The sequence below is a fragment of the Dama dama genome, chromosome 29 (genome assembly GCF_033118175.1).
Source record: "Dama dama isolate Ldn47 chromosome 29, ASM3311817v1, whole genome shotgun sequence".
Taxonomy (NCBI): Eukaryota; Metazoa; Chordata; class Mammalia; order Artiodactyla; family Cervidae; genus Dama; species Dama dama.
In genome coordinates this window covers 56550347-56694525 of record NC_083709.1, presented here as the reverse complement: position 1 = coordinate 56694525, position 144179 = coordinate 56550347, and the positions used below count along the sequence as shown (strand labels likewise).

Below are 144179 nucleotides of genomic sequence, written 5' to 3'. Positions count from 1 at the left end.
TACAGAACAATTCTGAAGAAGGTATTGATGCCACATGAGAGTCCAAAAGGATCCTCCCACACATGTTCTAGAAGAGAGAGAGAGGCACATTTCTCTTCCAGTAATAATTTTACCTCTTCAAGCATTACACTTTTCACAGCCAGCATAGAAGAACAAACAAAATCTAATCGAGCTTTATTACCTCTACTGAGTTATCTTCACTGTTGAGTAGAATGACACTTTACCGCACTCTACCAAAAGGTGCTTCTTAAGTACTGTCAGCTGATGCTAAAAAGAGGAGGGTTATGTGTGCATGGTCAGTAAAGGGCCTTTCAAGGCCTGAATCTTCTATGAGGGCTGAACAAAGTTAAGAAGCTGAGTGCCTTTTGCTTTGCCTCATTGTTCCTTCAACCTCCTAAATAAAGTATTCATTAATAGCATGAAAAAGATATGAGTATAAATGGGAACAAAGGGACCATATCAAAGACTCACTACATCTGTTGGGCCAGTGACATACCATGCAAGCTAGAATCTTACCAGTACCTGGTTTCCTTTATCAACCAAAGGAAGAGTTTAGCGCCCATTCTAAATACTCATGAAAATAGGAAGTTAATATGGTTGAGACTGTCCAACTCGATGACACATCAATTTGTAAATTCATAGAGACAATGAGATTGTTACAGTTTAATATACCTTCCATTTTGAACATTGACTGTGATATTCTTTTCTGGTCCTATTATTTCCAGGTGGTGCTAGTGGTAAAGAGCCCGCCTGCAAATGCAGGAGACAGGAAATTTGGGTTCAATCCCTGGGTCAGGAAGATACCCTGGAGAAGGAACTGGCAACCCACTCCAGTATTCTTACCTGGAGAATCCCATTGACAGAACAGCCTGGCGGGCTATGGTCTATGGGGTCACAAAGAGTTGGACACGATTAAAGCAACTTAGCACACATGCATTATACATAACAGTTTCCACAAAAGTAGTCTTTTTTTATGTGCAGTATTATGCACATGTATGCCAACTATTTTTTAAAAGAAGTTGTGCTTCTAGCCTGAACTTCTTCTATCCTATATATTTCCTCAAATCAGGACTGACAGATACTTGGTATGTATGCTGGTCAATTACTGTTTGCATTCCTATTGAGTCTCAGAATCCTTCTTAGCACAGCTCCTCTCCAGTACCACAGTCAATCAGAGTTACCTGGGAAATCAAAAACGTTTTTGCTATCCCTGGCATAGATAATTACAGAAATAATATTTTGGGATTCATCCTTTACATTCTTTTCTGCCTGGTACACTTATTGGCTTGTGGCTGTGTCAGTATGAAATCATTTTTCTTTAATTATGTTTTTTTCACTTTGACCTGATGTCTTTTGTTATCATTTTATATTTTATTTTGTTCTGACTTTAACCAGAGTATGAATCAAATGTACCTCAGTATTAATAACTACCCATTGATTTTCCCTCACTCATTTCAGGAAATGTCTTTACTTCTGCCATTATGATGCTGTGGGGTTCTCCACAGGCCTCCCCAAGATGGGTTAGTTTGACAATGGAGACCCTGTGAACTCAAGAAATTAGCTATTGCCTTTTCCTTAACTGTCTAGAAAAATTTAGATTGAGAATTTTTCCCAGAAAAAGAGTTATTTCGAGAGAGAAATTTTATCTAAGTGGCTCCATCTACATGACAGGGCAAACATCTAATATATCTGTTCTTCTTATTGTCCTGTGAATGACCTTCCTGTCCTTAGAAGCCCCAGGTCCCTATTCCAGTCCTTAGCTCACGATGACATGTAAACTTCATTGTACCTTTGTCTTTGGACCTCTCGTGTGTGGGGAGTCTCTGACAGACTCATATATGTGAGATTCCCATATACATGAAATTATATTTGATTTTCTCCTGTGAATCTTTCTCATGTCAATTTAATTCTTAGATCAGCCAGAGGACCCTAGAAAGGTAAAATAATTAGTCATTTCAGTTTTCATTGTGACTAAGAGTATGGGCCCTGGTGCCAATCTGTATTATGTGGCCTTACTCTGGTTTCCTTCCTTATCTGAAAACCTCCTACAACTGCTATGAGGATGAAATGAGTTAATACATGCAAAGCACTTAGAACAGTGTCCACCACATAGTGTGTGTCTAGTACATGTTAGTGCTAGCAGTGATTACAATATCAGCCACTCTTGTTGGCCCAGGCTAGGTGAATTTACTCCTTTTTATCTGTACATTCTCAATGTATAAGATCTGATCTCTTATTTAATCAACTTTTGCCCATGGAACCCAAGGTTCACAATTATATAAGTGGGGCACATTAATAACAACAATAACTGTAGCATAAATTTCACTGTCTCATTCGCCTGCTTCCGTGGAGCCATATCTCTTTGAAAGTGCTATTGAATGACACCTCAGTGTCCTCGTAATAATTTCTTCTCTTCTACATTCCCTTTTTCAAATCAGTTCACACACATAGACTTGCCAGAGAGCACACACTTCACTTTTGAACTTACGCATGTATTAATTCAGATATTGTACACATGCCATAAAACAATTTAGTATTTACTGTGCTCAAAACTGTTAGCATAAAGTAGAGAAACAGAAACTTCTCTATTTCTTCTCCCTTTTTCTTTAACCTCATCTCTGTGTCGACCAACCTCCAGGACTTTCTCCCAAACTGCAAGGAGTTGACCCACCACACATGTCTTTTGTCTTTACACTTCCAATCATCCTCAGTGTCTGAAATACTTGAAAAATACAAATGTATAAGCCTGGAACACCCTAGCTGCACAGTTCCTTGATGTTAACAAAACTTATTTACACTCCTCCTTTCTACATCTAGATGTGACTACATCCACCTCCTGCATGCTTTGGATTGAATCCACCTACAAGACCTCAAACCCAGAAACCCTTTCCTGAGCAGTTGTCATCCTTCCAGCCCTCTCATTTTGTTTTCTGACACACTAACTTGGGTAATAATTACTTGTACTTTTTAATTATCTCCTATAATATATTGCAGATTGAGAGGAAAAAAGGAACATTGGTTTTCTATTTATCAGCAATGCCTTGTGCATAGGAAGGGACATTTTAATGTATGTGGAATAAATCACTCTATTGGATAATTATATAAAGATGTATCCCTCTGCATTCCTTGAATGCTGTCCTGGGGCTCATTTGTATGATCTGTTCCTATCAAAACATCCTGCACCTAGTTCTCATAAAATAACTCTGTGTCATTTGATCACAGACTTACACTTTACCAGTGGCGTGTTTTGTAGGAAATTGTTTAATCTTTTAGAGCCTCACTTCTCCTTTATATAGAGGACAGAATTTCTGGTATTGTTATGAAGTGATAATAATGACAAACACCTAGTACACAGGAGCAACTGTTCTTCTAAATACTTATCTGTCTTTAGTATGTGATGGCCCTTCTAAAAAATTTGAATACACTGAATACATTTTAATACACAAGAGATTATTTATCCTCGCATAGTGGGGAAAAGTAAATATTTTTTGATAATGCCTAGTTTTTATGAGAATATAAGGAAACAGGTATATTCTTATAAATGCTTGTGTGAATATAAATTAGCATAAGCTTTGGGAACAGCCATTTGGCAATGAGAAAAAGGAAGACAAGATAAACAAGTCAAGAGAGAGGTGAAGGAAAATCATAGATGGAAAGGGAAGAGAGAGATCAAAGAGGCTGGGGAGTGAGAGGAAATAGGAAAGAGGTGTTGGACAGGTAAAGAGAATGAAAAGAGAAAAAAAGGGAAGAACAAAATAGGCTTGATGCCCTGGAGGAGCACAATGCTCCTGGGTAGAGACACTGATGAGCCCAGGAGTAATGAGCACAACACCAGGGCTCAGAGGTTGCTCCTCCCTTCCCCTTCCTCTTCTGTGCCTCTGCTCTGCGCTTTTACCTGAGGTCACCTCCTGGTATTGATCCCAGAAAGGATAAAACATGCAGTCGTTGTCTAATAAAGCCTTCTGTCCTAGGCTTTGTTCTCTCTGGTCACGTTTAATATTTTTCATATTCTTTTGACAGTTACATGTGAAATGTAGGATCAGTAGGAATTTGATCACAGACTACATGAACGGCAGAAAGCAGAACAGAAATTACATATGCTATTTTCTCTTCATTCCGCATAGCAATTCTGACATGATTTCTGATAAGAAATATATATATTTGGTTTCGTCCCCATTCCTGGCAGAACTCCTTGGAATTTCCTTCATGATGGGGAGAGGGTTTGTTATGTTAATGAGGTAACTTTTGGAACCACCTAAAGATAGGGGATGGCTGCCAGTCAAGCTAACCATGTGATTAGAGGACTAGAACTTTTGGTCTCACCCCGGACCTCCAGGGAGGGGAAAGGGGCTGCAGATTGAATGAATTGCCAGTGGCCAATGACTTAATCAATTATGTCTATGTAATGAAGAGCCTGTAAAAAGACTGGGTTCAGAGAGCTTCCAGGTGGGTGAACAGGGAGATTGAGGGAGAGTAGTATGAGGGAACTCTGTGCCTTTCCTCATACCTCAGCTTATCCTTCTCTTCCATCTGGATGTTACTAAATTATATCCTTTAATAATAAACCTATAATCTTTAAGTAAAATAGCTCTCTGAGTTCTGTGACACATTCTAGTGAATTAATTGAACCTAAAGAGGAGGTGATGGGAACCTCTGATGTATAACCAGTAAATCAGAGGCACAGCTAACAACTAGACTTCTGACTGGTGTGTGAAGAGTGTATGTGAAGGAGAGAGGAGAGCCTTGCAGGACTAATTCCTTAACCTGTGGAATCCCATGCTGTCTCTGGGTAGAGAGTGTCTGAATTTACTTAAATTCTTGGGGCTTTGTGCTGGGGTCCAGGAAGTGCTTTTTCGTGGTATAGGAAATCCTCTTCTCCCCTCACAATTGGAACCAGTACCAGAAACTACTTAATGGGTAAATATAGCATGGCCCATTTCTGTGACTACCTATATGTGTAGTTTTGGCTTATGTTGCCCCCATGAGTCTCAAGTTTCTTTCTTTCAGCTGAAGGAATCCGCAGTTTTAGTTTGAAGTCTGAGTTTCCCAGAACTTGGAGAGTTCTGTGACTCTTTAGTTGGAGACTAAAGTCAGTGATTCCTGTAGAAGATGAGGAAGCATCTGGTAAACAAGGCTCAACAAAGTGGCTCTGCTTTTTCTTGCTCCATGTACAATTTCTACTGGGGAAGAGTTTGCATTCTCTAAACCTCATATTCTGAGGGGTTACCAGACTGTGTATAACTGGTCAGAGGACACATTCATAATCGTTCCTGTCTCCTCTCAGCAGCCAATTACTTATGACCTGTCTTTAACTTTTGTCCAAAGTTTGCCCAGCTCTCCACAGTTTGTAGATCCTAATGGGTTCATATTGACTAAAAAAATTATAGGCCTTTTTGGCAGATGCACTTACCCCCATAAGGATAGACCTCCAGCCCGTCTAAGTTCACTTTCCCAAATTTCTTTTTGCATCCTCACTAATTATGCTGTGGAGTTTTTCTGCCCTGGCTGCTCCCCTCCTTCATACCAACTGTTTCTGAAGCCATTTGGAGTCAGCCATCAGCCCTACTTGTGAGAATGTGGGACTCCGTCAGAAGTTAACCTTTGAGGAGTTACCTCAATGGGATAGCATCCCATCCCCCACAACTCTGAGTGTGTGGAGTCACAGGTGTTTCATGCAGAAAAGAAGTTACTACTCTGACCCTTCCTGCAATGCATTTTGTCCTCTCTGACTAAAAATACACTCCTTATACTTTCAAGGTCTTCCCTTTCTGGGATTAGCTTATTCCTCTTATTTCTGCCTGAATCCTCTTCTCTCCAGAGAGGAAAAAAAAGGTGAAAGTCTTAGTCACTCAGTCGTGTCCCACTCTTTGCAACCCCATGGACTGTAGCCTGCCAGGTTTCTCTGTCCATGGGATTCTCCAGGCAAGAATGCTGGAGTGAGTAGTCATTCCTTTCTCCAACGGATCTCCCCGTGGACACAAATTAAGTGATGGTGATGGTATAGCACCATCTACTTACCTAGAACCACACTGATTTTCTTACCCACCCATGTCTTTCACTAAGAAAGCAGAGCAAAACTTTTCCTCCCACCTCGCCAGTCCCTTTATTACCTCCAGGGGACTTATCACATGAAAATAGTTATGATCCAGCAAAGGAATAGAGGTAGAGCACTAATATAAGAAAGCATAAGAAGCAAGAGCTTACTATAACAGAAAAGTAAACCTCAACCATGAGCCCTAAAGATTTATAAGAAAAACGATCAAGTTAGTCATGTCTCTAACTTCCCATTGGCTGTAAAAGGGCTTTAGATCCACTTTTGTTGCTTCCCTGAAACAAGTACACAGATGTACATCATACACGTTGTGCACCTTAAACCGTTTCCTGGGTTTATTTTCTCTCCTGGGATGATCTCATTTTTAATATTGCATGTGTTTTTAAAAACTAAGTTATTTTGTTAATTTTATCAAATTATTTGTTAAATAAAATTTGCTAAATTTTATTGTGAAATGTATAAAAAACACAAATATATACATATACAAACACAATCTATGTGTGTGTGCATGTGTACATAGATAAAAAATTTTTAAATATTTTAGAAGAATGCAGCAAATAGAGCAAGTTAACTTAGCAAAAGCTTATATAACAAAACCAAAATAGCTTTTGCTAAATGTTTATCAGTATTATCAACAATCTCTAATTGCTTAAAATTGTACTATGTAACACAACTAAAATGATTTCACATCATATGAAAAAAATTTTTTAAAAACATTTTTAGGAATTAAGTGTATATGAGAAGATGTGAGAATGAAGGAAAATGAAAGAAATAAGGCCCAGTCCTAGAAACAGTGATATTTATCAAATCCAGAAGTAAATGTATTATAATATTTTAAAATATGCAAGTACAAGGAGAACTCATGGAACTCCAACTCCAATCCAAATGTGTTGGTCAAGCACGTTAAGTTTATGGTGGGGTCTAGAAAGCAGTGAGAGGGCTTGCCCTATGGCCCACCAGGAAAAGAATCTGCCTGCAATGCAGGAGACACAGGAGATGCAGGTTCGATCCCTGGGTTGGGAAGATCCATTGGAGAAGGAAATGGCAACTCACTCCAGTATTCTTGCCTGAAAAATCCCATGGACAGAGGAGCCTGGTGGGTATAATCCAAAGGGTCACAAAGAGTCAGACATGACTGAGGATAAGCACACAAAACACGCAGACAGAGGGAGTTAGGTATGCATGTCTACATCAGTGCTTCGGAAAGTATGAGTTAAGGTGCTCACTGAACCATGAAATCAATAATGTATTAGAAACCTTTTGAAGGGAATAGACTAGAACCCTGCATATTCATTGAACGGACTGACGCTGAAGCTGAAGCTCCAATACTTTGGCCACCTGATGCAACGAGCCAACTCATTGGAAAAAACCCTGATACTGGAAAAGATTGAGGGCAAGAGGAGAAGGGGGCAGCAGAAGTTGAGATGGTTAGATTGCATCACTGACTCAATGGACATGAGTTTGAGCAAACTCCGGGAGACAGAGAAGGACAGGGACTCGTGGCATGCTGCAGTCCATGGGGTCGCAAAGAGTCAGATATGACTGAGAGACTGATCAACAACAAACAAAATAGAAAAGAATAGAAACATGAGATAGAAAAGATAACGTCTGTGTATTATCCAAGGCAAGGGTGCTATTTCAAGATACTTTATTTCAGGGAGACAGATATACGGTGCTTTTGGTTTAGGTATTGTTTTTATTGTGACTACCTATTGTATGTTTTGACAGCTCCTACCTTTTACAGAATTAGTGAAAAATAATTTGCATGATACCAATAAGGCAATGTTCTACTTTGAAAGTATTGTAAGTGGTGACCTTTCTGTTCAAATGACAAAGCGCTTCACAAATAAAACCCTACAGTTGAAATAATCAACATGAAATGATGAAGTGTGGAAAGAAAAGGAGTGGGGAGTGGAGCGGTGGGGAGTGGTTAACAGTGATAAAGAGCCACTTCAATCTATCAGAGAAAAAAAAATCAGCTATTAGATTAGCTACTGTCCACAACTAGTGGTTTCTTCTCCACATCTACATCCCGTACACTGTGTGTGTGTGTGTGTGTGTGTGTGTGTTTTCTCAAATGTGTGAGTTCTTGGACAATACAGATTTTGACATTTCCCATAATATAGAATGGCTCAAAAATCATTACAATCAACAATCATTACAATCAACTGGGTGAAATGGCTGGAAGATGCTTAAATGCCTTTAGTGCCAGCTTCTCACTCACTGAAGCAGACCTCAGACCATCTCTCACTGTTGATTAGGCCACGGCTTAATGCATTGTAGCTGGAACTCTGATTTGCTGGGAAAAGGGAAGAAAAGGAAAAAGAGGCGAAGAGTTGAATGTTTTAATATGAACTGAAAGGTCTCCCTCCTTTCTATATTCTGTAACTTCTTACCGCTCATATTTTCCTTCTGGTTATACTGAGAAGATATTTCGGGGATTCTGCATTAGGGCAAGGTTCTGTGTGCTTCCCGTGTGACTTCTCAATCATAAGAGAACTAAGTCTGAGAAGGTTTTCCCTATATGCATGTGATTTAAACATTTATTATGAAAATGAGCTCTGTGCTCATCTCAAAGATCCGGACAGACATCTCCACATGATGGAGAGAATCTTAGTCTGTAAGTCAGTTCACCCAGGATTCTCGCCCAGTCACTGGCAGATGTTCATGTAAAATGGACACATTCCTGCATCTCTCTGTATTTAGTCATCTGTAAAAGAGGTTAGAAACTTGGCTAAACGTTACTAGAATTTCCTTTTATTCTAAAACCCCTCTAATTTCTCCCTAACACCATGGGATAAATACAAAAATCCTCACCAAATAATCCATGTGTTTGTTTGTTTAAGCATCAAGCCATGATAATACCAACTAAATAAATTATACCTATAGACGGCCCATTACTTGCAACCTCTTGTTAGTTATTAGTTCTTAAAAACTAGAACAATTCTAAGGAAACTATGTGAATTAAAAGAGGGAAAAAGTAAAAAAATAAAACCCATGTGAGATACTATCAAGGAAAGGATCAGTACGGATGTATCTTTATGGAGAAATAATAATAGTAGAAAATTCTATTCTGCTGTCCTCTGACTGGAGATAACCAATAATGCAATAGTTGAACAGAACCTGCCCACCATAATTCTACTTGAAAGAATGATTGAAGAAGTTTGTAGAGAAAAAGTGATCCTAATAGAAGAAAAAGTTATTCAGGCTTGACCCATAACATCTCTGTATAAAAACCAACAGGAGTGAGGGTGGGTGGACTGACTCACAGCCTAGGACCTGAGTTCTGGAATAACTCTTATTTTAACTTGTTTTCTAACTGAGGTTGTGACGTAGGGTGAGGGACTAGGTAGGAGGAGGAAATTAGCAATTATTTTGTTGGTAGATTTAAGCCTCCACACTTCCTGGTGAGTACAAATGACATGAAGTGGTTCAGAGTTGAATACTGTTCTATTTTAATATAAATATATTTAACAACCCATAACTCATATATAAAAACCTGTGAATTTTAAAGATACTGCTGTTTAGGATGTCGAAGGGAAATAAGTAATTAATCTGAAGAAAATGGGCAATAAATAATAATCCTTGTGGTATACAGATATAGCAAACATCTTAAAGGTGACCCGTGAATGGGTAAAGTGTGGGGTAACACTTGACTTTCTAATTTCCTGTCTGTGCATATGTCTGGATTTCATGCAAGCTTTCATTTATACTTTTTTTTTTTTTGAGGGCATTTGAGAAGACATATTTTTAAATAATCAATTTAAAATGCTAACAGCAGCCTCCCATCTTCCTATTTGTTTAAAGGGGGATTTCCTCCCTCTCAGAACAAGGAAAGGTAGGGCTAAGCACAGTTCATCAAGACCAGGAGTCTTAGCAGAAACGGTCTGTTGTAGGCCCTGTTGAAACAGATTGGTTATAACACCATGTCTAATAATATCACGGAAAGCAAAACTATGATGGGTGTCCAACTTGGCAGTCCTTCCTCCAGAAAGACCATTTAGTTTTTGGCAACCAAAAAATAAAGCTTCATCAGATATACATGAGAGATGATTCACAGCATCTAGTCTCCAGACCTTACTTTCCTTCCTCTCATGGAGACAAAAAAGCCACAGCTCTTACCTCTAAAAACTGCATCACAGGAAGATGTTTTCAAAGCACTCTTTCTGGTCACTAACTGTTATAGACTAGAGAATTGTCCTATTTCTTTAATCGTAATGAATAACAATGATAATAGAGATGTTTTCCTATGTTGAGGAAAAAAATAATAAAGCCTTTAACCCTTAGGTGACTTTAGGTGGGAAAATGTAAATTCTTAAATACATCATTTTATAGTGACTAATCAGTTTGGTAGGGTTATGGGAATTATAACAGATACTAATTTTTTTTTTCATTGAAAAATGGTAAATCTTGAAAGGGACATTCTGTTGCTTCAGAACTATAGTATAGAGCACTAGTTTGGGGGTCACATTTAACTGCCAGTTAATTAACTGTTTGGCTCTAGGAATGATATTAAACTTCTGTAAGGCTTCTGTAAGGTTACCTATACAAAATAAAATGCTAAGAATATGAAATTTAAGAAGTATATGTAATATTAAGTGATATATTAAGTGCATAGGAAATTAACTGGCATATTTAAAATTAAAAGCATTATTTTTTCATTGATTTTATACATACAAGTTTCAAGGCCAACTTGATACTGTAGTTAAAATCTGGAAAAGTCAGATTTTTGTGCATAGCTACACTTTTATTAATGTTGTTCATTAAGTTTCTACATTTCCCTCCCTGCTTCGTTCTATTTCATTCTCTATTGTCTTCTTTTAAGAACTTGTAGTTGCTTGCATCGTTTCCCTGCACAGTGGAGGATATTGGCAACCCAGGTTTTTGTTGTATTTCATTTTTAGAGATGTGTTCTCAGCCCCTTAAATGTGGCGCTGCATCTCTTTTTTGTATTGTCAACTTTTTAAAAAGCTTGATTCATTTAGCTGTGCCCAGGCATGCTGTTAGAGCGAGACTCTCACAATCCACTTGGGAGAACAAATAAAATCTTCCAGCCTCTGCTGATGCATAATCAATAAGGACCTGCCTGTTTGAGATTTTACTTATCTTATAGCTACCTCTGGAGCATAAAGGGAGATTAGAACACTTAAGAATTCTGGGGGTATTCATAAACTTTGCTGAGAGATTTTGGTTTCTGACTTAATGGACCCACGGTGAATATTTTTTATTGTTTTTCATCTACTGAAAATAGATTATCCATCTCTTTCCCTTAAGACATCCGATGTTAGCACCCGATTTACTCTTCAATTAGCAGGTTCAAATCCTTATCTCACTGCTGTTTCTAGCAGTGCTTTTGGAAGACTATAGAAACATAGTGTTTCCTGATTTGACAGTTGGTGAAGGGGACTGCAAACTTTTTACTATATTATTTTGTCTTTTTCATTTAGCAAATAGGCAACTCAGATACTAACTGTATTAGTTTCCTAGAGCCACAACTAAGTACCACAAAGTAAGTGGTAAAAACAACAACAAAGTATTGTAATTCTGGAGACAGAAGTCCAAGATCCCCGGGTTCACAGAGCCATGCTCCCGCGGAAAGCTCTAGGCAGAATCTGCTCCAGGTCTCTCTGCTAAGTTCTGACAGTTCCCTGTCTTGTGGCAGTATGACTCCTGTCTTATCTGACTTTCTCTCCATTTGAGTGTTGTCTGTGTGTGTGTGTGTGTCTGTGTGTGTGTATGCTCAGTGGTATCCAACTCTTTGCAATCTCATGGACTGTGGGCCACCAGGCTCCTCTGTCCATGGGATTTCTCAGGCAAGAATTCTGGATTGGGTTGCCATGTCCTTCTCCATGGGATCTTCCCGACCCAGGGATCGAACCCACATCTCTTGCATCTCTTACATTGGCAGGTGGATTCTTTACCAACTGCATGACCTAGGAAGCCCTCCCTATGTCCAGATTTCCCCTTTAAATAAGGATAAGAGTCCTATTGCATTAAAGGCCTCCACCCCTACCCTGGTATCACCTCCTCTTAACTACATCCACAAGGCTCATATCCAAACAAAGTCACAAGTCAACCCATAACAAAAACTGAACACATAAAGTCATTTATGAATTAATTACTGCATTCTAAGACCTAGTCTATAATAAGAGCTTATTTTTCAGATTGACCTCTGGTAGATGAATTTACAGCATAGGGCTCCCAGGGCTCCCACTCAAGATGCCGAGTGACAGAGACACCTGGAAGAACACAGGGACGATACTTGTTGACTGTGAGCTGACTGTGTGAGGAGAAATAGCAGCTATCTTTTCAGGGCTGTGCCCCAGGTCCCTAGCAATCCCAGCACACACACAGCAAACATGGAGGATTCTCACATACGACACGGATTCACAACAGGACAGCACATCTGTACACTATAAAAAGTCTAGATAGACCACTTCATGAATGTAATTCACACCTACACTGAGGTGTAAAATTGTGAATATGTTAGCTCCAATTCAGATAAATTAAGCAATTGTTAAATCATCTGATTCTTATTTCATAAAAGAGTGAACCTGATATAGAGGTCCATCTTTACATCTAGCCACTCTAAATTCTTTGAGCTTACAGGGATGGGTCCTCACCATTCACATTGACCTAGGGAATTTAGTGAAAGCATGATGATAGATTTCAGGTGTACATTTACCCATAGAAACAGAGCTTTATTTGGGAGACAGTCACTTAAATAGTTCCTTGAAAAGACTATGGTTTACTGAAAATTATGTCTATGCCTAACAATGCTTAGCACACAGCTGGTGCTGAACAAAGTATTTGTTGAATGAATAAAAATGACTTACCAAGAAATCAGTACTTATCCTACTTTAAATTTTTTCCATAACCATTCATTCACCATGGACAATATTTGAACTGGAGACTAAGACAAATGGGAATAAAGGAGAGAAAAGGCTGAAGACGGAATGGTGAAGAAAAATGCAAAGAAAAGGAGAGAGAGAAAGGGCATCAGAGAGATTAAAAGATCATAATTCCTGTTCTGGGCGCTACACTACACGGCCCTTTCAGAGGTCATTCTTACTAAAGTACACTGGTACTTTCAAACAGAACTTGGAATTTGAAATGGCCTTTGAAAACATAACATTCATTTACTGTAAGATAAATTATTTGTTTCAGTGAAGTGAAAGTTGCTCAGTCGTGTCTGACTCTTTCCAACCTCTTGGACTATACAGTCCATGGAATTCTCCAGTTCAGAACACTGGATTGGATAGCCTTTCTCTTCTCCAGGGGATCGTCCCAATCCAGGGATTGAACTCAGGCCTCCCTCATTGCAGGCGGATTCTTTACCAACTGAGCTATCAAGGAAGCCCAATTATTTGTTAAAAGATTTTTTTTTTTTCTAATGTTCAAGAGGCTGAGTCATAGCAAGAAGTCTTAAATCCTATTGGCTTCTTTTGATTACATTTGCAAGTACCTCATGAAAATGTGCAAATCAGCCCATCTCAGCATTTCAAGCTTCCTGTTGATTGCGTGGCAGAGTTACCAGGCACATAACACATTTGTTTTACAGCACCACATGATGAACTCACAGTGTTTTACCTCCAGGACTGAAAGTCCTTAATTTGTTCTTTGAGGAACAGCCTGTTTTCATCAGCAGACACGCTTTCGTTGATCAAGCAATTCTAAAGAAAGTGAAATTCAAGAAAAAGGATCTGGAGATATGGGTTAATGAGGAAGTATCTGCCCAGTGCCTGTGAAAACATAGCAGTTCTTATTATCCGATTAAACACATTTATTACTTTTTAAATGAAGTTTCCAGAATAGGCCTACATCCAGCATAACAGAAATCTCCAGGGCAAAGAAAAAAAAATGAAACAAAAGCAAAGAAAACACTGATTAGTGACTCTGTACTGAGTGCTCTGTTTAAAAGAAGTCATATAAGTGTCAAAGAGTATATAGCACATTTAAAATATGACTTTGATAAAACGTTACTCTCTGCTTAAGAATCTGCTATCATTTTTTAAAATCCAGCTTAAATGTGTTGTAGAGTGAGGGAAAATACATGTACAATAGATACTGTTTTTCTGGTTGGTATTAGAATTCCTCTTAGGGAGTACAACAATGCATTCTTTGTATATATATATATATGTATTTATTATTTATCATCTCCATGTCAGCCACTCATCCCCCAACTACCCTCCTCAGACACTGAGGAGGTGGGTGTGAAATGACAGACACCTACTCCCCATGTGCAGTCTACACTCCAGTCTGCATGCATGGGTGCTCAGTCATATCTGACTCTTTGCGACCCCATGGACAGAGGAGCCTAGCAGCGCTACAGGACAGTCATGGGATTTCCCAAGCAAGAATTCTTGAGTGGGTTGCCACTTCCTTCTCCAGGGGATCTTCCCAACCTGGGGCTTGAACTCAAGTCTCCTGAATCTCCTGCATTGGCAGGCAGATTCTCTAGTCTGAACGCATCTGAGAAAAATCACTGGGGTTTAAGGTGAGGTTTGGGGAGCTGGGGTGAAGAAAAATAAGAAAGCCCTCTAATGTACTCAGGATAGGAAAGGAGCAGTAACTTAGGGACAGGGCAAGCACAAAATCAAGTAGAAGGTAAGGATTTAGAGAAAAGAGAGGGAAAAGAATAAGGCTAAAGCTTAAACCTGAGGTAGTGAAAATGCCTGAGAAACACTGAAAAATCAAATTGTCTAATATCCAGCTTTAAAATATCTGTTGAGCAAGTATTTTGTCATTACCTGTGAACAACCAGAAGAATCCTCTACACTCCTGGAACTATCACCATACAAAGAGAACTGGCATTCAGAAGAAGCTAGAAACTGGAGCCGAGATGTCTAGTAAACATTACACACAGGTTAAGTTAGGGGACTCGGATAGGTCTAAATGCGAGATGAAAATCTGAGCTCATCTTAAGGTGCTGTGAGGCCCCAAATGAAATCCATTAAAGAAATCTCTTCCACTCTGTGTTTGTGTGTGTATGTGTATGTGTGTGTACATACCTGTGTGTATTTATTTATTATATACAAATAATTTCAGGTTAAGAAGCAACAGTTAGAACTGGACATGGAACAGACGGGTCACAAATTGGGAAAGGAGTAGGTCAAGACTGTATATTGTCACCTGCTTATTTAACTTCTATGCAGAGTACATCATGAGAAATGCCAGGCTGGATGAAGCACAAGCTGGAATCAAGATTGCCAGGAGAAATATCAATAACCTCAGATATGGGGAAGACACCACCCTTCTGGCAGAAAGTGAAGAAGAACTAAAGAACCTCTTGATGAAAGTGAAAGAGGGGAGTGAAACAGTTGGCTTAAAACTCAACATTCAGAAAACCAAGATCATGGCATCTGGTCCCATCACTTCATGGCAAATAGATGGGGAAACAATGGAAACAGTGACAGACTTTATTTTGGGGGCTCCAAAATCACTGCAGAAGGTGACCGCAGCCATGAAATTAAAAGACGCTTGCTCCTTGAAAGAAAAACTATGACCAACCTAGACAGCATATTAAAAAGCAGAGACATTACTTTGCCAGCAAATGTCTGCCTAGTCAAAGCTATGGTTTTTCCAATTGTCATGTATGGATGTGAAAGTTGGACTATAAAGAAAGCTGAGCGCAAAAGAATTGATGCTTTTGAACTGTGGTGTTGGAGAAGACTCTTGAGAGTCCCTTAGACAGCAAGGAGATCCAACCAGTCCATCCTCAAGGAGATCAGTCCTGAATATTCATTGGAAGGACTGATGCTGAAGCTGAAACTCCAATACTTTGGCCATCTGATGCAAAGGACTGACTCATTTGAGAAGACCCTGATGCTAGGAAAGATCGAAAGCAGGAAGAGAAGAGGATGAGATGGTTGGATGGCATCAGCGACTCTATGGACATGAGTTTGAGTCAACTCCGGGAGTTGGTGACAGACAGGGAAGCCTGGCATGCTGCAGTCCACGGGGTCGCAAAGAGGCAGACACCACTGAGTGACTGAACTGAACTGAACAAATAATTAACCTTGAGAATTTAAACTTGAATCCCAAATTCAACAGCCAGCCATTTCTGTTTCTTCAGTTGTAAAATTGATCATGCCTGGTGCTACCTGCCTTCACCGAGCCTCAGTATTCACATCTGTGTGATAGGGGTTATTTCTTTCTGTTCCACAGAACAATTCTGAAAGCCAAATTCAACAATATGCATTGCATCAATGTGTAGTTTGCCACCTGCTAAACAACTAATAAAAACAATAATTTTTATTCGGACACCTCTGAACATTCTAAAGCTCTTTATTGTACATTATCTTCTTGTTTGTTTACAACTACTCTGCAAGATAAACCTTACTAATACTATTGAAATGCAATAAGAGAAAGCTCTGAGAGGCTAATTGAATATCTCGAAGTTACATAGCAAATGTGAGAGGTCACTTCCTATTTCAAGAATGGCATTTTTTTACAACATGCATTTTTTCTAACTGCTTGAAGAGATGTATCAGATAACCTGCAGTAGCATCAGTTTCACCTAACCCATCTCACCTCTGACAGTGAACCAACTCTGTACAAATGACCCACTGTCAGAGACTTTGAACTGTCTTTATATTCAGTAAAAAACGAATATCCAGAGGTATGGAGCCATTCCCTTCTCCAAAGAATCTTCCAACCCAGGGATCGAACCCAGGTCTCTTGCATCACAGGAAGAGCCACCTTTATCATCTGATCCACCAGGGAAGCCCAACACGTGGAAAGGGTAGACTAAAAGGGAAGAAAGTGAGGAAGATTTTGAAGCTGAAAACAGAGTTTTTATTGTGCTGGGTAATTGCTTTCCATAGGGTCTTTTTTTTTTTAAGCAGAAATTATAGATCCGTAATATGCTAATGAACATTCACACTCACAGCGGGTGCTGTAATGACTCCAAGTGGAGAAGCACGCAGCTTCCATTCGCTGTGAACAGGCTGCCAGATGAAATCCTACCTGGTTTCAAGCAATCACAGATTAAATAATATCAGTAGCTTACTTTAAAATACACACACACACACACACCACTGTCACCACCAACACTACCACCACAATAAAATAAGATTCTGAATTACAATAAAATAGAAATATGATCAGAGAGGAAAAGGAATCTTTAGAAGAAATTGTGAAATGACCCCCAAATTAAGCATTTTTAAAGGTTAAACAAAGCAGAATATATTAGGGAATCTGATGGAAACCTCCTTCTCATCCTAGTTTACTGTCAATTACGATTCTTAGAAATGCCAGAACCTGAGAGACACAGCATCAATAAAAAATGTTGTAGTGATAGTAAGCACAGGACAATCCTCTTAACACTTTTTCTAGACCAATACAACTTCTCACCTCTCCATACGGCTCAGCTGGAGTATGGGTGTATTTTACACGAATGTGAATAGAGTACTCAGTCGAGCCCCTGCCACCCATTCCTTCAGAATAACACAGTTGTCAGCGTTTCAGATCTGAGCACATTGAATTTAAATCATTTACTCATGTTCTCCCCACATCATTTTGCCAAATGATAGGGAAAAACCCAGTCAGTAAGTGCTGAAAAATTTTATTATTCCTGTCTGTGCTGTGTGACTGCAGTATGGTACAGACATGATTCTGTACGATGCTCTCACCTCTCTTCCTCCTGTTTTCTCTACTTGGACTAAAATCGATTTGGCTATTTGTCCTAATTGCTTCTTGAAGGTGGAGTTATTCTACTCTTGCCCTTCCTTCCAAAGAATTCCAGGCATGGCTAAGACAATACTTCCTCAGTCCCAGAAATATACGCCTTATCTAGTTCCCCAATTTAAGACAGTTCTATATTTCTGTGTGCATGGATATACAAGTGAATATGCAGACATGGTTTTAGGTTGGGTTCCTCCAGAGCCTTGAAATCAGGACTCAGTAAAAACAGTTGTTTGGAACTTTATCCCAGGAAATATTAGTGAAGGAGGGCAGTCATAGGTTGTGTTAATTCTTCTTCCACTTTGCAAGAGGGCAGACCTGACTCCAACTATTAAAAAAAAAAAGCCACTGGTCAAAGACAAACAGAGTGTGACATTTAGAAGTCAGCTGTTTTTCAAAGACAAACAGAGTGTGGCATTTAGAAGTCAGAACTGGATACATTACTGGTTAATGTCCTAAGGAATATCACCAGACACCAGCAGCATTTGCTTCAGGATAGATATAACCCAAACAGGATAATAATGGAGCACACATGTCAGGGTGCTGTTAGGATAAAGTGGATACATGTGTATAAGCCACTAGGGTCTGTGTGTGATAAGTATTCAATAGGCATGTTATGCCTATGATAATTATGATTATGATGATAGCTTATTTTATCAATTTATTGTTTCTTCATTTTTATTTCCTCAGTTATCATTCATCTCTTCCTTTTTTGTATTCCTTGCCTGTTACAGAAGTTATTTTATTGACTTATGATTATAGTAAATTATTAAAATGTAGAAAATAGATACAATTGGAAATATAGAAAGGAGCAATGAATGGGACTGAAAACACATATCACAGTGACCTACACATTTGTCATGACGAATATATTATACATCAACATATAGATATTTCTCTAAAGTTGTTTAAAAGACAAGATTAGCAAGATGGCAAGCCAGAACTAGCTTCTTGTTAAATCTGAGCAAAGAAGCCAAGAAAGGATTGAGAATCTCTTCTGAAGTCAAGAGGCCTGGGTGTTTCAAGATCCAAAGACAACAGAAGGAAAAAATCAGCCACATTTTCCCTAACAATTGTGTTCTATTACCGACAGAACACATCAGCATATGATATGTTTGCCCTTTATACAGAAATGTAGAGTGTGGATCGGTAGTATTTTTATGGCACTGAGACCAGAATTAATACTCCACAGTTCCACTTATTAAGTAGTTAGCTCCAATCAATTGAAAAAGTATTTATGGTTCTAACAATGTAGTAATCATTAAAAAAAAAACACGTATTTAAGTAAAAAATAATATTTCTGTTTATCTCTTAAGTAAATCTTATAATGCAATCTGCTTTCTACTGGACACTGCATGCTAACACTATCTGCAAATTCTAACTTTTGCTTTCCTTCAACTAAGAATAATCTTTGGCTTTGAAGCCCGTGTTTCTTACCTGTGATGGCAAGTGAGAAGTGCCGGGGAATCAAAGTCCCCCAAGAGCATTTCCTAACCAACTAGTGATAAGAGTTGATGTATAAATACTCCAGCGCCCTTAGCCATGAAAGGGTGGAACTGAGGTGTTTGTTCTAATCTGTCTCCCTGAGTTTCCTCATGGCATTAAGCTTCAGTTACCCACAGTAGAATTCTGCATGACAATGCACCACTTTATTGGCTGTTTTTCCTTCTGTTTAATTTTCTTACTCCCCTTCTAGCATTTCCTGCAATTACCATCCAATCAATAACCTTTGTACTCGAACCCTTGTCTGAGGATCTTGTTCTGAAGGTAATCAAATTAAGAGGAATTAATGATTCATCAGCCTTGTGCCACATGCTAACAATTCTTTCCTTGTAAAGTTTCTCACTTCTTTCTTTTTCCTTTTATCTTAGATGCTAATGCAAAGTGTTATGTATATGACAGGCACAGTTAATCATTATATTCTCACAGTGCCTAACCACACTACTGTTCACTCAACTGCAATACATCAAGCACCCATATTTTATACACTGTGCTCAGTGCTGGAAATACCAATATAAATAAATATAAATAGATCATACAATTTCTGCCTTCAAAATTTTATAGTTCCCAGAGAAGAAATACTTACGAATTGATGACTATTAATATTAAGTAAATGCTTGAAAACTCTCAATAAATAGTTCCTGAGTACTTGAAGAAAGATAGACATCCTTCTCATCCCCATAATTTTCTTTCTTTTCTTTTTATTTTTGTTGTCTTCTCCTTTGTCACTTCATACAGCATTGTCAGAAAAGAGCAAAAGCAGTGAATACAGATCATAAATCACATGTTAGGAAAACCTCTCTTTGTTGTTTCCGCAGTGAATGTAGGGTCTATTTGACCCATTTGTTTAGAATAATGCATTGTGAGCCAGAAATTATAAATCTCACCTTGGACAGAGATACGGAAAAGAGGGCATGAAAGAATTTACACCAATCCATCACCACTGCTAAAGAAATAGTTTAAAATTACCACTCATGGTGGGATTAGTAAAGGAGGTTGATTAATAAAAAGAGTCACTCGTCCCCTTTCACAACTTATCTTGTTAATAGTAAAGGTCCCTTGGGAAAGTCATCTTCACTGATCAGGGATCAGGAAAGTGCTACCTAGTCCAAAAACATTAAGTTGAGCAGTGCTTTGCCAGATTACCCATGACTCCTCAAGTAAGATTAAATTAAACAGCTAGCTAGCTAGCTAGATAAACATAAAGATATATATTAAAGGATGCAATAATTAATTGTATTAATTATCCTTAATTCCTTGCCCACCATCTAAAACAAAGATAAAATGACTTTTAAATAACTAGGAGTTATTTTCAACTTAGCTATATTTTCACCAAAGGCCTAGGTCTGCCTGGTGGCTCTGCTGGTAAAGAACTGTCTTCAGTGGAGGAGACACAGGTTTGATCCCTGGGTTGGGAAGATATCCTGAAGCAGGAAATGGCAACCTACTCTAGTATTCTTGCCTGGAGATTTCTATGGACAGAGGAGTCTGGCAGGCTACAGTCCGTGGGATCACAAAGATTTGGACATGACCGAGCAACACTTTCATCAAAGGTCTAGAGAGGTCTTGTTAGGGGAGTAGAAGGAAATTATATATACTATTGCATACAATATCATAAGGCAAGTTATAAAGTTACCATGATCTCAACTAGTGGTCACAATACGAAGACATCAAATATCAGGAGTTGGTAAAAGACAGCAAAGTGGCTGCCACAATGAGAGCTTGAAAGGAAGGTCATATTTCCCGTGAACAGTTTAATATTCTATTGGTCTGATATAGCCTACAATTTGTGTCCTTGGAATTAAGCATTGAAGGAAAGGAAACTTGAAACTAAACTAGAGCATTCCTCGAATGAATTGTTAATAAGCAGATATTGTGTTTATATGGTTATGGGTGCTATGTTGCTATGGCTGCCATGTCTAAACAAGATACAAGGAAAACAAGAAGCTTTTCATGGACCTACCGTCTCCTTCAGTTTCGGACAGCAAGAAAATTTATTTTTTCTGCATCCATGCATTCTTTTATATAGACACAGACACACACACACAAAGACAAGAACATTTTAAACCCCTATACAAAGTCACACATAGTACCTATGTCCCTGACAATTTTCAAAGCCAGTCACTGGTTAAATACCAAGAATTAACTAGTGGAGATGAAATGTGTATTGCATCATATTCAACAATTATGCATCACTTCCGAGAACAAAGGGACAGAAATCATTTAGAAAAATACACTTTTTTTCCGTAATTATTTGTAGTGACCTTTTAGAAAATAGTAGTAAAATAGCTGCTCCTTTCACCTTTCTGCTAGAATCAATATCACAAACTCAGTAACACTACACATCTTACATTTTGCAGCATCTTCTGGTAGTACTTCTAAAAGGAAAGAAACTTCAGGTTTTATGTGTTTGTATAATTAATTTGGGGGATTTTAAGTGGGTGTGCTGAAGCAGGGAGGATAAATAATACATTTAACAAAACTCCCCTATTTTAGACTAACTAAAAGGGAACATCCTGAATTAATGACTATGTTGAAGTCAGTGGTATCTCTTTCCCTCCCGAGTATGTTCAGTGCTTCACACTAGGCTAATAAAATGTTGCCTAGAAGCAGTCATTACCGAAACTACTTTACTAAATAAGAATGTAAATAAGAGTAAGTCACAATTTGTAGTGTATTGATTGTTTTAAGGGAATATTCTGAAGTACTATTTACATTAATGAATTGAAGACGACCCTAACAAACTAGTTAATGTGATAAAATCAAGCCATGGACTCTTGTAACTAGAGAACTAATAGTCCAAAAGTTGTTAGACATTTACACAGCAAGCCCAATAAAAATGTATCATTTCAAAATAAACACTACACATCTACAGTCTTGCTACTACATCCCTTTTACTTATACTGGACAAAAAAGGAGCATTGGCAATTTGCCATATACAGATACACACACAAACAACCTTTGTTGATATTTAGCACAGAAGATATAAAAACCTCATATATTTTTTTTTCTCTTGCTATCTAGGGCCTAAAAGAATATCATAAAGGGTGAAAAGTACAACATCTAGAAAAAAATTAGTATACTAATAACCAATAAATGGCCCCTCTGGAAACAAAGCAAAGATAAATAATGAAAATAATATTTTTACCTCCTAGGGAATAATAATTTAAAATACACTTTTTAAAGATGTAAAAATCATGATATCAGAGACCAAAGAAACAAATAAAAGACCATTGCAATGATAGTTATGGGCAAATGTTGATGAAGAGATGTATTAGAAGACAATTAAAAGAGCATCTTTAAAAACATGATACTACTGATCGAACTAGGAGCCCAGACAGCAGGCAAATGCCAAGAAATAAGGGTCTGATATTTGCCCTTTCCCAGACATTTGTATTCAAGTGTAGCGTGATTTTTTAAATGTGGGAGACAGCGGTGTCTATAGTCAAAACAAAACAAAACAATGCATTTTAGATGTGTAATGAAAAGTTTTCCTTGGCAGGCACAGAGAGCAAACACTGTTCCTGGACTGATTTGGGATAACTTTCCACCAAGGCTATAAAGAAAGATAATTTTCAAAGTCACACAAAAATATATGGTTCTTTGTTTCAATTTAAGCCAATCTCTGTCAGTTATCAATAAAGAAAATGTGAGTTATTTTTATCATTAAAAAAAAACTGAAATTTTCTCCATTGATTCTTTTCTGCGTTCAGTGAAATTTCAGAGGATTTTATGAAGCCTCCAAATAAACACCAAAGATGCAAGAGTTCGTGAAATGATTTGCTCCATCTCATAGATACTTAGAAACCCAGTTTCAGCTCAAATAAGCGGTCCTGATTGTATCTCTTAAAGAACTTAGCAGAGTGGATGTTTCTTCGGTTCAGAGATAGAACAATAGCAGACCGACAATAGCAGTTCATGTTTCCCTGTTTTTATTTTTTTTCATCAATGTCACAGAATCATCAACAATTAAGTGTCCTGGCACAAACCGCATTACAGTAATCAGCTGCCCAACAAGACGGGTCTTTTACTAAAATGGAGAGAGTCTGAAGAGACTATATTTTGAGTGTAGTTAGTCCTTGGCGTCTCTGCTAGGATGGTAAAGGAGAGTCAGGCTTCATTAATGTCAATGCTGATAAAATTGCTGGGGACATGGGGACTTCAATTGTGGCGAAGTGGACTAAGTCTACCAGTTCTTTTAAAACCAACATCTAACAAAGCTTTCTGAAAATATTACATATGGCATGTATCAACCTATGACATGTGACCAATAACAACAGATATAAATTCAACATGGGAAATTAGATATGAAAGGCATACAAACTCATTAATAATGTGTATTATTCAACTCTGGAGACAACGCACAAGTAATTAAGTGTGACACAGTCAGAGGGTCAGAGGACAGTTTTGACCACTGAGCTGTCAGGGGTACAATGCAAAAATTACAGTGAGGGGCGATGGAGGTGTACCTTTTGAGTTGTTGGGGATGTCTTGGGGGAAGTTTTCCAAGAGATTTGATAGTGAAAGGAGCCATCTTGCATATTGTCAAGATTACATAGGAATGAAAAGGCTGGTAGCAGGGAAGAGACAGAGCTTTATTACTGTTGAGAGATATGTTTGCATTAGGAAGAGAAGTCAACAGTGGATGAATAATATTGTTTAAAGAGTAGTAATGTTGTCAGGTTCCAAACCAGTCATTATCTGTGGGCAATGCCCAGCACTGGGTAACATAGAGGGTATGATAGAAGTAACAATTATAGTCCTTCCATCAAGAAACTTGTATTCGAATTGAGATACTCACAAACTAAAGGAGACTAAAAGAGTGCATGCAGAAGTGTGCGCTAAGTCTCTTCAGTCATGTCCAACTCTTTTGTGACCCCATGAACTATAGACTGGCAGGCTCCTCTGTTTGGGATTCTCCAGGCAAGAATACTGGAGTGGGTTGTCATGCCCTTGGGATCTTCCCAACCCAAGGATTGAATCTGTGTCTCTTATGTCTCCTGCACTGGCAGGCAGGTTCTTTACCACTAGTGCCACCTAGGAAGCCCAAAAGAATGCATAGCAGTATGCATAAAATATAGTTACCAAAAAAATATCCTGGAGAAAAGTATCATTACTGTTCAGAAAAGAAGTTTAGCGTTAATAAGAGAAGAGTTAAGGCTCGTAGAGGAATTACAATAAAAGTGGGCCAATTGAATTTCTTTTTTTAATTCTATTTTATTGATATTTTAATTTTTTAATTTTTATTTTTAAAAATTTTAAAATGTCATGTTAGTTTCTACTATACGGCAAAATGAATCAGACACACATATACTTATACCCCTTCCCTTTTGGACTTCCTATTCAGGTCACCACAGTGCCCGAAGTAGAGTTTCCTCTGCTATATAATGTGTTCTCATTAGTTACATATTTTACATACAGAGTCAATAGTGTATATGTGTCAATGCCAGTCTCCCAGTTCCTCCTACCTACCCCCTGTTTTCCTCTTGGTATCCATCCATTTGTATGAATTTTAAAGTAGGAAAGGGGAGATGCACACACAAGATGTGAAGTAAAAGCAGGTGTAGGTAGGAACGATCACTTTCTTTCAGGGGGATTTTGAGTAAACAGATTGGACCGAAGCATTGGGTTCTAGACTGTGGACTTCTTGATTGTCATGCTGAGAATGACATTATGTTCATGTCCAATAGAACTTTCTGTGATGAGGGAAATGCTTTATACTGTTGCTGTCCAATGTTGTAGGCTTGTGTGGCTATGGAGCCCTTTAAATGTGGCTAGTATAACTGAGAAATGGAATCTTAATTTTATTTAATTTTAATTAATTAAAATTTAAATTTAGGTGGCCACATGAGGCTAGTGGTGTCAGTGTTAAGCAGCACAGCTCTAGAGAGCAGGGAATCACTGTAGGTTTTAAGCAGGGAAAGACAAGATGAAAAATATATCTTAGGCAGATTAATTTAGCAGCAGTGTTTAGGAAAGTCAGGGGGAAAATGAGTAGTTCTTTTGAGATTGTACTAAATTTATAAATTGATCTTGGAGAATTCACATTTTTAAAAGGTATTCCGATCATGAACATGATGTACTCTTCCATTTATTTAGTTTTTAAATTTCCAAATGTCTCTCAACAGGTTTCAGAAACTTATAGCAACATAGTTCATAATAACAAAAATGTGAAAATGACTAAAATGTTCATATATAATGTGTGAGTAAAATACAGTGTAATTGTCTATTGCATGAAAGTGAAAGAGCTATAGCTATATGCAAATTTATGAGTAATATTGGATAAATGAAGTCACAAAATGGTACATATAGTATTACTCCACTCAAAAAGGACAAAATAACAAGCAAGCAAAATTTTATTATTTATATGCATAATAAAATCATAAAGAAAAACAAATAAATGATTTACTATAAAAGTCAGAATAATAATTTTTTTCAACATGGAAGGGATGCTGTTGCAACACAGAAAATTTCTAGGGTTTTTTTAAATTAGTTTTATTTCTCATTTAAGGTAGTTTGTGCAATAGGCCAGTTATATTGAATATATTATGGCTCAGATGGTAAAGACTGCCTGCAACCTAGGAGACTCAGGTTCTATCCCTGGGTCAGGAAGATGCCCTGGAGAAGGGAATGGCTACCCACTCCAGTATTGTTGCCTGGAGAATTCCATGGACAGAGGCACCTGGCAGGCTACAATCCTTGGGGGTTGCAAAGAGTTGGACATGACTGAGTAACATTTTCACTTTTTTCAAAAACATAGTAGCCATACAAATAAAACTATTATTTGCAACAAATACAAGTTTTGCTCAAATGTTTTGCTGTTACTGTCCATAAAATTTCTAAGCTATATAAACTCATCAGTTTTCTTTAATACAATTACTTACAAAGGCATCAAAGGCTATAGATACCTTGTTTATGCATTAAAAATCATAGGGTTTAAAAATTTTGCTACTTAATGATTATAATTTGTCCCACTTGACAGTCTTTCTTTATCTTGTTTCACAATTGTGTAATTTCATATTGATGAATCTGCTCCTATTGAGTTGTATCAAAACTTCCAATATTGGTAAGATTCTGAAATTTGGTAAGCTGGCTAAGACAAAAGTAATGATAATCTCAGAATACCTGGCTATTAATTTAAAGAAACCTCATTCTCCCATTCAAAACAAAATAAAAGCAAAAAACAAAAAAACCAAGCCTTCAAAACAAGTATACACATTAAAAAATAAAAAGAGTGTTGATTTGAATGTGTCCAGAGTTCTCTGTATTTTGTAAATCTCTAAAGAATATTATCCAAGTGAAACTAACATTGGCATATGTCACCTGGATGTTTTAGGAAATAGTAAAGCAAATAAAAGAGAGGTGAAGATTTTTAAGGGTTCTAGAATTTGAATACAATAATTTCAAGGGCATATTGAGGATTTAGAAGAGAAATCTTGCCTGCACTGGATGAAATTTTCCTCTGTTTGTGATTTAGTCACTCCCTGGTTCCTTTAATAGCTTTTCAGTGACAGAATTAAAAGAGAAGAGCAGAAGATTGTTTGGGGAGTGACCAGGATGAGAGGATAGGGGAGCTGCGGCCTCTTGAGAATGGGGAAAGGATTCTGAAGAGATGGGAAGAGAGTTATTAGACCCAACTATGAAAATAATATAAAAACATTCTGAATCCCAGAGGCCCAAGCAAAGAAAACCTTGGGGAGCTTTTCTGGACCTGAAAAAGGAATAGAGGCTGAGAAGCAAAGGCTGAATATAATTTCCTGACGTGGAGAAAAACTGCAATAAGAGCCCACAAGACAATTAATCCTGAATGCTGAGAAACAGGTATACCAGAGGACTTGCCTTTGCTTTAGTCAATGAGCATCTTTCTCCTCAGCCAGTAATAGCACACAGCTAACATACTTAACTCTTTTCTGTTTATATAGCTATAAATGGGTTACACATCTTTGCATAGTTTCAAAAACAAAACAAAAACCCTTACCTTTATTTCAAATGATGTTTTCACAAGAATCCACACTGTTTCCTGAAAAACTCCTCCACTATCATTAAGGGGAAAAGTTGTACTTATAAAGACTTCATGGTGTAAAATTTGAGTGATGTAAAAAGAGAGTGGTGTAGATTGGCCCCTTTTGAAAGCTTCTGTGTGGTTTGTGTGTGTGTGTGTGCCTTCATTAATGGATTTAGAATCATTGAATTGCAAAATGAAGGCAGAAAGGTGATGTTTTGACAAAATGAGCCGGGTTGTTTGGAAGCGGCCCCTGAGGCAGTAGCTCTGAACTGGGGGCCTTGTGGATTTCTCCATAATTCAGATAAAACTTCATGATATATTTAAATCCTTTTCCGCAAACATTTTCCTGATTTGTTGCCAAGCTGTCACTGAATTTAGTAATCCAGACAGATTACCATAGGGGTTCTATTTTTAGGGTCCTTCTGTTACTGCGGCAGTTGCAGCTGATCGGATTACAGCTATATCCTACCCATGTAAAATGCACTGATGCTTCAAGAGAAACCTGCACTCCACTCCCGTAATTACAATGTCAGACTCATTCCTAGATATTTCTCCCTAAGTTGATTTTGTAGCTGCATTGTGGCCACTCCATTATTAACTCTCTAGATGGTGTGTTTTCTTTTAGTTTTGTTCTGTGCCTTTCAATACTAGCTTATTATTGTGTGTTTTCAGTGGTGGTGGAGGGGGTGGGACGTGGGTGATGGAAAATGCATGGTGTGGGTCGCAGAGGACATAAAATTTCTCTAATTTTGAAGGCAGAAAAATGTGTAACCCAGCCTATACTTTCTCCTATAAATGACAATATCTCCATCTAGTGGTGAAAATGAACTTAACCATGGTATTATCTTGGCTGTCAGATGAGGAAAGGGGCAAATTTGCCCGGAGCATAAATTATACTTTACCTTTAGAATGCAAAGGGATTCCCTGGTGGCTGAGATAGTAAAGAATCTGCCTGTAATGCAGGAGACCCAGGTTTGACCGCTGCATTGGGAAGATCCCCTGGAGAAGGGAGTGGCAACCCTCTCCAGTATTCTTGCCTGGAGAATTCCATGGACAGAAGAGACTGGTGGGTCCATGGGGTTGCAAAGAGTCAGACAAAACTGAGAGACTAACACTTTCACTTTAGAATATAAAATTTTTCTTAAGAATACATAGTCACTGAGCCAAACTAAGCTTCTTCCCTTTGCAAGGGAAAAATAATTCCATTTACTTCAGGGGAAGTTTGGCCTCCAGAAATGACTTTCAATAGCCGGTATACAAGTTGTCAATAATCTTTTTCGTGATTTTTTACAAGGCTTTGTAAGGGAGGCAAAGTGTAAAGAAATACTAATAACAAGTTGATTTACTGTCACATGGATTTTTGTGCTTGGTCTAATAAGTTATCCAACAAATTTCTCATCTCCCTATAAAACTCATATTAATTTCATAGTATATAGACTCCAGTGAATTAGTATATATTATACACACCTAAGCAAGTAAATTACATTATTTTCTTGAAAGTATAGATGCCAAAGTAGAATGTTAAGATTGTCCCATTCTGTAAGTTATTGCAACCTTAATTAAAAAGTTTTTGTAATATAAAGTCAATAATTTAAGGCTGTCTTTTACAAATGTTCTCGATTATTGCTATTTGTATTTGCAAACTCAGGATTGTTTTTAATTAATCTTCCAACTCTTTTTAAGTTGTACAACTTTAGCAACAAATTTGTTTACATAAGTTTAGGTAGTCATCAGAGAACCAAGATAGTGAAGACAGCCACTGAGCTTGCAGCAGATTTCCACCAGGTGGCAGCACTCTTGTGGACACATTCCAGATCCTGGTCCTTGGACCCAAATTCCCAATTTCGGCGTGCCCATGCATAGCATTTTGGGCTTCTCTCGTGGCTCAGATGATGAAGAATCTGCCTGCAATGCAGGAGACCTGGGTTCAATCCCTGGGTCAGGAAGATGCCTTGGAGAAGGGAATGGCAACCCACTCCAGTATTCTTGCCTGGAGAATACCATGGACAGAGGAACCTGGTAGGCTGCAGTCCATAGGATTGCAAAAAGTCACACAACTGAGCAACTAACACTTTCACTTTTGTAGGAATTTGGTCTCTCTAAAAGGACTGAGCAGGGTAACCCAGTGCAGAAGTCAGATATTTCAAGTCAGAATGCCAAACGATTTGTGTAAAATTGAGGATATTCCTTTCCTGACGCTATAATGTCAGAATACATAGAGAGAGATCAGAGACAGACAGTTATGAAAATAAATACAAATACATGGGCACATACATATCTATTTTCCAGTTCTATGTGCTGAGCAGCCATAAGAACAATCACATTCCAGTAGTTATGCAAACCTAGTGACCAGATTTGGTTCCTAAAATCATTCTCCTTAAAAAGAAATAAGAAACAGAGAAATGAGTGATTTCAGGACTCATTGAGGGAAGTGCAAGCTGAGACTCAAACATATTTTTTAGCCAGAAAATATGGAAGTTCTCAGATAATGATGGAGATCTGTCAAAATAACAAAGAGTCCAGACCAAAGAGGTTCCCATGGTCAACTTCAGACAATATGTACATCAAAGTAAATTATAATATCAATAGATTATAAGAAATCAGGGTTATGATTGTAAAAGATAAACTGAGAAACTCTTCTAAGGCAAAGAAAACTAAAGAGACAGAACAACTGAATACAACATGTGAGTCTGGATTGGACCTTGAACCAGATATTGTCTGTTGGAAGGAGGATAGCTATAAAAAGACATTATTGGGACAACTAAAAACATAAAGTGGGTCTGAAGATTAGATAAGAGTATTGTATAACATTCATTTCTTGATTTTGATTATTATGCTATGGTTTTGTGGTGAAAATATTCCTGTTTTCAGGAAGTGCAAGCTGAGATATTTAGTGGTAAAGGCTAAAAGTTGCTTTCAAATGAATCAGAAAACGTGTGTCTGTGTTGTGTGTAGAAAGAGAGAAGAATAGAAATGAGTAAAATGCTACAATGCAAGGGTCTGAGTAAAAGTTATATGAACATTATTTGCATTATTCTTACAACTTTTCTACAAGTCTGACTTTTTTTCAAAATAAAATTTAGAAATTTAGTGTCTAGAAAAGTAATACTAACACCGTTCCTGGCACATATAATCTTCATAAATATGAAGCTTAGAATTCATGATTCCCACAGAACTTTGTAAATTAATCATGTGGTATGGGCTTACCTGGTGGCTCAGCAGGTGAAGAATCTGCCTGCAATGTGGGAGACCCTGGTTCGATTCCCGGGTTGGGAAGATCCCCTGGAGAAGGGGTAGGCTACCCACTCCAGTATTCTTGGGCTTCCCTGGTGGCTCAGCAGGTAAAGAATCCACCTGCAGTGCGGGAGACCTGGGTTTAATCCCTGGGTTCGAAAGATCCCCTGGAGAAAGGAAATGCTACCCTCTTCAGTATTCTGGCCTGGAGAATTCCATGGGGTCACTAAGAGTTGGACACGATTGAGCGCCTTTCACTTCTTTCTTCTTCATGATAAACTAAGGAGCTTCCCTAGTGACTTAGACAGTAAGGAATCTTCCTGCAATACCCTGAGTTTGATCTCTGAGTTGGGAAGATCCCCTGGAGAAGGGAATGACAACCCACTCCAGTATTCTTGTCTGGAGAATTCTATGAACAGAAGAGCCTGGTGAGTTACCATCCATGGTGTTGCAAAGAGTCAGACATGACTGAATGACTAAGACTTCCTTTTTTCATGATGAACTAAAGTAATATGTCCCTGCCATTCAATGTTTAATAATTCACAGGGTGGAAAATAAAATACCTGTGTGTTACGTTTAGCTGCTGCTGCTGCTAAGTTGCTACAGTCGTGTCTGACTCTGTGCAACCCCATAGACGGCAGCCCACCAGGCTCCCCCGTCCCTGGGATTCTCCAGGCAAGAACACTGGAGCGGGTTGCCATTTCCTTCTCCAATGCATGAAAGTGAAAAGTGAAAGTGAAGTCGCTCAGTCGTGTCGACTCTTAGCAATCCATGGACTGCAGCCTATCAGGCTCCTCCGTCCATGGGATTTTCCAGGCAAGAGTACTGGAGTGGGTTGACATTGCCTTCTCCGGTGTTATGTTTAAATTAGAGGATATACGTTAAAATGATACAAACAGTTTAAAAAGCTGAAATGATGACAAGATTTTTCTTTCCTTCCTTCTTATGATCTCCCTGAAATAATAGTAAATATGCACAAGTAGAATAAATTATAGAGGTAAAAAAAAAAAAAAAGATGTCATCAAGCAGTCACATAAATGTTGCATTTATGTAATATAGAAAATATTGATATATGGATATATTCAAATAGAGGGGAAAAAAAGAAACCTCTTCAGGAGAAGCCTAAAAATGATGAGAACAATTTCTTTCTGATGAATCGCAAGTGGCCAAGCTCAATATTATAAAAAATGGAGAATGTATGGGGGCAGAAGTTGTCAGAGTACTCAGTATTAATAAAAAGTTGAGTATAGAATGGCTGAGCCTCTGTAAAGTCATACTATAAACTCCCAAACAATGGCACAGAAGGAGGAGGTAATCTTGTGGGTACACTCGTCCCCAGCTCTCTCTTGTGTGCAAATGAGTGAGGATGTCAGCCATAGTGTAGAAGGCTGAGAGATTGCAGAATTGTTTCCAGTTAGCCTCTTGGCCAACCTTGGAGCCATATACCTTTAGACTTTTTATTATGAGCAGAGAATAAATTCTTAATTGTTTAAGCCATAATTCCTCAGGCTTTCTTCTATCTGGAACTAAAAACATTCTGATATTGATCCAACATTTAAATGTGAAAACGCAGTCATTAGAAAAACTCACAATAATAATATATGCTATTAACAAAAATGTGTAGGAGTAGGTGGGGCTGGGGAGACCAAGTAAGAAAGATACCTTCCTCTTTTGCAGGAGAGATAAGAAAGAGATGTACAGGTTAATAGTAATAATTATTGAGTTGAGACATATTAAAATATAAACTTTCAAATGGGCTTATTTATAGATAGAAGTGCATTCTCAGACAACAGAAGAACAAATTAGGAGAAAAGACTTGATTCAAATGCCATCATTACAGATTAAAGCAACCAAAATTATGAGATGAGAGAAGATGAAAGAAGATATCATGTAACATGATTGTTTTTTCTTTATTGTTTATAGTTTATGTGTTTATTTTTGGCTCTGCTGGGTCTTTGTTGCTGCTCAGGCTTTCCTCTAGTTGCGGCAGGTAGGGGCTCCTCTCTTGTGGGGCCAGGGCTTCTTATTGCAGCGGCTTCTCTCGTTGCAAAACACAAGCTCTAGGGCAGGCAGGGCTCAGCAGCTGTGGATGCGTGGGCTTGGTTGCTCCACGGCCTGTGCAGTCTCCCCAGCCCAGAGAGCAAACCTGTGAGCCCTGCATCAGCAGGCAGATTCACTGGACCACCAGAGAAGTTCTTATTTTCCTAATGACATGTGACTATTTATTGTACACATTTTAAAATATAACTATAAACAATGATTGAAGGTATTTCCCATGTGTCTGTTGTGCAGTTTTTTTTTTTCTCAAAAATGGACATAAGGAAGAATCAAATATTCACAGTGTAAAGAAACCAATTTACTTAGTCTTTGAGAATAGATTTTAAAGATCCTTGGAAAGAAGTAATTGAATGATTATCTGATTTCATACACTGTCAATGGGTGCTTTTTTTTTCCCCCCTTATATTTCCATTTTCAGTCCTCTCTTTTCATTTCTTCTCATTGTGTCAGGTACACACCCTCCATTTGATGCTAATAGTCTTAAACATCTGAAAATCTTCCTTTAGTGTGTGACCTGACTTTAGGCAATCTCCAATAAATCCGAGAGTCCATTGGCACAGCACCAAGGACAAGAAGTAAGAGTATTTAAAAGCAAGATCATTCATCCAAGAAGAGGGATGCTTTCTGCCAGAGTTCTATTTTCAGATTACTGAGTTCTAAATGGAGCCATTCATTCTAACTGACAGTTGACGATGTTAATAGCCAGCAAAGTGCTTCTGTGAGCAAACATTACTGTTTTCCTTTGTGTCTGTTTCCACCCCAGTGATAACCATTGGCAGCAATCAGTGGCCTCACTATATTTCTGTTCCTACCAGCCCAGATGATTCTTGTAAGAGGTTGCTGTACCTTATCCCTGCTCTCACAGACCTCACTCACTTCATCAGGACTAAAATTTACTTTCAGATTGAAAGTGGAGACATGGTGAGCTTTACTTCCCCAGGGGACATCCAGATGTTCAACAGGTCACCAGATATTCAAGGCTAGAGCTCTTGGAAATCAATTCTTACACATTATATCTGAAGTCCATCAAAATATGGATGAAGAATAAAAACATAATGCTGTATAAAATCATTACTGCTTCCATAATACACATAGCTTTCCCTCATTGTTGATAATTTTTGTTTTTATATTCTTTGAAAAATGATTTCCCATATTTTTCATGCCTACAGCTTATGCATCCTTGACTAGATTGTAAATCCTATGAAGAAATAGAACTTGCTTTTTAATTTTTTTACATTTTTTAATACAATACTTTGTACATACATTTAAGAGGACATTCATAGAGTTTATCACTAGATGGCAGTAAAGATCAAAAATTGAATGAAACCAAAAAACTTCCGAGTAAGAATTTTGAAATAAAATTATCATTTGCATAATTGAAATCAATATAAAAGTTTTATGATCAAATACGAGAACTTATGCATATCTGAAAACCATGCTGGCTACTGTTTGTGCTTAAAAAGTGGATTATTCTGGGGAAAACAATGGAAATAATGAAATCAAATGGTTAAAAAAACACAACCAATAATGACATGCCTGTTTGTATGATAATTATGCATACAAACAACTCCCGAGAGACAAACTTACAAGCATTTTACATTATGTGAGAATCTTGCCTAAAATATTAAAGTACAATTCTGTGCCTTCTGTCAAAAAAAATGCATTGCCCAACGAGTAGAGAAATTTCTTCATTTAGTATTTTAACATTCTTCATTCTAGTATAATATTTTCTACATTTTTTAAGAACAACTGGATAACGCAAAACATAAAAAAGTATTAGAATGATGCACAATAATTCTCATGATACTTAATGACACTTTGCTATTGCTGTTTAGTCATTCGGTCTTGTCTGACTCTTTTGCAATCATGGACTGTACCCTGCCAGGTTCCTCAGTCCATAGGATTTCCCAGGTAAGAATATTGGAGTGAGTTGCCATTTCCTTCTCCAGGGGATCTTCCTGATCAAGGGATAGAAACTGCATTAAAAAAAGTTTTAATAATTTCAGTTTCTAATTTTTTTGCCAGTGTTTTATTTTAGAAAAAGTATAGTGTTTGTTAGTCACTCTGCTGCTGCTGCTGCTAAGTCACTTCAGTCGTGTCCAACTCTCTGCGACCCCAGAGACGGCAGCCCACCAGGCTCCCCCGTCCCTGGGGGGAGCTCTTGGGAATTCTTGGAGCTCTTGCCTGGATTGTCCAGGCAAGAACACTGGAGTGGGTTGCCATTTCCTTCTCCAATGTTAGTCGCTCAGTCATGTCCAATTCTTCTCAGGTACATGGACTGTAACCTGCCAGGCTCCTCTGTCCGTGGAATTCTCCAGGCAAGAATACTGGAGTGGGTTGCTGTTCCCTTCTCCAGGGGATCTTCCCAACCCAGGGAAGGAATCCAGGTGGCCTGCATTGTAGGCAGATTCTTTACTGCTTGAGCCACGTGGGACCTATCTTGGAGCATGTTTATCATTTTGTTTATTTGCTTAATGTGAAGAGTTATGATAAAATGTTTTTGTTGTATAGACTTTGCCCTCTAAACAAAACCATTTTGTCCTTTGATCAGAGATCAAGGGAACCTTAACACCTACGTGGACAGATTTACCTCCAAGAAAGATCACAAAAGTAGGATGGTTTAGTGAATTGCTCAGTGGATCAGAAGGTCTTCCTCTCAGCTCTGTTTTGGTGTCACTTTTCGCTAAACAGTCCTTGCAATGAATTACCCATTACTTAATTGGAGAAAGAGTTGCAGAGTTGAACTTGACTGAGTGACTGATCACAAGCACGAGCTTAAGCTTATTGTTGGCACCAGATGCCAGGGGCTTATACTGGACCAGACACTACTTTTCTTTTTGTTTTGTTTTTAAGATAAAAAACTTCTTGACTCTTTTGAGTGAAGATAGGAAAGAACCAGTCAAGGGGAAGATTTAAAACACACGTAGTTAATAATCAGCCCCATGAAGTGTAAATACTTGCCTATTTGATGCATTTATATTTGTTTTCTGTGTAATCCATCCAAACACAGAGCAGCAAGAGGAAACAATGGTTGTATCCACTTTAAAAAAAAAAACTAACAAATGATTTTACTGCAGGTTCTTTTTGTAGGGAGTCAACTTTGTGATTTTATATAAAAGTGGAACTTTTTGGTTTGACTTCTTAAAATTATTTTTAAAAAAGACCAAAAAAATCATCAAAGCAGAAACTAATATTTGCTTGCAAGTTTTAAGAGAAAATGTTAGAAAAAACTATTATATGTGACTAGGTCATAAATTCCATATGTCTAGCTTGGGTGTAGAGCAATGTACGAACCTCTTATTTTGTCTTTACTTAGTTGGGTCTTTCTCCCATGCTCCCAAACACAGGAAGAAAAAATAATTCTGAGCCCTATCTTGTTTAAAATCCAATAATGTCACTGCCTCTAGGGAACAAATGAAATGGCCAGTATCTCACAGCCCAAGTTAACCTCTAATGTCAAGTTTTTCCCTTGAGTAGACGAGAAATGTGAACCAGCAAACCAGAGACCAGAGACCTCAGTCTTTCCCTCGACAGTGACCCACTTTGCCATGGTACACTCCAAAAATTCTTAGAGAGTAGCCAAGGGAAGAAGAAATGGGAGAGAAACTAAGAAACTGAGCTGTTTTTTCTAGACAGATAGAGGAGGATCTAAAAACAGATTATTCAACCAGATGAAAATTCACAGCTGCTGCTGCTGCTGCTGCTAAGTCGCTTCGGTCGTGTCCGACTCTGTGCGACCCCATAGACGGCAGCCCACCAGGCTCCACCATCCCTGAGATTCACACCAGATGGCACTAAAAGTTCATTTTTCCCCCTCCTTTTAAACTGAGTACGAAGTTTTTGAAGAATAATAGATTATATTTAGACAACAAAGAAGAGCTGCATTCAGGGTTGGCTTCATGAATACACAACCTCCACACTTGGGGCACCATTCAGAAGTCCCCACTATTTGGTTCAATGGTCTGCTCTATCTGTCTTGAACTTCTTAATAATTTTTGGACAAGGACCCTCATATTTTGCCATGTACCCATCCTGGGCTATATTTTCTCTGATATATTTAGAAAGACTAAAGTAGACTTCTGAATGTGGAGAATTTAAGAGAGAAAGCACACATGCGAGATAAATGAGGACAAACATATTTAAAGTATAAAAGTTGAGACACTTGAATAGTTGGTTTGCATGCTGACAGCACAACATTTCCGGTGGTCACGATCTTCATGAAAATAAAACAATAATTGTTTCCAGCTAGAAGCAAGAGACTTGAAGTTTATTTCCACTAGACTGGCCAAAACAAAACAGACTTCTTTCTAAATGGGTGGTTTGGTGGATGACTCAGCTTGAGACTAAGCCTGAATTTCTATGGATTCCTGTGGTGGGGTGAAAAAAGGTAGAAAAAAAAAACAAAAACAAAAAACCCACATACACTGTGAAATTCAAGCCATTTTCTTTTCCTTTTCTTTCTCTCATACTGTTTTTGCATTCTACTTCTGCTCCTTTTTTGCAGGTACTTTTCCTACTTTTACCTTGGACCCATTTGTAGTTCCATGGGCTTCCCAGGCAGCTGGACATTTCAAATAGCAAGATCAATAGACACAGATAACCAGAGAACATTGTTTAGAGCCTAGTTCAGAGATCCCAAACAAAAAAATAACTGGTGGTTAATTAAAAAATATTTTTATTCTTAGGTAAAAAAACAAAAGTTTTTAAAAAGATAATGGTAAGCATTAAAGCTTTTATCACATGAGAACCAGAAGGATGATGTATTAGAATAGTGCAGTGTTTTTTGTTTGTTTTTTTTTTCTGAAAGCCCCATTCAAGTTCTAACTAATCAATAAGAAGTCCCTTTACTTCTGTTGGGCTTCCATGTTTGTTCAGCAGTAAAGAATCCACCTGCTAATGTAGGAAGTGCAGGTTTAATCCCTGGGTCAGGAAGATCCCCTGGAGAAGGAAGTGACAACCCAACCCAGAAAGTTCCATGGACAAGAGGAGCCTGGCAGGCTACAGTCCATGGGACCCACAAAGAGTCCAACATGACTGAGTACACATATTCACAGAAAAACTGAGTCAACAAATAAGCTTTTTGCTGCTTGAAAGGTTAACACTACTGAATTTAATAATCTCCAGTGAGGTGAGAGTATAAAGAAGATAATCCATAACTTAGTTTACTACATGCAAGAGCTCTCATTTCATCCCTCTTTGCAGCAGCTAAAAATGATCTGATGTTTCTGATATTATTGAACATTTCATAATGTATTCTCATTTCAAAGAAAGCTTTCTTTGGCAAAAATGCATGGCAAGCTCCTCATCACAGCAGACGCTACTGTGTTTTAATTTTTACTGAGTTCTTTATGTGGGTTCAATGCTGATTATCTCATTTATTAATAGTTTTCATCACAACCATCATTGTCCTCATTTTACAGACGAGCAAACTGTGGCACAGAGAAAGGAGGAAGCTTAGGCAAGCCTCAGAACCAGTGAGTGGTTTCATTCAATTCATGATTTGAATCATGAAACCTGACTAATTCTCAATTATGATTAGGAAGATGCTGATTGCCTATGAATCAGTCTTCAGAGCCAGAAAAGCAAACAGTGGTAGTAATTGTAAGATGATGCATTGTTTATACATCATGGCTAAAGAAAAGATTTGGAAGGTGGGTCACTTTGGCTATTGAGTCAATATCCCAGGTTTCTACCACTGAAACTAAAGAAAGGATCATTTCCACATGACTGCACCTTATGTATCCAGAAACGAAAAGACTTTTCTTTTCCTGCATTTCTGGCTCAGCCTGAAGCAGGTACACAAACTCCAGAACAAGGATTTCTTTTCAGCGCTTTCAATTTTTTAAAGTCATTTTAGTTTGGAGCTGAAAACTAGTTTGCTACTGCCGCTGCTAAGTCGCTTCAGTCATGTCTGACTCTGTGAAACTATGGAGTGTAGTCTGCCAGGCTCCTCTGACCATGGGATTCTCCAGGCAAGAATACTGGAGTGGGTTGGCATGCCCTCCCCCAGGGGATCTTCCCGACCCAGGGATCGAACCCATGTCACTTATGTCTCCTGCTTTGGAAGGCAGGTTCTTGGCTCTAGGACCAACTGGGAAGCCCCAAAACTAGTTTAATCCTAGTTTAATCACTATAAGATCTATATCATCCATAGCAAAAGAAATGGATGAAATATAAACACCATTCAGTCGTACTGACTGTTTCGCCTATCATTACCAATTATCTTAGTATCTGAAAGCACTGGTTTTTCTTCACTTTCTCTTAGATGGTTTAAGGTATATAGTTTGTACTCCTCCATACCAGAATCTACAAGTAGTCTGTATGTGTGAATATTTTAACAAAATCACTGTAAGTTTACAAAAACTCGTGTAATCAAGCAAGGAAGGATATATGAAAACTTGTTTTCAGCAAATGCAAAACACTAGCTACCTGCTTTGTGTGTTTGTTCATTTATTCCCTAATAAGAAGGGGAAAAGCTTTCTTATTAGCATTATACTTAATTTCATATCTTGTGATGGAAACTGAGTTGACAGTTTTTTATTCTTTTTCCCCTGAATTTTGACAATGAATACATTTCTCTAATATTTGATATTTACATCTCGATTATTTTTCCTTTAAACTTGGGCATTACAAGAAAATTTGCCATAAAAAAAAAGAAAAGAAAACCACCTTTATGGCCTTGTTTATTAGAATCACCAAAAGAATAAATAAAATCGCTGAATCACTGAATCTCTAAGCAAAAAAGGACATTTTGATTTTTACCTATTAATAAAAATAGCATCTTTGTCAAAAGACATGATGTCTTCTGAAGCAGGTTCTCATTCAGTCTCATTTCTTTCTTCATTTTTCTTTGGGGTCAGAGACCTATGTTCAAATTTATGTTCAAAATTCATTCACCATTCACATATTGTGGGACCTTGGGCAAGTCACGTGATCTTAGGAACTTTAGATTCCTCATATGTAAGAAGCACATGACACTTCCCTACCAGATTTGTTTGAAGACTAAATTAAATATATATATAACAGCTTAGACTAGTTCTTAAGAATAAGAAATTCTCAATAAATTTATTCATTCAACAATTCAATAGGATGAAGTTTTACTGATCCTTCACATATTCTTCATTACATAGCTTTCCCCAATTCTGTTACTCTCTTATTTCACTAAAGTATTTCACATATGTCTGTATATAATAATTGTTACATTATATTGTCAACTTTTGCATGATTCTTTCTGGATTCAAAAGTTGATTACCACTTTTTTTCTTAATATGCTTTTTTTTTTAAGGAAAATTTTAAGTTTGCAGCAAAATTGTATAGATTTCCATTTAGTCTTTCTCTATATCTCACAATTTTCCCTATTATTAACATCTTAGATTAGCAGGTGCTATTTAAAATTGATGAACCAATATTGATACATTATTATTTATCTAAACTCTATACTTGGGTTTCACTCTTTATTTTATTTTCTGTCCCTGGAATTCTAAAGGTAAGAATTCTGGAGTGCATAGCCATTCTCTTCTCCAGAGGATCTTCTGGACCCAGGGATCGAACCAAGATTTCCTGCATTGCAGGCAGATTAATTACCATCTGAGCCACTAAGGAATCCCATATAACTCTATCAGTTCAGTTCAGTTCAGTTGCTCAGTCGTGCCTGACTCTTTGCAACCCCATGAACCGCAGCACGCCAGGCCTCCCTGTCCATCACCAATTCCCAGAGTCCACCCAAACTCACGTCCATTGAGTCAGTGATGCCATCTAACCATCTCATCCTCTGTCGTCCCTTTCTTCTCCTGCCTTCAATCTTTCCCAGCATCAGGGTCTTTTCAAATAAGTCAGCTCTTCACATTAGGTGGCCAAAATACTGGAGTTTCAGCTTCAACATCAGTCCTTCCAATGAACACCCAGAACTGATTTCCTTTAGGATGGACTGGTTGGATCTCCTTGCAGTCCAAGGGACTCTCAAGAGTCTTCTCCAGCACCACAGTTCAAAAGCATCAATTCTTCAGCGCTCAGCTTTCTTTATAGTCCAATTCTCACATCCATACATGACCACTAGAAAAACCTTACCCTTGACTAGACAGACCTTTGTTGACAAAGTAATGTCTCTGCTTTTTAATATGTTGTCTAGGTCATAACTTTCCTTCCAAGGAGTAAGTGTCTTTTAATTTCATGGCTGCAATCACCATATGAAGTGATTTTGGAGCCCAAAAAAGTAAAGTCTGACACTGTTTCCACTGTTTCCCCATCTATTTGCCATGAATTGATGGGGCCGGATGCCATGAGCTTAGTTTTCTGAATGTTGAGCTTTAAGCCAACTTTTTCACTCTCCTCTTTCACTTTCATCAAGAGGCTCTTTAGTTCCTCTTCACTTTCTGCCATAAGGGTGGTGTCATCTGCATATCTGAGGTTATTGCTATTTTTCCCAGCAGTCTTGATTCCAGCTTGTGCTTCCTCCAGCCCAGTGTTTCTCATGATGTACTCTGTGTATAAGTTAAATAAGCAGGGTGACAATATACAGCCTTGATGTACTCCTTTTCCTATTTGGAACCAGTCTGTTGATCCATGTCCAGTTTTAACTGTTGCTTCCTGACCTGCATACAGGTTTCTCAAGAGGCAGATCAGGTGGTTTGGTATTCCCATCTCTTTCAGAATTTTCCACAGTTTATTGTGATCTACACAGTCAAAGGCTTTGGCATAGTCAATAAAGCAGAAATAGATGTTTTCTGGAACTCTCTTGCATTTTCGATGATCCAGCAGATGTTGGCAATTTGATCTCTGTTTCCTCTGTCTTTTCTAAAACCAGCTTGAACATCTGGAAGTTCACAGTTCACGTATTGCTGAAGCCTGGCTTGGAGAATTTTGAGCATTAGTTTACTAGCATGTAAGATGAGTGCAATTGTGGGGTAGTTGGAGCATTCTTTGGGATTGCTTTTCTTTGGGATTGGAATGAAAATGATCTTTTCCATTACTCTATAGGGTTTGACAAATTCATAGTACATGTATTCACCATTATGATATTGTACTCAGTATTTTAATTAACCTAAAAATGTCCTGTGCTTCACCTATTTATCTCTCCCTCCTTCTTCCTAATCTTTGGCAACCACTTATCTTTGTGTCTTGATAGTTTTGCCTTTTCCAGAATGTCACATAGTTGAAAGCATACAACCAATTTTTAGATTGACTTCTTTCACTCAGCAATGTATAATATTAATATATGTCTTTTCCCCAATGTCTTGATAGCTCATTTCTTTTTATGGCTCGGTAATAGTTCATTGTGTGAATATACTAGTTTATACATTAATCTTTTGAAAGATGTCTTGGTTGCATCCAAGTTTTGGAAAGTATAAATAAAGCTGCTAAAATCATTTGCGTGCAGGTTTTTGTGTGGACATAACTTTTCAACTCATTTGGGTAAAGACCTAATAGTGTGACTGCTAAATCATATGTGACTGTCTTTAACTTGTAAGAAGCTATCAAACTGTCTTCCAAAATGGCTGTACTATTTTTGTTTCCTATGAACAATGAATATGACTTTTCTATTATTTCACTTGGAGTGGATTTTGGCCATTCAAATAAATGTATAGTAGTGTTTCATTCACTTTAATTTTCCATTCACTACTGACATATGATGTAGAGTACCTTTTCATATGCTTATTTCCCATCTGTGTATCTTCTCTGGTGAAATATCTATTCAGATATTTTGTTGCTTTTTAATTTAGGTGCATGTATGCTAATCGCTTCAGTCATGTCCAACTCTTCATGAACCTATGGACTGTAGGCTGCCAGGCTCCTCTGTCTAGGGGATTTTCCAGGCAAGAATACTGAAGTGGGCTGCCATGCCCTCCTCCAGTGAATTTTCTCAACATAGGGATAGAACCCGTGTCTCTAATGTCTTCATGTCTCTTGCATTGGCAGGCAGGTTCTTCACCAATAGCACCACCTGGGAAGCCCTTTTTAAATTAAGCAATTGTTTTCTTTATATATACTTTGGATACCAGTGTTTTATCAGATGTTTTGCAAAGGTTTTCTCCAGGTCTATGACTTGTTTTCTCATTCTCTTAACAGTATCTTTTACAGAGCAGAAGTTTTTCATTTTAATGAAGTCTAATCAATGTTTTTCTTTCATGGATCATAGAGAGCTATGTATTTTTATCTTCTAAAATGTTTCTTTATATCTCTACTTACTTACTTCATACTCTCCCATTCAACTATGTATCCACTTACCTAACCTAGGTTCTGGAATTTAGTCAGGAGCTTCTCAAGTAGTTTTTGATAAAATATGTAGGTTAGTATCTCTGCAAAGTATCATTATGCAGGGTCCTAGCAGGAAAAGACTGGCACACCAAGCTGGGAGCTATCTGTTAATGTTAAATAAGGGACTATTTAGAGGTGGGAGCAGGTTAAAGGAAACAACATTGAATGTTGCAGCGTCCAAGGACCAGTATCAGCATGAATTCCAGGAGCCAAGTAACAAGAAAGGAACGTTCTTAAAAAAAAGAAAGTGTTGAGAGCTTGGGCCATCCACAAGATATTATACTTGTAGAAGAACATACATGTTAATAAACTTGTATAGAATCAGATTTATAAATCTGTATAAAATCTCTTTAGAAGGAATACTTCCTCCTGATCTCCCTTTTTCTACCAGGTCCTCCCAAGGGCTAAATTCACCCAGAAGTCAGAAGATAAGTGAGCCTGTAGGGTGAAGTCTTCAGAAGTCAATTTCCAGAGGGGAGCAAAAAAGAGTAGAAAATGGATGGGGATGGTAAGACAGGCAAAGAAGAAAAACAAGGTTAGGCAATTTCCTTAAAAATAATTTAGAAGAGGAGGAAGTGTGGATTCAATCTTTTTCTTTTCTTTTTTTTTTTTTTTTTTGGCTGCCCAGCAGCACATTTGTAAAATCTTGTTTCCCCAATGAGGGATCGAACCCATGCCTCCTGCAGTTCTGAAGTGGAAATACGGAGTCCTAGCCACTGGACTGCCAGAGAATTCCCCAGCAGAAATTTTTTTTGGCCATGCCAAGTGGCATGTCGGATCTTAGTTTCCCCGTGCCCCTGCAATGGAAGCACAGATTCTTAACCACTGGATGCCAGGGAAGCCCCACAGTATCAACTGGCAGAAATATTATTTGATCCACCTTGACCTTATGTTTAGAACAGTGATAACCAAAACACCTGGATAAATCCATCCTGTCTGAATGAACCAGCCCCAGGTTCCTTCTAGTTTCCCACTCAGGTACTTCTCAATCCATCACACAAGGGAGGTATCACATATAGTAACAAAAGAACTAGAAAAGTCAGCAACGCAATAAGCAGCATGTCTAAAAGGCAACCCACTCCAGAACTCTTGCCTGGAAAATCCCGTGGACGGAGGAGCCTGGTAGGCTATAGTCCATGGGGTTGCAGAGTTGGACACAACTGAGTGACTGCACTTCCACTTTTCACTAGCCTGTTTGGCTGATATGTTATGGGCCAAGTCATCATGGTTGTACCATAAGATGTACGTGGAGGAAAGTGAAGGAATGGTGATTAAGGCAAATAAAACTACAACCAAGTGAATAAAGCTAAGATATAGTCAGAAATTTAAATACCCAGCTGAATTATTTTGGAAATGTATAAATTATCACCTCTGTGGTAAGAATACTCTCATAGGAAAATTTTGATTTTTCTTTTTTAACGAAAGTGCAAAAGCAATTCAATAAAAGAAAAATAACCTTTTATACAAATGATGTGAGAGCAATTGGATATTCATAAGCAAACAAAAGAATTCTGACCAAGTCTCATCTCACATGTTATACAAAAATTAGTTCAAAATGAATCACAAACTGAAATAGAAAATGAAAAACTATAAAACTCAGAGGAAAAACAGAGGAGAAAATTTCCAGGACCTAGGGTTAGGTAAAGAGTCTGTAGATGTGACACCAAAAGCAAAATCATTAAAAGGAAAAACTGAACCTCATTAAAACTTGAAATGTTTCCTCTGAGAAAGTCTTTATCTATTAAGATGATAAAAAGCTACAGACTCAAAAAGAAAATATTTGCAAACCACATATTTGACAAAGGACTAATATCTAGAATATATAAAAAGTTCTCAAAATTCAACAATAAAAAAAATAGACAATGTCACAATACAAAATAGTGACAATGTCAAGTGCTGATGAGGTTAGAGAGAAACTAGATTACTTATACATTTATTGTGGGAAAGTAAAATGGTACACCATCCTGGAAAACAGTTTGATAGTTTCTTAGAAATCTATACATGCAACTACCATTTTTTTTTTTTTTTAAGTGAGGAATTTATTGCTAATGCCATTTCATCTTTATACTGGTTCATGAAATACAGCAGAATTGTTACAATGCTGATGCAATAAATTCCACTATTATACAGAGATACTATCTCAATAATCTGTATCCAGATGGTCAAAGGGTTAGTTGTTCAGTTGTGTTCCACTCTTTGTGATCCCATGGACTGGAGTCTGCCAGTCCCCTTGGTCCATGGAATTCTCCAGGCAAGAAGACTGGAGCAGGTAGCCATTCCCTTCTCCAGGGGAACTTCCCAACCCTGGGATTAAGCCCAGGTCTCCTACATTGCAGATAGTCTTTACTATATGAGCTACAATACATGCAATGCAAAGTAAAAGTGTTAGCTGCTCAGAATTTCGCGGACAGAGGAGCCTGGCAGGCCACAGTCCATGGTCACTAAGAGTCAGACACAACTGAGCACACACAGAGATGGTAAAATGGAAAAAGTTCATTTTCTAACTCTGTGAATATTTTATTTAATATGCAAAATCTTTTTCAACAAGTGATCAAAATAGAAAATTCAGATTCCTGTCCCTTGATATCAAATTAAGCAACTGCACTACACACAAAAGAAAGTCAGAATAGAAAAATCAATGACACATCAACTGTCCTGTAAAATCATTTTATTTTCTGCAAGGTAAACATTTTTCTTAGGCATTGCTACTAGAACAACCTCTTTATAGGGTTTTATAGTTTGGAATAACTATATTTTTTTTTTTAATTTGTTTTTATTTTATAAAGTTGTAATACAAAAAATGATTTATAGGCTATATTTTTCAGGAAGAAGTTACTAGACTATATTCCTATTGAAGAAACTTTCCTATTTAAATCTATGATATGGAATGAAAAGATGATTAAAAAGTCTTCTGATCAAAAAGCTTGAGATCATCAAAGGAATGTTTAGTTTCCTCCACAGAGAGCCACCAGGATTTTTTCATAATCTCCTTTGGTTTCATCCTGTTGATAAAAATAAAGTACACTTAATGCTACCTGAGACCACAATCAACAGAAAGTATTTTTAAATTGTAGAATAATTATTGTATTAGGCTTAACATACATCACAGTATATCAATTTTTTAGGATCCTGGATAAGAATATCACTTATTTAATTAATAAAATTTATATAGCAGATAACTGGTATTTTTAATTGATTATATGAAAAGCAATAGCTTTCAAAATTCAGATTGCAAACATCTCTCGATTATTCTGTATTAAAGCCATTATTTCCCAAGAATGAAATATAACACAGAGTAAATACAGCAAAATATAATTTCATATCACCTCTGACTTGCTCAACCAGAGTGAAAGTTATAAGTCCATGATAGTCTCACTTTTCATGTTAGATTTTTGTTATCCAATATAAATGCCAAACTGAATTTAAATAGTCATCTATCTTCATTAAGTTCAAATCTCCTTGACTTGTCTTTCTTTTTTACTTTCTAACTTTAACATGCATTTTATATTTTCTACATATGACAAAGTTAAGGAAAAATTTAGAATAAAAAGTTTCTAATCCTCAGATCAATATTCATTGCAACATAAATCATTATATATCTCTACCAAAGTATTTTGATTGCTAAATGTATATACGGTAAACTGTTTCCATGACTATTGAAAAATCTGCAGTCTTTCTGTATAGAACTTACTAGCAGATTTTACCAGTGAAAGTTCAATTTACTTTATATTATGTATCTTTTTAAACATTTTTGTTTTTTGGTTATACTGTGCAGCAAGTGGGATCTTAGTTCAGCAACCAGGGATCAAACTCATGTCCCTTGCAGTTAAAGTAGTCTTAACCACTAGACCACAAGAAAAGTCTCTATATCTTAATATAATAAATTTATCTTATATATGTAATTTATGGATATAGTAAGTCAGCCCTTCTTTTTGAAGAAGTTGCAAAAAAATTATCATTTGTGGGGGTAACGTAATGAGAATTATAACATACCAGGATGGCTTGACAGAGAGAGATGCCATACAACTTCTGATAGCATGCTTTGATATCATTCATGTCGATTTCAGAGCGGGAAACCATAATCCTGATCAGTGTCTTATGACGAGTTCCAATACCCTGTCGAAAACAAATGATAGTTAAGTTTCCCTTATATTCCAAGCCTACTTTTGCTAACCTATATCATTTTTATGGAGAAACTATTTCCACATTAAAATACACACAAACACACACACAAACACAAGTGGTAATAAAATGACACGAACTCAACTGTGATAAGAGAATCATATATAGAGCTTTTAAAACTTCCTAACTGATCTTCCACTATCCAGTCTTTATTCTGTCTAAGCTATTCAAGAATTGCAAAGAAAACTTTCTAAGTTGTAAATCTGATCATCTGATTCATCTACTTAAAACTCATTAGTGACCTTCTGTTGATATTAGGATGAAAATCAATCATTTCACCTGGGCTTACAATGTCCTGCCTAATTCTACAACTTTTTCCACCATGCACCATCACTCTAATTATATTTATTATCCTGAAAGTGACATGCTATGTTCTCCTCCAGGACCAGACTTGCTTTATCCCTTCATTCCTTACACTCCTGCTCTCATCTGGCTATTTCCTGTTCAAATAGCATGTTGTAATTTAGCTGACACCTATACTGCTTTCCATAGTCAGGGACACAGGTCCCTCTTCTCATTAACAATACTAGGTGTTCTCATTACCCATCTAATAACCTCACTTGATAACAGCAGGCATGGGGTCAGGAACTGTACTGCCAACTACCTAGTGGAACAATGCCTATCACATCACAGGGACTCTTTCTTATTAGTTAGATCGCTCTCTCCTAAGACTTGCTTATTTTGGAGTTGCAAAGGAAAAAAAATAGACAACTTCATAACTTTTCACAAGTATATAGGTATCATCCTATATAATAAAATACAAGCTAGACAATAAAGTGAAATACTTAAAGTGATATCTCAAATACATCTTACTAACACCTTACACTTTGATGAACTTAGAATGACATTTTAAAATCTTAGAATGACATGTTAAGCAATGCCATGGAAGGCAAAATAATAAAAAAGATAAATGAAATTTAGAAGAGATCATAAAACTTACAACCTTAGCAGAAGCAGGTTGCTAAAATCTTACATTAAAAGAGGAAGTATACCGCCCTTCCTCTGCTGACTCAGATTTTATGCAAATCATAAGTAATATACAAACTGCTTTCGAGCTCACCTTACTATCTTACCTATTAAAGAATATAACAAGTCTAACAGAATTTCATTCTAAGAAGTAAGTGTATTACCTCCTGCATTGGATAGAAAAATAATTCTTTTTAATGAAAAGATATTAAAAAATAAATGTAATTTTTAAACAATATGGGATTTTCTGTTCTCTCCATACAATAATTTTTTCCCCAAAGCAAATCATATGTTACCTTCATGGCCTGATGGAGCTTCTCAGCAAAGAACATTGGCTTGTTTGTAGCACACTTCACTGTAAGAGAGACATGTTTTAGCTGACATCTTTGCCACGAAAGGAGAAAGGGACATGAAAGAAGTGGGAAATACAGAGGTTTGCAAGTAAGAGTCTGTTCTCCATCCCTGTTCCCCACCACCCACCCCCAGGAAGGGATATTTGGCTTAAAAGAAGCTATTTTTTAGATGGTGATTTTGAATATTCTGTCCTCTGATAATATCATTTATCTCCTATTATCCTAAATCCACTGATAGCAACTTCAATAGTTCATGCTATCCTGAGGATACTCTTCACGGAAACAAGGAAATCAGTAGATGTTAAAGGCCATGTTGGAAGGCAAGAAATACTTTTTTCCTCTTGTAATTAGAAAAAAAAAAAAATCCAAGTGGGACAGGACAGTCATAAAATATAAGGCAACAGCCAATAAAATACTAACAGATGTATCAATCAGTATTAAGAAGATTCTCTACCTTCTTACTCCAAGTGTGAGCTATGGACCAAAAGAACTGGAGTCAACTGAGAATTTGTTAGGAATGCAGGCTTTCAGTCTCCACCCAGACCTACTGAATTAGAATCTGCCTTTTAGCAAGATTCCCGAAGGGTTCATGTGCACGTTAATGTTTGAGAAGCACTGCTTTATAATGTAGGTTTCCAAACCTCGACTGGTCATCTGAATAAAATGGGAAAACTTTAAAATTCTTTTCTTCTGAAGGTCTAAATTCTTTAAGGTTGCCCAAGATAACTTAGCAAGTGACAGACCAGGATGTGGACCTTCATTTATCTAATTCCAAATCCCATGCTCTTAAGGGCCATTTTGACTTTCCTTTGTGCCATGCCCAGCCTGGTATATTGCATGGTATAAATAATCAAGGAAATAATACCTGTAATTACTAACAAGACTGTTGCATCACTTTAGCTAACTATTTATTGCCATTATCTTACATGCTACCTTTATTTGCAACATAAATTATATCTGAGTTTTTGTCTCATTATTATATTTTGTAAATTAATGGACAACATTGACAATGCAATTTCAAGTTAGAAAACCCTTCCCCCTCCAGGACTACATACCAATAACTGTGAGGCATTTCTCGATGTCACCTTTCAACTCCAGGTCCAGAACTTTGTTCATGTCATGCTTACTATACTTGGAGTATTTCTGAAACACTGAATAGTAAATTTAAATTTAGAGATGTACAGAACATCCTGTTTTTTAGCAAACTAGCAAAATCAGGCATGGCCACAAAGTCAAAGCATTCCTTGTGCGTGTGCTAAGTCACTTCAGTCGTGTCTGACTTTTTGTGACCCCAGGGACTGTCAACTGCCAGGCGCCTTTAGCCCTGGGATTCTCCAGACAAATATTGGAATGGGTTGCCATGCCCTCCTCCAGGGATCTTCCCAACCCAGGGATCAAACCCACGTCTCTTATGTATCCTGCATTGGCGGGCAGGTTCTTTACCACTAGCGCCACCTGGGAAGCCCAAAACATTCCTTAGGAGTTCTGAACTTCAAAAAACACAATGTAAATCTAACTCTTCATCTAAGCATATTTTGGATACATCATCTTCTCTGAGGGATGTAATTCACATGGCTATTTTTGTGCTTCTGTGTATTTTGGGAAAATTTTTGCAAATGTTGACATTTATTAGAAGTGACATTTGATTGATGGCCGTAACTACATCAGAGCCAAGTGCCACAGCAAATGGATCTTTCCTTATATAAAGATCTGTGTTGTAGATTCCTCTTAATTCTAATCTCAAAAATCAGAGTGCTGTTATCAAATAATAAACTTGAAGTAATCATCACGACCTGCCCTTTGTCTTGATTTCTAAAACACTCGGGGCTAAGTCTTGCGGCACAAACTCTCTTTTGGCTTTTGTTTCTGGAGTATCTAGATACTCTTTTCTTCACTTAGCCTTAGGTGTGTTTTTTTTTCATTGTAATTTCATGTGTTCTGTTTTATGTGTATATATTGTCAGACCTATTCCAAATATTTTGAGGTAAAAAAATAGTAAAAATAACCAACTAATGTTCTACATGCCAAAGTTATAAAATGTGTTTCAAATACTGTCAAGTGGTGTCTGTACAAAGCTGGACAAATGCACAAGCAGCAATGAGAGATCAGGAGCACTGCATCCATTTGGTTTCAGAGTGTCACTGATTAAGACTTCTTTCTTGCTTTCTCTTGAAAGTGTTAGTCACTCAGTCGTGTCCAACTCTTGGAGCCCCATAGACTATAGCCTGCCAGGCTCCTGTTACCATGGGATTCTTCAGGCAAGAATACTGGAGTGTATTTGCCATTCATTCCCTTCTCCGGGGGATCTTCCTGACCCAGGGATCGAACCCAGGTCTCCTGCAGTGTAGGCAGATTCTTTACCTTCTGAGCCACTAGGGAAGCCATTTTCTTTCTCTTGCTTGTCCTCATTTTAAAAAAAAAAAAAAAGTGACTTCTGCAAACAGTCCCAGGGAACATTTGTTTTCTTCTTACCTCTGCGAAGATGGGGATAGCTCCTGGTGGTAAGAATAGTAATGAACACATTCACATCTGTCCCTTTTCTTCTTTCTCCTGCTTCATATAAGGCCTGTTAAGAAACACAAAAACAAACACTTGACCATCTGCAGATTTGATATCTGCATAAGAATGTTAGATCTCTTCAAAGATTTTGGAGGCAGCTGCTTTATGTCCAATACAATCAGAGCAGGTGGCAATGCTAAGATTTACAAGTTCCTTAGAGATGGAAACCTTGTTTTGTCAAGTATCTTCCATAATATCTCTTAAGTTGCCTTGCAAACACTAAAGACTGAATCTATGCGTGCAAAATAAATATTTATTGAGTTAACTCACTTTAAGATTACATTCTGTATCAAGAAAACTTCAAGGGGCACTCTCTAATTTTTAATTATGCTTTTAATTGTTCAAAGTAATTTTCAGCAAATGGTACTAATAAATCAATAATTCAACCATTACCTAGATGTTGAATTTTGATGTAAGAATTTCTGAATTCAAATTCTGACTCTGCAACTTAATCGTTCCTAGATATTAGTACTAAGATATCTTAATAATCTTATGTAGTTTCACATTATTAAGCTACAGGCTTTCCTCTTTTGTAAATGGAAAAGATAATCTCTGCCTTATTGTTACCAACATGCTCTGTTACCATTGAAGTGACCCTCCTCCTGGGTCACACTAATCCATGTAGAGGCCATAAATACACATCTAAGAGCCCTGATAGTTTTTTTTTTTATTATTTTAATTTTTGCCTGCACTGGGTCTCTGCGGCTGCATGTGGGCTTTCTCTAGTCGTCGAGAGCAGGGGCTATTCTCTAGTTGTAGCGTGCAGTGGTTTCTCTTGTTGCAGAGCACAGGCTCGAGGCACATGGGCTTAGTTGCCCTGAGGCATGTGGGATCTTCCTGAACAAGGGATTGAACTGGTGTCCTCTGCATTGCAAGGCGGATTCCTAACCACTGGACTACTAGGGAAGCTCCCCAATAGTCTTAAAATGGAAAGCAAATTCAGAAGTATCACAAGCAAATAAGAGTCATTTCTTACTATGGGTGCCGGGAGCCAGCACACGAGATCCTACCCATGACAAGGTCATGAGGGAGAAAACCTGATGGGCAAGGCGGATCAGGTTTTCAAGGATTCCAAAAAGGCTAGCTCACGAGATCCCACCCACGACAAGGTCATGGGGAGAAAGCCTGACGGGCAAGGCGGATCAGGTTTTCAGGAATTCCGAAAAGCTGCCCCAAAGCTGCCCCCGGCAATCACCTTAAAGATGGTATCTGTTCTTCTGATGCTTGCTTTAATAAACTACTCCCTAATTTCTGTAATTTAGGCAGAAGACCTTCCCAGATTTCTTTCCAAATAAGAATTAATTTAGAACTTTAATCTATAAGTTTTTAGGGTGCTGGTATTTTATGAGATTATTTAGGGTGAAAGGAGTGTTTTAATTTGAGCTCCTTTGCTGGTAGTTTGTTAGTCAAATGCATTTATGCCCTTGGTACTAATATGCATGATTGCTTATGATATTTTAATCATAGAATAGTATAAAGAACCTGATTATATAAAAGCCCTAATAGATATAGAGCATTTTTGAGGGATGAAAGAGTTTAATTAAAAAATATAAGAAAAATTATTATAAAAGTGGTTATTGGGTTAATGTTCGCTTGCTGTGTTTTTGCTTTTAGTGTGCTAAAGCTATGCTATGCTAATCATTGTTAATATAGTTATAGATCTAGAAAAATAAGAGCTTAGCCCTAGTATTATAACAATGAAATAGTTGTTAATTATTAGCCAGGAGTGCTAGGCAGAGGCCGTCTTATTAGAGCCACAGAGTCTGTATGGGGTAAGACTTTTACATAAATTTAACTGACAACTTTTGCAGAAGAATTGGTGTTGGTATTAACAGGGTCATATTTTTATTATGTTGTGACATGCTGCACTGTTGCCCTATGAGACTGTAATTTTTCTGTTAAGGTCACCACAGAAACAGAAAACAGGCCTACATTCACCTGACTTACAAAAAATGTTAATAAGCCCTAAGGCCAAAAGATAATGTGTAAAGATTTATTATAGAAATGAAATGCAGAAAGCATCTTGTTCTTCCTTAAGGACAAACTGACGTAATGTAAACTAACCCTGTATAGATATGAGTGAGCATCTTGTATTCTGGATACACTCTGAGTGAGGGTATAAAAACTGTTGTCAAAAAATAAAGACAGACTTGGCCCCATCAAGGCTGGTCTCACGTGTCTTCTATCACTCGCCGACGCCGTTCATCCTAAGGGAACCCCCTGGATCCTGCTGGGGCTGGACTCCGGCATATGGGCAGTTACTCAAATGCTTACTTTTGTTCCTTGATGTGATTGTGCAATTTCTATTAAAATGATAAACCTTCCAATGGGCATAAAAAGTTATTCGGGACTTTCTGAGCAAACAACTGACATAGGTGCATTTATTCAACAAAAGTCAATAAATGCCTATTATGCGCAAGATAATGCACTGATATAGTGAAGAGAGTGGAGTAGTCAAGTAAGTTTCTATTTTTACTAACTTACTGTGATGAATTTGTGGAGAATATACCATAAGAAAAGCATATGTAAATACTAGATGCCATTTTTTTAACAAAAATTCCAAGTCCCAAAATGACACAGTTTTTCTAATGTTGCCAATGGACTGATGTATTAAAAAACAAGCAACTTCACTGAAACAATATATAATAATATACTTCAAAGTATATAAATGCTATAACTTTTATAATTTTAATATCACTATCATAATATTTTTACAATATAAACTTACACCTCTAAACCAATAGTCACTGTTTAAAGAACTGTTAGATGTGTTTATTCTTTTCACTTTTACTTTCTTATATGTGGTAAAATAAAAATTCAGAGTTTTCTCAATAACAGATCAAGTTCTTACTGTTCTTTCTCAATCCTCTCCAGCTTCATGAACAGTGCAACTTGTTGAAAACATAAAGACCACATTTCCTCTCTTGGATTGCTTGAATCCTGGCTGGTGGGCATCTCTCAGGAAATGGACATTAGGTGCCATTATCCTTTTGGAGAATCCCATATCTGCTTTCACGTGGAGACCCTCAAGTGGTACCTCACCTCAGGTTGGACCTAATTGAAGTAGCAAAGTGGATTCTAAGAGTATTTATAAGCACTTGCTTACCCTGGCATCGGAATCAGCCAAGTCGTCATTTACAGCAAGCTCCTCAGATCGGTCACCCTGGAAAATATCCCATTCTCGTGTAAGTAGTTTTCTAGCATCTAATCACATGGCTTATTTATTCTCTTAAAATCAGATGAGTAATAATCTTTGCAGAAAAAGGAGTGAATTGCTCATTTCTAGAGAGAGATGAAATCTAAGATTTTACTTTTCATCAAAGAAGAGACATTTCCAGATCTATTTTAGTTATACCTTAGCAAGAGAAAGCAAAGCCTTCTCATAATCTCCAGATGTGTCTGAGGCGATGTCTTTAGCCAGATCTCTCTTCAGTTCTGAGAAATAGGAAAAAGTATATTTTGTAGTAAACTAGTGATAATGGTGATGATTATAAAGTCTAACATCTCTATATTGGCTCACAACTTGCAATACCAAATGTTCAATGACTTATGGAACACATTCTAAATAGTTTTATTTTTTAATAAAGTGAAATTAAAGCAAGTAAAATTTTTCATCAATGAATTTATTTTCTATAAGGCAATTAAAACAATTTAGATAATACTGTGAATGAAATTCTACAGCCCTAAAGCTTTTGCTAACAAGAATAAATTGCACAAGTATACATTATTAGATAACTATTTCTGAAATAAATCATACCAGAATTTAAGCAATGGGGTGAACAGAACAGTTATTTAAAAGGATAAACCAAAGTGCTTGCTTGAACATAGAGTATTTATTTACTTTGAAATGATAAATATCTTATATGGAATACAATTTAGTTATGTATGCATATGTGTATGTATAAACATCTACAATAGATATAGATTTAAAATGTTTCTTTGTTAAACACCCTTTATCGACATTAAAAAATAATGCTGTTATTATTTTTCAGCAAAGATTTAACTGAATTTATAGTTGACTAGAAGGCAGAAAATTTTAATAAACAGTCATTGAACTGTACCTTGGGAATTAATAATTTATGGCTATTTGCTTTTGTAAACTATGTTTTATAAAATTAAAAAAAGTAGTAATAATGCCCCTCTTGATGACTGTCACTGATAAATGGATTTAAGAAAAATATTGATAATGAGGTAAGAATTGCAGAAAATGAGGTTTAAAAGCTTCCTTATTCTGATTCCTTTATTAGATTGCTGTGAAAATAACACACGAGGACTATTGTATTCTCTGTGCTTGGTTTTAAAATCACACAGAATGATCCTCTATGGTGCTACATATTGGGTTGGGAAAATAAAACCAAAAAAACCAGGGAGCTTGGGAAACTAGAAAAAAGAAAACAGTGATGACCCAGCACTGCCCAGGGCCCATTTGCAGATACTGTCTTTACAGTGGTAAACATCCCATTGAAATGAGATGTTTCACTGAACAGATAAAATGAGCCATGGCTAGTCTTCATCCCCATGAAGCTAACTGGATGTTAACAGTGAGTAAGTCATTTATGTTCATAATGGTAAAGTCAGCTTCCATCAGAGAATTATAAGCACTAAGCTTTTCAAGGACAAATGTTTGGAGGGCTTTTGTTTATTTGTTTTTGTTGTTATTATCTTTTCAAAATGAAAGACAATGGGACATTTTTATGAAATAGATCTCGGAAAAATTGGAAATGTTTTTAGAAAATTATTTAAATTCAGTGCTTCCAATTGAGTTTTTCATTGCAATACTATGTGGCTATTTGTCTCAGACACACAATTTTTTTTAAGTGCAAAGTTGATGACTGAAACAATCGTGTCCCTTATTTGTACCCCACTAAATTTCCGAAAAATTGATGCTTTTGACCTATGGTGTTGGAGAAGACTCTTGAGAGTCCCTTGGACTGCAAGGAGATCCAACCAGTCCATCATAAAGGAGATAAGTCCTGGGTGTTCATTGGAAGGACTGATGCTGAAGCTGAAACTCCAATACTTTGGCCACCTCATGCAAAGAGTTGACTTGTTAGAAAAGACCCTGATGCTGGGAGGGATTGAGGGCAGGAGAAGGGGATGACAGAGGATGAGATGGCTGGATGGCATCACCGACTCGATGGGCATGAGTTTGAGTAAACTCCAGGAGTTTGTGATGGACAGGGAGGCCTAGCATGCTGCGATTCATGGGGTCACAAAGAGTCAGACACGACTGAGCGACTGAACTGAACTGAACTGAACTCTAATGTTTCTGGTAACCATATGTGCTTGTGATAGACCTGTGACAGTGAAAGAAATATTTTAATATGCACCTTTCCCATAATTATCATCCACACTCAATTTTTCCAAAAGTACATCAGAATGCCTTTTCAACTAGGACACTTGAACTGTGAGGCATTAAAACTTACCTTCTTTATAGACTCTGTTAATTTCTCTGATTTCTCTGTTAGTTCTTGATGCCAGAATTTCATTCAGAGTGTCTTCATCAGTCCCAAGGCCCTGAATTGAAAAAGATGGGAAAAAAAAAAGAGAAATGTAGAAAATCTTCATTCAAGAGTATCAACTAGTTCTTATATTCCAAAGTTTGTCTGAATCTGACATTTAGTAAGTTTCTCACAACATTTAATAAATATCTACAATTTATTAATTGCAATAAGGTATGTATTATATTGCTTAAAACACAAAATGGGTTTAATGCCAATATTCTGGGCAAATAAATACAAAGTGAGATCTATTAAATATGGTAACGTCATGAAGATAGTGGAAATAACATAGCTATTAACACCAGCATCTATTTTTTCATTTCTTTATTCATTCACTTATTCATTTTATTACCATCGACTGGTGGCCCTGTGCTGGTTATTGAGAACATACTGGGAGACATAAGTGGCTTGGACACGCTTTGAGGAAAGGAGCTTTGCTTAAATCAGGCGGTTTACCTTCATGGCAGCACGAAGCTCTTCAGCATCAAACTGGGCTGGAGTTTTCAACAGAGCCAAAACAACTTCCTCAAGGTGACCGACGAGGGCTTTCTTCAGAACTTCATCCAGGGGCTATAACAAGAAGACATAACCTTTTAGTAAATAACACATGAGGTGATAGAGTAAAGCAGTGTCACCTGATGTTTACCTAATCTTACTGAGTCCTAAAACCAACCATTTTTCATAGCTCCTTCCCTTTACATCGAAAATGGTACACAATATTTAATATCTTAATCTTTTTTGGTTCTAGAGTGATTAGAATGAAATTTACTGAATTCATTGATAACTCCTTAAAGGATAGCATTCTCAATCTTTTATAGAGGGAATAAATGACAAAGCTCAAAAGATAGGGGTTGTGTATTAACAGAAACAGTAATAAGAATACTTTAAAAATAAGTATTAGTAATGTATTAGTAACTTTTCCAACCATTGAGATTTGCACTTTTCAAATAAGCATTATAATCAGACATTATGTGGTTTTCTAACTACACTACTTTAAAAAATTACCCATATTTTGTATAAAATAGAAACCTTACTTTTAAAGTAGAATTATACATATAAACTTTACATTCAGACACTAAACAGCTCAGTTTAAAATTTAACAGAAGTCACATTTCCATCAGAACATACTTCTTACTGCCAACAGTAATCTTGACGTCTGTTATGTTCAAGTTAAAGGCTTATCTCCAATATAGAACACCACATGTGCAAAGAATCAAAACAATGCATAAAACCAGCAAATTCGATAGAATTGATTACATTGCAACCAAGAGGATAAACACAGTAATCCCAGACTTAGTCGTAATGGAAAACAGTGGCTAGAGACTGAAAGAACTAGGAACTGTATTTCAACATCAATGCTCGCATACTCAGTTGTAGTCGACTCCTCGCGGTCCCACCGACTGTGGTTCACCAGGCTCCTCTGTCCATGCAGTTTTCCAGGCAACGGCACTGGAGTGGCTTACCGTTTCCTACTCCAGGGGATCTTCCTCACCCAGGGATCAAACCCGTGTCTCTTGTGTCTCCTGCACTGGCAGGCAAATTCTTTACCACCGCTACCCGAGAAGCCCATCAGACGCTATATTGAAACATAAATATGACTGAAATTAATTATCGAAATCACCCACTGCAACCCACCTTTCCTTTCTCCTGCAGATAGGCTGCTCTGATCTGCTGACGCTGCGCGTTGTTTCTCTTGGTCAGAATTTCAATGATGGTTGCTTCATCCACGCCTGGAAATAAAGGGCCTCCAGACTTTAAAAATCAATTTTCTTTATCTTCAATAACGGACATAAAATGATTCATTATCAAGATGCGTCAAATGAAGTTTTTTTTTTGTTTTCCAAATGAAGTTCTTAACAAAACAAAGAAGTGTAAATTATAACAGGCTGGGACATGGATGTGACTCTGTATATCAGATGGCAGCCCTTGGGATGACATTCCCTTCACTTGAATGAGAAAGTGAAAACGGCTCATTTGTGTCCTACTCTTTGTGACCCTATGGACTGTAGCCCGCCAGGCTTCTCTGTCCATGGGATTCTCCAGGCAAGAATACTAGAGTGGGTTGCCATTCCCTTCTCCAGGAGATCTTCCCAACCCAGGGACTGAACCCGGATCTTCTGCATTGCAGGCAGATTCTTTACCATCTGAGACACCAAAGGAAGAAGAAATTCTCCCCAGCCCTCAGTGTTGCAGTGTTTGTTCCTAATTCACACCTTAAGTTTGAGCAGAGGTGCTGACTTCAGCATTCAGTCTGTTAGAAATGAGCTTTGTAAGGGTATCTGTTGTAGCAGTAGAGTCTACCGATTTAATCAAAAATCTCCTAAGTGCTGAGAAAGGAAGTGTAACTTCATTGATAAAGAACTCTTATCTTCAAAATGAAGCAGACTCTTTCCATTGCACATGTTTGTTTTTTAGTAGCCATTCTGAAATGTCTAGGAGGGGACTATTTGGGGAAGACAGAATTACCTTTAACTGTGATTGCTTTATGCAAGGCCTCAACATCCGAGGATGGATTGAAGGTAGGATAAGGGCTCACTGCTGACCCAGGACCACCTTTGTATCCTTTCACAGTTTTCTGTGAATGAAAAATAAGTTATTGTCCATTCACTTACATTTGCTTCTATTTTAATACTGCTATTTAAATAAGTTACTTTATTGTCACTTGACTTACAATGTATTCCTGCTCTTCATTTTCAATAAACCAGGCCTGCTTGAGGAATTCAGATACCATTGCCATTTTTGAAGGATCTGAAAAGAAAACAGGTTGATGCTTTTATAAACCACAAACACACCACATATACATACCACTCCATCCCCTTACATACATAAGACATAGAGCAGCCTTGCTTTTACTTTGCAGGATTACTCTTAGGAGCATCATAAAATGCTAGATTTAGTGGGTTTTTTGTTTGTTTATTTTTAAATGTAGGTGTCTCTCTCTTTTTTTTTTTTCTTTTTTTTTTTCTTTTTTTTTTTAAATTTTATTTATTTATTTTGGCCATGCTGCATGCTAAAAGATGTGGGATATTAGTTCCCCAACCAGGGATCCAACCTGTACCCACTGCAGTGGAAGCAGGAGTCTTAACCACTAGACTGCCTGGGAAGTCCCTAGATCTGAGTTTATTTTAAAGAGACTCTACTACCCTTGAACACAAACCCAAAGCCTCAGAAATGTAGCTCTTTCTCAGTATATTCAAGTTTAACCTTAGGACTCAGATGACGTCTATAAGTAAGCATATAGGCTGTAAAGAGTGAGGTTGGTGTTTCATTTCACTGTCCTAAATTTACAGACCAGCCACGGTATACCAAGCTCTGAGGGCGCAAAAACATTGAAACATCCTTTGCCTCAAAGAACTCAAAGCCAGTATGTGCTCTTCCTAGGAAAACTCAAACGTTTAAGAACAATTCTTAGAGGAAGTTCTGGGTGATATGAGACTCTTTTGGGGGGAAGGTTTGAGATTAAATTGGCTAAAAAGTTAAAGAGAACAAAAAAGAGAAGTTTGTCATACTTGGGAACCTGAAAAGAGTTTACTAGCTCAAGAAGTCCAAATTTAAAAGTTCAAATGTGTTTCCAAAGTTTTGGATAAACATTAATGGACATTAATGGGTTTCTTAAAAATGAAAGTTATATTTCAGAAAGATGACTCATCCTGTGTCATAGAGAATGCCTAGGAGATGGGCAAGATGGAAGATTAGAGACCACTTAGCAAGCTGTGGGAGAATCTATGTAGGGGTTAATGAGGACTTGAACAAAGCTATTGGGTAGAGAAAGAATATTATACTGGCATTTATAAGGTAAGATAATCTATGACAATCTACAGGAGTGGATTCAGACTCAAAACTCTACCTAAAAAAAAAGATATTCTTGTGAGATTTCTCCTTGAAATAATTCAGTATTCTTTTCCATTTCTTGGTATAAAATTATTTCAGCACCTGGAATAATCACTACACTCACATTTCTTCTGTTTGAGCTGTCTGAATTCTCACCCTACATGTGTTGTTGTTTTTTCCTACCCAATACAAAATAATCCTGGAAAAGAATTATTTTATACCAGCTGCTTTGCTCTAACCAGATTCTTTAGAGTGAAACTGCATCATGCATGCCCTCCTTTGGAAAACCGTATGTTAAAGAAAATTGCTTGACTTACTATCATTATTCAGCAATATTCTTATTTAGTAAGCTATGTATATGTTTAAAACTTGAAGTATGTTAAAAAATTAATGCATTTCCTGCATTATCTACAAAAGAAGCCCCCAAGAATCCTTTTTGTCTAGGATTTTTTTTTTTTTTTTTAAGGAGCCTAAGCTCCAGGTCTATGCTGATCGATCTCTCCACACCCTTTTATTTCTCTGGAGACTACTATTATGAGTACATCTGAAAGAGATTGGAAGGATGATCTTAGCAGTTTTAAATTCTGCCTGTGAAGCTAAATGACTCATGAGGAGTAAAACCCATGGCCTGATTCTTTACTGGTATGTTCAAAGCATTTCAATCCCCACCTGCTGAAAAGTCGCAGAAATTCTAAGTAATGAGATTAAATACATGAGGGAAATAATATCCAAAGCAGAAACTATCTCTACTTAATTATCATGGGAATTGTTCAAATTACTGTTCTGTCATCTGTGAGGAGAACCAATATATTGTGCACTTATTTAATCTCTTCCCCCCAGCAACTGATCAATTTAAAGTTATTTCCTGAGCTAAAGTCATGGTGTACAATTTTACACAAGGTTTTAGTTCCTATTTCACCATAATCTGCTGCAATTTTTGTTGGCACATGGAGTTTCATTTTCCTCTTGCTTAATTGGCATATACAAAACTTCTTGCAATTTCTGGCAAGGTTGCAGGTATTTAAAATATCCATTTTTTATCTCATCCATGCCCTTTAGAAAGTAGAATTCTCAAAATGAGTGATACAATCGGTCACTTAGTGGAGTGACTTTTCTTCAGTAATAGAAACAGATGTTACAATAGTTCCACTTTTTTCAGTTAGAAGGGAAAAACCAAAAGCGATCAAAGAGGAGATTAAGAATATTGTCAAATATAATTTTTAAAATGAGCCTCACAATTTTAAAATAAATTTTATGAAAACTTAACTGTACATCACAATTTTTTCACTTAAAAATGCTTATATAATGCATTAATTTCTTAAAAGAATAAACTTGAGGAAGACTAGAAAATATTGCTGTTAATTATATTATACAAAATAACAAAAATAAAAGGGTTAAATAATTTGTTTCACACATGTCCATAGAGAACACAGCTTTGTGACATATCTTCTGTGTTCCTAGATCTTGGTCGGAAGCTATTTGGGTGACCTGAAAAAGTGTGATCTGGAATATGGTCTGAAAAAGAGAAGCAGTCTGAATAGAACCTTCTTCAGAAAAGCAATTAGAGGAAAATGGAATCTCAATTCAGCCAGATAAGAACCACTAGCTCTCAGCAAAGCTTAAAGATACAAAGAATGTGACAGGATGTTAAAAAAAAAAAAAAAAAAAACACTCCCTACAGGAAATAGATTTGATCATATACTGCTAGTTAAGTGCCCAAATGCAACTCCATGTTTTAACAGAACCTTGAATAGTTGCAACATACCTTACAAATACCACAAACAGCAAAAATATTTTGCTCAAATTGTATTGCTAAACCATTCTGTCTTTTCAATACCTAACCTCTGCATGAAAACCAATGTGTTGTACTCAATAAAACCCACTTAATAATTTGAAGGTAAGATTTCTTAACTATCAACAAATAATGCAGGCAAACACATTTTATAGACTGCCACATGCTATATAAATGTCTGTCACATAGTTTTACTATTCAGAGAATGATCCAGTCTGGAAATTAGAATTGTACATTAAAAATAAAAAATTAATAATCCCATGAGTTCACAAGAGGCTTTTTTTCCATCTTTCTTTTTAGTTGCAACATTTAGAATATGTACTAGGTATTAAAGAGCCTATTTTCTTAATATTCCTTGGCTCTATATGTATTTAATCTGGCTACAAATAAGCTTTGAAACCAAGTTTATCTAAGTCCTTAGCATCATCTAATTTGAAGATTAAATTGAACATCTATAAATAGACTGACTTACAGGGAAATTACAGGAAAATTCCAGTGTCTTCTAATTAATAATCTGTGAAGATGCACTGCCTACCTATCTCATTTATCTATGAGAAAGTGTATAACTTTCTAGAAATTAACATTTTTATGTCATAAGAGAGCTTTCTTCCTCTCACTCAGCAAGAAATTAAAAGAAGGTAAATATGCATTAAATGATGCTTGCTAAATATAAGAGAAAGGTATTCTAGAAATGGTACATTAGCAATTATACCAATTGTACAGTTTGAGAAAACTAAGACATTGTATGAAAGTTAATTTCATGACTTTTTTTAAAACTGCACTATGGTTGAAGTATTTAGAGAAAGGGGGACATCATATCTGCAGTGTTCTCTTAAATGACACAGTAAAAATAACTATATAGAAAGGGTAGAAGAAGAAAAAGGAAGAATTAATGATAAAGCAAATGTGGTAAAATATTAACACTTGGGGAATTTGGGTAAAAAGTATATGTAATTTGTGCAATATTCTTGCAACTTTTCTGACGGTTTGAAATTATTACAAGACAGCTTTTAATAACTTTAAAAACCACATTTTCTATTTCTGTCAGCTTCATGAAACCCTACTTCCAGAATTTTTGACAGAGGAAACTGAGTTTTGTGGTCTATCATGCCTTGCTGATGATAAGTAAGAAAGATCAGAGTTCTGCAAAGACAGCAGCAGAAACTGATCTTTGCAGAGAACACCATCATTATTCCCATTTTCTACCTGGGGGAAAAATGTAATTTTTTCTGGCAGTTTTCTAGATACTAGTGGCAAGTATCAAGGCATACATAAATCCAAGCTTTCTGATTCCAAAAGAGTGTATATGCTTTTAATGATCAATGATATTTTTAATAACTTATAGCTAAGAATCAGATTCATTCACAGTAAGCCCACGGAGACTGCGGCAGGTTTTACACCAGCCTGAGGGAGTTTATTTTTCAGTGCTTTGGCCTGTGTAGTTTTTTCCTCAATTATATATTTCACAAGTCTTTCCCACACCTACTAAAGTGAGAAAAGGCAATTAGACTGTACAAAGGCATGATTTATGAAGAAACACTTTATGAAAGGTAGTTTCATGAATGTTTCGCTTCCAGGCCTTTGAGTAGGGTGTTCTGTTTGCCTGGCATGCTATTTCATTCTCCATATCCAATTCTCTTTACCTAAATGATGCTTCTTAGAGAGGACTTAGCCTAGACCTCATCACATCCTCCAAATGGGCCTACCTTAGTTTAACACTGGGGTAAGCGACCAACCATCTGTGTTCTCCCAAAACATCCTGCCTTCACCCCTACACTTGCCCCTATTTGTTCTGCATTATCACTTTCTATTTACTCATCTATATTTTTAGTGGCATTCCATGGGGACAACGATAATCTACCATGCCTGGCAGAATGCCTGGTACTTAGTATGCTGGAAAGCATTATTGAATGAACAAATAGTGTATCAGTGCTAATTATTTAGGAAAAGTATCTATACTAATTTAACTAATGTTTTCTATCCACAACTATAGGATGTAAAAATAAGAACTGAGGAGTTCTGAGCCATATCTTGACTCTCTTTACCTGGTCATATGACCTGAAGAAAACATTTAACTTTTGGGGTGAGGAGGTCTCTCCAATTATAAAAATAAGAGTTGAAATGAACAGTAGCTGAGATTTCTTACAGCTCTGAAATGCTAGTCTTAAATTTCACCTCAAGTACCAGGAGGTGGAAAAAATAAGCATAGTGAAAGAAAAGTGGAGTGATGATAGTCGCTCAGTCGTGTCTGACTCTTTGCAACCCCACAGACTGCAGCCCACCAGGCTCTTCTGTCCAAGGAATTCTCCAGGCAAGAATACTGAAATGGATAGCCATTCCCTTTTCCAGGGGATCTTCCTGATCTTGGGATTGAACCTGGGTCTCCTGCATTGTAGGAAGACTCTTTAGGGTCTGAGCCACCAGGGAAGCCCATAGTGAAGGAAGATATTACATAAATTATATCTGTTCTTATCTTTCTGATAAAAATCTCTCCCATTTTAAGGAAACAGGAAATCATTTACTCAAAAGACAGCTTTTGGTTTATCGCTGAAAAGTAATATGTCCGCTGGTTTCAAATATGTCATCACTTAATGGGTCTAGAGATTAAGCAGCAGCTGAACAAGCTAACATCAATAGAAACCAATCTTTGCAGATCTTTTGATTGAAAAAGTATTTAATAACCACGAAACTCTAGCAGGTTTCTTAATAATATTATTATTAACTATTCTGTCAACATCTGTCAGATGATGGCTATCTGCCAGGTGTGGTTGAGCCTGGGGCTAGGGTGGTAACCCAGCTTCTGGAGAAGAGGCTAGGAATTTTGGAATTATGAAACTGGCATTTTAGCACATTTGAGTTGTTCTGCAATGTGCCTACCAAAATACGTTCCTGTGGGTAGAGGAGAATATTGCTTTTTCAAAGTCCAAACATAATTTTAGACACAAACTAGGCAAAAAAGCACATTGTTTTTGATTAACTAGCACTAAAAATTAGATATCAGATCATTTAACTTAACACTGAGAATGAGCGAAGAAAAAATTCTTGAAGGAACATGTGTAATAAACAAGAGCCAGATATATGGTTAGGATTCAAAAATCCCTCGCTTTTGCACATACATCCAACACCAGTAAAATCTCTACTTTAGACATGCTTTTTGCTTTCCTAAGGAGTTTTATAGCCATTAGCTCATTCGACTATCAAGATGCTACTAAGTGGAATAATTTTTAGAGGACCCTAATGACATTCCCAAGGGATAAATTATCTGACACCACCCAGGAAATGTTTCCTTTCCCCTTAGGTTTTCAAATCTGCACTTGAAAAGCCAGTCTATGACACAGAGGCTCCAGGGGAAAGAATGTGGCCACACCCTCTCTAAATGAAATAAGTGGATCCTCTTATTTATTTATACTGCCTGAGTGAACATAACATTAATTTAAAATGTTAATTACAAAGGGCATAATTTCCACTATGAGATCTGAATTTTTTTTTTTTTTTTTTAGGAAAAAAATAAATTATTTAAGTCCCTGAAACCCACCTCTGGGTTCTTCAGGCCTGGCTCCCCACAAATACCCACCATCCTTCATGATTTCTACGTAAAGTTCACATAGATCTTGGAAACTCGTAACTTGTAGGAACAAACACATTCATCTCTTCTTTTCCATGGTAACTCACCAACAGTACAGAAAGCCAGTATTAAGCAAAGTTTTCTTGTTTTTAAAATTGTATTTCTTAACTAAGTAAAAATAAAACGTTACAATTTGTGATTCCCAAAATATAAACTCCCAATGTAATCTTACAGAAATGTTTGTCAAAGATATAAGTGCAGCTAGCCATAAATTCCACAGTCGTAACATTAAACACTGATGGTAAAAGTTATCAAAACAGCCAAAACTTAAAGGAAAACCAAGACTTACCTTTTTGGTTTTTTTTCACCTCCGTACAAAGAACTAAAGAGAGATTCTTCTCTGAACGGTTTGTGCTGGAAGTGGAACCTTGAGCTTCTGATTTTATAGAATTTCAGAGGCCACACCTAGCAACCAGAAGTTAGTAACAGGCTGTCTTTTGTTTGAAATACAGGGCTCAGCCTTGCCCCAAAGTGAAACAAGCCTTGCAAAACTATTCAGTAAGCCAACTCAGAGCTGACAGCAAAAAGGAAGAGAAACGGAAGTACAGATTTTTTTTCTGCCTCTTTAGTTTGCACTGCTTTTTTTCAGGGGAGCCGCATACAAGAGGTGTTCAAGTATGCAGTACTATCTGCCTCAATCCTGATACCAATGACTGACATACTATTTTTAGTTAAACGAATTGTGGAATGAAAAATCATGAACTTTAAAACAAAATAAAACTCTGATTGGTTAAGTCTCAGCTTCACCACTAGTTCTTATGTGATTTGGAGGGCATATTTAACTTCCCTGAATTTGTTTCAACTTTTGTGAAATAGGGGTAATATTTTCTAGGCTGCCAACTTACTAGAATTCTTGTGAGAATTAAGAAATAATATATATATACCTGCAAAATTTAGTGTTATGAAATACTGGGTAATTTTCCTTTTTGTTATTTTATTCTTTATTTTTTTAATTGGAGTTATAACTGCTTTACAATATTGTGTTAGTTTCTGCTATACAATAATGTGAATCAGCTTGGATAGTTTTCTATTTCACTACATTTTTCCTGCCTTCAAAACAAAAGATGTTCTATGCTTGCATACACCTTGTTGATATATGTAAGATGGAAAAGACATTAAGTTCCAAATTGTCTCAAAATCTCAAAGTTAATCCTAGAAATATAACCATTATGACATTCTAAGAAAATATTGACATTAGAGGAAGGCTTAATACATTAATTCTTTTTATAGATTAAATTATATGTAAATTTTCATACAAATAGATCCTTGGTATTCTAGAAAATTTGAACAATAAGCCAGAACTACAAAATGAAAGGATTAGTGGAGTAGCACCTGTTCCAGAAGGAACAAGTATCACAAGAAATTTCCCACTTGATGCAAGGAAAGGAAATATGTTTGGTAGTCTCAATGATGATTCACTTTTATTCTTCATGAAACCTTACAAAGTTACATATGATGTTTCCATTAAACTATGCACAAGTATGAACTCTGTCATAGTATTATAATTCAGTTTATGCTACATTTGAGTAGCTCTTTTTTCTCTTAGATATCTCAGGTTATTATGTATGTATATACCAGGTTTGGAAAAGTCAGGGGAGATAGTTTCTTTTTTTTATTTTCCGTTTATTTTTACTAGTTGGAGGCTAATTACTTTACAATGTTGTAGTGGTTTTTGCCATACATTGACATGAATCAGCCATGGATTTACATGTATTCCCCATCCCGATGCCCCCTCCCACCGCCCTCCCCACCCCATCCCTCTGGGTCTTCCCAGTGCTCCAGCCCTGAGCACTTGTCTCATGCATCCCACCTGGGCTGGTGATCTGTTTCACCCTTGGTAATATACATATTTTGATGCTGTTCTCTCAAAACATCCCACCCTCACCATCTCCCACAGAGTCCAAAAGTCTGTTCTCTACGTCTGTGTCTCTTTTTCTGTTTTCCATATAGTGTTATCGTTACCATCTTTCTAAATTCCATATATATGGGTTAGTATACTGTATTGGTCTTTATCTTTCTGGCTTACTTCACTCTGTATAATGGGCTCCAGTTTCATCCATCTCATTAAAACTGATACAAATGAATTCTTTTTAATGGCTGAGTAATATTCCATGGTGTATATGTACCACAGCTTCCTTATCCATTTGTCTGCTGATGGGCATCTAGGTTGCTTCCATGTCCTGGCTATTATAAACAGTGCTGCAATGAACATTGGGGTGCATGTGTCTCTTTCAGATCTGGTTTCCTTGGTGTGTATGCCCAGAAGTGGGATTGCTGGGTCATATGGCAGGTCTATTTCCAGTTTTTTAAGGAATCTGTTTTCCATAGTAGATGTACTAGTTTGTATTCCCACCAACAGTGTAAGAGGGTTCCCTTTTCTCCACACCCTCTCCAGCATTTTTGCTTGTAGACTTTTGGATAGCAGCCATCCTGACTGGCGTGTAATGGTACCTCTTTGTGGTTTTGATTTGCATTTCTCTGATAATGAGTGATGTTGAGCATCTTTTCATGTGTTTGTTAGCCATCTGTATGTCTTCTTTGGAGAAATGTCTGTTTAGTTCTTTGGCCCATTTTTTGATTGGGTCATTTATTTTTCTGGAATTGAGCTGCAGGAGTTGCTTGTATATTTTTGAGATTAATCCTTTATCTGTTGCTTTGTTTGCTATTATTTTCTCCCATTCTGAAGGCTGTCTTTTCACCTTGCTTATAGTTTCCTTTGTTGTGTAAAAGCTTTTAAGTTTCATTAGGTCCCATTTGTTTAGTTTTGCTTTTATTTCCAATATTCTGGGAGGTGGGTCATAGAGGATCTTGCTATGATTTATGTTGCAGAGTGTTTTGCCTATGTTCTCCTCTAGGAGTTTTATAGTTTCTGGTCTTACATTTAGATCTTTAATCCATTTTAAGTTTATTTTTGTGTATGGTGTTAGAAAGTGTTCTAGTTTCATTCTTTTACAAGTGGTTGACCAGTTTTCCCAGCACCACTTGTTAAAGAGGTTGTCTTTTTTCCATTGTATATCCTTGCCTCCTTTGTCAAAGATAAGGTGTCTGTAAGTACATGGATTTATCTCTGGGCTTTCTATTTTGTTCCGTTGATCTATATTTCTGTCTTTGTGCCAGTACCATACTGTCTTGATGACTGTGGCTTTGTAGTAGAGCCTGAAGTCAGGCAGGTTGATTCCTCCAGTTCCATTCTTCTTTCTCAAGATTGCTTTGGCTATTCGAGGTTTTTTGTATTTCCATACAAATTGTGAAATTATTTGGTCTAGTTCTCTGAAGAATACCATTGGGAGCTTGATAGGGATTGCATTGACTCTATAGACTGCTTTGGGTAGTATAGTCATTTTGACAATATTGATTCTTCCAATACATGAACATGGAATATTTCTCGATCTGTTTGTGTCCTCTTTGATTTCTTTCATCAGTGTTTTATAGTTTTCTATGTATAGGTCTTTTGTTTCTTTAGGTAGATATACTCCTAAGTATTTTATTCTTTTTGTGGCAATGGTGAATGGTATTGTTTCCTTAGTTTCTCTTTCTGTTTTCTCATTCTTAGTGTATAGGAATGCAAGGGATTTCTGTGTGTTAATTTTATATCCTGCAACTTTACTATATTCATTGATTAGCTCTAGTAATTTTCTGGTAGAATCCTTAGGGTTTTCTATATAGAGGATCATGTCGTCTGCAAACAGTGAGAGTTTCACTTCTTCTTTTCCTATCTGGATTCCTTTTATTTCTTTTTCTGCTCTGATTGCTGTGGCCAAAACTTCCAAAACTATGTTGAATAATAGTGGTGAGAGTGGGCACCCCTGTCTTGTTCCTGATTTTAGGGATAATGCTTTCAATTTTTCACCATTGAGGGTAATGCTTGCTATGGGTTTGTCATATATAGCTTTTATTATGTTGAGGTATGTTCCTTCTATTCCTGCTGTCTAGAGAGTTTTAATCATAAACGGATGTTGAATTTTGTCAAAGGCTTTTTCTGCATCTATTGAGATAATCATATGGTTTTTATCTTTCAATTTATTAATGTGGTATATTACATTGATTGATTTGCAGATATTAAAGAATCCTTGCATTCCTGGGATAAAGCCCACTTAGTCATCATGTATGATTTTTTTTTAATATGTTGTTGGATTCTGTTTGCTAGAATTTTGTTAAGGATTTTTGCATCTATGTTCATCACTGATATTGGCCTATAGTTTTCTTTTTTTGTGGCATCTTTATCTGGTTTTGGAATTAGGGTGATGGTGGCCTCATAGAATGAGTTTGGAAGTTTACCTTCCTCTGCAATTTTCTGGAAGAGTTTGAGTAAGATAGGTGTTAGCTCTTCTCTAAATTTTTGGTAGAATTCAGCTGTGAAGCCATCTGGTCCTGGGCTTTTGTTTGCTGGAAGATTTTTGATGACAGTTTCGATTTCCTTGCTTGTGATGGGTCTGTTAAGATCTTCTATTTCTTCCTGGTTCAGTTTTGGAAAGTTACACTTTTCTAAGAATTTGTCCATTTCTTCCAAGTTGTCCATTTTATTGCCATAGAGCTGCTGGTAGTAGTCTCTTATGACCCTTTGTATTTCAGTGTTGTCTGTTGTGATCTCTCCATTTTCATTTCAAATTTTGTTAATTTGGTTCTTTTCCCTTTGTTTCTTAATGAGTCTTGCTAATGGTTTGTCAATTTTGTTTATTTTTTCAAAAAACCAGCTTTAGCTTTGTTGATTTTTGCTATGGTCTCTTTAGTTTCTTTTGCATTTATTTCTGCCCTAATTTTTAAGATTTCTTTTCTTCTACTAACCCTGGGGTTCTTAATTTCTTCCTTCTCTAGTTGCTTTAGGTGTAGAGTTAGGTTATTTATTTAACTTTTTTCTTGTTTCTTGAGGTAAGTCTGTAATGCTATGAACTTTCCCCTTAGCACTGCTTTTACAGTGTCCCATAGGTTTTGGGTTGTTGTGTTTTCAACTTCATTCATTTCTATGCATATTTTGATTTCTTTTTTGATTTCTTCTATGATTTGTTGGTTATTCAGAAGCGTGTTATTTAGCCTCCATATGTTTGAATTTTTAACAATTTTTTTCCTGTAATTGAGATCTAATCTTACTGCACTGTGGTCAGAAAAGATGACTGGAATGATTTCAATTTTTTTGAACTTCCCAAGGCTAGATTTATGGCCCAGGATGTGATCTATTCTGGAGAAGATTCCATGTGCACTTGAGAAAAAGGTGAAATTGGTTGTTTTGGGGTGAAATGTCCTATAGATATCAATTAGGTCTAGCTGGTCCATTGTGTCATTTAAGGTTTGTGTTTCCTTGTTAATTTTCTGTTTAGTTGATCAATCCATAGTTGTGAGTGGGGTATTAAAGCCTCCCACTATTATTGTGTTACTGTTAATTTCCCCTTTCATACTCGTTAGCATTTGCCTTACATATTGTGGTGCTCCTATGTTGGGTGCATATATATTTATAATTGTTACATCTTCTTCTTGGATTGATCCTTTGATCATTCTGTAGTGTCCTTCTTTGTCTCTTTTCACAGCCTTTATTTTAACGTCTATTTTATCTGATATGAGTATTGTGACTCCTGCTTTCTTTTGGTCTCCGTTTGCATGAAATATATTTTTTCCAGCCCTTCACTTTCAGCCTGTATGTGTCCCTTGTTTTGAGGTGGGTCTCTTGTAGACAGCATATATAGGGGTCTTGTTTTTGTATCCATTCAGCCAGTCTTTGTCTTTTGGTTGGGGCATTCAACCCATTTACGTTTAAGGTAATTATTGATAGGTATGGTCCCGTTGCCATTTACGTTGTTGTTTTCGGTTCGCGTTATTACAACCTTTCTGTGTTTCCTGTCTAGAGACGATCCTTTAGCATTTGTTGCAGAGTTGGTTTGGTGGTGCTGAATTCTCTCAGCTTTTGCTTGTCTGTAACGCTTTTAAATTCTCCTTCATATCTGAATGAGATCCTTGCTGGGTACAGTAATCTAGGTTGTAGGTTATTCTCTTTCATTACTTTAAGTATGTCCTGCCATTCCCTTCTGGCCTGAAGGGTTTCTATCGATAGATCAGCTGTTATCCTTATGGGAATCCTTTTGTGTGTTATTTGTTGTTTCTCCCTTGCTGTTTTTAAAATTTGTTCTTTGTATATGATCTTTGTTAATTTGATTAATATGTGTCTTGGGGTGTTTCCCCTTGGGTTTATCCTGTTTGGGACTCTCTGGGTTTCTTGGACCTGTGTGACTATTTCCTTCCCGATTTTAGGGAACTTTTCAGCTATTATCTCCTTGAGTACTTTCTCATGGCCTTTCATTTTGTCTTCTTCTTCTGGGACTCCTATGATTCGAATGTTGGGGCGTTTCACATTGTCCCAAAGGTCCTGAGGTTGTCCTCATTTCTTTTGATTCTTTTTTCTTTTTTCTTCTCTGCTTCATTTATTTCCACCATTTTATCTTCTACCTCACTTATCCTACCTTCTGTCTCCATTATTCTACTGTTGGTTCCTTCCAGAGTGTTTTTGATCTCATTCACTGCATTATTCATTTTTAATTGACTCTTTTATTTCTTCTAGATCCTTATTAAACATTTCTTGCATCTTCTCAATCTTTGTCTCCAGGCTATTTATCTGTAACTCCTTTTTGTTTTCAAGATTTTGGATCATTTTTATCATCATTATTCTAAATTCTTTTTCAGGTAGATTCCCTATCTACTCCTCTTTTGTTTGACTTGGTGGGCATTTTTCATGTTCCTTTACCTACTGGGTATTTCTCTGCCTTTTCATCTTGTTTAGATTGCTGTTTTTGGAGTGGTCTTTCTGTATTCTGTTGGTCTGTGGTTCCTTTTTATTGTGGAGGTTTCTCCCAGTGGGTGGGGCTGGACAATTGGCTCGTCCAGGTTTCCTGGTTAGGGAAGCTTGCGTCAGTGTTCTGGTGGGTGGAACTGGATTTCTTCTCTCTGGAGTGCAATGGAGTGTCCAGTAGTGAGTTCTGAGATGGGTCTATGTGTTAGGTGTGACTTTGGGCAGCCTGTATGTTGACGCTCAGGGCTATGTTCATGCGTTGCTGGAGAATTTGCGTGATATGTCTTGCTCTGGAACTTATTGGCTCCTGAGTGGTGGTTGGTTTCAGTGTAGGTATGGAGGCTTTTGGATGATCTCTTATTACTTAATGTTCCCTGTAGTCAGGAGTTTTCTGGTGTTCTCGGGTTTGGGGCTTACGTCTCCTGCCTCTGGATTTCAGTCTTATTCTTCCAGTAGCCTTGAGACTTCTCCAACTACACAGCACTGATAATAAAACTTCTGGGTTAATGGTGAAAAGATTCTCCACCATGAGGGACACCCAGAGAGGTTCACAGAGTTACATGAAGAAGAGGAGAGGGAGGAGGGAGATAGAGATGAGCAGGAGGAGAAAAAGGGGGACTCAAGTGGAGAGAGACAGATCTAAGCAGTACTCTGTTCCCTAAGTGTTCTCCGTAGCCCAGACACCCACAGAGATTCACAGAATTGTATTGGGAAGAGAAGGGGTAGGGAGGAAGTAGAGGTGATCTGGGGGAGAAAAAGGATAGTCAAAAGGGGGAGAGAGTAATCAACACACTCCTGAGTAAAAATCGGTACTGAATATTGGCTTCTTAAATGTCCAAAATTTATATCAAATACTGAAAAAAAAAGATTAAAAATCTAGAGTAGAGGTTAGACTCTTAAAGATACAATATTAAAAACAGAAACAAAAACAAAAAAAATTTAAGAAATATATATGAAGTTTGGTTTAAAAATAGGGCTTTTTTTTGCAAGGTTATAGTGAAATGAAAATGAAAATTAAGGACTAATAGAGGAGTATTAGAGGACTTTAAAAGAAAATAAGAGAAAAAAATTTAAAAAAGAAAAAAAAATTTTTATTAAAAAAATAGTAAAAATATATGAAAATGAAAATGAAAGTTAAGGAGCAATAGAGGAGTAATAGGGAATTTTAAAAGAAAATAAAAGAGAAAAAGTAAAAAAAAAAAAAAAAAGAAAAAAAATTTCTTTGTAATTAAAAAAAAAAAGTAAAAATATATTTAGGAATTTCTCTAGAGCTGTTGCGGGCAGTGTGGGTTCAGTTCAGTTTCAGATATCTCCTTGTTCCAGCTTACACTTCTCTATATTTGTAGGCCCCTTCCAGTGTAGTCGGTGTTACCTACAGGTATTTTAATCTGTTGCACCTGTGACTTCTAAAGCAGTTCCCTTTGTTTGTTTGGCTTCTGTTTTCTGAGTCTCTTCACTGTCTAATTTCTGCCCTGACACAGGCAGGCAGAGGCGGTCTCTTGTTTAGGTTCACTTGTTCAGTCGTGCTGTGGGGAGGGAGGGGTGCTGCAGACAAATGACACTGGCCTGTGTGGGGAGGACCCGCAGTGTTCTGGCCACACTGGGTTTGCCCCCGCTCGTGGCGCGTGCTTTTCCCGTCTACACTGCTCAGGCTCCAGGCTGCTCTCCAGGGAGTGGGCCCTGAGTTATGTGCGGTTCCAGTTTTTGGGTATTCCACAAAAGTGCAGACTCGGTTGGGCCTGCATTTTGTGCCTTCCCTGCCGGAGCAGCTCAGGCAGCCAGGAGCTTGACGGGCACACTCTCCCTGGTGCGGTGCGCCTTCTCCCCTCCGCGTCCCAGCCTCAGTTTCCGCGCTAGCCAGTCGGGTGCGCCTTGTGTCTGTTTTGGGGAGCTGGTCTCTAGCCGTGACCCTCCCAGCAGATGTCAACCATTCAGAATCTCAGGAAGTCTTTGGTTAGAAACTGGAGGCCTGTTTGCAGTTTGGTAGGGGTGCCGTCTCTGGGGCCGAGTTTGCCCCTTTCCCCTCACCCCTGCCTCCTGCCTCCGGTGGGGGATGGGCCGGTCTGCCGCCGGCTAGCTCTTCTCTGGGATCACTCAGTTCTTCCTTTGTTCTGTGAACCAGCCAGCAGGGTGTTCAGGCCAGTTAATTTTCTCTCTCTCTTGCTATCCCACAGTTTAAGTTGCTATCTCACGTTAGCTCCCTCCGATTGCCCTCAGGGCATTCAGGCCCGGTCCTTACCCTAAGCAATGCCGCCCGCTCCTCTCCTTTCCACCCCCACTTGATGGTGGCGGATGTGGGCATCTGGGGTACTTTTCTGCTGGCAGTTGCTTTTAGGCATGTAATCTGTGGGTTTTATTTATTTTTCCTCCCAGTTAGGTTGCCCTCCAAGATTCAAAAACTTCCCCCAGGCCCGCTAGTGAGAGGGTTTCCTGGTGTTTGGGAACTTCCTCTATTACGACTCCCTTCCTGGGACGGGTCTCCGTCCCTAGCTCTTTTGTCTCTCTTTTTATCTTTTATATTTTGTCCTACCTCCTTTCGAAGACAATGGGCTGCTTTTCTGGGTGCCTGATGTCCTCTGCTAGTGGTCAGAAGTTGTTTTGTGAAGTTTGCTCAGCATTCAAATGTTCTTTCAATGAATTTGTAGGGGAGAAAGTGGTCTCCCCGTTCTATTCCTCCACCATCTTAGCTCCTCCTCAGATAGTTTCTTATGATTGTCAATTTTTAAAACATATTCTAAATTCTCAATGTTAATGTTAATGAAGTCTACATATCCTGAAGAGGAGTGATCATCTAATCTAAATATTTGAGAATATAGTCACCTACCATAACAAGTATGCTTTGAACTATTTAATTAGGTGCCAACTAATTAATCAATTGGTATTATTGCAAATTGGTATTATTGCATCTTGGACAGATGTAGACCAGCTTTTTAATACTACATTTATTTTTGTTAGGTGAAAAAGGAAAAGATAATTACACAAAATTATCTTATATTTGTATTTTCATTCTTGATTTTGACAATGGAAACATTGGAACATGCACAGTGACACTCCTGTGAAATGAAGGGAAAAGTCCATGTAGCTTTTAGAAGACTACCTAAAAGAAACATATGGACCCATTTTATCCTGTTTTTGTGGATACCAGTAGCATTAATGTGGAGGAATTGGGTTGTATATTTGGATTTGTAATACACTGGCAAATGTATGATAGCAACAATAGATGTGGTACCTGTGGCAGAATTAAGGATAAAAAGTTAGAAAAACATTTTTTTCCAAAATTAACTTTTAGCTGTAACTCTAAAGGCAATGAAACTCCCGAATATAAAAAGAAAGTCACTAATCATATAGGAATATTTCTGTGAGTAATCTATTGGAAACTCTGTTCCTCCAATAATGCTGTCAAGTGGAATCTGGAAATAAAACATATCCTGTGTTACCACTAGCAACTAAAGGATAATCACTGGTTAAATGCTTCATGTACGTGAAAAGCCACATACTACAAGTCCAGAGGAATGAGTCACCACTCTTGCTGTTTCTAGAAGATGACTCATTAGTTCCATTTATTTCACACAGAGAGAGCAGAAAATGAAGAAAAGGGAGGAAAAGAGAGACTTGAAAGTAACTATTATGTTTTCTATCTTCACAGTGTATTTATTTCTACTCCTGTAATACAAACCTGATTGTGAAAAGGAAATAAAACAAGGATACAAAGTATAGAGTCTATCATACATGTCATACCTAACAGAGCAAAAGTATTTGGAAAAATCTGGCAAAACATCTGATTTAAGTAAGAGGTTTCCTCCACCCCTTTGTTTTAGGTTCTATCTAAGTACTACTTTTCATGCGGAGAAAGAGGTATATTCAGAATCATCAAAGACAGCAATTCTCTGAAATCTCAAATTTTCCCCACAGCTGTCTCACATTCAGTATCCACAGTCGATGAAAATCCTGCTTTAGTTTGTATTTCTAATGTGTGCATAGGTTAAAGAATTTTGAGAAATAGTGTTCTAAATGGTTTCCCCTTTATCTCTGGAAATGTCAGATACTCAAATAATCATCACACACATGACTAAATTATTGATTGTTATTATTATTATTTCTCTATTATTTCCAACATCATGTGAAATAGAGAAATAATTTTTTTTTTTTTTATTTTACCCTCCCTCCCATTCAATGAAATAGTCAAATGAAAATACTGAAGGCCAATGGAGTGAATCTTCACTGGAGTGCATCATCACACTGAAGTAAGAATAAACAAAAGCATCTATATGTAACACGTTGGAGGAAGGAACTTCATCTTCTTAACTAGGCATCCAAGGAACCAGGGAGCACAGCTGGAGGTGAGCAGCAAGCAAGCCAGTGAAGCTTTATCTATATTTACAGTCACTCCTCAACATTTGCTTTACAGTGTCAGTGGTGATCAGATCAGCGGTGGCATTAGAAATGTAATAGCACTTGAATCATCCTGAAACCATCCCCCCTGCACCTCCCCTCCATGGAAAAATTGTTTTCCAAGAAATCAGTCCCTGGTGCCAAGAAAGTTGAGGACCTCTGCTCTTAACACATCAGTATAGGAAGGTGGTTAATTGAGAATGTGAAGGAATAACATTTAGATACATTATCTTGATTTCTTGATATGGATTTAACAGGGAAGAATGAAAGTTATCACCCTATCTGCCAAAGAATTAACCATGACTAGAATTCCCAGGGATTTGGAATCTCCTTATCCTCATGGACTTTGGAAGGAAAATAGTTTCCTAAGTTTCTCATTAGGGTCAAGCCAAAGTAAGACAATATTTTGTTTGTTTTGAAGGTCCAGACACATCTAGAGCAATGTTTCAACTGCTAAATCAAAATCATTAGTGAATTATGAAGTCAATTTGTTATGTACTGATCAACACTAAAAAGAAAGAAAGGAGTAGAATAGAATGAAACGGCACAACGTGGAAAGTATTATCATGAATCGCTTATTATAAGGTAAGTATCATTTTGTGAAACTTTAGCTTATAGTGCTATGTGTGTGCATGTTTGTATGAATGGTGTAAAAATGTAATAGGTTGGTGGAAACATAATTAAGGTTTCACACCATGAATTTCAAATCATTATAACTAGGCTCAACACATCTGTATTAATCAAAATAGAAACCACTAAAATCAACACATTTTTGCCAATGAGAAGTAAGTTTGCTTATTCCTGCAGCATAAATCCATGCTTTGGAATCTGACTCTCTTGGAAAGCATTTTCTGCATCCTGCTGGTTGTGGAAATGTTTTGCCTGAAAAAAGTTGTCAAGTTGCTTGAAGAAGTGGTAGTTGTTTGGTGAGAGGTCATGTAAGTATGGCAAATGAAGCAAAACTTTGTAGCCCAATTCATTCAACTTTTGAAAATTGGTTGTGCAATGTGCTGTCAGGAATTGTCATGAAGAATTGGGCCCTTTCTGTTGACAGCTGCAGGTATTGAAGTTTTCAGTGCATCACAAAGATTTGCAGAGCATAGTTATCAGATGTAATGGTTTCGCTTGGATTCAGAAAACTGAAGTGAATCAGATCAGCAGCAGACCACCAAACAGTGGCCATGACCTTTTTTTGGTGCAAATTTGGCTTTGGGAAGGGCTTTGGAGCTTCTTCTCAGTCCAGCCACTTAGCTGGTTGTTGCTGGTTGTCATATACAATCCATTTTTCATCGCATGTCACAGTCTGATCAAGAAATGGTTTCTTATTATTGCATAAGAATAAGAGAAGACATCCGGTCCCATAACTTCATGGTAAATAGACGGGGAAACAATACAAACAGTGACAGACTCTTTTTTGGGGCTCCAAAATCGCTGCAGATGGTGACTATAGCCATGAAATTAAAAGACGCTTACTCCTTGGAAGGAAAGTTATGATCAACCTAGACAGCACATTTAAAAGTAGAGACATTACTTTGCCAACAAAGGTCCATCTAGTCAAGGCTATGGTTTTTCCAGTAGTCATGTATGGATGTGAGAGTTGGACTCTAAAGAAAGCTGAATGCCGAAGAATTGATGCTTTTGAACTGTGGTGTTGGAGAAGACTCTTGAGAGTCCCTTGGACTGCAAGGAGATCCAACCAGTCCATCCTGAAGGAAATGAGTACTGAATATTCATTGGAAGGACTGATGCTGAAGCTGAAACTCCAATACTTTGGCCACCTGATGCTATAGAATTGACTCATTTGAAAAGACCCTGATGCTGGGAAAGACTGAAAGCAGGAGGAGAAGGGGATGACAGAGGATGAGATGGTTGGATGACACCATCAACTCGCTGGACATGAGTTTGGGTAAGCTCCGGCAGTGGTGATGAACAGGGAAGCCTGGTGTGTGCTGCAGTCCATGGGGTTGCAAAGAGTCAGACATGACTGAGTGACTGAACTGAACTGAAGATAAGACAACACATCAAAACGACAATTTTTTTGATTTGCAGTCAGCTCATGAGGCACCCACTTATTGAGCTTTTTTATCTTTCCATTTTGCTACAAGTGCCAAATGACTGTAGAATGGTCAAGGTTGAGTTCTTCAGCAACTTCTCTCTTAAGTCTTCTGCATTGACAGGTGGGTTCTTTACCAATGCAGGAGACTTAAGAGAGTATGGTATTCCTTTATAAAAAATATTTCACTATTTATTTATCTTTCTCTAGTCAAATATTGGAATGTTTCTAATTTCTGGGTATTACAAACTGTGCTACAACAAACATCCTTATACACACCTTCTGGTTCTTTCGCTAGGTCATGGTGTTTGCATGCATTCTACTTTAGTCAATACTGCCACATAGTTTTCCAAAGTTGTACCAAGTTACACTTGCAAACAGCAGTAATGAGAAATCCAGTCTTTCCTTATCCTTGTCAATATTTGCTATTGTCTTTTCCATTTTAACAATTCTGGTGTTGTGAGTGGTATTACCTTAGGTTTTTAATTTAGCTTTCTTCAGTGACTAATGAAGTTTAACACCCTTTTATATATCTGTTGATTATTGGATGTATTCTTTCTTAGATTCTAGTTCTAGTTTTTGGTCCTTTTTTTTTTAAAGTGTCATCTGCCTATTTCTTACTGATTTGTAGGAGTTACTTATATATTCAAATTCTTTATACAATGTTCACAAATTGGGGTTTATCTATTTTAATTTTTTGAAAAATACTTTAAATTGAAATAAATTTACTTATACACACATGCACACACTTACACATACCACATGCACAAAGTAGTTGGTCTGACCTAAAGAGGTGGTTGCAATTATCAGTCCTGGAAGGAACACAAGAGCTTTGGGTTTTCTAGATCATAGAGTGTGCTTCAATCCTCTCAGATGCGTCTATGGTCACAGAAGGGGCTAGCATGGTCACAGAAGGGGCTGACTCCATGGGACATGAAAGAAGTCAGCACCAATTGCCATGGTCTCAGGGCCTTACTGAAGGTGCCCATTATTGAAATGGTCATCGGCAAATGAGATCATTGAAATTAAGAACAATGTGGTGCCCTTTCTCATTTCACTAGGTTTTCCAAAACCTTGTATTCCCGTGTGATGCAGGGATAAGAGAGAAAGTGCTGAAAACACTCTCAGGTTAAATTTACTGCTAGTCTCAGAGTGTGAATTTTGAGGTAAAAGTGAATCCAATTATAACTCTAAAAAATATTTTATCTCTCCTGTGTTCACAATGTAATTCTAATAGCTGTCAAACAAAAAGAGGTAATAACATAATTGTGCTAAGATCTTATATCTCTGCTCCTCTATGTTTTCCTTTGTGGGTGATAAGTCATAGATAAAATAGAAATTCAAATTCAATGGAGGCTTAATATCTATTATAATGTGACTTAGGAAAAATCAGTGAATAATTCAGTGAGTCAGTTCTTACACTCCTACTAACAGGATCTTGCTAGGATTAGAAAATGTTTCACAAGTCTTTTTTATCCTTGAATATGGTGTCACCATTCCTCTCTATATTATTTTAAAAAGGAGAGAGAATAAAATGGTCACATTGGCTACTGTAACTAATTTTTTTTCAATAAATTATCAAGAAATTTGTAGGGAGAAAAATTAAGATCTGTGTTAAGGTCAAGAGGTCAAAACCTGCTTTCCAGGTTCAAGGAGAGCAAAGCATCTATTTAAATCCAATGTTGTGAAATTTCAGATTTCCTAATGCTAGCTTAATTACCATACATTTTGTACACAAATTCTTTTACAAGCTTTAGTAATTTGTGCTATCATAATGATTTCTTCCTTTATATCAACCAACTTGCAGCAAAACTTTGTGATGAGAAAAATACATATATATATATAAACTAATCTCATGATGATATTAGTTTGAGTAATAAATATTTATTCAAAACTCCAATTGGCAAGAACACTTGTTAATTGCTGGTAAGGAATACAAAATGCAACTACCTTTTGGAAGATAGCCTGACAGTTTCTTAAAAAGTTAAACATAGTGTTAGGATACAGTCCAGTGATTGTATGCCTAGATACTTACTCTAATGAGTTAAGAAAATTATTTTATCACAAAAATCTGCACACAAGTGATTAGAGCAACTTTATTCATAATTGCCAAAATTTGGTGGCAACCTTTAATCAGTGAGTGATGAACCATTATACATCCATACAGGAATTCTCAGGTCATGCTACTGGTAAAGAATCCACCTTCCAATGCAGGAGATGCAAGAGATGCAGGTTCCATCCCTGGGTTGGGAAGGTCCCCTGGAATGGGAAATGGCACCCCACTCCAGTATTCTTGCCTGGAATATTCCATGGGCAGAGGAGCCTGGCAGGCTATAGTTCATGAGCCACAGTTCATGGGGCCTCAAAGAGTCAGACATGACTGAGCGACTGAGCATACACACACACACACACACACAATGGAATTTTACTCAACAATAAAGAGAAATATGTTATCAAACTAGGAAATGTCATGGAAGAATCTTAACTGTGTATTGCTAAGTGAAATAAGGCAGTAGGAAAAGGTTATATACTGTATGATATTAACTATATGACATTTTGGAAAAAGCGATCTCCAGACACTGCAAAAATATCAATGGTTGCCACGAGTCTGGGAGAAGGGTAAAAGAATAGGTAGGTGGAGTACAGGGGATTTTTAGGACAGGGACTTTTTTCTATACTATCATAATGTTATATGTATGATATTTTGTATTTGGCAAAATCCATAGAACTGTACAACATCAAGAGTGAACCCTAATGTAAATTTTTGTATTAGCTAATAATTATATATCAATAGATGTTCCCCAGTTATAACAAAGGTACCACACCAATGCAAGAATAAATAATAGAGGAAACTGAGGTCAGGGGAAGAGGGCTTTATGGGAACTCTCTATATTTTCTATTCCATTTTTCAGGAACTCTTAAACTGCTCTAAAAACTAAATTTATTAATTTAAAAAAAACCGGTTGACTATATAACAATAGATTCACACCTTTTAATTAAATAATAATGCTATTTTCAACTTCTATTTGAATTCAATGGATTAAATAAATAATTTAAAACAATTCTTTAAATAGGAACAACTAGAAAACTGGATCCCCATTTTATATCATATTAAAAATATTTTCAGATAGACCTAAGATTTAAATGGAAGCAAATATATAAATGGGCTTCCCTGATGTCTCAGCGGTAAAGAATATACCAGCAAGGCAGGAGACTTAGGAGATGCGGGTTCAATCCCTGGGTCAGGAAGATCCCCTGGAGGAGAAAACGGCAACTCACTTCAGTATTCTTGCTGGGAGAAACCCGCGGGCAGAGGAGTCTGGCAGGCTACAGTCCATGGGATCGCAGAGTTAGACACGACTGAGTGACTGAGAATGCACGCACAAATATGTAAATAACATACATAATCTTTGGGCTAGGAAACACTTACCCATGCATGGAAGTCTAGTATGATTAAGAGAGAGAGAGAGATTTTAATACACACAAATAAAAGTACATGTGGAAAAATATAAATAAAATCAGATTCTCACTAAAAGTTCAAATCTTATTTTCATATATTAAGAAAAGGCTGATATGTATACTACAGCAGGAGCTTTTATAAACTGTTGAGAAAAAAAAAAATCAAGCAACCTAAACAGCTATAGAAATGAGGGGGAAATGTGAATATTCAGAGATGCAAATTCAAATGGCCAAACCATGGATCTGTGTGAGAAATTTCTCCTTGTCCAAAAGGTATTCCTACTTTCCTCCTGCTTACTCCTCTCTGTTGACCTGATCTAAATGATGTAGCAGAATTGGGAGTAGATGTTCCTATGGTTGTTGGCGAGGCAGTGGATGGGTCCCAACGCTTCCCCCATGAAGATGAGGGATGCCTTATCATCCCTGTAGAACCGTAGCTAAAGATTACGACAAGCTCCTTGGCATGCACCCTCAAGAAAGTGCAAGTCCTGAACTACTAGCAGTTGAAAAAGAAATTTATTTCACCAACAGAGAGTAAAAAACAAATTTTGTTTGCACCATTTCGGATAAGGAAGTGGTGGACATTAGAATAAGCTTTTGACTGATCATTGTCTCCTAGTACCCTAAATATTGATTATTATGAAGAATTTAAAAGCTATTTTGACTAAAGTATGTGGTTATCTGCTTATCTGACTTTGACAAGGTCCTGAAGCAACTTTACTTTCTTATTGCAAAACATATGTTACTGTAATTTCAGGGTAAAGAGTTTTGCAACAACATACCATATTTTTTCAACATGCAAAAGAATGGCATGGGATTTCAGACTGATTTTAATAACTGAATGATTCAAAATGTCTTTCAATGCCATAATTGTAAAAAATTGTTGATATGACTCCTGTATAGCTAGCTAGTATATAAAAATTATTCTTTTAATTTTTATATATTTTATAGTTTTTGTACATTCATATTATGGAAGGTCATGAAAACTGTCATAAAATAAGTATCAAAATACAAGACCAAAAAGAGGAGAAAAGTTGCACACTTTTTATAACCAAGATCATCTTTAAGCTCAAAGCCAAACATGCAAATTCTAACATTTTCCCTAAATCTGCTACATAACCAGGAGTCTTTTGGAGAGACTAAAAATAAGCAAAGTGTGAAAAGGAAACAATTCTAAATTCCATGTGTGTTAGCCAGGTTCAGAAGAACCCCAAGAAATTTAAATTCAGCTAATGAGTTTATAGTGAGCAATCCAGAGAATTAAAGATCCTGAGGCTTCAACAACAGCTCTTCTTTCTATTTGAAACTATATCCCATTGCCTGGTTAAGGTTTTGCATTTTTAAGAGGTGGTGGCTGGTGCTTGCAATATGCACATTTCAGTCTAATTTCCATCTGCGTGAACAACAAGTCAGATGCCTGGAGCTGAGGCATATTTACTGTGGACACAGGTAACTTTGCTTAAACTACCCTAAGTGTAAAGAGAATAAAGGCTTAGTTGAGTAAAGAGAGAGTACAAAAAACTCACTGGGATTAGAAATGATGGGTTAGGCAAATATCTTCTTTGTAGCATTTGATATTTGCAATATGGAAATGAAATGCAGATCAGAAGAACTGCCTCTTGGACTTCTTAAAATGTAGTCTCCTAAACTTCCTTTAAACGAAAACATCTAAGTTACATTTCTATGTAGCTTGAGTATACTAAGTTTAATATCACTATGAAGTATTTTTTTAAAACTCTATAGATGGAATTTTGTGAAAACTAGTACTGCATTGAAGAGAACTATTGTATCACGACTGTCACTACCATACAGGAGACTTTTTGAGAAAAAGTAAGGCAGAATCCATTTTGTGAACAAACCGGTTTTGCAGAAGGAGTCACCGAAGTTCAGAATGTCTAACTGCGGTTTGATGAATCATGGCTTTAAAATTTGCTCTAGGGTGGGGAAGAGGGGAAGGGAGATTCGCAGGGAATGGCGTGGTCCTGTCAGAACTTAAGTAAGAAAAAGATAATACCATGCCTTTTCTTGAAATACCAGTATTTTTCTTTCATAGGCAGTTTGAGTTTAATGTGACCCATGCTGGAAACTGAAACATAAGCTCTTAAAAATAAACACAGAAGCTTTTTTTTTTTTCCAAGTTATTCATTTCACTTTAAGGGAAAATGGTAGAAAAGTCACTCTCCCCCCTCCCCCCTCCTCCCCGCCCCCACCCTTGGCCCGTGGGAGGGCACTCAGGTGTGCTTAAAATACTTACGTCTTGAAGATGCTGCAGTGCTTAATAATTTATGTAAGGTTATTTCAGCTACTGAAACATACCATTCTTTATTTCTGTTGGTCTCATGAAAGCTCAGGAAAGACTGTAAGACTGATTTCTAGCGCAAGGCATTCTCTGCCTTTGAGCTTCTCTCTGTGGAAATTCTATTCATATTTTTAGACACAGCTCAAAAGCTAATCCTCTACAGCATAAGTTCAAATCTCTACAGAAAGGAGTGCTGCTTCTCAGGAAAGCAAACAGCACATTTGTTGGACCTTGAATACAGAATCATTTTAATTGAATGTTTAGTATACCTATTTTTAAAAATAATTTTATTTATTTATTTATGGATTTTTGGCTGTGCAGGGTCTTCATTGCTTCTTGGGCTTTTCTCCATCGTGGTCAGTGGAGATGACTCTCTAGTTTCAGAGCATGGGCTTTTCTTGTTGTGGAGCCTGGCTCTAGAGCACAAGCTCAGTGGTTGTGGTACACAGACTTAGTTGCTTTGTGGCACGTGGGATCCGCCTACACCAGGGATTGAACCCATTTCTCCTGCGTTGTCAGGCAGATTCTTTACCTCAGAGCCATGAGGGAAGCCCCTAGTGTACCTATTTTTGTATTGTTTCTCTCACCTACTAGATCAAGTTTCTTCAGGATGCATTCTTATTCAGCCTCAAATTGTCCACAGGGTTTTCCACATTGTAGGGGCACACACACTAACAGTCAAACATTTATTCAATTACTTAGCAGAATGAGTCAGCCCTATAGTCACTATGTGTGAGCCTTCCAACAGATGTTAGCAATCTTTTGTACTAGGTCCTCTTCCAAGCACTGGGGCTTGGTGAAACACAAGCCAAAATCTACCATCCTTACAGAACTGACATTTTAATGACACTCGTTGTATTATGTCAGAGAACCTACTCCAAAAAGAAAACTTACACTCTCTGTCTCTATAGAATTTTTAAGTAGTCTACTCATTAATAGTGGAGACTTTGAAACTGCACTTTTGCCTTATGAGGTAACTGCAGGCAACAGATCATGTTTGGAAGGTTGTCTGATAGTTTAGGTTGGTCTCTTATAAACATAGCCAATATCTTTGATTTTTTAAAAAAAGCTAAAGTACATTGATCACATAAGGCAATGAAAATTAAAGCTTTGAAAGCATCTAAATTCAATTCTCTGTCCTCTGTGGACACACTGTGAAGAAATCACATCTACCCCTCCATAGAATGGATCAGAAAGGGTTATGAGAAAAGAGAACTTTGAAAAAGGCAGGATCAGCACCATGTCCAAGGGTGAAAGTCAAATTCAAGAGGAAGTGCTTGTCCCACATGGGCCCATAGAAGCAGAAGCACAGAGAGGAGGATTAGAAGACAAACCAACTAAAGCTAATCAAGGTAACTCTTAACAGTAGAGAAGCAAAAGGCCAGACTCTTCAAATCTGTGTAAAGGGCCAGAACAGGATGGATGGTATTAAGCAAGCAAGCAAAGTCGCTCAGTCGCGTCCGACTCTTTGCAACCCCATGGGCAGTGGCCTACCTAGCTCCTCCGTCCATGGGATTTTCCAGGCAAGAATACTGGAGTGAGTTGCCATTTCCTTCTCCAGGGGATCTTCCCGACCCAGGGATTGAACCCAGGTCTCCCACATTGCAGGCAGACGCTTTACCCTCTGAGCCACCAGGGAAGCCCCATGGATGGTATTAAGGAATTATTAATACTTACTGAGCTCTTGCAGGTAAGAGTGCTAAGTCGCCTCAGTCGTGTCCGACTCTTTGCAACCCCATGGACTGTAGCCCACCAGGCTCCTCTGTCCATAGGATTTCCCAGGCAAGAGTACTGGAGTGGGTTGTCGTTTGCTTCTCCAGGGGATCTTCCTGACCCAGGGATCAAACCCACATCTCTTGCGTCTCCTGTACTGCAAGCAGGTTCTTTACCACTAGCACCACCTGGGGAGCTCTCTGGGTAAAGGTGAGGAGGCTTTACTGAGGAAGAGGGGAGAGGTAGGTTCAAGACACAGAGGGAAGATCTTGACAAGGTAAGCACTGTGGAAGCCTCAGCAACTCGCCAGGGGAAAATAGCATTAGAAGTAAAGAAAGCTTTTCAACTAGTTTGTTGTCTTTTTATAAGTAAATTAATGTCTCTTTCATATAAATAGTATCTGTGGTATTGTTGATTTGTGCTGTTACATATAAGTCCCCTGGATAAGTCAGGTTTGCTAGTGCAAACACTAAACTACAACAAGCTCAGTCAGAATGGGGAAAATAGAAGAGGAGAGTATTAGGTTTCTCAAGAACGGATCTAGCCCTCAGACTCTTAGAACTAGAAATTTGAAAGCTGTTTGAAGTTTCTTTTTTTCTCTCTTATCTCTGCATTAATCAGACCAGCTTTTCTCCTAATGGTGGGAAACTTGACAGACAACATTCTTGTCCTTCACACTTCTCATCACTTGTCTATCAAAGAAGCATTGCTTCTGTCTCAATGTTGGGGAAAATTACTGGAAGGGTGGCTATTGGCATATTTTGGATCAGTCACTTATTTCTGAAGCCAACTACAGTGGTCAGAGAGTTAATTTACTGTGGCTGAAAGACCTACCTAGAACCAATTGGTTGATTTTACCCAAAAGAAGGTAGGGTTAATCTTAGCATCAGTAAGAATGTTTCTCAGACAAAGCAATAAATGTCCACAGCATTCTTTCAGGGAGGAAATCCACTGTTTTCCTCAGTGTCTCCACTTTTATTGTCTGGAAAGTTTTAAAATACTTAACTTTTAGCCTAAAATGTATTGCCTTTATTTTTCCCTTTGGTATAGCTGGATAAATGTCTTCTATAGTCTATATAGTGATTTATGGATAATAGGAACTTTTAAATGTAAGTAAAATTTTTGTACATTTTTGTACAAAAAAATCAAATCCTACTTTCAGTATAAATAGCATTCAAGTTAAATTTGTTTAATTCTTTAAGTGATTGATATTTCTACAAATATAAGTTTGTGATCAGTGCCATGAACAAATAAGGCCTATTTTCTTTTTACAATTGTCGTAAAACCTCATTTCATTTATTCTTTATTGTAGTGAACTATTGTGAAGGTGAGGAAAATATAGGCCGTATCAATGTACAACTGCCAACATGCCCTTTTTGTTGTTCTTTCATTTCTGTTACTCTGGTCACAAGCCTTATATGATACATCCCTATTTGCAGAGTCCATTATGTAATTCTCTCATTTTAATCATGGTTGACTGCCATATACTTTCTCGTGTATGTGTGCTCACTCATTCAGTCCTGTTCACCTCTTTGCACCTCTTTTACCTAGGGACTGTAGCCCACCAGGCTCCTCTGTCCATGGGATTTTTTTCAGGCAAGAATACTGGAGTAGGTTGCCATTTCCTTCTCCAGGGGACCTTGCCGACCCATGGATTGAACCCAAGTCTTCTGCTTGGGAGGTGGATTCTTTACAACTGAGCCACTAATCTGGGTTATAATATTTAAACTTCCTTTAAAAGAAAAGCAAAATCTAAAATAAAAGCATTTGTTTTGTTTCAAGAAATAAAGATGTTTTTCCTTTTTAAAAAAAGCAATCATTTTATAAAGATTGCTACCTTGCTTTTCTTTATTATTTTATATATATTATATATATGATACAAAAATGATATAATATTATTTTATTTATTATTGAGAGCATTAACCAACATCTGTCATTTTTAGTCTTATTTTTCTCCTAATGGTTGATCTTTTCATTTTACTTTTTTGATGCCCAAAGGTAATGAACCACTTTCATATATATTCATAGATTATAATTGTACTATTATAAAGGAAAATGAGGATTTCAGGTAGAAATCTCTCTGCAGAAGAAAATGTATATGTGTGTATATATTATATATATTCTGTCAGTGCTAAGAATATACATATATGTGTGTGTGTATATATACATATATATATGAAGTAAAATAATAGAACAATTTCTATTTTTAATTGACCCGTTGAAGTAACTGCCATGTTCATTAAAAGCCTATTGTTGCCCTGGCTCTGTACCTGTCCTTCAGATAAAATCTTATTTTGCAGTCTCGGGAAGAAACTCTTTCCTTCAGTATCTTTTCTGGGGGAAAAGGCAGAACATGTTTTATAAAGTAAAAATATAAGAGTTTCATCTCTTGGTTTAATGTCTAAAAGACCTAAAAAAGTGAAGATAATGCAATGATTAAATATTATTTTTGCTTGTTTTATTTTATTTTTCCCTTCTATTCTTCACTCAAGAACTAAAACCCTGAAGGTTGCCTCTTCCTCTCCCATTCCGTCCTCAGCTTCACATGTATCCTCGGCCAAACCAGACCAATTTCTCTACCATTTAATACAAATAATCTCTGTTCTGGCTCGTGCACAATTGCTCATTCTGTTTCCAGTAAAGACACTCCCCTTTTCCCCCATAAATCTTTGCATTCTTTAAAGTGCAGCTGAAACCTATAGTATGTACTCCTTAACTTTCTAGTTCATTCCTTTGAGTAAACAATCATACTCTTGTTTATATTAGTACTTAATAGTTCCTTAGTCTTAGAAACTTCTTTAGAGAGCCAACAGACTTTTCAAAGCTTCTTTAATTTAAACCTTAAAAAGATACAGTTAGAAATTATTTTTCTGTTGATAAAAGTGAGGTGAGGCTCACAGGATTTCTTTTTTTTTTCTTCTAAAAGAAAAGTGAATTGTGACAATATTTGAACTTTGTTTAAGACTACAAATGACGTTCCTGCCTACCACAAACAGCATAGTTCGCAGTAGTTGTTCCAATTGTTATTCACATGTTCCCATTCAGAATTAGGAGGAAAAATGAGAAAAATCAAACTATGACTTAAGAGGAAGATGGAACTGAATTCCTTTTTAAAGAATTTGGTATGAATATACAATTACTTGTATGGTTTTCTGTGTAATTGTGTGTTTTATATCTATCTTCCCTAACAGATTATAAGTTCCCTGATTTATTTCTTATTAGTTCCACTCCTCAGCACAGTGCCTGGACTACAACACGCACTTAATAAGTTCTTGTTAAAGGAATAATGAATGATAAGATATCTCTATATTAGAATGAGCTCATTTGTCTTAGGAATTCTTTAATAATAAGGTATCAAACAGAACAATCTGGTTGACTTTCTGTGATTGGAAAGCTGTTAATCTTTTGAGCTCAAAGGAAATCTACTAGCCCTGCTTGAACAGAATAAAGGTGAACCCATACTTACTGTTAAATAATACAACACAGGTGCTGTGACTGAGTAACAGATATGGACAGTTTTTATCTCTGAGGTCAATTCTAGTGTCAGTTTCTATTTTCTAACATTCTTTTTTCTCCCTTCATTTTAAAATGAATTTTTGTTTACTGTTAATGACATGATGATAGTAATGAAGAATGGCTTTCTTCCCCAATAACCCATTGTAGACTCATCATTAACTAACAAAATTTGGAGCAAACAGAATGGGATTTAGAAGGATATCTAAGTAAGGAAAAAAATATTATTTGTGTATAATTTTTAAAAACAGAACTGGAAGGTAAAGGAGGATGGAGAGGAACATTCTAAGGGTGAAGCTCACTGAGAGAATTAAGGATGAAAGAAGCTCTGTTAATACTCCCCCGACTTTAAGTTCCTGAGTAAATAAATCCTTTACACAGTACCAGTGTAGAGTTGTCTGAAACTGAATAAGTAAGGAGGGAATTCAGTCCATCATGGTAAACCTGAATTAAGACTTATTTCTTTAATACTCTGGCTATTGCTGATATTAAGTACATCTCTGACCAATCAACAGGATTTATCTACCCATGATTCTGAACTTTGAAACGTAAAACTTTACAAGGCTTTGTCCCTAGGTGGGCAGGTGGCAGAGTAATGGTACCATTGTGTTTATTTATGGTTGACTAGCTGAATCCTAGTGGTTTAAGACTGAGGCTCAACAGAAACCAATCTATAGGACACTCTCAGGCACTACTGATATTCCTGAGACAAGCTTGAATTTTCCATTTGCCTCAAATGGAAACCAAGGAGAGTGGAGAGGTGTTTCATAGCCCCAGTAGAAATGCTTTACATCCCTATCACAATGCTTTATCATTTAAGTTTTACAACACTGAATTGGTTCCTTTCTGCTGTAACACAAATGTGTAAGTGTGTCTGCATGTGTGGGCATCTGTGTCTGTGTGTGTGTTTAACACTTACTCAATGTCTGGGTTCCTAGATAGTAGTAACTTCAATTTTCTCAGTATTTTTGACAATGATAATGGACAGCGTTTCCTTTGGAAAAAGTTTGAACACATTGGAATAGTGGACTCCGCTATAGGATCTGGCTCAGAGGGAACTGTAGTTATCATGTTATATTCATCTTGCCCTCATTCTTGCATAGATACTTAGTTTTCACCAAGACTAATAAGGCAAATGTTGATTCAGAAAGGTACATTTACTTTTGGTCATTATTCAGTTTAAATTATTCATTTTACCTAGAAAATACATTAGAATGGTACTTACTAAAACCAGAAACATAAATAATTCACCATATTTATAAGACAGCTCAGATAAGGTGCTTCAAACCACTTTGTTGGTTTAAGTGGAATATTTAAAATACTTATAGCTAGGCATATATATTATGTTGCTTATGTTTGAGTATGTATTTTAAAGTTGTCTTCATGCCAAGAATCATGTTACTGTTCAAATGAAGTGTATGATTGAGCATCTAGAATCTTATCTTCTGACTGTGCTTGATTCTTGACAAAGCCATCATGTGGGCAGGGATATTAAAAAGTGCCTAGAGCTTTCTTTTCAATCATGTAACTATAAAGTTTTTTAAGTGAGAGAGATGGAAGTGAAATCCCAGCTGCTACATCCATCAGGGGTGAAATTTTCTATTGGTTTTACACTTCAGGGCTTGCAAAACTTTTTCCACATATATTTATTTCATCCACATAATTATATTGTGAGAAAGATTGGGCAGGTAATATTGCACATATTTCAAAACTGAAATGCACTGAAATTGAGATTAAGTTAAAGTGAATAATTAATAGAGGAGTCAGGACTTGAATCTAGATTTATAGTGCAGATCACAATGCCCAATTTGACTTAGCTATTTGGAGGCATAAAATTATCTACAATTCTAAATTAAAGACTGACAAAAATTTAGAAAGACAATTTTTGATTGACAATAAAATAAAAACATGAGACTGGAATGTGAGGGCTGTAGTGACTACAAACCTACACATACACCTACCATGTAATACTGATAGACCCACAGGCATCCACTTTGTTTCCCTTCTTTAGGAGGGTGGGGAACCTCAAAAGGACACTCATGTTTCTAACTACTACATCATTATTCAATTTCCTGTATGATTCTTGAAAAACCAGCTCTTCTGGAGTTAGCACTCATGGCATGTTCATACTCTTCAAAGTTTTTTTTTTCCTTTTTGAAACTTTTGTTCTTCTCAGTAATTTTTCATACTTGACATTTGAGACAAAGCTGAGTGATGAAATAATGAGATGGTTTGATTCATTCTTTGTCTTTATATGAAAAGAATGCAGTGCAAAGGCACCATACATGCCTAGTTTTTGTCCACTAAAAATCTTTTCTCTGCGTTGATTGCTCTTGAACTTCACTGTTTTTCTTGATTTTCTTTGACTTTGTCTCTGAAGTTCTTTTATCCTTGAATTACATCTTACCTTTCAGTTTTTAGGTTGGAATTTTCTTTCATTATATCTTGGATCCTATGTCATGAAATCATTGAAATACTTGGGTTCCAATTTTCTTAGAGTTCCTTAGAAATAAATATATAAGCTGACTCTCCAAACAATTTTCTTTGATTTTTTATTTCAAATAAGTTATAATCCCCACAAAACTGTCAAGAATATGTTTTATTGATTACAACAAATATAATACACAATGTCCTTATTCCATCTTCAAAACAAACCAACCAGAAAACTACAGAAGCATAATATAAATCAAAAGCATAGATATCATGATTTACTTTGATTTCACAGGTATTGGAGAATAATCCAACTAAAATAAACTTCAAAATACTCTGCCACTTTGTATGTGCAATATATTTAAATAACTGATGATATTTTGGATTGGAATTTATGTTTAATTCAGCTTTCTAGTAATTTATAAAGTTTCTTTTTTGGGGGTATTTCTTTTCATTTTTTTCTTTTTAATTTATTGTTTTATTGAAGGATAATTGCTTTACAGAATTTTGTTGTTTTCTGTCAAACCTCAACATGAATCAGTCATAGGTATACATATATCTCCTCTCTTTTGAACCTCCCTCCCATCTCCCTTCCCACCCCACCCCTCTAGGTTGATACAGAGCCCCTGTTTGAGTTTCCTGAGCCAGACAGCAAATTCCCGTTGGTTATCTATTTTACATATGGGAATGTTAGCTTCCATATTACTCTTTTCGTACATCTCACCCTCTTCTCCCCTCTCCCCATGTCCATAAGTCTGTTCTCTATGTCTATTTCTCCACTGCTGCCCTGTAAATAAGTTCTTCAGTACCATTCTTCTAGATTCTGTATATATGTGTTAGAATATGCTATTTATCTTTCTCTTTCTGACTCACTTCACACTGTATAATAGGTTCTAGGTTCATCCACCTCATCAGAACTGACACAAATGCATTCCTTCCTTTGGATGAGTAATATTCCATTGTGTATATGCACCACAAATTCTTTATCCATTTATCTGTCGATGGATATTTAGGTTGCTTCCATGTTCTAGCTATTGTAAATAGTGCTTCAATGAACAATGGGATACACGTGTCTTTTTCAGTTTTGGTTTCCACAGGGTATATGCCTCAGAGTGGGATTGCTGGGTCATATGGTAGTTTTATTCCTAGTTTTTTTTTTAAGGAATCTCCATACCATCTCCCATAGTGGCTGTATCAATTTGCATTCCCACCAATAGTGCAAAAGTGTTCCCTTTTCTCCACACCCTCTCCAGCATTTATTGTTTGTAGACTTTTTGCTGATGGGCATTCTGACTTGTGTGAGATGATATCTCATTGCAGTTTTGATTTGCATTTCTCTAGTAATGAGCTATGTTGAGCATATTTTCATGTGATTATTAGCCATTGTTAGTATGTCTTCTTTGGAGAAATGTCTGTTTAGGTCTTTTCCCCACTTTTGATTGGGTTGTTTGTTTTTCTGGCATTGAGTTGTATGAGTTGCTTGTATATTTTGGAAATTAATCCTTCATCAGTTGTTTCATTTGCTATTATTTTCTCCCATCCCGAGTGTTGTCTTTTCACCTTGCTTATAGTTTCCTTTGCTGTGCAAAAGCTTTTAAGTTTAATCAAGTCCCACTTGCTTACTTTTGATTTTATTTCCATTACTGTAGGAGGTGGGTCATAGAGGATCTTGCTTTTATTTAGGTAATCAAGTGTTCTGCCTATATCTTCCTCTAAGATTTTTATAGTTTCTGGTCTTACATTTAGATCTTTAATCCATTTTGAGTTTATCTTTGTGTATAGTGTTAGGAAGTGTTCTAATTTCATTCTTTTACATGTAGCTGTCCAGTTTTCCCAGCATCATTTATTGAAGAGGCTGTCTTTGCCACATTGTATATTTTTGCCTCCTTTGTCAAAAATAAGGTACCCATAGGTGCATGTGTTTATTTCTGGGCTTTCTATCTTGTTCCATTGGTCTATATTTCTGCTTTTGTGCCAGTACCATACTGTCTTTATGACTGTAGCTTTGTAGTATAATCTGAAGTCATGAAGGTTGATTCCTCTAGTTCCATTCTTCTTTCTCAAGACTGCTTTGGCTATTCGGGATCTTTTGTGTTTCCATGTGAATTGTGAAATTTTTTGTTCTAGTTCTGTGAAAAATGCCTTTGGTAATTTGATAGGGATCACATTGAATCTGTAGATTGCATTTGGTAGTATAGCCATTTTCACAATATTGACTCTTCCTATCTAGGAATATCTCTCTATCTGTTTATGTCATCTTTGATTTTTTTTTTTTCCTTTGTGTCTTATAATTTTCTGTGTACAGTTCTTTCATCTCCTTGGGTAAGTTTATCCCTAGATATTTAATTCTTTTTGTTGCAATGGTGAATGGGATTGATTCCTTAATTTCTCTTTCTGATTTTTCATTGTTAGCATATAGAAATTCAAGTGATCTCTGTGTATTGATTTTGTATCCTACAACTTGCTAAATTCACTGATTAGCTCTAGTAATTTTCTGATACTATCTTTAGGCTTTTCAATGTACAGTATCATGTCATCTGCAAACAGTGAGAGCTTTACTTCTTTTCCAATCTGGATTCTCATATCAGACAAAATAGACCTTAAGATAAAGAATATTACAAGAGATAAGGAAAGACACTACATAATGATCAAGGGATCAATCCAAGAGAAAGACATAGCAATTGTAAATATCCAACATAGGAGCACATCAATACATATTGAAAGTAAGACAATAATAGTAGTAAACTTTAACACCCCACTCACACTAATGGACAGATGATCAAAATAGGAAATTAATAAGGAAACACGTCTTGAATGATACATTAGATGAGATGGATCTTATTGATATCTTCAGGACATTCCATCCAAATGCAGAAGAGTAGACCTTCTTCTTAAGTGCACATGGAACATTCTCCAGGATAGACCACATCTTGGGTCACAAATCAAACCTCAGAAAATGTAAGAAAATTGAAATCGTATCAAACATCTTCTCTGACCACAACGCTATGAGACTAGATATCAATTATAAGAAAAAAAAGTGTAAGAAACACAAACACATGGAGATTAAACATCACGTTTCTAAATAATCAACAGGTTGCTGAAGAAATCAAAAGGGAAATCAAAACATTTCTAGAAACAAATGACAATGAAAACATGACAACTCAAAACCTATGGGATGCAGCAAAAGCACCTCTAAGAGGGAAATTTATAGCAATACAATCCTACCTCAAGAAACAAAAAAGACATCAAATAGACAACCTAACTTTACACCTAAAACATCTGGAAAAAGAAGGGAAAAAAAATTAGTAGAAGAAAGGAAATCACAAAGATCTGAGCAGAAATAAGTGAAAGAGAAATGAAACAATAAATAGTAAAGATTAATAAAACTAAAAGCTGGTTATTTGAGAAGATAAACAAAATTGACAAGCCTTTAGCCAGACTAATTAAGAAAAAAAGACAGAAGAATCAAATCAACAAAATTAGAAATGAAAAAGGAGAGGTTACAACAGACAATGCAGAAATACAAAAGATTATAAGAGACTATTATGAACAACTATATGACAATAAAATGGATAACCTGGAAAAAATGGATAGATTCTTAGAGAAGTTCAATCTTCCAAGACTGAATCAGAAAGAGATAGAAATTATGAACAACCCAATCACAAGCACTGAAATTGAAGCTGTGATCAAAAAACTCCGAAAAAACGAAAGCCCAGGACCAGATGGCTTCAGAGAAGAATTCTATCAAACATTAAGAGAAGAGCTAATGACTATCCTTCTAAAACTCTTTCAAAAATTTCAGAGGAAGGAATACTTCCAAACTCATTCTATGAGGCCACCATCACCCTGATACCAAAACCAGATGAAGACAACATGAAAAAAGAAAACTACATGCCAGTATCACTGATGAATATAGATGCAAAAGTCCTCAACAAAATTTTAGCAAACAGAATTCAGCAACACATCAAAAAGCTCATACACCATGATCGAGTTGGGTTTATTCCAGGAATGCAAGGATTCTTCAATATATGCAAATCAATCAATGTGGTACACCATATTAACAAATTGAATGATAAAAACCATATGATAATCTCAATAGATGCAGAAAAAGCCTTTGACAAAATTCAGCACCCATTTATGATTAAAACCCTTCAGGAAATGGGCATAGAAGGAACCTACCTCAACATGGTAAATGCTATATATAAGCCTACAGCAAACATTATTCTCAATGGTGAAAAACTGAAAGCATTCCCCCTAAGGTCAGGAAGAAGACAAGGGTGTCCACTTTCACCACTATTATTCAACATAGTTTTGGAAGTCCTAGCTATAGCAATCAGAGTAGAAAGCTTTATGATGTATTTTGCTTCCATTGATGATGTGAATGATTGGGGAAAATATTAAAAATTCCAACTTAAAGACTTTCCTGATTGTTGAAGAGCAAAAAATAAATGATTTGATTTTCATCGTTCTCAAAGTACCCATCTTAGATTTTTTTGAAGTATCATCAAGATGATGACTAACCCACACCAAAAAAAAAAAAAAAAAGAAAAAAAAAGTCCTTACACTTTCTACAGATTTGAGCTTAAAATATAGCAATGATTTTTAAGAAACGAAGTTTAGGAAACCCTGTATTTCTTCTTACAGAAATAAATTTGTGAAAGAAAAATGATCAACTAATCTACCATGAATTTATCACTTTCAAATGAGAGGAGATTCAGAAACTTTTGATGGGTCATCAGTAAATGTTTTCCTGCTAAGACCGTGATGATTGGCTAATATTTCAGCACAATTTTGGGTAGAGGAGCAACACAATTAAGACATGTTCTAGGAAATATTCTGTGCTATTTCACATGATACTTAGTTAATGCTAGGATGACATTACTTCTTTCTGAGAATATGACAAGACCTATGAGGAAACAGGGAGTATCGACTGAAAGGTACCTCTTGAAAGTATTTGGATTATGGACAGTTACCTCAGCTGTCAGGGACACAGAAAGCTGCTTTGATGAGCAAGAGGCAGAACATATCCTGAGTACAAATAGGGAGGCTTGCTACAACTGGTTCATCAGGGTGGGGCCATAAGAGTCAATCAAGGAAAAATCTACATCATACATAAAATGCAAACATCGAGCCAATTGTTGGCCAGAGTCCTGAGAGAGTCCTTAATAGGAGCACTAAGAAATAAATACCTTGGCTCACCACAGAGTATACAATGTGAATCATAAATACTCACTAGGTTAGCTAATTTGGATTGACACTTTGTGGGTCATTTATTATTGATGGAGTTCCAAGTATAGAGGTTATTCTATTTTTTACTGTTTTCTTTATGGGATTGGATGTACAGAAAACTTTACATATCCAGTAAATAACTTCACCTGAACTCTAGTGTGATGAAACATTGAGTTATGAAGGTCTTTTAATTAAACTATTTTATTCAAGCTATAATTTAAAACATTAGATTAAAACTGGATATAGTAAGAGAAACAAAATGAATTTTTCACAAAAATAAAGCTTATAATTAAGTTTTAGAGAATTAGTCATTACAAAGTAAATCTACAGGTTACAGAATAAAGCAGTGGCGTTAGGTGAAGATTTAAAGCTAGATATAATTAAATTACTTTGAATCATACCCATTTATTTCTCACTCTGCATTTTCTATATGTCTTATATATAGAACATGAACATTTTCCAAAGAAAGACTCTTTTCCATCCAAAATCAGCTTTCATATTTTTTCTGCCTTCCCATTTTGCTTTAGCCCATCTTCAGTAATAAAGATAAAAGGTAACATTTATTGTTCACATTCACACTGTAGAGCATTATACAAAAACTTTGTATCGTGTATTACCAGAGATAATTCTTAAAATCATCTGCAAACTAGATGCCAGTATTTTCCTTCCATTACAAGAGGCCTTCCATTGGTTGAAGAACTTGCCCACAGTCTGTATGTGAAAGAACATGAACTTAAACTGGGGTAAATTATTTCCTAAACACCATTCTCTGAAAAGCTATGCCATAAGCAAGCCAAGTGCAAGCCTCTTCTCTATAGAACTTTCATTTTAATATAGTTTAGTGTTAAGTGTATTTCAAAAATTATGAGAAAATGAAATAAGCCAGAGGAGTAAAGCTTTATTTCACACACACACTTTTTTGTTGGTGTTTGTTTATTTATTTATTTTTTACCATGCCTTTTTACTTTTTAAACATTTTTTTAACTTTCCATTTTAACTGGTGTATAGTTGATTGTTTTTTTTTTTTACCATTCATAAAGAAGTTTTGGGGGGACTGACTATGTCATTTCTCTCGTCTTTAAAAGAGAGATGGTGTCAATGTCATTTACTTTTTGTATCCATGGATGTGGTGTGAAGATGATGTATTTAGAATGATAAGATGAAGAGAGTTCATCTTTATAAGAATTCACACCAGAGATTCTGGAATCTAATTACTGCAGAACAAATTTGAATTGCTATTTACTAGCTATATAAATTTTACCAAGTTTCTTAATCTTTCTGTGCCTCAATTTTCCATCTGTAAAATATACATAACAACTAGCATTCCATATAGCTGCTACTTGATTATATGAGAAAAATTTGTGTAGAAAGTTTAGCAAAATATCTGGTAGATAGACATTTCTTAGAAAAAGGTTTATTTTCTTTGTCACAACAACTGAACAAAACACTAGACCATAAAAATAAGAAGATGGCCTCTAGACAACAATAAGGAAGATGATTTTCCAAGATAAAAGTGACTTTTAAAATAAGACAAGTTTAGGTTTTCTTTTGGAAATGGTTGTTTTACCAGTTTGCATTTTTTTCAGAATGAAAAGGAAGTTATTTTAGAGAAAGAATTCATTTTTAGTACTGCTTTGATGTTCTCTGAACTTCTTTCTGTGTTTTGAGACACATGATTCAATTTTCCCAAGAATTTATTCCTTAAGGAAAATAGATTAGAAGGGATCTTAAGAAGCTGAAAGAAAACAAGTAAATTATTTATGATTGTGTTTCTCCTGATTGTGTTTGTGAGCTGCCATTCAGAACAAGCAAAATGTTTATCATTTTATTATCAGAAGACTTTTTGTCATAAAAAAGGAATAAGGGAAGTTTTATAAATGATCTAATGAAAAACTCCGAAGAAAAAGAAGCAGCAGGTTAGAAAATGTTGCCAATGATGCTTTAGAAGCGGAAATATTACTGATACTAGAAACCAAGGAGGAGAGAAAGACAAGGGTGTCTGAAGCTGTAATGTTTAATACTAGAAACTCAAGGAGATGCAAAGCCCAATGGCTGAAAGTGCTAAGCCTGTCACAGCATGTCTTTCTTTGGAGTCTGTAGCTGTCAAGGCACTTCCTTTGCTGGTTGCTATAGAAATAATTATAGTACAGGACGTTGAGAATTCAAAGCAGATGGATGTCAAAGTAGAAACGCTGTCATCTTTGTGTGTTTACTCTAATATCCTTACGGTGAAAAAGATAAAATTAAAGACAAAAAGCATCATTATTTGAATTGAAAATTAAGAGATATAGGTTTCATAGTTTAACGAAGCATTTCATTTCAGCACAAAACAGTTAAGTGAGGGCTATTCAGTGAAGCCTTTAGAGTGATCAGCAAATGCTAACAAAAATAGAAGCCAAGGGTTCTTGTCAAGTAGGAGAATGTTTGATTTAAATCAAGAAACTGAGGATAAGTATATCTTTGAAAGGATTATATCATCCTGTAAGTGATCTCTTTTTAGGTTTGTAGTTATATGCCAGGATATCACTACCTTGAAAAAAATATTCAAAAAAACCAAAGCTATATTTTTTGCTATCACCATATTAACTTTGATTCTTTCTTTCATTTTAATTTCCCCTGTTAGATTTATCATATATAAAGGAGATATTATAAGATATAAATATATGTGTGCATATATATACATTTGTGTGTGTGTGTATATAGGTAGATAGATATTATTTCTATCCTGTTCTATCTTTTGATCTTTCTTTTAACCAGTATTATAGTATCTTGATTTTTAAAGCTGATTTTTTAAATTTCTTGATATTCAATAGAGCAATCGCAGTATCTTCTTCAAGTTTCTCTGGGCCAAGACATTTTGATAATTTTAAACACTTAGTCACATTTCCCATTTTGGCATGATAGTTTATGGAAGGATACTATGATAGCAATTATGGCTTTTTGATCATTACAAAATAGTAGATGACAGAGTTTACTAAAGGGCCTAAGTTCTAAGACCACATGCTGGTTCTGCAGTGGCTATTCATTTCCTTTGACTCATCTGATGTTGAAAATTTGTAATTCCAGCTTGGAGAAAAAAACACCTGAATGTAATCTACCTGTATACCCAAGTTAATCATTCCATAATTAATACTCCTATATAAGTTTATCTTCAGGATCTCAAGTAATTCTGCCAGTTAAGAAACTAAAATAAATGTATGAGTGTAGTAATATTTGCATTCTTATAAGCAGTGATAAACAGCTCCATTTCTAGTTCAAAATATGAAACGAATAAAATGCTAAATGGAAAATACTAAGAGTTGGACACGACTGAGTGACTGAACAAACAAATTTTGTTAAACATGTGTGTGTGTACACTCAGTCATGTCTGACTCTTTGCAATCCCATTGACTGTAGCCTGCCAGGCCCCTCTGTTCATAGAATTTTCCAGGCAAGAATACTGGAGTGTGTTGCCATTTCCTACTCCAGGGGATCTTCCTTACCCACAGCCAAACACATCTCTTGAGTCTCCTCCACAGGCAGGTGGATTCTTTACCACTGCACCACCTGGAAAGCCCTAATTAAGATTGAGTTAAACATAGAGCATTGTAATAAGTTCTGGTGTTTAAGAGTAATCCTGTTTGCAAGGGTCTAAGCATTGGGTTGAAAAATGGATTTTTCTTTACATATAAAAATTTCCACAACCAGTCAAGATCAAATATAGTAAAAGTTAAATGAACAATACAGCTGTATAGAGGAGGGAGTGACTACCAAGAGATGGAGGTCATTGGGAAAGGCTTTATTAAAGCGTTAAAAGAGGGTAGCACTCACACAAAGAAGTTGCAAAAGAGTAATGGTAAGAATCATTAGCCTGTATAAAGAAACTAGAAATGTGCATAGTGGGCTAGCTAATTTCAAATTATATAAATTTCAAATTATAGTGAATTATATACAAAATATGTAAAATGATATGGCAGAAATCTCTACAGTAACCCAGATGAGGAAGTGGCATTCCATGAAGACTGATGAAATCAGGCTTCTGTTCATCCAAATTTAATAATTTTTAATTATGTGTATCAAGCCATGCTCTTGTCAGCTGTCCATCTGTTTTTCCTTTAGCAACGTCTTGGGATATTAGTCATCACCATAGTGATGACTTAGTAGTTGATTATGGCCTCTTCACCTCTCCTCTTCAGGAATCCTATCATTCCCACTGACTACAGGGAGCCCAGTTCTCTAATAATTATTGTCTGTCCTCAATCCTGATGCAATCACCACTGAGCTTCCTGACATGCCAGTACCTCCTTCACTAGCATGTTCCTCATAAGCTGGGTGATGAGAGCATTCTCTGGCCCTTCCAAAGAACTTAGCCATCTGGTGGGTACTCAACTGTTACACAATAGAGCCTTTGTAGCATGCTTACTTCTCTGAGCCTTTTGATCCCTTCCTCAAAGCTCTGCCAAGGGAGTTCTGTCATTTGCACTTAATTTAATGTGAGCCTTTTGTCCCCACAAGCCTCCAGTAACCATCCATCCCAACAGTGTTTTAGGACTGTTTCTAGGTGCTCTTGCCAGGGAGTTTTCAGTCATGGGAGAATTCTCTCTACTGGACAATTCTCCTTTATGGAGCTTATCTTTCATCATCCCTAACCCCCAAGCAAGTCCAGTGCTATCAAGATCAACTTCCTGGAATACTCTCTCCCACCCCACTTCTGATTTATTTTGCTACAATTAATCATGTCCAAGGTTTCTTTGGTAAATAATTCCTTTTTGCCTCTACCAGGAAAATACTTCCTTAGTTGGCCCATGTTGAGACTTGTTATAGGACTAGATGACAAGGGGAGGAAATGGGGTCAGATCCTGAAGAGAACAACTGTTATCCTCCAAGGCATTCATCTCAGTTGAGGTTTTGGTATGGTCTTCAGGCAAGAGAGGGCTTCCCTGGTGGCTCAGACAGTAAAGCGTCTGTCTGCAGTAAAGCTGGAGACCCGGGTTCGATCCCTGAGTTGGGAAGATCCCCTGGAGAAGGAAATGGCAATCCACTCCAGTACTCTCTCCTGGAAAATCCCATGGACAGAGGAGCCTAGTAGGCTACAGTCCATGGGGTTGCAAAGAGTTGGACATGACTGAGTGACTTTACTTCAGGCAAGAGAAAGCTGCTGTTCTTCAGGAATACAAAGTAGACTATGCTTGCAGGTCCAGGGGTTCAGAGGAATCCAGGGGCCCTTATTCTGAGCACATCTATCTATATATCTCCATTCAATGTCTTAGGGACTCCCTTCTTCCCTATCAGGGTTTTTATTTTAGCATAAAGACTTGTCAAAGCTGTGGATTCAGTTTTCATTAGTTCTACTATTTTTACAATAAAAAAGTGTGTCTGAAATAATAGAAAATTTATGTATTGCTTCTGCTTCCAGTTCTTCGCACAGAGCTCTAGAGCCTTATAATTCCTAAGTGACAAAAGTACTAGGAGCATCTTTGGTTCTAATATTTGACCTTTGGGCTGACATGAGATCCTAAATCCCTTGGAATTTATCCCTGGGTGATAGCAGTGTCTTGTGTTCTAATGAGGTGACTCTTGGTGGGCTCTTGGATGAGAATTGGTCACCGGAAAGAGCAAACCATGATTAGAGGCTTGGAATTCTTTTAGCCCCACTACCCATTCTCTGGGGGCTTCCCTGGTAACTCAGTCAGCAAAGAATCTGCCTGCATGCAGGAGACTGGGTTCGATCCTTGGGTTGGGAAGATACCCTGGGGAAGGAAATAGCAACCCACTCCAGTGTTCTTGCCTGGAGAATCCCAGGGACAGAGGAGCCTGCCAGATTACAGTCCATGGGGTCTCAAAGAGTCTGAAATGACTGGGCAACTAAGCATGCTCCCATTCTCTGGAGAGGGAAGAAGGACTGGAAATAGAGTTAATGATCTTACCTATATGAAGAAGCCTCTATAAAGATCCCAATATTATGAGGTTTGGAGAGCTTCCCAGCTGGTGAACATGGGGAGTTGCTGGGAGAGTGACATGATATACCCAGAGAAGGCATGGAAGCTCTGCACTCCTTCCCGTGTACTTTTCCCATACACATTTCCATCTAGATGTTTATTGTATCCTTTATCATAGTCTTTGTTATATAGTAAATGATCAAACATAAATAAGTGTTTCCCTGAGTTCTTTTAGTTGTGTTTTGAGCAAATAATCAAATCCAAGGGGGAGGAGACCATGGGAACTTCAGATTTATAGCCCAGTTGAATGAACGTTGGGGGCATCCTGAGCAACTACTAAGTGCGATTGTCATCTTAAGTGGGGAGGAGTCTTGTGGGACTGAACACTTAACTTGTAGGATCTGATGCTCTCTCCAGGTAAACAGTTATCTCGTAACTGAGATAAATTGTAGCACATCCAGCTGGTGTCAGAGAGAACTGCTTGGTGTGGGAGAAAAAACCCACACACCTGGTGTTGCAAGTGTCATAACTAATGTACACAAAAATATTGTAAAGTAATTAGCCTCCAAAATAAATGGAAAAAAAATACAGTGAGAAAAAAAAATTGTCATGGCTGAGCAGGACCTTTGGAAGTGGTCTCTGGACATAAGTCCACTATCTTCCACCATCTCCCCAGATTGCCAACTTTTCTGAATAAAGTACTTTTCTTCTCTAAAAAAAAAAAAAAAGTGTGAAAAAAAGAGAGACACAGAGGAGAGGAGAGAAGAATGAGCTTCTTTCCCCCATACAATGCCTCGTCCAATTTCCATTTCAATCTGCCTTCTAGCTACAGAAACTGAGGATCTCTTTAAATGCTCCCACACAAACGTTCTAACTTCTTTTTCACAGTGCCCAGGTTGGTAATTGACTAATCTGAACCTGTCAGTTTTCTTCTTCAAACCAACAGTAGCACCAAGCAACAATGAACACAGTCCTTATCATTACTGAGCCCTCCTTATCTTGGAAATGCTTAGAACTGTGCATCAGTGTGTCTCCTATCATCTATTCCCATTCAGACTCAACAGTAGTGAAAATTATAGCAATTATAATGCCAGAGTGAGCAGGTTTTAAACATGGTTTATCTCCAACAATGGGATTTCTATTACTATCTAGCTGGCAAGTGATCTAATTCCAAAATTGCATCCTAAGAGTATGCTACCTGGGACCACTTCTGAAACTACATATTTCCAGTAGGGTTTCAGCATTAGATTCCTAGGGTCACCATAACAAAGTCTCACAAAATTTGTGGCATAAAGCAAGAGAAATTTGTTGTCAATTTCAAGAGGCTAGATATCTGAAAATCAAAGTGTTGGTGGGGTTGGTGTCTTCTAGGCACTCCTAGGAAGAATCTGTTCCAGGCCGGTCTCCTGGCTTCTGGTAGTTAATTAGAAATATTTGGCATTCCTTGGTGTATGGATACTTTACTCCAACCTCCTCATCTATCTTCACATGTTGTTCTCTCTTTTTATTTCTGTGGTCACATGACATTCTCCCTGTGTATCTCTGTCTCTTTGTGTTCAAGTTTCCCTCTTCTTATAAGGACACCAGTCATATTGGACTTAAGATCAATATTGCTCAGTATGACTTTGTCTTAACTTGAGCGCATATACAAAGATCCTATTTCTGAATAAGGTCACATTTACGCATCAGGATTTCAACATATCTTTTGGGGAGACACAGTTAAACCCTTAACAGTCCCAAGGACAAATAAAGACAAATCCTGTGATGAGAATTTGTGTGTAAGTGATTTATTAGGATATATTACCAAGAAAATATAGTACAAGAGGATGTGTTATCAAGCAGCACCAGCTGAGGGTAACTTGCTCATTCTAGTCATGGAGTCCTGGGGATGGTATAAGTCACAACTCAAGTGTCAGCAGAGACAAAGATGATTCTCTCTTGTGTACTCATCAGTCATTGGTTCAAAGCTATAGCTGGAGGAACATAAATTTCCAGGTATATTTATTCCTGCTTGTAACAGGAAAAATGTTATGATGGCTTTAAGATAGCTGTTATGTAATGATTTATGCCCCCCCCCCCAACTCATGTGTTGAAGTCTTAATTCCAAGTGATGCAGAATGCAACTGTATTTGAAGATAGGGCCTTTAAGGAGGTAATTAAGTTAAAATGAGGTCATGTGGGTAGACCCTAATCCAATATGACCAATGTCCTTGTAAAAAGAGATTAGTATGCAGATGACACACAGACAGAAGGACAATGACCGTGTGAGGACACTCTGGAAAGACATAATAAATGTTCTACTGAAACCTGGAACACATACTTTGTCAGTGTCAGCTCTGAAAAATTACCCAGGTTTGTTTTTATACAATGGAGACAGAAACAAGTTTATATATGGACCTAGGAGATTCCTTTAGATGCATCTTGATATTTCTACATATGGTGATAAAAATGAGTGGGTTAATCCAGTACAGGAGCAGGATGAGGGCAAAGTACCAACAGAGCCTGGGTGCTTCAAGGTTGAAGAAATGGGTCACTCCACAGAGTGATCAACCTAGACCACACACAATTTTAACCAAGGATGGGGAAAACTTGAATAGTTGTAGAGGAGGAAGAAGAGCCCTTAGTTGATGGCTGCTGTTGAAAACTCTACTTCATTCGATATATCTTATATTCTGTTTTCATATTTGCACACACAAGGGACTTATCTCACAGTCCTAGAAAATACAATTCATAGCCAAGTTTGAGGAATTGTTATATGTAGTTGGGGAAATATATGAAACAAACACACAAATAGCAGAACCTCTTTGCCTCTCTAAAGGACAATTTCTAAGACTCACATTATTGCCCATTAAGTTAAACCTGTTTTTTTATGCTTTTATGTTTTCATATCTAATCAGTATAGTGTCTCATTGAAATAACATTCTACTAAATAATGCAATATTAAAGCTTATCTTACTTTAGTCATTCCTAATCATAATTATATTGTTTGTATAATTTTTATCTTTAGTTGGAATTATAGTTTATATATTTATTTCCTACAGAAATAATTTTCTGCAGATCTGTAACTCAATTAGTATTTCAAATATTTTTCTTAATACACACTTAGAAAAATATCACAATAATGATAATTTAACTATCAAACATTTAAAAATAGAATGTAAAGATGCAGGTTTTATTTTAGAAAAGAGAGCAAAATGATGGACATGATATTATCATTTTTTTTTCAATTAGGAATAGTTTGTGTAAATATATACAAAAGTCAGGTTACTCAACTCCTGCAGCTCAATCCCAGAAAAATAAATGACCCAATCAAAAAATGGGCCGAAAAACTAAACAGACATTCCTCCAAAGAAGACATACAGATGGCTAACAAACACATGAAAAGATGCTCAACATCACTCATTATTAGAGAATTGCAAATCAAAACCACAATGAGGTACCATTACACGCCAGTCAGGATGGCTGCTATGCAAAAGTCTACAAGCAATAAATGCTGGAGAGGGTGTGGAGAAAAGGGAACCCTCCTACACTGTTGGTGGGAATGCAAACTAGTACAGCCGCTATGGAGAACAGTGTGGAGATTTCTTAAAAAATTGGAAATAGAACTGCCATACGACCCAGCAATCCCACTTCTGGGCATACACACTGAGGAAACCAGATCTGAAAGAGACACGTGCACCCCAATGTTCATCGCAGCACTGTTTATAATAGCCAGGACATGGAAGCAACCTAGATGTCCATCAGCAGATGAATGGATAAGGAAGCTGTGGTACATATACACCATGGAATATTACTCAGCCGTTAAAAAGAATTCATTTGAATCAGTCCTAATGAGATGGATGAAACTGGAGCCCCTTATACAGAGTGAAGTAAGCCAGAAAGATAAAGAACATTACAGCATACTAACACATATATATGGAATTTAGAAAGATGGTAATGATAACCCTATATGCAAAACAGAAAAAGAGACACAGAAATACAGAACAGACTTTTGAACTCTGTGGGAGAAGGTGAGGGTGGGATGTTTTGAAAGAACAGCATGTATATTATCTATGGTGAAACAGATCACCAGCCCAGGTGGGATGCATGAGACAAGTGCTCCAGCCTGGTGCACTGGGAAGACCCAGAGGAATCGGGTGGAGAGGGAGGTGGAGGGGGGATCGGGATGGGGAATACGTGTAAATCTATGGCTGATTCATATCAATGTATGACAAAACCCACTGAAATGTTGTGAAGTAATTAGCCTCCAACTAATAAAAAAAAAAAAAGAAACAAAAACAAAAACAAAAGTCAGGTTACTATAATCTTGATTCTGACAAGCATAATAATTAATGTGAAATCACTTAGCTGAATTTTTAATAACATAAATTAAAACTTTTGCATGTGACTCTATAAGTGATATAAGAAAATTATTGGTTAACTGCAGGGATGAATCCATCTAGAGATATTATTTATAGTCATAGAATGGAAAATATTCCCAAAATAATTTAACCTATGATAGAATAGTCTTCAACACTTTTCTCAGAGCTAAAATAAACATCTAAATAAATTTTGCATTAAATTCTATAGGAATAATTATTTTGATGCTAGTTTCACAAATATTTTCACACCCAGTGTTAATTAACTTTCAAATCTGTTAATTAAAACAGCAGAATCTCATGTTGTAATATAAATAAAGAGACAATTTTCTTCCCAGGGAGCCAAACTAAGTCAGTATTCAGAGCCTAGAAACAGAATATAGATAAAAATATTAACCTTCCAACTCAGGCAACCTCTAATTAAGCATGCATGAAAATGTAGATTAAACAAAATTATTAAAATTGAATAGCTCCATGCTTACAGTTCATTAGCTCTTGATGAAAAACTGAACAAAAATTGTTTAATTCTTGTATAATTAGTTAGGAGCTGATGGTGGAAACATTTTGTGAAAACACAAATCAGTTCACATTCTAATAGTGTCTCAATTAAACCTACTCTTACTCATGTCTCTACCATCCTCCTTGTTTTCTTTAACCTGCAGAACTTTTTCCTTATTTATCATCCCTTGGCCAGTAACTGAGAAGAGCTTCTTGGAGGATATACTATCTGCCTTCTCATCTCAACCAATATCAATTGAGTCAGGCAATATTTTAGGTACTGAAGATATAGGAGTGACCAGAAGTCCACATACCTGTCTTCTTCAAGATTATAATTTCACTCAAGTGATAGACAATAATATGTTAAACATAACTAAATAATGATCTTAAATCCTGAATCTTACTATCTTACAATGCAACCTTAAATAAGTTATTTAACCTACGAAAGCTCAGACATTTTTTAACCTATAAAAATGGGGATAATAATGTTATCAGTGGCTGTGTGTATATCAGTTCAGTTCAGTTCAGTTGCTCAGTCGTGTCCGACTCTTTGTGACCCCATGAATTGCAGCACGCCAGGCCTCCCTGTCCATCACCAACCCTTGGAGTCCACCCAAACCCATGTCCATTGAGTTGGTGATTCCATACAACCATCTTATCCTCTGTCGTCCCCTTCTCCTCCTGCCCTCAGTCTTTCCCAGCATCAGGGTCTTTTCAAATGAGTCTGTACTTCACATCAGGCTGCCAAAGTATTGGAATTTCAGCTTTAACATCAGTCCCTCCAATGAACATCCAGGACTGATCTCCTCTAGGATGAACCGGTTTGATCTCCTTGCAGTCCAAGGGACTCTTGAGAGTCTTCTCCAACACCACAGTTCAAAAGCATCAATTCTTTGGCACTCAGCTTTCTGTATAGTCCAACTCTCACATCCACACCAGACTGCTGGAAAAACCATAGCCTTGACTAGATGGACCTTTGTTGACAAAGTAATATCTCTGCTTTTTAATATGTTGTCTAGGTTGGTCACAACTTTCCTTCCAAGGAGTAAGCATCTTTTAATTTCATGGTGGCAATCATCTTTACAGTGATTTTGGAGTCCCCCAAAATAAAGTCTCACACTGTTTCCATTGTTTCCCCTTCTATTTGCCATGAAGTGATGGGACCGGATGCCATGATCTTAGTTTTCTGAATGTTGAGCTTTAAGCCAACTTTTTCATTCTCCTCTTTCACTTCCATCAAGAGGCTCTTTAGTTCTTCTTCACTTTCTGCCATAAGGGTGGTATCATCTGCATATCTGAGGTTATTGATATTTCTCCTGGCAATCTTGATTCCAGCTTGTACTTCATCCAGCCTGGCATTTTGCATGATGTACTGTGCATATAAGTTAAATAAGCAGGGTGACAATATACAGCCTTGATGTACTCCTTTTCCTGTGTCGAACCAGTTTGTTGTTCCATGTCCAGTTCTAACTGTTGCTTCCTGATGCATACAGGTTTCTCAAGAGGCAGATCAGGTGGTTTGGTATTCCCATCTCTTTCAGAATTTTCCACGGTTCATTGTGATCCACACAGTCAAAGGCTTTGGCATAGTCAATAAAGCAGAAATAGAGGTTTTTCTGGAAATCTCTTGCTTTTCCGATGATCCAGCAGATGTTGGCAATTTGATCTCTGGTTCCTCTGCCTTTTCTAAAACCAGCTTGAACATCTGGAAGTTCACAGTTCACGTATTGCTGAAGCCTGGCTTGGAGAATTTTGAGCATCACTTTACTAGTGTGTGAAATGAGTGCAATTGTGTGGTAGTTTGAGCATTCTTTGGCATTGCCTTTCTTTGGGATTGGAATGAAAACTGACCTTTTCCAGTCCTGGGGCCACTGCTGAGTTTTCCTAATTTGCTGGCATATTGAGTGCAGCACTTTCACAGCATCATCTTTCAGGATTTGAAATAGTTCAACTGGAATTCCATCACCACCACTAGCTTTGTTCGTAGTGATGCTTCCTAAGGCCCACTTGACTTCACATTCCAGGATGTCTGGCTCTAGGAGAGAGATCACACCATCCTGCTTATCTGGGTCATGGAGATCTTTTTTGTACAGTTCTTCTGTGTATTCTTGCCACCTCTTCTTAATATCTTCTGCTACTGCTGGGTCCCTCCCATTTCTGTCTTTTATTGAGTCCATCTTTGTATGAAATGTTTCCTTGGTATCTCTAATTTTCTTGAAGAGATCTCTAGTCTTTCCCATTCTGTTGTTCTGCTCTATTTCTTTGCATTGATCACTGAGGAAGGCTTTCTATCTCTCTTTGCTGTTCTTTGGAACTCTGCATTCAAATGGGTATATCTTTCCTTTTCTCCTTTGCTTTTCGCTTCCCTTCTTTTCACAGCTATTTGTAAGGTCTCCTCAGACAGCCATTTTGCTTTGTTGCATTTCTTTTTCTTGGGGATGGTCTTGATCCCTGTCTCCTATGCAATGTCACAATCTTCCATCCATAGCTCATCAGGCGCTCTGTCTATCAGATCTAGTCCTTTAAATCTATTTACCACTCCCACTGTATAATGGTAAGTGATTTGATTTAGGTCATACCTGAATGGTCTAGTGGTTTTCTCCACTTTCTTCAATTTCAGTCTGAATTTGGCAATAAGGAGTTCATGATCTGAGCCACAGTCAGCTCCCAGTCTTGTTTTTGCTGACTGTATAGAGCTTTTCCATCTTTGGCTGCAAAGAATATAATCAATCTGATTTTGGTGTCGACCGTCTGGTGATGTCCATGTGTAAAGTCTCCTCTTGTGTTGTTGGAATAGGGTGTTTGCTATGACCAGTGCGTTCTCTTGGCAGAACTCTATTAGCCTTTGCCCTGCTTCATTCTGTACTCCAAGGCCAAATTTGCCTGTTACTCCAGGTGTTTCTTGACTTCCTACTTTTGCATTCCAGTCCCTTCTAATGAAATGGACATTTTTGGGGGGTGTTAGTTCTAGAAAGTCTTGTAGGTCTTCATAGAACTGTTCAACTTCAGCTTCTTTAGCATTACTGGTCGGGGCATAGACTTGGATTACCATGATATCGAATGGTTTGCCTTGGAAATGAACAGAGATCATTCTGTCATATTTGAGATTGTATCCAAGTACTGCATTTCGGACTCTTTTGTTGACTATGCTGGCTACTCCATTTCTTCTAAGGAATTCCTGTGTGTATATAGACACACACATAGGGGGCTTCCCAGGTGTCTCACTGGTAGTCTACCTGCAATACAGGAAGAGATGAGTTTGATCCTTGGGTTGAGAAAATCACCTGGAGAAGGAAATGGCAACCCACTCCAGTATTTTTGCCTGGGAAATCCCATGGACAGAGGGGCTTGGAAGTCTACAATCCGTGGAGTCACAAAAATTGTCTATAACTCAGCAACTTAACATCAACAACATATACAAACATACATAGAAAAGAATGTATATATACATATATATTTATCTTCCTTAAGATAAAATTAGCTTTCATTAACAGAGAATTATAAATCCCAATCAGATTGAGCAAGAATTCTTATGTAGACAGAAATCAAGCTCATATAAATTGCCTTTGTTGACACGGTGGAATAGAGAGAAAAATATAAATTATGGATGATCCAGTGAGCAAAGAATCTTGTTAATCAATTTCTTGGGTTGGAGCATTGAATCCAGAAAAGTGAGAAGGTTAAACATCAAATATTTTACTGTAAGACTGCTTATCTAATCAGAGAGGTACTGATTTAATTCATGATATGATGTCTGTAGAACAAAAGAGATCACCCTGCCCCCAAATAACTTCCAATATGCTGCCAGTAGAAAGCCAGTGTTGTTGTTGTTCAGTTACTAAGTCATGCTCAACCCTTTGTGACCCCACTGAATGGCAGTGGGGACAGGCAAATTTCCCTGTCCTTCACTATCTTGTCCAAACTCAAGTCCATTGAGTTGGTGATGCCATCCAACCATCTCATTCTCTGTCCCCTTCTCCTCCTGCCTCAATCTTTCCCAGCATCAGGGTCTTTTCCAATGAGTTGGCTGTTCACATCAGGTGGTGAAAGTTTTGGAGCTTCAGCTTCAGCCTCAGTCCTTCCAATGAATATTCAGAGTTAATTTCCTTTAGGATTGACTGATCTGATCTCCTTGCAGTCCAAGGGACTCTCAAGAGTCTTCTCCAACACCACAGTTCAAAGGCATCAATTTTTCAGTGCTCAGCCTTCTTTATGATTCAACTCATACATTCGTACATGACTACTGGAAAACCTGTAACTTTGCCTTTGTTGGCAAAGAGAAGTCTCTCTCTCTTTTTTAATATATTGTCTGTGTTTGTCATAGCTTTTCTTACTAGGAGCAAGTATCTTTTGATTTTGTGGCTGTAGTCACCATCCACAGTGATTTTGGAGCGCAAGAAAAATTCTGCCACTGAAAAAAATCTGCCGCTGTTTCCACTTTTTCCCCATCAGTTTACCGTGAAGTGATTAGTCATGAATGATTGCCATGATGAAAGCCAATAGGAGTAATTTTCTTAGTCCTCTTAACTGTTTTAGGTCCGTGTAGGTTTCAAGAGACATGCACTTACTATTAATAAATAAATAATAAATAAATTTGCTTGTTAGGTTACAGAACATGAAGAGACAAGAAGGGTAAAATGGCACTGAAGATGGAGGCCAAATGGTGCAGAGGATGTACTGCCTGCATGGAGCTTTTTAAATAGATGATCTTGTTTTAGTATCTGGCAGCAACCTAATTTTTTTCAGTAGAATGTATCATAATTTACTCAACATAAGTAGGAACAGAGTCAGAAGGCATATCCCAACCTATGCATAATTTGAGGGAGTACAAAAGCAAGCAAGAGTCTATTTGAGGTGGGGAATGGCCAGGCCAGGAAATAGGAGATGGGACTCAAGCAACGCATATTGCCTCACCCATGCAAATTCAGAAAGCAGTGCTGAGTCAAGTCAGGTGTAAGCAGTCACGAGATACTCTGGGAAAATCCAGAAAAACCAGGGAAGCAATTACAGTAAGTCCTTTACATATGAACCTTCAAGTTTCAAGCTTTCAAAGATATGAACATGTGTTCACATGTCCAATCCTGAAAGTTAGTTCACATGTCTGGCATACATTGTTATGTGTGTGCAAATCTGTAAGTGATTGTGCTTTTATGCACTTTACTATACAGTATAGAATACAGTAGTACAGTATATTTTAAGCTAGATCTGAAAAAGGATGACTTTATTGAACTCCTTTCTGTGCAACACAAGGAACTTAATACCGAAGACCTTGGAATTGGAGGTGCAGAGAAAGGATGAAGAGAGACAGAGAAAGAAGTGATTGAAGAACCAAAGACTTTCACGGTGCAGAAAATGACAAGGGGATTTTCTTTATTTCAGGAGGCACTGTTAGTGTTTTGAGGTACAGGACCCAAAAGTAGAAAGGAGCAGGAAGGTTGCAGCAGCCGATCAGAATGCGGTCCAGTGCTACTGTGTCGTCTATGACAAGAAAAATTAAGCTACATTCTGGATCATTTTTTCAAGAGGGTAGATAGAATTGAATCCAGCAAGGAGCTGGAGTGAAATTGCAGCTTGCCCTCTGTCTCCTAACACTGACAATGCTTCAGTTCTGCCATCTGCCACCTCCTCTTCCTTCCTCCAGCCAGTAACTCTTCTTATCTGTTCACACGATGCCAACCCCTGTATACCAGCTGTTGTACTGTACTACTGTGCATTTCAAGTACTGTACTGTAAGATTAAAGATGTTTATTTTTGTGTTTGTTTTTTTATGTGTTATTAGTGTGAAAAGTGGTATCAACCGATTACAGTACAGTTCTATATAGCTGATTGTGTTAGTTGGGTACCTAGGCCAATTTTGTTGGACTTAACAACTGCTCTCAGAACAGAACTCATTCCTATGTAGGGGACATACTATATGTTAAATCGAGAAGAGAGAGTCACTAAAGCAGGCTGAAAAGGGAAACAATCCATGTCAAACCAGAAGAAATATTAGTGGTTGCAGAGTAGCAAAAGAATGTATGAATAGTACCCACGTGACTTTGTGTTAGACATTGTTCCATCCCACTCGTATTCTTGTTTATTCCGTACATAAATGTCTTTAGCAGGCCTTCTGGAATTTTTGTAATTATGACATATTGTTCACGATGCCCAGATATTTCAGAATTCACTGACCTAAGACTCGGGGAAAATAATTAAGGGGTGCTTTCTTTTTATTCCTAAATCATGATGGCAAGAGTCATCCCACTTGATTGGTAGAAAGTAATGACCATGAAAGCATAATTTCACCTAAGGTGTCTCACATGTTTTTCAAGTCAATTTTTAGCCACCATCAGGATACAGGGTCTGTGGTCAGTGCTGTGCTGAATAGGGCGCACATGAGCTCACAAGAGTCAGCTGTGCACATTTATTGCAAACCCATGTCTAGTGAATTTATGTTGATAGCTTTAAATTGGCTATGGTGGAAAACACTAAAAACTAGTTTTTTTCTCATCCCTGGAGAGCTGGCTGTCAAATATTACCTACACACCATTAAGTTTGCCCTGGTCTTCCTTTCCACCACCTCTCGTTTGTGGTTTGATTCCAGTGCTTATGAAGCCTTTTGGAAAAGCCTCACTATTGCCATTCCCATGGTATCTCTGTCTATTTTTGTTAACTTTGTGGTGTCTCAAAATGAATTCAACAAACAGTGTAGGAGATAGACAGTATTATGACTTTTCTCTTATTTGTTTTATTTCTTAAGAACCTCCTGCCAACTACCAAAATGTGTGGTTCTCCTTCCCTGATAGCATGTGTGTGTGTGTGTGTGTGTGTGTGTGTGTGTGTGTGTGCGCGCGCGTGCGCATATATGTGAGAGTATGGGAAAAGAGAGACAAGAAATGTTCTCTGATAATAGGAGGGATTGCTGCTGCTGCTGCTAAGTCGCTTCAGTTGTGTCTGACTCTGTGCGACCCCATAGACGGCAGCCCACCAGGCTCCCCCGTCCCTGGGATTCTCCAGGCAAGAACACTGGAGTGGGTTGCCATTTCCTTCTCCAATGCATGAAAGTGAAAAGTGAAAGTGAAGTCGCTCAGTCGTGCCCAACTCTTAGCGACCCCATGGACTACAGCCTACCAGGCTCCTCTGTCCATGGGATTTTCCAGGCAAGTGTACTGGAGTGGGTTACCATTGCCTTCTCCGAACAGGAGGGGCAGATGGAGTCAAAAAGTAAGCAAGCCATTTAAATTTATTATTTAAAGTTATGCGTTCATTGTGCTCTCTCTACATCTCTTTTGCCCCATTTCCCAGATTAACTCTTCACTCCTTTTCACTCTGCCCTTTGTTCAGTGAAACTAACACATAGGGGCTAGCTCAATGGTTCTTTCCTCCTAACCTCCTGTTGAGTTTGGCCAAAGGAGGACCTCAGCAGGAGATCTGAAGATTGGATGATCTTCTCTCTAGCTGCTCTCACTGGGTTCTCATAAATGTTCTTTGCTGTGTCCCTCTATTCCAGGCTCAGAAACAGCTCCCTGCTGTTGCTAGTGTCAGGATACAACACCATCCCTTATTGTTTTCTTAAAACCTCACCCTGTACCTTAAAAAGAAATCCTTTCTATTAAAATCTCATGTTATCCTGTTTGAGTAGGTTATTCCTTATTCCACTGGGATCTTGGCTGATATGCCATTTAAACTAAGTCATAGTCCATGAAATTTAATATTCTTCTCACTAAAAGCATTTCTAGTTGGCAATATTAATAAGTCATATACTCATGTTGTTTCAACTATGGAAAAACAAAAAACCTAAGAATAGTTCTGCCAAAAATATCTGTTTATATCATCTTAATTATTGTACATCCACCTCACCTATCATTTTATGAAATCTTGCCAGAGTTTAGTAATTTTTTTCTGAATAATTACACTGGACATAAACAGTGAGAAAGAGACATAATCAAAGAGAAAAATAAGGATAATGAAGGAATATTGAGGACACCAGCTCTCAAAATATATGTAAAAATATTTCTGACACATATGGGTATAAGAAAAATACAATAATTTTATCAGTATATTAAATATATGGGATGAATTAAAGCAAATAGGCTCCGTTTCATGAACACTCTTTCTGGGTTCAGTTACATTATGGTGACTATCTGGTGCTATAATTTGGTTTAAAGCAGAGCGGTGTTAGAAAATCTACTCTCGTGTTAGCCAGATCTTGAGTTTCACATTATTTTGTTGAAGAGTTTCTGGAAAAATATTTCCCTACTCATTTGTTCTCAGAAAACCATCAGGAATTAATCAGGAAACATTTCAAGCTCTCTAACCTTCTATGCTTCAGGCCATCCTGAGTCAGTCATCTAGCTAAAATGTTGCTCCAATACTAATGCAATCTCAAGAGTGAGAAAGAGGGCACTCTCACTTTGACCTGCAACTAGGAGAAAGGTCGTGTGACATGACTGGGGCTTTGTGAGAGCGTGGGAAGGAAATATTGGGTCATTTTATTATAACCCAGTGACTGCATAGTTTGTACAAACTGTATTCAACTGAATAAGAGTTCTGTTAAAATTTCCTCTCCTTATATTTTCTATTAACTTACCTACTGGCTATAAAAATGTGATCTTGTAATTCAACATTTAAATTTAGTTCTAAAATAATGTGATAAAAATGGTGAATAAACCCAAATAAGAAGAAAAAGATTTTTTAAAATGTGTATACTGTATATAAAATGACAATATGTATACATGGAGAGAAAAAAGGCCTAAATTATTGCTTTATTCACTCCAACTGTCAAAGGTTGAACATAATGATTTGGACATATAATGACCTCAAGATCTGTTTATTGAATTTAATGCAAATATTTGAAATAAAGTTAAAATCGCATTGTCTATTTATGAGAGAAGTTCCAAACTTAAGCATTTGTTTTGTTTTGTTTTTTAACACATAATGAAAAATTAATCTGCTTACAGAACCTTGGCAACACACACAAAAAAAACAAGCAAACAAACCAATGACTCTTTCAAGGTGCTGAAGATTACCTAAAAAGGCTTGTCAGCAGATCCAAGGCTTGTCAGCAGATGACACAAGTAGACGTGATGCCTGATGCCCTGACTGAGGATTCTTTCTGATGAAATACAAGCTACCCACCTGTGACTAAAGGTATTAAGAGTGATGAAAAATATGGACAGGGTAAGAATTGCTTAGTGCTGTGAAACTAATCCAAAATGTACATGAATTCTAATATTTCATGCTCATTATAAAAGAGGTCTCTGATGTCTTAACACACCTTCAAAACCATTGATTCAGATACATTCTTTTACCTTCACAAGAATCTCCACTCATGAGCTTTCAGCTCAATAGTAGCGTTAATTCTAAAGAAAGTAAATAATCTACATTAATGAGGTATACACTTTCCCAAGTTGTCATATATATTTAGCATGAACAGTTTTGATGAGGCTAGTTATGCTGTTGTTTCTTTAGAGATGAATTTAGGTTGATAGGTTAAAATATTTTCTTGATTCTCTTCAGCAAACGAGACAACACGCTTGTTTCTGTTTGTTTTGTTTTTCGGGGTTGAGGGGTTGGTTTTTGTCTTTTTTTATTTTTCGCAGTAGGGGACAGTTCATGTATAGATCCAACATCAGAGAGCATTGAACCAAGAAGTGTTAGGGCAAAGCTGAGATTCAGTACAGAGCCAAGGTTGTAGCGATAGTTTCTGACAAAACTGAGGAGTGATTTGAAGATAAAATTGCTGGAATTTGTAGCAAAATTGATGATCTGGACTAGCAAAGCAAGACAGAAGACATTTTTCAATCCAGTTGCATTATTCAGGAAGGGATAGGGTACATTGTAGTAGGAAAATGACCCTTGAAATCTCACCGGCTTAATATATAAAAGTGTATGTCTTGTTTACCCAAAGTCATTTACAGTTTGGTAGCTCTATACAGCAGGGCCTTTTCCAGTAGTACCACAGATACCTAGGCTCTTTGTATCTTCCAGGGCCACCATCAGAAACTCTTATTTTCCAGGGTAGCTACACTGAGGGAAAAGAGAGCCGAGGATTGTCAGGACTTCTCACTGCTGAGACTTAATATTCATATGTGTTCTAAGCCTTAGAATCTAAGGCACAGACCATAGAACTCATCAAATAACCCATGTGCTTTCCTCCATCTTTTAGTCTTTATGTAATTAGATCAGGACAATTAAGGTTACTTCTGGCCAATAGGCTGAGTGGCAATGGTGTGTCATCTCTGGAATGAGACATTTAAGAGTTAGTGTGATTTCACCAAGCTTTTTCTCCCCCTGTCATATGACTGCAGTTCCAAATGATAGATCTACAAGATTGTAAAGAAAAAAAAAAAAAAGAACCTGTTTCCTAAGTCACTGTTTAGAAGGGAGCTGCTCTAGAGAGCTACTGGACCCACATATGTCTTTGTGTGGGCAAGAGAGGAGTAACGTTGTACCTGCTAGGCCTTAAGATTTGGAATTTGTTTTCAGAAAATAACCAAGCCTATCTTTACTGATACAGCAGTGAAGACGAGTGCTTCACTAAGCCCTCCGGTGGAGAAAGTTATAATGACCTTGGTTTCCGAGAATCCTCCTACTGCTGAAAGACGAGTGTCGCTGTTGTTCAGTCTTTACGTCGTGTCAGACTCTGCGACCCCATGGATTGCAGCAGGCTTCCCTCTCCTTCACTGTCTCCCTGAGTTTGCTTGAACTCGTGTCCATTGATTTAGTGATACTATCCAACCCTCTCAACCTCTGTCATCCCCACTCTCCTCTTGCCCTCAATCTTTCCCAGCATCAGAGGCTTTTCCAATGAGTCAGCTCTTTACATCAGATGGCCAACGTGTTGGACTTTCAGCTTCAGCATCAGTCCTTCCAATGAATACTTAAGGTTGATTTCCTTTTAGGTTGACTGGTTTGATCTCCTTGAAGTCTAAATGACTCTCAAGATTCTTCTCCAATACCAAAATTTGAAAACACCAATTCTTCAGCACCCTGCCTTCTTTAAGGTCCAACTGTCACATCCACACATAACTTCTGGAAAAACCACAGCTTTGTATTGGACATGAAATGACTGGACCAGATGCCATGATCTTTGTTTTTTGAATGTTGTTTCAAGCCAGCTTTTTCACTCCTCTTTCACCCTCATCAAGATGCTCTTTAGTTCATTTTCACTTTCTGTTATTAGAGTGGTATCATCTGCATATCTGAGATTATTGATATATCTCCTGACAATCTTGATTCTAGCTTGTGATTCATCCAACCCAGCATTTTGCATAATGTACTCTGCATATAAGTTAAATAAGTAGCGTGACAACATACAGGTTGACATACTCTTTTCCCAATTTTGAACCAGCTCATTCTTCCATGTCAGTTTTTAACTGTTGTTTCTTGACCTGCATACAGGTTTCTCAGGAGGCAGGTAGGTGGTCTGATAGTCCACTCTCTTTAAGAATTTTCCACAGTTTGTTATGCTCCACACAGTCAAAGGCTTTAGTGTAGTCAATAAAGCAGAAGATGTTTTTCTGGAATTCTCTTGTTTTCTCTATGATCCAGCAGATGTTGGCAATTTGATCTCTGGTTCCTCTGCCTTTTCTAAACCCAGCTGGTATCTCTGGAAGTTCTGGATTCACATGCTGCTGAAGCCTAGCTTGAAGGATTTTGAGTATCACCTTGCTAGCATGTGAAATGAGCACAATTGTATGATAGTTTGAACATTCTTTGGCATTACCCTTCTTTGGAATTGGAATGAAAACTGACCTTTCCCAGTCCTGTGGCCACTGCTGAATTGTCCAAATTTGCTGGCATATTGAGTGCAGCACTTAAACAGCATCATCTTTTAGGATTTGAAATAGCTCAACTGGAATTCCATCAACTCCACTCGCTTTGTTTGTAATAATGCTTCCTAAGGCACACCTGACTTCACATTCCAGATGTCTGGCTCTAAGTGAGTGATCACACCATCATGGTTATCTGCATCATTAAGACCTTTTTTGTATAGTTTTTCTGTGCATTCTTGCCACCTTTTCTTAATTTCTGCTTCTGTTAGGTCTGGGGCTTCCCTGGTAACTCAGTTGTTAAGAATCCATCTGCAGTGCAGGAGACCCAGGTCTGGTTCCTGGGTCAGAAAGATCCACTTGAGAAGAGATAGACTCCCCACTCCAGTATTCTTGGGCTTCCCTGGCGGCTCAGGCAGTAAACAATATCCCTGCAATGTGGGAGACCTGGATTCGATCCCTGTGTTGGGAAGATCCCCTGGAGAAGGGAACAGCTACCCACTCCAATATTATGGCCTGGGGAATTCTGTGGACAGAGGAGCCTGGAAGGCTAAAAAGCCCATGGGGTCACAAGGAGTCAGACAGGACTGAGCCACTTTCACTTTCTGTTAGGCCTTTGCCATTTCTTTCCTTTATTGTGCCCATTTGCATGAAATGTTCCCTCAGTATCTCCAATATTCTTGAAGAGATCTCTAGTCTTTCCCATTCTATTGTTTCCTTCTATTTCTTTGCATTGTTCACTTAAGTCTTTCTTATCTCTCCTTGCTGTTTTCTGGGACTCTGCATTCAGTTGGGTATATCTTTCCCTTTCTCCTTTGCCTTTTGCTTCTCTTGTTTTCTCAGCTATTTGTAAGGCTTTCTCAGAGAACCACTTTGCTTTCTTGAATTTCTTTTTCTTGGGGATGGTTTTGGGCACTGCCTTCTGTGGAATGTTACCGGCTTCTGTCCATAGTACTTCAGGACTTTGTCTACCAGATCTAGTTCATTGAATCTATTTGCCCCCTCCACTGTATAATCATAATGGATTTTATTTAGGTCATACCTAAATGTTCTAGTAAACAGCATTATATGAACAAGGGTAAGGCTATGTTGCAAGAAATGTGTCTGTGCAGTTTAGAAGCACTGATACATTTTAAATATAGCAGCTAGTTTTTTCAAGAAAGATTTTATTCTACTCCAACAATGTTTTTCACTCTTTGTTTTCAGCATATAAAACAATCTGATAAAAGTTGTTTTTAAGTGATGCATGCATCCAGTTCTTTTATTAAAAGAAATCTTCCCAATTAACTTTCCTCATATCAAAAATAATTTCAGGTATTTTTAATTGGGCATGATATAAATTACATAAACTGTAGACTCATAGTTTCACTTTCTGTATAAAAGATACTATTAATATTTTAAATGTGTTGGCTTCAGTTTTTTTTATAATATATTTGGAAGAAGAAAGGGCCTGACTCTCTCAGAATTGGAAACAATTCATGTTAGATGATCCAAGGAAAACAAGCCAAAAAACTACTGTTACTAACTCTACAGATTTTAGTTTAAATATAAATTATGCATAGTTTGAAATTACTTAATGGGAGACAGACATCTTTGCTTCTGGAAGAGCCAGACTTCATGACTGGGAAACGTACAGTCAAAGAAATGACAAAAGTATATCTTAAATTTTGGTTTAAGTTTCAAATCCTCTGGTTTCAGTCAAGATATAGGAAGTCAGGTTTATGACTAAGAAAGCCACTTCTTCCGTCTCATGCAATGAATCATTGGCAACGGGCAGTTAGCTAGGGCTTAACATGGATTAAAAGCAAGAGAACTGCTAAACTGTCAAATACTCTCTTTTTAAGACAATAGCAGGAAACAAAATGTCGAAGCACTACTTAACAATTTATAGAACTATTACAGACCTAGGAATTGTTTTACCACTTAGAACAACATAAAAGAGAAGTCTTAAAGATATCTCTTACAGAAAAAAAATGGGAAATCAGTCTTGTTATGAAGTCATGATAATAAGAAAATCTTTCTCCTTTTGTTTATATTTCTCTAATAATTGATTTTATATACATTATTCTTTTAAACATGTTACCCTTTGTTATGGTACAGGAAAAAAATTACAAGAGAATATTTAGAATCTCTTGTATCTCTCACATACCGGGAGAATTTTTCCCTTGTCCCCATAATTTGGGGCTTGGTTGTGCAGCCTGGAATAATGAGTGAAGTAATCCATCTGATGGATTTTCATTGCTTAAAATCAATGAAAAATTATTCACAGTAAAGAAGGTGAGCAGCAAGGACAGGAAATGCAAGAGGCTGGGTTTAAGGAAGATGCTAGAAATTGAGGGAGAGGGACTTGTGTTGTGGTCCAGTGGCTAGGACTTTGCTTCCAATGCGGAGGCTGAAGGTTCAATCCCTGGTTGGGGAGCTAAGATCCTACATGCCTCAGAGCCAAAAACCAAAGCAGAAAACAGAAGCAGTATTGTAACACATTCAATAAAGACTCTAACATTATTTTAAAGTAGAAATTAAGAAAAAAAGAAAAGAAATTGAGGGAGAAGATTGGGACTAAGTTGCCATTCTGTGATGAGTATGTCTTTGGGGTAATTGAAGGAGAGATGAAAAGGATTTCTATGTTGGGTTATGTGTTATGAATGGAAGCCTTCCCTTCCAGAGGATTCAGTAAAAATTAAAGAACCCCTCTCTCAATCAGAGATTATTTTTCTCAATGAAATGCTGAAATGGGCCAAAGAGTAACCATTTTCATAAGTTGTCTTGACTTTTAACAAGATATTTTAATTATCTCAAAAAAAAAAAAAATAGTTCACCAGACATCATTTTGTTATACCAAGCTAACAAGAAAACAACAAATAATGATTGATCAGTTTGGTTAATCACTGAATAAAAATTCTCAAAATAACAGACTGGACTCAGGACTTATATTTCAGCGAGGAATGCTTCTACTTAGAAGTAACAGAAAACAGGTCTAATAGAAGTTTAACAATGAAGGGACACTTTTCTTACATCACAAGACATCTGAACGTAAGGCTGTCTTGGCATTTGTTGAGCAGTTCAGTAATGGCAGACCTAACACCTCTGTTAACTTCTTTGCCTCTCGTAACTGAAATGTGTCTGCCACTTTACAGTAGCAAATCCTTGAAATGAGAGAGAAACTGGTTTGATCCTTCTAGCTCATGAAGGAGGACAGCATGGGAAGTAGAGTGGCCTCAAGAAGGAGGCTTAGGGAAGACTGCAGAAAGTCTTTTGTGTAGTTCAATATTATCTACTTCATTTGATTTCTAGGGATGTCCCACAGAAAGCAATATTTTTGGTTTTTATGACTTTCCTGTGACTATCCTCACTGTTCACATATTTCCAATTAGCCTGGTGAATAGCAGGTTGAAACCAGTCAGGAAGTAAGGATGTATCTGGGCCCTGAGGCATAAATTATTCCTTCTATCCAACTTCTTCCTGAAGTAAACATCTTTTCACAAAGCAGGGTTAATATAAGCAATTTGGCATATATTTTTATCAGAGAAATCAGGCGTTTTAATTCTGAAAATGAGCTGTCTTTTGGGTAGCAATAGAGGGGAAAGTTATACCATGAAGGGCTTTATTAGTGATATGAAGCAACTGGCATATTTTATAATCTTAAAATCTCTAGTAACATAAAGGAAATGATGTTCTATAGGGAAAAGATTGAGTTTAGTGTGGGTCCTGACTCAAAACTTTTGTATTTCCATCTGGATCATGCAGATTTGAAAACTCAAGAGATTTCCACCAGAACAAAGTCAACATAGCCTAAGCCACCTACTTATATGTGCCTTCAAGCATGTTAAAATAATGCAATGCAGTATAGCTTGCAGCAGCCGTGATCTTGTGCAGCACCACCTTCCTGTATGTTTTGTTTGGGTGGCTGGAGTGGCTCTGGTCAGTCCCTGTTCAATGAATATGAACATCTTTGATCTGAGACATAACAACCCTGGGAAATAACGAGGAAGTATTCATTAGGGATATTTTTGTGGCTGTTGTTGTCCCTTACTGTGGGATCTGTTACCACATCTCTCATTTAGTGTTGGTATGAGATTAGACCTTGATCACTTCTAGATACCCTCCCATATGTGCTTTTCATCTGAGTTAACTCGTCTCTTGAAGGTGAAGAACTGGGAGTGCCCTGGCTGGATAGATTTTGCATCAACAAAAAGCTGAGTTGTTTCAGGTGGCTCAAAGAAAGAAAAGAATACAACTGTGGAAAAAAGTATTCTGTTACACAATATGCAAACATTTGTACTGACTTGTAGAACAAGTTTGATAAAACACAGCCCAGACTAAGATAGATAGCATATAAATAGCCTATTCTTCCTACTGATTCTAGCACCATATAGAATGTGTTTCAATTTCCTTATTGTTACAGATTGTAAAAAGGAAAAAAAAAAACAAACAGATTTTGATGCTCTGTAGATAGAATTGAAAGGTGACAACAACTGATATAATCTAAAAGTGGTAAGAATAACTATAGTGTAGCAGTTGGCATGCAGTTAGAGGCTCAAAGAGTAAATGTTGAGTATCTGAGCTGCTTAGAATTTTACAAATTTATGAATATTTAACTCAAATTGGATAATAACAACAGGTGCATGCACGTGTGCTAAGTCACTTCAGTCGTGTCTGACTCTTTGCAACCCTACGGACCGTAGCCCACCAGGCTCCTCTGTCCATGGGATTCTCCAGAATGCTGGAGTAGGTTGCCATGATCTCCTCCAGGGGAACTCCCCCACCCAGAGATCGAACCTACATCTCTCCTATCTCCTGCAATGGCACGTGGGTTCTTTACCACTATTGCCACCTGAAAAGTGAAGTCACTCAGTCATGTCTGACTCTTCGCAACCCCATGGACTGTAGCCTACCAGGCTCCTCTGTGCATGGATTTGTCCAGGCAAGAGTACTGGGGTGGGTTGCCATTTCCTTCTCCAGGGGATCTTCCCAACCAGGGATTGAAGCCAGGTCTCCCGCATTGCAGGCAGACGTTTTACCATCTGAGCCACCTAGGAAGCCCCCAAAGAGGTGTAACCAAGTTCTAGGTGCTCTTCTCATATGAACTCATTAATACTTGTTAAACTTATAAAGTAGGTGCTGTTTTTATTCCCACTTGTTAGGTGAAGAAACAGAGGCTTTAAGCAACCTGCCCAAGGTCACACAGCTCGTAGGTATTAGAACTGGGGATCTGAACTCGAATCAGCTTCCCAGGTGACACTAGTGGTGAAGAACCCGCTTGCCAAAGCAGGAGACACAGGAGATGAGGTTTGATCCCCAGATCAGGGTGATCGCCTGGAGGAGGACATGGCAATTCACTCTAGTATTCTTGCTTGGAGAATCCCATGGACAAAGGAGCTTGGCAGGCTACAGTCCATAGGGTCACAAAGAGCTGGACACAACTGAAGCAAATTAGCACACACACACTGCTGTCTCTGAGCTCTGTTCGCTTAAACAGTGCACTCTACTGCCTCTGTAGGATTTAGGGATTATCTAATCTAAATCAAACCTCCCAGGAGATCTCAAGGATTATTGACACAATTTGTTAGATTACGTCTTCGCTCTTTCAACCCAGACTCACATTTCTGTCCACTACGTCAAAGGAGAGACCAACAATCCAATCAAAGGAAATGGGTGGTGGTGGTAGTATTTAAAGGTTAAATGTTTTGTAGTTTTAAATGAATAATACAATTACTATTTAACTATTCTTTAAAAAGTCATTCAATCTGCTTGGCATAGAGTCAGGTTAAGCAAGAGTTGTTGAACAGAATCAAAATAGTATTAATTTGGAGATTACATGTTAAAATTAGCACAAGATCCCACCTATAATAAACAAAATCAAAGTTTAGGAATTACCAATGTAGATAATCATATCCTTAAATAAACAAACAATTATATCAACACACACACACAAATTAATGAATAATGACTCCATTTAAACAGAGCTTATGCTTCTGTTACATGTTTCTTTTTTTCATAATTTATTTACTTTTTGGGTGTGCTGGATCTTCCTTGCTGCGCGGACTTTCCCAGTTGTGTATGAGTAGGAAAGTGAAAAGGTGAAAGTGAAAGCTGCTCAGTCATGTCCGACTCTTTGTCCATGGAATTCTTCAGGCCAGAATACTGGAGTGGGTAGACTATCTCTCCTCCAGAGGATCTTCCCAACCCAGGAATTAAACCATGGTCTCCTGCAATGCAGGTGGATTCTTTACCAACTGAGCCATCAGGAAAGCCCTGTACAAGCAGGGCTTGTGTCAACTCTTTATTTGTCTGCATGAGCTTCTCATTGAAGTGGCTTCTCTTATTGCTGAGCATGGGCCAGGGGGCCACCAGGGAAGCCCCTACATGTTTCTTATAATGTATTTTGCATGCAATTTCCAAGAATTAAATGAAATTACTCAATAACTCACTTTCCTTTTTGATAACAAGGTGTCAACAAATAAAACCCAGCTTAGCTTTTGAATAACATATACTGCTGGTATCTTAACTAAAAAAGTTTAGATTTAAGACATCTTTCCTTATATCCCCAAATGCAATTATAAGGCACTATAATTGTATCAGACATTGTAGTAAATACAGAATCAATATCATTAACAAAGCCACAGTGGGGCTATGTGAACAGATTTCATTTATCCTCTAATCAGCTTCTTAATGATTCAACCTCTCAGTCTCTGTGGTTTTCCTGCCATTCTGGACAGGTGACAAGGCTACTGACTGCCTAAGTTTTCCAGAACATTCTGCTGTAGGCCAGGCCCAGCTAGAACAGAGCAGAATGGCAGACTCTTCATAACATAAAAATAACAGATTCTTTGAATGACATTAGCACCCTGGGCTTCCCTTGTAGTTCAGTCGGTAAAGAATCTGCCTGCAGTGCAGGAGACCTGGTTTCAATCCCTGGGTTGGGAAGATGCCCTGGAGAAGGAAATGGCAACCCACTCCAGTACACTTGCCTGGAAAATCTCATGGACACAGGATCCTGGTGGGCTGCAGTCCATGGGATCACAAAGAGTCAGGCACGACTGAGCAACTAACACTTACTTACGGAACAACACCGTTAGCACATGATAAAATTGAGCAAGATGTTTTTCTCAAGTGCAGACCATGAGAATGAGGAAGAGGAAACTTATCTCTGAGGAGAGAATAATCTCATATACTAGACATGTACCAGCAGCTGGGCAAATAGCTGATCAGAGGAGTAATTTAGAAGAGAAAGTTACATGGGAATTAGAGTTGAATTAGAGTACATTGAACTAGGGTTCAAATGTCAAATTAACCACTTTTTAGTGCTTTGAGACCACTTCAGTGCCTGAAGAAGTCTCCCATCTTCTCTAAGCAGTGATTCCTTCACCAGTAAAATTTGACTAATAAAATCAATTGTGAAGATAATTTTTGAGAATTAAATAAGAATATGTCTGATAAGTGTTTAATATAGGGCTTATACATAGTAGATGATAAAAATTTTGAGATAAATCCTGAAAGCATCATGTTAAATTTTTAAAAGTGGTTTACATGTCATATGGACTTTTATTGTCCTTTTAAATTTTTCTATTTTTTTCTGAATATCTGCAGATGACAAAGGACATGCACCAAATGCAAGGTAAAGACAAATAATCAAGCAAACGGGTTTTATGAGAAAAGATGAAAAGGTAAAGGATACACACCCTGTCTTACTGCGTGAATTGGGTGCGATCTCTGTATCCAATTCTGTGTGACCCTAGGGACTGTAGCAGCCCAGGCTTTTCTGTCCATGGGATTCTCCAGCAAGAATATTGGAGAGGGTTGCCATTTCTTCCTCCAAGGGATCTTCCTGACCCAGGGATCGAATCTGCATCTCTTATGTCTCCTGCACTGGTGGGTGGCTTCTTTACCACTAGCACCACCTGGAAAGCCCTATGCTATGGTACATAAGTACTAAATCTACCATTGACCTAATTTATAATCTTGTTAAAAATTATACACCACGTACTTGGCAATCAAAATCTATAGTTTTTATTTTGAGAAAAGATACCACTGATGTACAGGTCCTCACAGAAAATCAATTTGCATTTGTACCGTCCTGCTTCAGCGGTAGGTGATAGCGCCCCCTACTGACCAATAGTGTAGAGAAAAACATGCACATCTGGTCACACCTCTAAAAGCTACTAAGAACTGTTCTTGTGGGCCTGTAGGTGGGAAGACATCTAGACAGATAAACACATAAATGCAAGTACACACACAAAACCGCTATCTGCATGTATGCACATGCTAGAAACTTCTCACTTTCACTCCTGCCCCACATGCATAGGCTTGACAAACGCTGAGTATATGGAGAACCAGTTGATGCAACTGAAAAATATCCTCTTTTTATATACAGCAGGAGTACAATCTAGGTGGACTAACGCAGGTCTTTAATAATAGCTACATTAATCTCCATGCCAGGCACCAAGACAGTATTTATTTATTTATAAGTTATTTATGTTTAATGCTTAAAGTTTTGAATGCGCAATCTACCATTATAGAAGTACTAGAGATCAATACAATGCATTAGAACTATGTACAATGCACAGGTTTGTATCAAAACCTTTCTACTCTGTAGAGTTTTACAAAACTATCAAACACGAAGCACTTAAGACACCATTTTTTTCCCCTTCTGCTACATTAGGAGCGTCAATGGGCAGATCATTTCAACTTGCAGCATTCACCCACTTCTAGTATGAAATTAAGTAATTTTCTACTTAAGTAATAAAGTTTATCTACACCATTTTCTTGATTTTGATTCATTGCAGCAAAGGCACTATACATCAGCAAATCCAGACAGTATTTTAATTTCATCGTTATGAGGCACTCAGGAATCAGTAATGCCTGCATATTGAGTTTAACGATTGTTTCATAGTGTATTATTAGTTCTGTGTCAGACTCTTTAATTCATTGAACTATTCAGTTGATGTTCATTAGATGTCTACTCTGGGCCAGGCAATAATGCTAAGTGCCAGCTATGCAGCAATGAGTCAACCAAGCAAAATCTCTTCCTTCATGGAGATTACATTCTAGTGGGGAGATATGAATGTTCCCATGAAGTCACACCCAGACTCTGAATATTTCAGATAAGTAAAAGTGAGCATTCATCATTTCTTTAATGAAATTTGGGAATGTGAGTTTTTATTCTCTTATGATTGCCTAGACACTATAGCAGACCTGTTTTTAGTAAGCATGTGGCTCTATTTTAGTTTCTTGTTGATATTTTTAAATGGGTCAAAAATGCTAATAGATACCTTATGAATATCAGATGTTGTGAAATAAAAATGTGAAATTAGTGATGCTCATGATATGTAACTTAGTGGGAGATGTGTGTGTTTGTAGGAGAACTTATTGCTATTTCTTTAAGACCTTGATCTTTTTCCAGTCTCCCAAAATATAATCCATCTCTATCACTAAATTTACCATTCTCCTCATTTGCAGGGAGTTACAGAGAAACACTAAATAAAGCATGCTTTGAAAAATCCTCATAAGCTTTAAAAGAGCAAGAAAGATCATCAAAACAAAAATACCTGTATACAGACCTAAGTGGGGTTCATGTTTAAGGTTACCTTCTGTTAAAACTCTGTTTTTAAGTTACTCAGATTAAATTTTTGAAGCCAAAAGATAGCCTTTTCAAGAGTGATATGTGAGCATGTTTCTAAGTCAAAATTTGACCAAGGAAGGCAGCTGCTTTACCATTTAGCTCCAGGCTGTATTGATTACGCTGGGCTGAAAAGTGACACTACCCAAGCCCAAGTGCAGGGGACACATGTGATCCAGAGTCTCAGCTACTCTTCATGTTACTAATACCAGCACAATAAGAAATGAGTGGCCTTAACCATTACTATCTCTCCTTATAATAGGGGTTTGTTGAGGTTTTACCCTATAGAATGTGTCCAAGTAGTAAGGAGCAGAGATTGCATTTAGCTAATACACTTTTAAGGATTCTCTCTCATGTCTCTATAAAAATGACCATGAGAGGAAAATAAAACTACCAAAGAGAATATTTGAGCCAGGTTATGACCAAGTAGTACAGAAGGACAAACACTGGTAAGGTCCAGTGAAGGTAGTTGGAATGTAAACTCTTCTCTGGGCTACTCAGGTGGCGCAACGGTAAAGAATTCGCCTGCCAGTTCAGGAGATGCCAGAGAGGTGCGTTGGACCCCTGGGTCAGGAAGATCCCCTGGAGAAAGAAATGGCAACTTGAAGAAAGAAAGAAAGAATTTGCCTGGAGAATCCCACGGACAGAGGAGCCTGGCCTGCTACAGTCCATAGCGTCACAAAGAGTCAGACACGACCGAAGTGACTCGCATACATACCAAAAAAATAGTATCTAGAAGGATAGCCCTGAGGTATCTATTTGCAGGGCAACAGTGGAGGGGCAGACAGAGAGAACAGACTTAGGTACAAGGCGGCAGGAGTCGGGAATAGGAGGGAGAGGGCGGGAGGAATGGAGAGAGTGGGATGAATGGAGAGAGTAGCATGGAAATACATCCACCGACATATGTAAAATAGCCAGCAGGAATTTGTTGTGTGAATCAGGGAACTCAAACTCGGGCTCTGTGACAACCTAGAGGGGTCGGATGGGGTCGGAGGTGGGAAGGGAGGCTCAAGAGGGAGTGAACATATGTATACCTATGACTGATCCATGTTGATGTATGGCAGCTCGTTTTTAATGTTAAATACCCTTCCTGCTATTATCCACACATTTCTTTTCTTCTTCCCTCTGCTGTTAGTATTCTTGGTTAGTAGAAGGGAAACGATTCAAAACTATTTGCAGCCACCTTCTTTGCTCACTCGCTTGCTTATTTAGTGGCTTCAGTCGTGTCTGACTCTGCGACCCTATGGACGATGGCCTGCCAGGCTCCTCTGTCTGTGGGATTCTCCAACCAAGAATACTGGAGTGGGCTGCCATTCGCTTCTCTAGCTACCTTCTTTAAGTAAGGTGAAATTCAGTAGATAAAAGCAAGTTCTTTCTCAGCCTTCAAGAGGCTTAGTGCTCAAGAATAATGCTTAACATAATTGCCATGCAGTTACTCCACTTTTTTTTTTCTTATTTGCAGAAAACTACTGCAATCATTTATTTAATCATATATTTACATTTGTAAAAGTCTGAAATGGTCTTGTAGACAATTTGTAGAATTCTGTATCTTTTCAAGTGTCCGTGTTGATAGTTGGTCTTCTGGAGGAGGAAACAGAGAGCTTTCATAGCCCTGACAACTCAGTTTGGAAGCTTCTTCACACTCTGAGACTTAGAACTCACGAAGAGAAACAGAGGGAAAATTAGAAGTTTGGACCTTGGGGTGTCAGCTTGACTCCTTCCTTGTATTCTCACCTGGGTCAGTACAAGAAGTTATTCTCCTTAATTGGAATCTTTTTAAAAAAAAATTATTGGAGTATAGTTGCTTTACAATTCTGTTAGTTACTATACAGCAAGGAGAGTCAGCCACATGTGTATATATATACCCTCTTCCTTGGATTTCCTTCCCATTTAGATCATCACAGAACATTGAATAGAGTTCTCTGTGCTATGCAACAGATTCATATTAGTTATCTATTTTATATATAGTATCAATAGTGTAGTCTTAATTTAAAATGCTTCTCAGAAATTACAAAATTAATCGTGTACTTGACAAATATGCTATGTTATTTTTCTCTTGAGTTACTTTTCAAACTTCAGTTTCGGGGAGTGAAGACTATATTCATTTACTATATTTATTATATCATTATATATTCATATATTCACCTATATATATTAGTGAATATATTCACTATATTCATATTCATTATACCTTTAACAAATAACCACAAATTAAGTGACTTAAAAATACACACATTTATTATCTTATTTTGCAGGTCACAAGGCCAACACGGTTCTCACTGGGCCAAAATCAAGATGTGAGCAACCTCTAGGGGAAAATTCATTTCCTGCTTTTTCCAGCCTCTAAATCTGCCTGTATTCTTTGGTTTGTGCTTTTTCCTCCCACTTCAAAACCAGCAACATGGTATCTGACAGTGCATCTGTTGTCACATCTCTGCCTCTGACTCTCCTCTTCTTCCACTTTTAAGAACCTTTGTGATGACATTAGAACCACCCAGATAGTCTAGGAAAATCTCCTTAATTTAAGCAGCTGATTAGCAACCTTAATTTTACTGCAACTTCAGTTCCCCCTTTGTCATGAAACCTAATTCACAGGTTTGGGCGCATTAGGACATCCAATGGGAGAATATCTTTCAGATGCCACTATTTTGCCCACTGCAGAGACAGTAGGTGAGAAGTACTTAAGTAAATTTGACAATGTAAAGTCAGTTGATAAATCCACTTAGCAAAACTTGAATTAAAATTTTCAACTTCACTTCCAGATTATGGGATGATTTAATAGCTCATTTTAAATAGCATGCAGACATGCTTTTAATAATATTCCCTAGAAATTTACTTAAAATTTTTTGAAACTATAATTGATTTTTGTTTCTTTTTTTGTCTCACAAATAAGCATATATAAAGATAACAATGTTTAATAATGGAAAATCTACTGTTCTGCCCTTCTTGCTTTAGCTTCTTCCAATGTATATAGGCTCTGATGAAGAAAAATGATAGGTTTATGGAAGGAAAGAACATTTCCTTCAACAAGCAAACAAAGAAAAAGAAAAATGGGAGAGAGAAAATGTAGGTTGGAAAGTGTACTTTATAATTCAAAGTTTGGGCCTGGTAGAGTCTCAGTTAGAAGTTTTTATTGTATCATTCATTACTCTGTCATGGTTCAAAGTTTTATTTGCAATTTTTGTGAATAATAATCCCTCATTTTTTTAAATCACAATTTACAAGGCAAAGTGCTAGATTCCAGGATTAGAAAATGGAATAAGGGTGACGGCATGAGGACATATAATTTCAGTGCAGTAAGGAAGTGTGGTAAGACAGATATTTGTGGATTACTAGGGGAGCAATAAGAAATTGTATCTAACACATCCTGGAGAAGAATAGCAAAGACAGATTCAGGAGTAACTTCTGAGCAGATAAATGCCTGAGCTGAGTACTAAAGCGTAGAATGTATGGGTAGAAGTGGAACACATGTTCTATGCTCATGGGACACCATGAAGGGGAATGTGAAGAAGCCCCTAGTGTACCAGGAGTTCCAAGCCTCTCCTTGTCCCCGTGGTCAGCTTCTCTCCATTCTTCAAGATACACCTCACAACCTATCCCCTCTGGGATATCATCTCTAACCAGCTTTACATAATCAAACCTCATTACCATAGCGCCCTGTTTACTTCTTTAGTGGTATTTATAACAATCTTTAATTATGTTAATTCATATGTTACAACGTTTCCTTCTTTTTTCCCCTCACTATAATCTAAACTCTACCAGATACTCTCTCATCAGCACATTTTTCCAAAGTGTTTCATTAATGAAGTATCTGCAGTGATTTTAATGATACTTTCTGGTAAGGTTCAACCTTATTCCTCCTTGTATTTCAGCTGCCCATGAACTGCAAGAAGTGAAACTGGAATAAACCCAGAAAAATGTGAAACTTGCACATGGTCATCCCAATGCAGCCGTGTTCCCACGGAAGATGATTTCCTGGGATTTGGACAAGAGAGAATAGACAAGCTTGGAAATGTCATCCTTTCTCATGACTTTAGAGTAACCAAAATAATTTTTAACAGCATTAATTTTTGGCCTTTAAGTAAATATCTTTCTGATATTTGATTTCGTAATGCAGAACAGTGTATTAAAAAAATTGAAACCATCACATTGCTTGACTCCATAAGCAATACATTTGAAAGCATTTATTTCATGGCTACCCAAATATATATATGCTGTTTTCTTTTACAGATCTACTTTTTTTTCTCTCAAAGGACTTTTGAAAAATCACTTCACAATGTCACGTTGAGAGGTAGGTGGCTATTAGGTAAAGCACATTATCTGGCTAAGTAACTAAATTCATACTGTACCACAGCTTGAGAATCTTCAAAACTATATCTTTGAAAGTGAAAATCTATTCTCTCTGATTTTTGCAGAAAACAGTCAGATGTGTATCTTTTAATTTAGAGTTCTACCAAATCACTGGTTATATTAATAACTAAGACACACACACACACACATACTCACACACATGTTTTCTTAGGCTGGAAAAAGGAGTTAGTTGCCTAAGACTAGAGTTTTTATTTTCCATTCTTTCTAGCATCTGGTAGCTTAGAATCATACACACAGCAGGAATATAAAACACACTTGATGAAGACTCAACCATAATGTCCCACTGGGTTCACAATCCAGCATCTAAATTTATTTTTCAGGTAAAACAAAATGCTTCCTAAACCTAACTTTACGTGAGAGACATTTTCTTTTTACTCTTTTTATTTAGAAAAAAATTTGATAACATTTATATGTAAGAAGCATATATCTTAACCAGACCTTCTTTTGATTAAAAGGGAAACAATAACCCCTTTTATCTTAATATGATGACTTGTCTGCATTAGGTCTAAGAAATAAAAAAACAAACAAACACACAATTATATTTATTTCCAGTGGGACTGGACAAAATCAGAATGATGGCGCATCCAAGCCAAAAACAGTAAACTTCTTAATCAAGATTATCCCTTAAGACTACAGAAAGACTGGGAGGACATTTCATTTGTATTCTCTTCTTCCCGCAGCCCCCCACCATGATTGGTATTATAACTGATCTTCAATTACTAATGTTATTATTGATTTTCAGTGGTGAACTTAATCATTAGTTGTCTTACAAATTGCCATTAGTTCCCTTGCTATATTTAATTTTTAAAATTATTTTCAGTATAATGAATATTTATTTTATTCTTCCTATCACAGCCTTTTCAGATTTACTTCTTTGAAATATTCTCATCTGTAAGTAGCATCCTAGTTATAAGGTTATAACTGTTATGAATGTTTTCTATCTTGGAACTGTACATATTTATTTCTGTTACAAGATATAACATAAAAAGAACTTTAAAAGAGGTAGAAGTTTTATGAAAGGAATCTCATTATTATTTAATAGTGCTTCCATAAATGTATATAGTATCCCTAAAATATTTATCTGTTTTTTAAAACTTTATCACATCTGATAAATCAACATGGATCCCATAAGAAATATTTCAAGATGACCTGAAAGTTAATGAGTTAGTAAGCTGGGTTCAAAGCTCAAGAAACCCATGAAATGTTATCAGAAACACTTAACTTTTGAATTTGAAAGTCTTGGAAGAGAATTAATTTTATGACAAAAAAAATTAAAATAGAATGCAGTTATAAACATGAGTTTTCATTTGACTTATTTTTATCACCTCAAATCCATACTGTCATTCCACACTTCTTTAAAGCACTGATATTTGATAGCATCAGAGCAAATTAAACAAGATGATGGCTGGCTGAAGTCATTGGAACAAATGATTTTTGTTAATATCAGTATCATTATACATTGTGATTTAGAGGAAATATAAAAATATGACTCCTACTGGTTGTAACATTAATTGCTTAAAATCTTGTCACTGCAAAACTTTTATACACTGTAGAATTTTTAGTTTATACAACTAAATTTTATGGTGATACACCCCTAATATTTAGATCATTATTTAAAATAATTATGTGTTCTTTATGGAAGAATGACTTTGTCTCTAGAAGACAAATGGATAACTCAACCATAAATATGGTGTATATTTTTCTTTCATGATTTTTGTAGATAGCCAAGGTTCAGGGAATGAATATAGTGGAAAAGTGTCTTAGAAATATGATTGAAAATACAAAATTTTTCAAGATATTTTTAAGACTTAAAACACTACAACTGATTGCATATCCATTCATTCCACACTTATCTATTAAGTTAATATTGGCTACCCTCTAGGGATACTTTAGTTAATAAAACATTCTTTTTATATTTACCCTTTCTGTTTGTTACCTGTTTAAGAGTACAGGTAGAAACTTTCTGTGAAACATATTTCGAAACAGTCTTTAAAAGTCTGGTATTGTGTTTTATAAAATTATTTTTACAGCCGTTTCTCTCCCCTCAAATGAGCACCCAGTTACTTGAAAAGATTTAACTACAATAGCAATGAACCCCTCAATTTTTACAGTTTTAAGCCATTTCCCACAAATTTCTGGGACATTAAAAAATATTTTCAAAATGCACATCTCAAAATTTAAAGTATATGGTATTTCATACAGGATTCTTTGTTTTTTATAAGTAATTTTATTGCTGTTTTTTACAACATGTTGACATAGTACTGTTTGCTAATAATTTATTTGAAAGGATGCCTCGTAATGTGGTAAAAGGTGACATGGTGACATTTTAATGTAGATTTCCTTGTGTTTTTTACTTCATTAAGACATTTTCTGTGTCTGTAGTACAGTTGATTATAACACTGGAATAATCATAGGTTTGATTTCTGTGTGGGTTGCATGGTATAAGTCCCTCATTGGCCTTTAATTGAAGCTACTAATTATCTTTCAAATACTAAAGACAAGATGTCTGATTGGTATCTTAAACCTTGAAAGCCTACTAAAAACAGATGCTGGAGTTATGATGGCCACTATCAAGTTTATATATATTTATAAAGTACCCTATCATTAATATAAATGTCTTAATAAACATTTAAATGTCACAATGCTGTTTCAAATTTTATGCCTGTTTTGTTTTGTTTTCTTTTATCAATAAAGTTGGATGGGTTAATGCCAGCTTAATGATAAAGTTTGTTCTCAGAGTTAATATTTATAACTAAGTACCTAAGTATAGGAGTAGTTAAGCCTAGAGCCTGAATAATTTAAATGGTTGAAGCTTAGAGAACATCCATGGACAAAATGACGTTTAAGGGAAAAATCTCAACAGTAGGGCATATCTTTAAATAAAACAACTGAATCATTTTTAAAGCATAATACACCTATATGCATTTTCAAAAATTATCCACTATAATAGAGAAATTAGGAAATTTTAGCACACAATACAAACTTTCGCAGCCTTGAAAAAAGAAACATAAAATTGGAGAAAAGATTTTCACTATTTACAAAATGTGAACAATATTTTGCTTAAAAAAGTAATGATAATAAATATTGTGCTACGACAGTGCATAACTATATCAAAACAGAATACCGTAGTTTCCTCAAGTTATATGGGGTGAGTTACAAAAAAATATGGTATTTCTGTAACACAGAGAGATGCAAAAGCCAGGATTTTGCATGAAAAAAACACAGTCCCAGCTCACTTGTTTGAATTTAGGGAGGGGGCGCAGGATAAATATGCCTTCAGAAAAATTACAGAATCATAGAATCTGAATCATAATGAACTTTAAATGACATCTAATCCATTGACCTTCTTTATTACTGAATCCTTCTCATAACTTCCCAGCCTATTAGCCATTTAAACTTTGTCCGCATGTCTCTTATGATGGAAGAAAATAGCTGAATAGTGCTAAGGAGAAAGTTCAAAGTCTCTGTGAAAAAAAAAAAAATGATCGTATCTATTTTTATCAGGTCCATGTTATAAACTGTGATATTCCAGCTGCATAGCAAAGAATCCACTACCTGCTCTCTCTCTCTCTCTCTCACACACACACACACACACACACACGCACACACACAATGTTCCTGAGATGTTTGAGCACAGGGAAAGAGATAATCGCCTATGGGCAGGAACATCTGATCCCGTAAAGCATTTTGTAAGGAGATACTAGAGGATCTTGAAAGGTATTTTGAGGCCTTGTTAATTTATGAGATATATTCTTGGTCTTTATTTTTATATCAATCATTCATTAATAAAATCACTGCTTTCAGTGTGGAGTCATAGCTTTTAACCAATCTTATCTTATCCGTTATTTGGATAAAGAAGATAATCTAAGGAAATACCAGAAAGCAACACAAGGAAAGCAAAACTAGTTTGAGTCCTCACTTATACTCCTCTGCCTTTTAATATGCATTACCAAATTTCCTACAAAATATCTTAATATATTTATTTTTATTCAATGTGAATATTTACTTTCTCAATGTTGGGATTTTTTTTTTCATTTATTTTTATTAATTGGAGGCTAATTACTTTACAATATTGTAGTGGTTTTTGCCATACATTGACATGAATCAGACATGGATTTACATGTGCTCCCCATCCCAATCCCCCCTCCCGCCTCCCTCTCCATCCCATTCCTCTGGGTCTTCCCAGTGCACCAGCCCTGAGCACTTGTCTCATGCATCCAACCTGGGCTGGTGATCTGTTTCACCCTTGATAGTATACTTCTTTCAATGCTATTCTCTCAGAACATCCCACCCTCACCATCTCCCACAGAGTCCAAAAGTCTGTTCTGTATTTCTGTGTCTCTTTTTCTGCTTTGCATATAGGGTTATCATTACCATCTTTCTAAATTCCATATATATGTGTTAATATACTTATTGGTCTTTATCTTTCTGGCTTACTTCACTCTCTATAATGGGCTCCAGTTTCATCCATCTCATTAGAACTGATTCAAATGAATTCTTTTTAATGGCTGAGTAATATTCCATAGTGTATATGTACCATAGCTTCCTTATCCATTCATCTGCTGATGGGCATCTAGGTTGCTTCCATGTCCTGGCTATTAAAAGAGTGTTGTGATGAACATTGGGGTGCATGTGTCTCTTTCAGATCTGGTTTCCTCGGTGTGTATGCCCAGGAGTGGGATTGGTGGGTCATAGGGCAGTTCTATTTCCAGTTTTTTAAGGAATCTCCACACTGTTCTCCATAGCGGCTGTACTAGTTTGCATTCCCACCAACAGTGTAGGAGGGTTCCCTTTTCTCCACACCCTCTCCAGCATTTATTGCTTGTAGACTGTTGGATAGCAGCCATCCTGATTGCCGTGTAATGGTACCTCATTGAGGTTTTGATTTGCATTTCTCTGATAATGAGTGATGTTGAGCATTTTTTCATGTGTTTGTTAGCCATCTGTATGTCTTCTTTGCAGAAATGTCTGTTTAGTTCTTTGGCCTATTTTTTGATTGGGTCATTTATTTTTCTGGAATTGAGCTGCAGGAGTTGCTTGTATACTTTTGAGATTAATCCTTTGGCTGTTGCTTCATTTGCTATTATTTTCTCCCATTTTGAAGGCTGTCTTTTCACCTTGCATATAGTTTCCTTTGTTGTGCAAAAGCTTTTCCCTTAAAGTTAGGAACAAGACAAGGGTGCCCACGCTCACCACTACTATTCAACATAGTTTTGGAAGTGTTGGCCACAGCAATCAGAACAGAAAAAGAAATAAAAGGAATCCAGATAGGAAAAGAAGAAGAAGTGAAACTCTCACTGTTTGCAGACGACATGATCCTCTATATAGAAAACCCTAAAGACTCTACCTGAAAATTATTAGAGCTAATCAGTGAATACAGTAATGTTGCAGAATATAAAATTAACACACAGAAATCCCTTGCATTCCTATACACTAACAATGAGAAAACAGAAAGAAAAATTAAGGAAACAATACCATTCACCATTGCAACAAAAAGAATAAAATACTTAGGAGCATATCTACCTAAAGAAACAAAAGACCTATATATAGAAAACTATTAAAAAACACTGATGAAAGAAATCAAAGAGGACACAAATAGATGGAGAAATGTACAGAGTTCATGGATTGGAAGAATCAATATTGTGAAAATGACTATACAACCCAAAGCAATCTATAGATTCAATGCAATCCTTATCAAGCTACCAAAGGTATTTTTCACAGAACTAGAACAAATAACTTCACAATTTGTATGGAAATAGAAAAAACCTCAAATAGCCAAAGTAATCTTGAGAAAGAAGAATGGAACTGGAGGAATCAACCTGCCTGACTTCAGGCTCTATTTCAAAGCCACAGTCATCAAGACAGTACGGTACTGGCACAAAGACAGAAACATAGATCAGTGGAACAAAATAGAAAGCCCAGAGATAAATTCACGTACCTATGGACACCTTATCTTTGACAAAGGAGGCAAGAATATACAATGGAAAAAAAAACAACCTCTTTAACAAGTGGTGCTGGGAAAACTGGTCAACCACTTGTAAAAGAATGAAACTAGAACACTTTCTAACACCATAGACAAAAGCAAACTCAAAATGGATTAGAGATCTAAATGTAAGACCAGAAACTATAAAACTCCTAGAAAACATAGGCAAAACACTCTCCGACATAAATCACAGCAGGATCCTCTATGACCCAACTCCCAGAATATTGGAAATAAAAGCAAAAATAAACAAAAGGGGATTATTTTTTTTTTAAATCTGGCGATTTAGGGCTTCCCTGGTGGTGCACTGGTGAGGAATCCACTTGCCAATGCAGGAGAAATGGGTTTGAGCCCTGGTCCAGGAAGATCCCACATGCTGAGGAGAAACTAAGCCCCGTGTGATACGACTATTGAGCCTGTGTTCCAGTGCACAGGCGCAGCAACTGCTGGACTGGCTCAATCTGGGGCCAGTTCTCTGCAACAAGTGAAGCCACTGCAATGAGAAGCCAACACACCACAACTGGAGAGTGGCCCCGCTGCTATAACTACAGAAAAGCCCACACAGCGATGTAAACCCTGCGCAGCCAAAACTAAAATAAATAAAATTTTAAAAATGCTTATTGACCATATTTATTATGTTACAAAAAAATGCTGCATAAAATGTAACATAATCATAGGAATAATACCTCATCATATTCACAGTTCTATCCACAACCAAGGAGAGATTACACAGATTTTTTAAATCTTTTTAAAAACACAGAGATAGAAGTTTCTGCACTGCAATGAGGACCCAGAGCCACCAAAAAAAAAAAAAAAAAATCTGGCCCTACCTTAATATCTCTAAAGACATGAGAAGTATTATTTCCTAAGAAACAATGGGATCCCCCATTTGTAAAGCTATTTTACTTAATACAATATGCTTTCTGTTGTTACTCAGACTGCATTAATTCTAATATCAAAATATACTGTTAGAATTCTCAATGTCTTTGTAACTTTCTAAACTGTAATTGATCACTTTGTGACAAACATTTTCAGAAATTTTAGAATGACTAAAAACTCGTGTGAATCCTCAAGACCTAAAGAAAACAACATTGGATTGCATTGAAATGGCAAACTCTTCAAATTATTTATTACAGATAACCCACCATCGCAGACACATGAGATTAATAATTACTGACATGCATTGTACACTTTCAAAATTCATACTGTGTGTTATATGTCTACTTATACACTAGTTCTTATAGTCTATTATAGAAAATAATTTTTTCCTAAATTTGCAAATTATTTTAAGAATAAAATTGACTTTCAGTAAAATTTTATCCATTCACAATTATGTATTGAATGTTTTACTATAACCAGATGCTATTTTCATTAGTCAGCTTTATTGTGGTATAATTTTGCTGAAATGAATTCACTAAAATGAACCAATAAGTGTTATAGTCTGATGTTTTAACAAATAATATACTTGTGTAATCTATACCATGATCATGATATGATATAGATAGGTCATCACTCTTAAATGTTCCTTACCTGCATTTCCTCATCTTGGCAGCCATTGATCTTTCTACCATACATTAGTCTTGCCTATTTTAGAATTTTATATAAGTAGAATTATTCAGTAGGTACTATTTTATATCTGGATTTTTTATTTTTATTCAGCATAGTGTTTTTGAGAATCATTCATATTTGTGTATTTCAGTAGTGGATTCCTTCCTGTTGCTGAGCATCCATATAGTAGGAATACTATAAGAATAGGCCAGAATTTGCTTCTCTAGTTACCTGTCATTAGACTATTTTGCCTGTTTCCAGTTTTAGGCTATTATGAACCAAGTGTTATGAATATTTATGATTATATCTTTATGTGGACATATGTTTTTATTTCTCTTGAGTAAATACATACAAATAGAATTGCTGAGTCATATGACCAACTTGTGTTTAATTTCCAAAAACTCCAAAAATGCAGTAGTGGTGAAAAAAAATAGTCAAGATTTCTTCTTTCATCAAACTTACATGCAGACTTAATTGGATTTACATAAAAAATCATGCTGTTTTGATGTTTTAAAATTGAATTGATATACAAGCTATATTAATTTTCTAGTACTTTACAACAAGTTACCACAAGTTCAATTGATTAAAACTACATACTATAATATTCAGTTTCTATGAGTCACAAGTCTAGGTACAACTTAGCTTGGTCATCTGTTCAGGATCCCATAAAGTTGTAGTTAAGATGTTGGTCAGGCTGTGGTTCTTTCTAGAGCTTGGAGTCCCCCTCCAAGTTCATGTGGCTGTTGGCAGAAATTAGTTGCTTGTGGTGACAGAACTGAAGGCCCCATCCTTTTTGCTGGCTGTTCGCCAGCAGCTGAGCTCAACTACTTGAGGCTGCTCACGGTTCATTGCCACATGGCCCTCTCTCAGACCTCTCACAATACAGAGCTCACTTCCTGGAAGCCAGTATGAGAACCTCTCTGACTTCAGGGAGACCTGATCCTTCTTTTAAAGGGATCACCTGATTAAGCCAGACCCAACTAAGATAATCTCCTCTTTGCTTAACTCAAAGTCAACTAATTAAGGACCTTAATTATACCTGAAAAGTTCCTTTTGCCAAAAAAATGTAACATAATCCTGGGAATAATACCTCATCATATTCACAGTCCCGTCCACACTCAAGGATAGGAGATTATACAAGGCATGTACACTAAGGACCAGGTATGTCAGGGGTCAGACTGGAAGATATTAATTTATAAATCATGAGGCAACTGATTAAAGTTAATATATCCTGGTTTTGATGTTGTTTTGTAAGATTGTTGAGGCATTAATTAGTTTATACTTTTAAAGTTATGTATGCTAAATTAATTTTAAGTTCAAGTAACAAAAAAACAGTGCATAATTTCCAAACCTGTAGAGAACTACAGTAACTATTTATCTAAAAGAAAAAAGGATAAGGGAAAGAGCAAACAAAACAGAGAAATCAGGACATATACAGAATAAAATTATTATAATAAATCCAAATGTATTAGTAATGATAATCCATGCATATAGACTGAAATGGTTATAATCATTCCCATTGTATATGAAGCGGAGCAACACTTGTGTGACTTTTATATTACTGGTGGCATTGTTAAATGTGGTGCACTTTGGTAGAAGGAAATTTGGCAATTTGACTACCACTCTGGTAGTTTTTTAATGGAAAAATCAGAAAATGTAGAGAAAGCCATGGATGCAATGCATTATTTAAAGTCCTAGAAAGTAGGAGAGGGCAGAAGTGAGGAAAGAGGGAAAAGAAGAGAAAAGAAAAGAGAGAAAGAAAGGCAAATAGTTAAATTATCAGAAATACAGAGGAATGTTAGCGTAAATTGTGTCATTTGCTAGATAACTGCAAGCATTTGATACCTAAGAGACTAAGTAACACTATGACAAAAATTATCATCAAATAACAGAAACTTTTCATGAACACTCTGATTATAACAATATATAATATATATGCTGAGGAAAAAATATTTGAAACTATGTAAGTGATTATTTGGAGTCATGTAAATGTGAGTGACTTTATTCCTTTCAAACTCTCAACAATGTAATTTAAATTTAAAGAAAGGATTTCTTATTTCAAATGCACCTCAGAATCTTTCTGAAGATATATATCATAAATTAGGTGGTCTCCGTGTTTTTAGATTTGCTGAGGTATACATTTCACAAGTGGCCGTCTAAAAATATCACAACTACATTTCAGGCTACCTTATAAACCTTTGATCCCACTCTGCATTTTCTTTGGTTCCTATCATGGAGAAGCTAAAGTATACAAAAATCTTCTGCTGTTTCTACCAAATCTTTGGGAGTAAACTCCTCATAGTGTTTCATCTATTGTTATGATCTTGGGCAGAATATTTCACTTCTCTCTCTTTCTCTGTGTGCGTGTTTGTGTGTTTAATTAACATGGGTAGAGAGTTGGCCAACAGGCTTCCTGGTGGCTCAGTGGCAAAGAATCCACCTGCAATGCAGGAGTCAATTCCCCTGGAAGAGGGCATGGCAACCCACTCCAGTATTCTTGCTTAGAAAATCCCATGGACAGAGGAGCCTGGTGGGCTATAGTCCACAGGGTCACAAAGAGTCAGAAGCAATTTTAGCACACACATTGGCTGTAAGACTTTTGATCTCTTGACTTTGTGGAGTGAAAGTCGCTCAGTCGTGTCCTACTCTTTGCGACCTCATGGACTGTACGGTC

At 37.1% G+C, this 144179-nt stretch overlaps 1 protein-coding gene and 1 long non-coding RNA gene across 3 annotated transcripts; one reads left to right on the top strand and one right to left on the bottom strand.

Annotated features, from left to right (window-relative positions):
- Nucleotides 1–45441: 45441 nt before the first annotated feature.
- On the bottom strand, nucleotides 45442–66115 carry ANXA1 (annexin A1). Its single transcript, XM_061132932.1, has 13 exons — nucleotides 65887–66115; nucleotides 59021–59097; nucleotides 58816–58924; nucleotides 57985–58079; nucleotides 56806–56919; nucleotides 56275–56365; nucleotides 54204–54283; nucleotides 53955–54011; nucleotides 50762–50855; nucleotides 49345–49440; nucleotides 48233–48291; nucleotides 46782–46904; nucleotides 45442–45790 (listed from the first exon to the last, which is right to left on the bottom strand). Exons 2-13 carry the CDS (start codon nucleotides 59084–59086, stop codon nucleotides 45734–45736), a joined length of 1041 nt encoding a protein of 346 aa, XP_060988915.1. The 5' UTR covers nucleotides 59087–59097; nucleotides 65887–66115; the 3' UTR covers nucleotides 45442–45733.
- Nucleotides 66116–85864: 19749 nt separating this feature from the next.
- Nucleotides 85865–133819, top strand: LOC133048923 (uncharacterized). 2 transcript variants are annotated; one of them, XR_009691150.1, is made up of 3 exons: nucleotides 85865–85927; nucleotides 117174–117363; nucleotides 133479–133819. It is a non-coding gene; the product is annotated as an uncharacterized LOC133048923 (long non-coding RNA). The 2 variants fall into 2 exon arrangements; XR_009691149.1 differs by lacking the exon at nucleotides 85865–85927 and adding an exon at nucleotides 86044–86265.
- Nucleotides 133820–144179: the final 10360 nt, after the last annotated feature.

What these genes read in the sequence shown, in the direction of transcription:
- ANXA1 (XM_061132932.1), bottom strand. Translation starts at nt 59,086, where the DNA reads ATGGCAATGGTATCTGAATTCCTCAAGCAGGCCTGGTTTATTGAAAAT. An exon ending in AGCTTCGTGCTGCCATGAAG is followed by an intron (nt 56,366 to 56,805) that starts GTAAACCGCCTG and finishes TTTTCAATTCAG; the next exon opens with GGCCTTGGGACTGATGAAGA. An exon ending in AGCTCCATCAGGCCATGAAG is followed by an intron (nt 46,905 to 48,232) that starts GTAACATATGAT and finishes TGTTTTCGACAG; the next exon opens with GGTATTGGAACTCGTCATAA.